At 42.8% G+C, this 144,179-nt stretch overlaps 2 protein-coding genes across 5 annotated transcripts; one reads left to right on the top strand and one right to left on the bottom strand.

Annotated features, from left to right (window-relative positions):
- The first annotated feature begins 36,471 nt into the window (after nt 1-36,471).
- LONP2 (lon peptidase 2, peroxisomal) lies at nt 36,472-111,933 on the top strand. Its single transcript, XM_070760266.1, has 15 exons — nt 36,472-36,889; nt 39,564-39,792; nt 42,072-42,203; nt 44,105-44,227; nt 45,684-45,847; nt 47,111-47,205; nt 49,628-49,886; nt 71,560-71,701; nt 81,957-82,107; nt 83,747-83,873; nt 85,779-85,909; nt 95,125-95,267; nt 104,269-104,476; nt 105,961-106,151; nt 110,087-111,933. The coding sequence occupies exons 1-15, from the start codon at nt 36,651-36,653 to the stop codon at nt 110,306-110,308; spliced, it is 2,556 nt and encodes an 851-aa protein (XP_070616367.1). The 5' UTR covers nt 36,472-36,650; the 3' UTR covers nt 110,309-111,933.
- Nucleotides 111,934-118,030: 6,097 nt separating this feature from the next.
- SIAH1 (siah E3 ubiquitin protein ligase 1) lies at nt 118,031-131,486 on the bottom strand. Of its 4 annotated transcripts, none has more exons than XM_070760270.1 (2): nt 130,993-131,486; nt 118,031-119,512 (listed from the first exon to the last, which is right to left on the bottom strand). In XM_070760270.1, exon 2 carries the CDS (start codon nt 119,508-119,510, stop codon nt 118,662-118,664), a length of 849 nt encoding a protein of 282 aa, XP_070616371.1. In that variant the 5' UTR covers nt 119,511-119,512; nt 130,993-131,486; the 3' UTR covers nt 118,031-118,661. The 4 variants fall into 4 exon arrangements, with proteins under 4 accessions (XP_070616371.1, XP_070616369.1, XP_070616370.1 ...); XM_070760268.1 differs by lacking the exon at nt 130,993-131,486 and adding an exon at nt 130,367-130,390 and having other exon boundaries at nt 118,566-119,512; XM_070760269.1 differs by lacking the exon at nt 130,993-131,486 and adding an exon at nt 129,254-129,276 and having other exon boundaries at nt 118,566-119,512.
- Between the last annotated feature and the right edge of the window lie 12,693 nt (nt 131,487-144,179).

Below are 144,179 nucleotides of genomic sequence, written 5' to 3'. Positions count from 1 at the left end.
CAGTGATACCTCATCTTACAAACGCCTCGTCATACAACTTTTCGAGATACAAACCCGGGGTTTAAGATTTTTGTGCCTCTTCTTCCAAACTATTTTCCCCTTACAAACCCACTGCCGCCCCTGGGATGCCCCACCTCCGGACTTCCGTTGCCAGCGAAGCACCCGTTTTTGCACTGCTGGGATTCCCCTGAGGCTCCCCTCCATGGGAAACCCCACCTCTGGACTTCCATGTTTTTGTGATGCTGCAGGGAAATCCCAGCAGGGGAATCCCAGCAGCGCAAAAATGGGCACTTCGTTGACAACAGAAGTCCAGAGGTGGGGTTTCCCAGTGAGGGGAGCCTCAGTGAAATGGCAGCATTGCAAAAACACAGAGGTCCGGAGGTGGGGTTTTGAGGACTTCGGTGTTTTTGTGATGCTGCAATTTCACTGATGCTCCCTTCACTGGGAAACCCCACCTCCAGACTTCAGTTGCCAGCAAAGCACTTGTTTTTGCGATGCTGGGATTCCCCTGCAGTATCACAAAGACACAGAAGTCTGGAGGTGGGGTTTCCCATGGAGAGGAGCCAGAGGGAAATCCCAGCAGTGCAAAAAATGGGCACTTTGGCTGGCAAAAGGGGTGAATTTTGGGCTTGCACGCATTAATCGCTTTTCCATTGATTCCTATGGGAAACATTGTTTCATCTTACAAACTTTTCACCTTAAGAACCTCGTCCCGGAACCAATTAAGTTTGTAAGGTATCACTGTATATTAAAAAAAACCAACATTAAAATGTATCAATGGCAGCGAGCCGGAAGGCTAAATTGCACTCGTCACTGCGGCTCGAAGGTTCTTGTGGGACAACCGCGATTTTGCTGTTGAACCTGGGGAGGTAGCAAAATTGCGCCTGTGTTTCAGCATGGTTTTACCTGTGGCTCCGTGCGTGATTTTTTAGCTGGTTATACCTGTGGCTCCTACCTCCACAGGTGCAGCAGCAAAATCGCACAGGTCCCGCAAGAACTTACGAGCTGTGGCGGTGAGCGCAATTTAGCGTTCCGTCTCTGGGGATGCCCTTTCAGTCCCTGAGTAAGCAGTGAGGGCGAATCACACTGGAAGAGACAACAGCGCTCAGCTAAAAGCCTCCTCCAATGCCTGAGGACCCCCTCAGTGAGACTCAGACTGGAAGGGAATCCTTTGGGATCACCTCCCATCTTAGAAATAATGCCAGTACCAGCCAGACTTCTTAAAACCGGAAGTGATGCAATTGGATACGAGGTATATTGACAGAGGATAATATTTGTGGCTCACCATTGAAATGAGGCGTCCTTGGTGGTGTCTGAGCTCAGTGGCTTCCTTGTAGAGGTTTTGTTAGGAAACTAGGGAACATCATCAGTGCTGGAAGGGAGTGCAGTTTGCTCCCAGTTTATGGTTTTAGTGGCTTCTTTCAGTGTTGGTGTAAAGGGTCTTGGACAGGGTAGGCAAAGTTGGCTCTTCTATGACATGTGGACTTCAACTCCCAGAATTCCTGAGCTAGCATGATTGCCTCAGGAAGTCTGGGAGTTGAAGTCCACAAATCATAGAAGATTTGTAGTCTTGGAGATTCTTTGTTGTTAGCTTCTTTGGCAGTAGTTTGATGGGACATTCTGTATTTCTTAATAGTTGGTCTGGTGTGAATGATAATAATAAAACCTCATTGGCCATTTTTAATGCTAGGTGTGGCCAATTTATCTATCTATCTATCTATCTATCTATCTATCTATCTATCTATCCATCCATCCATCCATCCATCCATCCATCCATCTATCTATCTACTTACTTACTAACTTACTTACTAACTTACTAACTTACTAACTTACTAACTTACTAACTTACTAACTTACTTACCTACCTACCTACCTACCTACCTACCTACTTACGTACTTACTTACTTATTTATTTTTATAGATTTTATAAATTTGTGCCAGGCATAATATAGCCTTGGCAATGGTTCTTAGAACCAGAAAGAAAACCTCAGCTGCCCCTTTTAATGCGAGGTATGGCCATTTATTTTATTTATTTCTTAATTTCTTAATTTTATTTATTTATAGATTTTATAAATTTATGCCAGGCGTAATATAGCCCTGGCAATGGTCTTAGAACCATTATGAAAACGTCAATGACCCTTTTTAATGCTAGCTGTTGCCATTTATTTTTTTATGTTTTTAAAAATGTTATCTTATTTTTTAATAGATTTTATAAATATGTGCCAGGCGTAACATAGCCCTGGCATATGGTTCTTAGAACCAGAAAGCAAACTCCAACAGCCTTTTACTAATGCTAGATCTGGCTGTTGATTTATAAAAGATGTTATAGTTTTCTAGCTTTGGAGAATAAGGGATGGAACAAGTGCTGACAAATTTTCCCTGGAAGAGACAACACTTGTTGGGCTCATAAGAAGAAGAAAGAGGTCTGAAAGAATAAACCGGAAAGCAAGAAAATGTCTCCAGACCAAGACTGTTGGCCTTCTGCTGTTACGTCATCATCTATGCTATGTGGTAAGTTTGGCTGAATCTTACAGTCCCCCAAGGTTTTAGGATATGGGTGGGGTTCATCTTCCACTACTTTATGCTAATAAGGGTAACCCTGCATATGAAATAAGTAACGTTGATTATTTTTTTTATTTCAAAGGCATGTACCACACCAACTTAAAAGACAGACTATTCACTTGCCAGCCTGCGGGGTTGATAGGAAAAATAGAAATTTAGCCTCGGCAACGGTTCTTAGAACCAGTATGAATATCTAAATGGCCCTTTTTAATACTAGATGTGGCCAATAATCGATAACGTATTTTATATCTTTTTTGCCTGGCATAATTTAGCCCTGGCAAAGGTTCTTAGAACCAGAAAGAAAACCTCTATGGCCATTTTTAATGATAGGTGTGGCCATTGATCAATTTTAGATTTCATAGATTTATGCCTGGCATAATTAAGCCGTGGCAATGGTTCTTAAAACCGGAAAGCAAACCTCAGTGGCCATTTTTAATGTGAGGTGTGGCCATTGATCAATTTAGATTTCATAGATTTATGCCTGGCATAATTTAGCTCTGGCAATGGTTCTTAGAACCAGAAAGAAACCTCAACAGCCTTTTTGTAACGCTAGATCTGGCTGTTGATTTATAAAAGATCTTATAGTTTTCTAGCTTTAGAGAATAAGGGATGGAACAAGAGCTAACAAATTTTCCCTGGGAGAGACAACACTTGTTGGGCACATCAAAAGAAGAAAGAAGTGTGAAAGAAGAAACCAGAAAGCAAGAAAATGTCTCCAGACCAAGACTGTTGGCCTTCTGCTGTTACGTCATCATCTATGCTGTGTGGTAAGTTTGGCTGAATCTTAGAGTCCCCCAAGATTTTAGGATATGGGTGGGGTTCATCTTCCACTACTTTATGCTAATAAGGGTAAGCCTGCATATGAAATAAAAGAATGTACCACTGTATTGTGAATCGTAGGAGTAAAACTCCAGTAGCAACTGAAGTAACGTTGGTTTTTTTTTTTATTTCAAAGGCATGTACCACACCAACTTAGAAGACAGACTATTCACTTGTCAGCCTGCGGGGTTGATAGTAAAAATAGAAATTTAGCCCTGGCAATGGTTCTTAGAATCAGAAAGAAAACCTCAGTGGCCATTTTTAACGTGAGGCGTGGCCATTGATCAATTTTAGATTTTATAGATTTCTGCCTGGCATAATTTAGCCCTGGCAATGGTTCTTAGAACCAGAAAGAAAACCTCAGTTGCCATTTTTAACGTGAGGTGTGGCCATTGATCAGTTTTAGATTTTATAGATTTCTGCCTGGCATAATTTAGCCCTGGCAATGGTTCTTAAAACCAGAAAGAAAACCTCAGTGGCCATTTTTAACGTGAGGTGTGGCCATTGATCAATTTTAGATTTTATTGATTTCTGCCTGGCATAACTTAGCCATGGCAATGGTTCTTAGAACCAGAAAGAAAATCTCAGTGGCCATTTTTAACGTGAGGTATGACCATTGATCAATTTTAGATTTTATAGATTTCTGCCTGGCATAATTAAGCCATGGCAATATGTGCCAGGCGTAACTTAGCCCTGGCATATGGTTCTTAGAACCAGAAAGCAAACTCCAACAGCCTTTTACTAATGCTAGATCTGGCTGTTGATTTATAAAAGATCTTATAGTTTTCTAGCTTTGGAGAATAAGGGATGGAACAAGTGCTGACAAATTTTCCCTGGAAGAGACAACACTTGTTGGGCACATCAGAAGAAGAAAGAAGTCTAAAGGAAGAAACCAGAAAGCAAGAAAATGTCTCCAGACCAAGACTGTTGGCCTTCTGCTGTTACGTCATCATCTATGCTGTGTGGTAAGTTTGGATGAATCTTACAGTCCCCCAAGATTTTAGGATATGGGTGGGGTTCATCTTCCACTACTTTATGCTAATAAGGGTAACCCTGCATATGAAATAAAAGAATGTACCACTATGTATTGTGAATTGTAGGAGTAAAACTCCAGTAGCAACTGAAGTAACGTTGTTTTTTTTAATTTTATTTCAAAGGCATGCACCACACCAACTTAGAAGACAGACTATTCACTTGCCAGCCTGCGGGGTTGATAGGAAAAATAGAAATTTAGCCCTGGCAATGGTTCTTAGAATCAGAAAGAAAACCTCAGTGGCCATTTTTAACGTGAGGTGTGGCCATTGATCAATTTTAGATTTTATTGATTTCTGCCTGGCATAATTTAGCCCTGGCAATGGTTCTTAGAACCAGAAAGAAAACCTCAGTGGCCATTTTTAACGTGAGGTGTGGCCATTGATCAATTTTAGATTTTATAGTTTTCTGCCTGACATAACTTAGCCCTGGCAATGGTTCTTAAAACCAGAAAGAAAACCTGAGTGGCCATTTTTAATGTGAGGTGTGGCCATTGATCAATTTTAGATTTTATAGATTTTTGCCTGGCATAATTAAGCCGTGGCAATATGTGCCAGGAGTAACATAGCCCTGGCATATGGTTCTTAGAACCAGAAAGCAAACTCCAACAGCCTTTTACTAATGCTAGATCTGGCTGTTGATTTATAAAAGATCTTATAGTTTTCTAGCTTTGGAGAATAAGGGATGGAACAAGTGCTGACAAATTTTCCTTGGAAGAGACAACAATTGTTGGGCACATCAGAAGAAGAAAGAATTCTGAAAGAAGAAACCGGAAAGGAAGAAAATGTCTTCAGACCAAAACTGTTGGTCTTCTGCTGTTACGTCATCATCTATGCTGTGAGGTAAGTTTGGCTGAGTCTTACAGTCTCCCAAGATTTTAGGATATGGGTAGGGTTCATCTTCCACTACTTTATGCTAATAAGGGTAACCCTGCATATGAAATAAGTAACGTTGATTTTTTTATTTATTTCAAAGGCATGCACCATACCAACTTAGAAGACAGACTATTCACTTGCCAGCCTGCGGGGTTGATAGGAAAAATAGAAATTTAGCCCTGGCAATGGTTCTTAGAACCAGTATGAATATCTAAATGGCCCTTTTTAATACTAGATGTGGCCAATAATCGATAACGTATTTTATATCTTTTTTGCCTGGCATAATTTAGCCCTGGCAAAGGTTCTTAGAACCAGAAAGAAAACCTCTATGGCCATTTTTAATGATAGGTGTGGCCATTGATCAATTTTAGATTTCATAGATTTATGCCTGGCATAATTAAGCCGTGGCAATGGTTCTTAAAACCGGAAAGCAAACCTCAGTGGCCATTTTTAATGTGAGGTGTGGCCATTGATCAATTTAGATTTCATAGATTTCTGCCTGGCATAATTTAGCCCTGGCAATGGTTCTTAGAACCAGAAAGAAACCTCAACAGCCTTTTTGTAACGCTAGATCTGGCTGTTGATTTATAAAAGATCTTATAGTTTTCTAGCTTTAGAGAATAAGGGATGGAACAAGTGCTGACAAATTTTCCCTGGAAGAGACAACACTTGTTGGGCACATCAAAAGAAGAAAGAAGTGTGAAAAAAGAAACCGGAAAGCAAGAAAATGTCTCCAGACCAAGACTGTTGGCCTTCTGCTGTTACGTCATCATCTATGCTGTGTGGTAAGTTTGGCTGAGTCTTACAGTCCCCCAAGATTTTAGGATATGGGTGGGGTTCATCTTCCACTACTTTATGCTAATAAGGGTAAGCCTGCATATGAAATAAAATAATGTACCACTGTGTATAGTGAATCTTAGGAGTAAAACTCCAGCTGCAACTGAAGTAACGTTGATTTTTTTATTTATTTCAAAGGCATGTACCACACCAACTTAGAAGACAGACTATTCACTTGCCAGCCTGCGGGGTTGATAGTAAAAATAGAAATTTAGCCCTGGCAATGGTTCTTAGAACCAGAAAGAAAACCTCAGTGGCCATTTTTAATATGAGGTGTGGCCATTGATCAATTTTAGATTTTATAGATTTCTGCCTGGCATAATTAAGCCCTGGCAATGGTTCTTAGAACCAGAAAGAAACCCTCAGTGGCCATTTTTAATGTGAGGTGTGGCCATTGATCAATTTTAGATTTTATAGATTTTTGCCTGGCATAATTAAGCCGTGGCAATATGTGCCAGGCGTAACATAGCCCTGGCATATGGTTCTTAGAAGCAGAAAGAAAACCTCAGTGGCCATTTTTAACGTGAGGTGTGGCCATTGATCAATTTTAGATTTTATAGATTTCTGCCTGGCATAAATTAGCCCTGGCAATGGTTCTTAGAACCAGAAAGAAAACCTCAGTGGCCATTTTTAACATGAGGTGTGGCCATTGATCAATTTTAGATTTTATAAATTTATGCCAGGCGTAATATAGCCCTGGCAATGGTCTTAGAACCAGAATGAAAACGTCAATGACCCTTTTTAATGCTAGCTGTTGCCATTTATTTTTTTATGTTTTTAAAAATGTTATCTTATTTTTTAATAGATTTTATAAATATGTGCCAGGCGTAACATAGCCCTGGCATATGGTTCTTAGAACCAGAAAGCAAACTCCAACAGCCTTTTACTAATGCTAGATCTGGCTGTTGATTTATAAAAGATGTTATAGTTTTCTAGCTTTGGAGAATAAGGGATGGAACAAGTGCTGACAAATTTTCCTTGGAAGAGACAACAATTGTTGGGCACATCAAAAGAAGAAAGAAGTGTGAAAAAAGAAACCGGAAAGCAAGAAAATGTCTTCAGACCAAAACTGTTGGTCTTCTGCTGTTACGTCATCATCAATGCTGTGTGGTAAGTTTGGCTGAGTCTTACAGTCCCCCAAGATTTTAGGATATGGGTGGGGTTCATCTTCCACTACTTTATGCTAATAAGGGTAACCCTGCATATGAAATAAGTAACGTTGATTTTTTTATTTATTTCAAAGGCATGTACCACACCAACTTAGAAGACAGACTATTCACTTGCCAGCCTGCGGGGTTGATAGGAAAAATAGAAATTTAGCCCTGTCAATGGTTCTTAGAACCAGTATGAATATCTAAATGGCCCTTTTTAATACTAGATGTGGCCAATAATCGATAACGTATTTTATATCTTTTTTGCCTGGCATAATTTAGCCCTGGCAAAGGTTCTTAGAACCAGAAATAAAACCTCTATGGCCATTTTTAATGATAGGTGTGACCATTGATCTATTTTAGATTTCATAGATTTATGCCTGGCATAATTAAGCCGTGGCAATGGTTCTTAGGACCAGAAAGAAAACCTCTATGGCCATTTTTAATGATAGGTGTGGCCATTGATCAATTTTAGATTTCATAGATTTATGCCTGGCATAATTAAGCCGTGGCAATGGTTCTTAAAACCGGAAAGCAAACCTCAGTGGCCATTTTTAATGTGAGGTGTGGCCATTGATCAATTTAGATTTCATAGATTTCTGCCTGGCATAATTTAGCCCTGGCAATGGTTCTTAGAACCAGAAAGAAACCTCAACAGCCTTTTTGTAACGCTAGATCTGGCTGTTGATTTATAAAAGATCTTATAGTTTTCTAGCTTTAGAGAATAAGGGATGGAACAAGTGCTGACAAATTTTCCCTGGAAGAGACAACACTTGTTGGGCACATCAAAAGAAGAAAGAAGTGTGAAAAAAGAAACCGGGAAGCAAGAAAATGTCTCCAGACCAAGACTGTTGGCCTTCTGCTGTTACGTCATCATCTATGCTGTATGGTAAGTTTGGCTGAGTCTTACAGTCCCCCAAGATTTTAGGATATGGGTGGGGTTCATCTTCCACTACTTTATGCTAATAAGGGTAAGCCTGCATATGAAATAAAATAATGTACCACTGTGTATAGTGAATCTTAGGAGTAAAACTCCAGCTGCAACTGAAGTAACGTTGATTTTTTTATTTATTTCAAAGGCATGTACCACACCAACTTAGAAGACAGACTATTCACTTGCCAGCCTGCGGGGTTGATAGGAAAAATAGAAATTTAGCCCTGGCAATGGTTCTTAGAACCAGAAAGAAAACCTCAGTGGCCATTTTTAATATGAGGTGTGGCCATTGATCAATTTTAGATTTTATAGATTTCTGCCTGGCATAATTAAGCCCTGGCAATGGTTCTTAGAACCAGAAAGAAACCCTCAGTGGCCATTTTTAATGTGAGGTGTGGCCATTGATCAATTTTAGATTTTATAGATTTTTGCCTGGCATAATTAAGCCGTGGCAATATGTGCCAGGCGTAACATAGCCCTGGCAATGGTTCTTAGAACCAGAAAGAAAACCTCAGTGGCCATTTTTAACATGAGGTGTGGCCATTGATCAATTTTAGATTTTATAAATTTATGCCAGGCGTAACATAGCCCTGGCAATGGTCTTAGAACCAGAATGAAAACGTCAATGACCCTTTTTAATGCTAGCTGTTGCCATTTATTTTTTTATGTTTTTAAAAATGTTATCTTATTTTTTAATAGATTTTATAAATATGTGCCAGGCGTAACTTAGCCCTGGCATATGGTTCTTAGAACCAGAAAGCAAACTCCAACAGCCTTTTACTAATGCTAGATCTGGCTGTTGATTTATAAAAGATGTTATAGTTTTCTAGCTTTGGAGAATAAGGGATGGAACAAGTGCTGACAAATTTTCCCTGGAAGAGACAACACTTGTTGGGCACATCAGAAGAAGAAAGAAGTCTAAAGGAAGAAACCAGAAAGCAAGAAAATGTCTCCAGACCAAGACTGTTGGCCTTCTGCTGTTACGTCATCATCTATGCTGTGTGGTAAGTTTGGATGAATCTTACAGTCCCCCAAGATTTTAGGATATGGGTGGGGTTCATCTTCCACTACTTTATGCTAATAAGGGTAACCCTGCATATGAAATAAAAGAATGTACCACTATGTATTGTGAATTGTAGGAGTAAAACTCCAGTAGCAACTGAAGTAACGTTGTTTTTTTTAATTTTATTTCAAAGGCATGCACCACACCAACTTAGAAGACAGACTATTCACTTGCCAGCCTGCGGGGTTGATAGGAAAAATAGAAATTTAGCCCTGGCAATGGTTCTTAGAATCAGAAAGAAAACCTCAGTGGCCATTTTTAACGTGAGGTGTGGCCATTGATCAATTTTAGATTTTATTGATTTCTGCCTGGCATAATTTAGCCCTGGCAATGGTTCTTAGAACCAGAAAGAAAACCTCAGTGGCCATTTTTAACGTGAGGTGTGGCCATTGATCAATTTTAGATTTTATAGTTTTCTGCCTGACATAACTTAGCCCTGGCAATGGTTCTTAAAACCAGAAAGAAAACCTGAGTGGCCATTTTTAATGTGAGGTGTGGCCATTGATCAATTTTAGATTTTATAGATTTTTGCCTGGCATAATTAAGCCGTGGCAATATGTGCCAGGAGTAACATAGCCCTGGCATATGGTTCTTAGAACCAGAAAGCAAACTCCAACAGCCTTTTACTAATGCTAGATCTGGCTGTTGATTTATAAAAGATCTTATAGTTTTCTAGCTTTGGAGAATAAGGGATGGAACAAGTGCTGACAAATTTTCCTTGGAAGAGACAACAATTGTTGGGCACATCAGAAGAAGAAAGAATTCTGAAAGAAGAAACCGGAAAGGAAGAAAATGTCTTCAGACCAAAACTGTTGGTCTTCTGCTGTTACGTCATCATCTATGCTGTGAGGTAAGTTTGGCTGAGTCTTACAGTCTCCCAAGATTTTAGGATATGGGTAGGGTTCATCTTCCACTACTTTATGCTAATAAGGGTAACCCTGCATATGAAATAAGTAACGTTGATTTTTTTATTTATTTCAAAGGCATGCACCATACCAACTTAGAAGACAGACTATTCACTTGCCAGCCTGCGGGGTTGATAGGAAAAATAGAAATTTAGCCCTGGCAATGGTTCTTAGAACCAGTATGAATATCTAAATGGCCCTTTTTAATACTAGATGTGGCCAATAATCGATAACGTATTTTATATCTTTTTTGCCTGGCATAATTTAGCCCTGGCAAAGGTTCTTAGAACCAGAAAGAAAACCTCTATGGCCATTTTTAATGATAGGTGTGGCCATTGATCAATTTTAGATTTCATAGATTTATGCCTGGCATAATTAAGCCGTGGCAATGGTTCTTAAAACCGGAAAGCAAACCTCAGTGGCCATTTTTAATGTGAGGTGTGGCCATTGATCAATTTAGATTTCATAGATTTCTGCCTGGCATAATTTAGCCCTGGCAATGGTTCTTAGAACCAGAAAGAAACCTCAACAGCCTTTTTGTAACGCTAGATCTGGCTGTTGATTTATAAAAGATCTTATAGTTTTCTAGCTTTAGAGAATAAGGGATGGAACAAGTGCTGACAAATTTTCCCTGGAAGAGACAACACTTGTTGGGCACATCAAAAGAAGAAAGAAGTGTGAAAAAAGAAACCGGAAAGCAAGAAAATGTCTCCAGACCAAGACTGTTGGCCTTCTGCTGTTACGTCATCATCTATGCTGTGTGGTAAGTTTGGCTGAGTCTTACAGTCCCCCAAGATTTTAGGATATGGGTGGGGTTCATCTTCCACTACTTTATGCTAATAAGGGTAAGCCTGCATATGAAATAAAATAATGTACCACTGTGTATAGTGAATCTTAGGAGTAAAACTCCAGCTGCAACTGAAGTAACGTTGATTTTTTTATTTATTTCAAAGGCATGTACCACACCAACTTAGAAGACAGACTATTCACTTGCCAGCCTGCGGGGTTGATAGTAAAAATAGAAATTTAGCCCTGGCAATGGTTCTTAGAACCAGAAAGAAAACCTCAGTGGCCATTTTTAATATGAGGTGTGGCCATTGATCAATTTTAGATTTTATAGATTTCTGCCTGGCATAATTAAGCCCTGGCAATGGTTCTTAGAACCAGAAAGAAACCCTCAGTGGCCATTTTTAATGTGAGGTGTGGCCATTGATCAATTTTAGATTTTATAGATTTTTGCCTGGCATAATTAAGCCGTGGCAATATGTGCCAGGCGTAACATAGCCCTGGCATATGGTTCTTAGAAGCAGAAAGAAAACCTCAGTGGCCATTTTTAACGTGAGGTGTGGCCATTGATCAATTTTAGATTTTATAGATTTCTGCCTGGCATAAATTAGCCCTGGCAATGGTTCTTAGAACCAGAAAGAAAACCTCAGTGGCCATTTTTAACATGAGGTGTGGCCATTGATCAATTTTAGATTTTATAAATTTATGCCAGGCGTAATATAGCCCTGGCAATGGTCTTAGAACCAGAATGAAAACGTCAATGACCCTTTTTAATGCTAGCTGTTGCCATTTATTTTTTTATGTTTTTAAAAATGTTATCTTATTTTTTAATAGATTTTATAAATATGTGCCAGGCGTAACATAGCCCTGGCATATGGTTCTTAGAACCAGAAAGCAAACTCCAACAGCCTTTTACTAATGCTAGATCTGGCTGTTGATTTATAAAAGATGTTATAGTTTTCTAGCTTTGGAGAATAAAGGATGGAACAAGTGCTGACAAATTTTCCTTGGAAGAGACAACAATTGTTGGGCACATCAAAAGAAGAAAGAAGTGTGAAAAAAGAAACCGGAAAGCAAGAAAATGTCTTCAGACCAAAACTGTTGGTCTTCTGCTGTTACGTCATCATCAATGCTGTGTGGTAAGTTTGGCTGAGTCTTACAGTCCCCCAAGATTTTAGGATATGGGTGGGGTTCATCTTCCACTAGTTTATGCTAATAAGGGTAACCCTGCATATGAAATAAGTAACGTTGATTTTTTTATTTATTTCAAAGGCATGTACCACACCAACTTAGAAGACAGACTATTCACTTGCCAGCCTGCGGGGTTGATAGGAAAAATAGAAATTTAGCCCTGTCAATGGTTCTTAGAACCAGTATGAATATCTAAATGGCCCTTTTTAATACTAGATGTGGCCAATAATCGATAACGTATTTTATATCTTTTTTGCCTGGCATAATTTAGCCCTGGCAAAGGTTCTTAGAACCAGAAAGAAAACCTCTATGGCCATTTTTAATGATAGGTGTGGCCATTGATCAATTTTAGATTTCATAGATTTATGCCTGGCATAATTAAGCCGTGGCAATGGTTCTTAAAACCGGAAAGCAAACCTCAGTGGCCATTTTTAATGTGAGGTGTGGCCATTGATCAATTTAGATTTCATAGATTTCTGCCTGGCATAATTTAGCCCTGGCAATGGTTCTTAGAACCAGAAAGAAACCTCAACAGCCTTTTTGTAACGCTAGATCTGGCTGTTGATTTATAAAAGATCTTATAGTTTTCTAGCTTTAGAGAATAAGGGATGGAACAAGTGCTGACAAATTTTCCCTGGAAGAGACAACACTTGTTGGGCACATCAAAAGAAGAAAGAAGTGTGAAAAAAGAAACCGGAAAGCAAGAAAATGTCTCCAGACCAAGACTGTTGGCCTTCTGCTGTTACGTCATCATCTATGCTGTGTGGTAAGTTTGGCTGAGTCTTACAGTCCCCCAAGATTTTAGGATATGGGTGGGGTTCATCTTCCACTACTTTATGCTAATAAGGGTAAGCCTGCATATGAAATAAAATAATGTACCACTGTGTATAGTGAATCTTAGGAGTAAAACTCCAGCTGCAACTGAAGTAACGTTGATTTTTTTATTTATTTCAAAGGCATGTACCACACCAACTTAGAAGACAGACTATTCACTTGCCAGCCTGCGGGGTTGATAGTAAAAATAGAAATTTAGCCCTGGCAATGGTTCTTAGAACCAGAAAGAAAACCTCAGTGGCCATTTTTAATATGAGGTGTGGCCATTGATCAATTTTAGATTTTATAGATTTCTGCCTGGCATAATTAAGCCCTGGCAATGGTTCTTAGAACCAGAAAGAAACCCTCAGTGGCCATTTTTAATGTGAGGTGTGGCCATTGATCAATTTTAGATTTTATAGATTTTTGCCTGGCATAATTAAGCCGTGGCAATATGTGCCAGGCATAACATAGCCCTGGCATATGGTTCTTAGAAGCAGAAAGAAAACCTCAGTGGCCATTTTTAACGTGAGGTGTGGCCATTGATCAATTTTAGATTTTATAGATTTCTGCCTGGCATAAATTAGCCCTGGCAATGGTTCTTAGAACCAGAAAGAAAACCTCAGTGGCCATTTTTAACATGAGGTGTGGCCATTGATCAATTTTAGATTTTATAAATTTATGCCAGGCGTAATATAGCCCTGGCAATGGTCTTAGAACCAGAATGAAAACGTCAATGACCCTTTTTAATGCTAGCTGTTGCCATTTATTTTTTTATGTTTTTAAAAATGTTATCTTATTTTTTAATAGATTTTATAAATATGTGCCAGGCGTAACATAGCCCTGGCATATGGTTCTTAGAACCAGAAAGCAAACTCCAACAGCCTTTTACTAATGCTAGATCTGGCTGTTGATTTATAAAAGATGTTATAGTTTTCTAGCTTTGGAGAATAAGGGATGGAACAAGTGCTGACAAATTTTCCTTGGAAGAGACAACAATTGTTGGGCACATCAAAAGAAGAAAGAAGTGTGAAAAAAGAAACCGGAAAGCAAGAAAATGTCTTCAGACCAAAACTGTTGGTCTTCTGCTGTTACGTCATCATCGATGCTGTGTGGTAAGTTTGGCTGAGTCTTACAGTCCCCCAAGATTTTAGGATATGGGTGGGGTTCATCTTCCACTACTTTATGCTAATAAGGGTAACCCTGCATATGAAATAAGTAACGTTGATTTTTTTATTTATTTCAAAGGCATGTACCACACCAACTTAGAAGACAGACTATTCACTTGCCATCCTGCGGGGTTGATAGGAAAAATAAAAATTTAGCCCTGTCAATGGTTCTTAGAACCAGTATGAATATCTAAATGGCCCTTTTTAATACTAGATGTGGCCAATAATCGATAACGTATTTTATATCTTTTTTGCCTGGCATAATTTAGCCCTGGCAAAGGTTCTTAGAACCAGAAAGAAAACCTCTATGGCCATTTTTAATGATAGGTGTGGCCATTGATCAATTTTAGATTTCATAGATTTATGCCTGGCATAATTAAGCCGTGGCAATGGTTCTTAAAACCGGAAAGCAAACCTCAGTGGCCATTTTTAATGTGAGGTGTGGCCATTGATCAATTTAGATTTCATAGATTTCTGCCTGGCATAATTTAGCCCTGGCAATGGTTCTTAGAACCAGAAAGAAACCTCAACAGCCTTTTTGTAACGCTAGATCTGGCTGTTGATTTATAAAAGATCTTATAGTTTTCTAGCTTTAGAGAATAAGGGATGGAGCAAGTGCTGACAAATTTTCCCTGGAAGAGACAACACTTGTTGGGCACATCAAAAGAAGAAAGAAGTGTGAAAAAAGAAACCGGGAAGCAAGAAAATGTCTCCAGACCAAGACTGTTGGCCTTCTGCTGTTACGTCATCATCTATGCTGTGTGGTAAGTTTGGCTGAGTCTTACAGTCCCCCAAGATTTTAGGATATGGGTGGGGTTCATCTTCCACTACTTTATGCTAATAAGGGTAAGCCTGCATATGAAATAAAATAATGTACCACTGTGTATAGTGAATCTTAGGAGTAAAACTCCAGCTGCAACTGAAGTAACGTTGATTTTTTTATTTATTTCAAAGGCATGTACCACACCAACTTAGAAGACAGACTATTCACTTGCCAGCCTGCGGGGTTGATAGGAAAAATAGAAATTTAGCCCTGGCAATGGTTCTTAGAACCAGAAAGAAAACCTCAGTGGCCATTTTTAATATGAGGTGTGGCCATTGATCAATTTTAGATTTTATAGATTTCTGCCTGGCATAATTAAGCCCTGGCAATGGTTCTTAGAACCAGAAAGAAACCCTCAGTGGCCATTTTTAATGTGAGGTGTGGCCATTGATCAATTTTAGATTTTATAGATTTTTGCCTGGCATAATTAAGCCGTGGCAATATGTGCCAGGCGTAACATAGCCCTGGCATATGGTTCTTAGAAGCAGAAAGAAAACCTCAGTGGCCATTTTTAACGTGAGGTGTGGCCATTGATCAATTTTAGATTTTATAGATTTCTGCCTGGCATAAATTAGCCCTGGCAATGGTTCTTAGAACCAGAAAGAAAACCTCAGTGGCCATTTTTAACATGAGGTGTGGCCATTGATCAATTTTAGATTTTATAAATTTATGCCAGGCGTAACATAGCCCTGGCAATGGTCTTAGAACCAGAATGAAAACGTCAATGACCCTTTTTAATGCTAGCTGTTGCCATTTATTTTTTTATGTTTTTAAAAATGTTATCTTATTTTTTAATAGATTTTATAAATATGTGCCAGGCGTAACATAGCCCTGGCATATGGTTCTTAGAACCAGAAAGCAAACTCCAACAGCCTTTTACTAATGCTAGATCTGGCTGTTGATTTATAAAAGATGTTATAGTTTTCTAGCTTTGGAGAATAAGGGATGGAACAAGTGCTGACAAATTTTCCTTGGAAGAGACAACAATTGTTGGGCACATCAAAAGAAGAAAGAAGTGTGAAAAAAGAAACCGGAAAGCAAGAAAATGTCTTCAGACCAAAACTGTTGGTCTTCTGCTGTTACGTCATGATCAATGCTGTGTGGTAAGTTTGGCTGAGTCTTACAGTCCCCCAAGATTTTAGGATATGGGTGGGGTTCATCTTCCACTACTTTATGCTAATAAGGGTAACCCTGCATATGAAATAAGTAACGTTGATTTTTTTATTTATTTCAAAGGCATGTACCACACCAACTTAGAAGACAGACTATTCACTTGCCATCCTGCGGGGTTGATAGGAAAAATAGAAATTTAGCCCTGTCAATGGTTCTTAGAACCAGTATGAATATCTAAATGGCCCTTTTTAATACTAGATGTGGCCAATAATCGATAACGTATTTTATATCTTTTTTGCCTGGCATAATTTAGCCCTGGCAAAGGTTCTTAGAACCAGAAAGAAAACCTCTATGGCCATTTTTAATGATAGGTGTGGCCATTGATCAATTTTAGATTTCATAGATTTATGCCTGGCATAATTAAGCCGTGGCAATGGTTCTTAAAACCGGAAAGCAAACCTCAGTGGCCATTTTTAATGTGAGGTGTGGCCATTGATCAATTTAGATTTCATAGATTTCTGCCTGGCATAATTTAGCCCTGGCAATGGTTCTTAGAACCAGAAAGAAACCTCAACAGCCTTTTTGTAACGCTAGATCTGGCTGTTGATTTATAAAAGATCTTATAGTTTTCTAGCTTTAGAGAATAAGGGATGGAACAAGTGCTGACAAATTTTCCCTGGAAGAGACAACACTTGTTGGGCACATCAAAAGAAGAAAGAAGTGTGAAAAAAGAAACCGGAAAGCAAGAAAATGTCTCCAGACCAAGACTGTTGGCCTTCTGCTGTTACGTCATCATCTATGCTGTGTGGTAAGTTTGGCTGAGTCTTACAGTCCCCCAAGATTTTAGGATATGGGTGGGGTTCATCTTCCACTACTTTATGCTAATAAGGGTAAGCCTGCATATGAAATAAAATAATGTACCACTGTGTATAGTGAATCTTAGGAGTAAAACTCCAGCTGCAACTGAAGTAACGTTGATTTTTTTATTTATTTCAAAGGCATGTACCACACCAACTTAGAAGACAGACTATTCACTTGCCAGCCTGCGGGGTTGATAGTAAAAATAGAAATTTAGCCCTGGCAATGGTTCTTAGAACCAGAAAGAAAACCTCAGTGGCCATTTTTAATATGAGGTGTGGCCATTGATCAATTTTAGATTTTATAGATTTCTGCCTGGTATAATTAAGCCCTGGCAATGGTTCTTAGAACCAGAAAGAAACCCTCAGTGGCCATTTTTAATGTGAGGTGTGGCCATTGATCAATTTTAGATTTTATAGATTTTTGCCTGGCATAATTAAGCCGTGGCAATATGTGCCAGGCGTAACATAGCCCTGGCATATGGTTCTTAGAAGCAGAAAGAAAACCTCAGTGGCCATTTTTAACGTGAGGTGTGGCCATTGATCAATTTTAGATTTTATAGATTTCTGCCTGGCATAAATTAGCCCTGGCAATGGTTCTTAGAACCAGAAAGAAAACCTCAGTGGCCATTTTTAACATGAGGTGTGGCCATTGATCAATTTTAGATTTTATAAATTTATGCCAGGCGTAATATAGCCCTGGCAATGGTCTTAGAACAAGAATGAAAACGTCAATGACCCTTTTTAATGCTAGCTGTTGCCATTTATTTTTTTATGTTTTTAAAAATGTTATCTTATTTTTTAATAGATTTTATAAATATGTGCCAGGAGTAACATAGCCCTGGCATATGGTTCTTAGAACCAGAAAGCAAACTCCAACAGCCTTTTACTAATGCTAGATCTGGCTGTTGATTTATAAAAGATGTTATAGTTTTCTAGCTTTGGAGAATAAGGGATGGAACAAGTGCTGACAAATTTTCCTTGGAAGAGACAACAATTGTTGGGCACATCAAAAGAAGAAAGAAGTGTGAAAAAAGAAACCGGAAAGCAAGAAAATGTCTTCAGACCAAAACTGTTGGTCTTCTGCTGTTACGTCATCATCAATGCTGTGTGGTAAGTTTGGCTGAGTCTTACAGTCCCCCAAGATTTTAGGATATGGGTGGGGTTCATCTTCCACTACTTTATGCTAATAAGAGTAACCCTGCATATGAAATAAGTAACGTTGATTTTTTTATTTATTTTATTTCAAAGGCATGTACCACACCAACTTAGAAGACAGACTATTCACTTGCCAGCCTGCGGGGTTGATAGGAAAAATAGAAATTTAGCCCTGTCAATGGTTCTTAGAACCAGTATGAATATCTAAATGGCCCTTTTTAATACTAGATGTGGCCAATAATCGATAACGTATTTTATATCTTTTTTGCCTGGCATAATTTAGCCCTGGCAAAGGTTCTTAGAACCAGAAATAAAACCTCTATGGCCATTTTTAATGATAGGTGTGACCATTGATCTATTTTAGATTTCATAGATTTATGCCTGGCATAATTAAGCCGTGGCAATGGTTCTTAGGACCAGAAAGAAAACCTCTATGGCCATTTTTAATGATAGGTGTGGCCATTGATCAATTTTAGATTTCATAGATTTATGCCTGGCATAATTAAGCCGTGGCAATGGTTCTTAAAACCGGAAAGCAAACCTCAGTGGCCATTTTTAATGTGAGGTGTGGCCATTGATCAATTTAGATTTCATAGATTTCTGCCTGGCATAATTTAGCCCTGGCAATGGTTCTTAGAACCAGAAAGAAACCTCAACAGCCTTTTTGTAACGCTAGATCTGGCTGTTGATTTATAAAAGATCTTATAGTTTTCTAGCTTTAGAGAATAAGGGATGGAACAAGTGCTGACAAATTTTCCCTGGAAGAGACAACACTTGTTGGGCACATCAAAAGAAGAAAGAAGTGTGAAAAAAGAAACCGGAAAGCAAGAAAATGTCTCCAGACCAAGACTGTTGGCCTTCTGCTGTTACGTCATCATCTATGCTGTGTGGTAAGTTTGGCTGAGTCTTACAGTCCCCCAAGATTTTAGGATATGGGTGGGGTTCATCTTCCACTACTTTATGCTAATAAGGGTAAGCCTGCATATGAAATAAAATAATGTACCACTGTGTATAGTGAATCTTAGGAGTAAAACTCCAGCTGCAACTGAAGTAACGTTGATTTTTTTATTTATTTCAAAGGCATGTACCACACCAACTTAGAAGACAGACTATTCACTTGCCAGCCTGCGGGGTTGATAGTAAAAATAGAAATTTAGCCCTGGCAATGGTTCTTAGAACCAGAAAGAAAACCTCAGTGGCCATTTTTAATATGAGGTGTGGCCATTGATCAATTTTAGATTTTATAGATTTCTGCCTGGCATAATTAAGCCCTGGCAATGGTTCTTAGAACCAGAAAGAAACCCTCAGTGGCCATTTTTAATGTGAGGTGTGGCCATTGATCAATTTTAGATTTTATAGATTTTTGCCTGGCATAATTAAGCCGTGGCAATATGTGCCAGGCGTAACATAGCCCTGGCATATGGTTCTTAGAAGCAGAAAGAAAACCTCAGTGGCCATTTTTAACGTGAGGTGTGGCCATTGATCAATTTTAGATTTTATAGATTTCTGCCTGGCATAAATTAGCCCTGGCAATGGTTCTTAGAACCAGAAAGAAAACCTCAGTGGCCATTTTTAACATGAGGTGTGGCCATTGATCAATTTTAGATTTTATAAATTTATGCCAGGCGTAATATAGCCCTGGCAATGGTCTTAGAACCAGAATGAAAACGTCAATGACCCTTTTTAATGCTAGCTGTTGCCATTTATTTTTTTATGTTTTTAAAAATGTTATCTTATTTTTTAATAGATTTTATAAATATGTGCCAGGCGTAACATAGCCCTGGCATATGGTTCTTAGAACCAGAAAGCAAACTCCAACAGCCTTTTACTAATGCTAGATCTGGCTGTTGATTTATAAAAGATGTTATAGTTTTCTAGCTTTGGAGAATAAGGGATGGAACAAGTGCTGACAAATTTTCCTTGGAAGAGACAACAATTGTTGGGCACATCAAAAGAAGAAAGAAGTGTGAAAAAAGAAACCGGAAAGCAAGAAAATGTCTTCAGACCAAAACTGTTGGTCTTCTGCTGTTACGTCATCATCGATGCTGTGTGGTAAGTTTGGCTGAGTCTTACAGTCCCCCAAGATTTTAGGATATGGGTGGGGTTCATCTTCCACTACTTTATGCTAATAAGGGTAACCCTGCATATGAAATAAGTAACGTTGATTTTTTTATTTATTTCAAAGGCATGTACCACACCAACTTAGAAGACAGACTATTCACTTGCCAGCCTGCGGGGTTGATAGGAAAAATAGAAATTTAGCCCTGTCAATGGTTCTTAGAACCAGTATGAATATCTAAATGGCCCTTTTTAATACTAGATGTGGCCAATAATCGATAACGTATTTTATATCTTTTTTGCCTGGCATAATTTAGCCCTGGCAAAGGTTCTTAGAACCAGAAAGAAAACCTCTATGGCCATTTTTAATGATAGGTGTGGCCATTGATCTATTTTAGATTTCATAGATTTATGCCTGGCATAATTAAGCCGTGGCAATGGTTCTTAGAACCAGAAAGCAAACCTCAGTGGCCATTTTTAATATGAGGTGTCGCCATTGATCAATTTTAGATTTTATAGATTTTTGCCTGGCATAATTAAGCTGTGGCAATATGTGCCAGGCGTAACATAGCCCTGGCATATGGTTCTTAGAACCAGAAAGAAAACCTCTATGGCCATCTTTAATGATAGGTGGGGCCAGTAAATAATGTATTTTATACCTTTTTGCCTGGCATAATTTAGCCCTGGCAATGGCTCTTAGAACCAGAAAGAAAATCTCAATGGACCTTTTTAATGAGAGGTGTGGCCATTGATCAATTTTAAATTTCATAGATTTATGCCTGGCATAATGGTTCTTAGAACCAGAAAGCAAATCTCAACAGCCTTTTTGTAATGCTAGATCTGGCTGTTGATTTATAAAAGATCTTATAGTTTTCTAGCTTTGGAGAAAAAGGGATGGAACAAGTGTTGGCAAATTTTCCTTGGAAGAGACAACACTTGTTGGGCACATCAGAAGAAGAAAGAAGTCTGAAAGAAGAAACCGGGAAGCAAGAAAATGTCTCCTGACCAAGACTGTTGGTCTTCTGCTGTTATGTCATCATCTATGCTGTGAGGTAGGTTTGGCTGAGTCTTACAGTCCCCCACGATTTTAGGATATGGGTGAGGTTCATATTCCACTACTTTATGCTAATAAGGGTAACTCTGCATATGAAAAAAAGGAATGCACCACTGTGTATTGTGAATCTTAGGAGTAAAACTCCAGTAGCAACTGAAGTAACGTTGATTTTTTTTATTTATTTCAAAGGCATGTACCACACCAACTTAGAAGACAGACTATTCACTTGCCAGCCTGCGGGATTCATAGTAAAAATAGAAATTTAGCCCTGGCAATGGTTCTTAGAACCAGTATGACAATCTAAATGGCCCTTTTTAATACTAGATGTGGCCAGTAATTGATAATAGATTTTATACCTTTTTTGCCTGGCGTTATTTAGCCCTGGCAATGGTTCTTAGAACCAGAATGAAAACCTCTATGGCCATTTTTAATATGGGGTGTGGCCATTGATCAATTTTACATTTGATATAGATTTCTGTGTGGCATAATTTAGCCCTGGCGATGGCTTTTAGAACCAGAAAGAAAATTTCAACAGCTTTTTTCTAATGCTATATCTGGCTGTAGATTTATAAGAGATCTTATAGTTTTCTAGCTTTGGAGACTAAGGGATAGATTTTGTACCATTCTGGCCTGTCATAAATGTAGCCCTGGCAATGGTTCTTAGAACCAGTATGAAAATCTAAATGGCCCTTTTTAATGCTAGATGTGGCCAAATTATTGATAATAGATTTTATACCCTTTTTGCCTGGCATAATTTAGCCCTGGCAATGGTTCTTAGAACCAGAATAAATACCTCAATGCCCCTGTTTAATTCTAGGTGGGGCCAGTAATTAATAAGGAGGACCCGGATTGTGGGGGCAATAGGCTGGCTCTGTTAAAAAGTGCTATTGCTAACATGTTGTGAGCCGCCCTGAGTCTAAGGACAAGGGCGGCATAAAAATTAAATAAATAAATAGATCCGCAGAGAATAACCCACTGGCCATTTTTAATGCTAGGTGTGGCCGGTGATGTGTAGAAAATTTTAGAACTTCTGAGATTGTGGGGTGGGAAAAATGCATGCCACCTGCCAAATGTTCTTGGAAAGAGACAGCCCTTGTTCAGCATGGCAGAGGAAGAAACATGGAAAAGAAGGAAAAAGAGTAAAAGTAAGTTGAGTTGAGACTTGTATTCTTCTGGGCATAATGGAGAGGGGTAGTGGTCTTCCACTAACAGATAGCCCCTTTTGCCAAGGCTAGCAAGGGTAACCCTGCCTTTGAAGTCATAGTCTATTCACTATGACAATTGTTAATTGTTGTACCTTATGATTCTTGACAAAAGTATTTTTTTTTAATATACACTGAGAGCATCTGCACCAAAGACAAATTCCCTGTGTGTCCAATCACAGTTGGCCAATAAATAATTATATTCTTTCCTATTCTGTTTTTAAGAGTAATATTGCAGTAATGTTTATTTTTTTATCTCAAGTGAATGTGGTATAATGTCTTAGAAGAGAGAAGACTGAATTGCCCGCCTCCAGTGTTGAGAAGAGAAGAAGGAATAGACAGCATGAATGAACATGATCTTCGCCAAGAATGCAGCTCACCCTGTCAATCAAAACTGACCTGTAGGAAAATCAATGGGATTGTAAGCCATTAATGCACCACACTACACATTTTAATGCTGTCTGTGTCTGTTGATAGGTAATAGAATTTCTAGTTTTCTTGCCTAGCGTAGTTTCATCTGTGGTTTTTAGACTCAGAAAGAAAAGGTCTTCTTTTTTAGTATGTTCAATGATGTATATAAGATTCAATGGTTTTCTTGCCCCTTGGCTATTAGAGCAGGCAATGGTTCTTAAAACCAAGAAGAATATCGATGGCCCTCTCTAATGCTAGGTGTGGTCAGAGATTCTTAAAGTAGTAATTAGTTATTTGAGAATGCCCACAAAGCATCCCACATACCAACATAGACATGGATATGATAGGGAGATGATGGGGTGCATTGCTTGGGAGAAAGGCTGCACTATTCCTTAATTCCATCTGCCCTCAGACCCCCACACATGACGGTGGAAATGCCATGGCACCCCTGGGTGAAGGAGGCCTTCCAGTCCCTGAGCGAGCGATGGGGGTGAATCACACTGGAAGAGAGCAGAGAGCTCAGAGAGAAGGCTCTCCCAGTCCCTGAGAATCCCAAATGGTCCCTGAACGAGCGATGGAGGTGAATCACACTGGAAGGGTCCAGAGCGCTCAGAGAGAAGGCTCTCCCAGTCCCTGAGGATCCCAAATGGTCCCTGAGTGAGCGATGGGGGTGAATCACACTGGAAGGGTCAAGAGCGCTCAGAGAGAAGGCTCTCCCAGTCCCTGAGGATCCCAAATAGTCCCTGAGCGAGCGATGGAGGTGAATCACACTGGAAGGTCCAGAGCGCTCAGAGAGAACGGTCTCCCAGTCCCTGAGGATCCCAAATAGTCCCTGAGCGAGCGATGGGGGTGAATCACACTGGAAGGGTTAAGAGCGCTCAGAGAGAAGGCTCTCCCAGTCCCTGAGGATCCCAAATGGTCCCTGAGCGATCGATGGGGGTGAATCACACTGGAAGAGGGCAGAGCGCTCAGAGAGAAGGCTCTCCCAGTCCCTGAGGATCCCAATTGGTCCCTGAGCGAGCGATGGAGGTGAATCACACTGGAAGAGGGCAGAGCGCTCAGAGAGAAGGCTCTCCCAGTCCCTGAGGATCCCAAATGGTCCCTGAGCGAGCGATGGAGGTGAATCACACTGGAAGGGTCCAGAGCGCTCAGAGAGAAGGCTCTCCCAGTCCCTGAGGATCCCAAATGGTCCCGGAATGAGCGATGGAGGTGAATCACACTGGAAGGGTCCAGAGCGCTCAGAGAGAAGGCTCTCCCAGTCCCTGAGGATCCCAATTGGTCCCTGAGCGAGCGATGGAGGTGAATCACACTGGAAGAGGGCAGAGTGCTCAGAGAGAAGGCTCTCCCAGTCCCTGAGGATCCCAAATGGTCCCTGAGCGAGCGATGGAGGTGAATCACACTGGAAGGGTCCAGAGCGCTCAGAGAGAAGGCTCTCCCAGTCCCTGAGGATCCCAAATGGTCCCGGAATGAGCGATGGAGGTGAATCACACTGGAAGGGTCCAGAGCGCTCAGAGAGAAGGCTCTCCCAGTCCCTGAGGATCCCAAATGGTCCCTGAGCGAGCGATGGAGGTGAATCACACTGGAAGGGTCCAGAGCGCTCAGAGAGAAGGCTCTCCCAGTCCCTGAGGATCCCAAATGGTCCCTGAGCGAGCGATGGAGGTGAATCACACTGGAAGGGTCCAGAGCGCTCAGAGAGAAGGCTCTCCCAGTCCCTGAGGATCCCAAATGGTCCCTGAGCGAGCGATGGAGGTGAATCACACTGGAAGGGTCCAGAGCGCTCAGAGAGAAGGCTCTCCCAGTCCCTGAGGATCCCAAATGGTCCCGGAATGAGCGATGGAGGTGAATCACACTGGAAGGGTCCAGAGCGCTCAGAGAGAAGGCTCTCCCAGTCCCTGAGGATCCCAAATGGTCCCTGAATGAGCGATGGAGGTGAATCACACTGGAAGGGTCCAGAGCGCTCAGAGAGAAGGCTCTCCCAGTCCCTGAGGATCCCAAATGGTCCCGGAATGAGCGATGGAGGTGAATCACACTGGAAGGGTCCAGAGCGCTCAGAGAGAAGGCTCTCCCAGTCCCTGAGGATCCCAAATGGTCCCTGAACGAGCGATGGAGGTGAATCACACTGGAAGGGTCCAGAGCGCTCAGAGAGAAGGCTCTCCCAGTCCCTGAGGATCCCAATTGGTCCCTGAGCGAGCGATGGAGGTGAATCACACTGGAAGGGTCCAGAGCGCTCAGAGAGAAGGCTCTCCCAGTCCCTGAGGATCCCAAATGGTCCCGGAATGAGCGATGGAGGTGAATCACACTGGAAGGGTCCAGAGTGCTCAGAGAGAATGGTCTCCCAGTCCCTGAGGATCCCAAATAGTCCCTGAGCGAGCGATGGGGGTGAATCACACTGGAAGGGTTAAGAGCGCTCAGAGAGAAGGCTCTCCCAGTCCCTGAGGATCCCAAATGGTCCCTGAGTGAGCGATGGGGGTGAATCACACTGGAAGGGTCAAGAGCGCTCAGAGAGAAGGCTCTCCCAGTCCCTGAGGATCCCAAATGGTCCCTGAGCGATCGATGGAGGTGAATCACACTGGAAGAGGGCAGAGCGCTCAGAGAGAAGGCTCTCCCAGTCCCTGAGGATCCCAAATGGTCCCTGAGCGAGCGATGGAGGTGAATCACACTGGAAGGGTCCAGAGCGCTCAGAGAGAAGGCTCTCCCAGTCCCTGAGGATCCCAAATGGTCCCGGAATGAGCGATGGAGGTGAATCACACTGGAAGGGTCCAGAGCGCTCAGAGAGAAGGCTCTCCCAGTCCCTGAGGATCCCAAATAGTCCCTGAGCGAGCGATGGGGGTGAATCACACTGGAAGGGTTAAGAGCGCTCAGAGAGAAGGCTCTCCCAGTCCCTGAGGATCCCAAATGGTCCCTGAGTGAGCGATGGGGGTGAATCACACTGGAAGGGTCAAGAGCGCTCAGAGAGAAGGCTCTCCCAGTCCCTGAGGATCCCAAATGGTCCCTGAGCGATCGATGGGGGTGAATCACACTGGAAGAGGGCAGAGCGCTCAGAGAGAAGGCTCTCCCAGTCCCTGAGGATCCCAATTGGTCCCTGAGCGAGCGATGGAGGTGAATCACACTGGAAGAGGGCAGAGCGCTCAGAGAGAAGGCTCTCCCAGTCCCTGAGGATCCCAAATGGTCCCTGAGCGAGCGATGGAGGTGAATCACACTGGAAGGGTCCAGAGCGCTCAGAGAGAAGGCTCTCCCAGTCCCTGAGGATCCCAAATGGTCCCGGAATGAGCGATGGAGGTGAATCACACTGGAAGGGTCCAGAGCGCTCAGAGAGAAGGCTCTCCCAGTCCCTGAGGATCCCAAATGGTCCCGGAATGAGCGATGGAGGTGAATCACACTGGAAGGGTCCAGAGCGCTCAGAGAGAAGGCTCTCCCAGTCCCTGAGGATCCCAATTGGTCCCTGAGCGAGCGATGGCGGTGAATCACACTGGAAGAGGGCAGAGTGCTCAGAGAGAAGGCTCTCCCAGTCCCTGAGGATCCCAAATGGTCCCTGAGCGAGCGATGGAGGTGAATCACACTGGAAGGGTCCAGAGCACTCAGAGAGAAGGCTCTCCCAGTCCCTGAGGATCCCAAATGGTCCCGGAATGAGCGATGGAGGTGAATCACACTGGAAGGGTCCAGAGCGCTCAGAGAGAAGGCTCTCCCAGTCCCTGAGGATCCCAAATGGTCCCTGAGCGAGCGATGGAGGTGAATCACACTGGAAGGGTCCAGAGCGCTCAGAGAGAAGGCTCTCCCAGTCCCTGAGGATCCCAAATGGTCCCTGAGCGAGCGATGGAGGTGAATCACACTGGAAGGGTCCAGAGCGCTCAGAGAGAAGGCTCTCCCAGTCCCTGAGGATCCCAAATGGTCCCTGAGCGAGCGATGGAGGTGAATCACACTGGAAGGGTCCAGAGCGCTCAGAGAGAAGGCTCTCCCAGTCCCTGAGGATCCCAAATGGTCCCGGAATGAGCGATGGAGGTGAATCACACTGGAAGGGTCCAGAGCGCTCAGAGAGAAGGCTCTCCCAGTCCCTGAGGATCCCAAATGGTCCCTGAATGAGCGATGGAGGTGAATCACACTGGAAGGGTCCAGAGCGCTCAGAGAGAAGGCTCTCCCAGTCCCTGAGGATCCCAAATGGTCCCGGAATGAGCGATGGAGGTGAATCACACTGGAAGGGTCCAGAGCGCTCAGAGAGAAGGCTCTCCCAGTCCCTGAGGATCCCAAATGGTCCCGGAATGAGCGATGGAGGTGAATCACACTGGAAGGGTCCAGAGCGCTCAGAGAGAAGGCTCTCCCAGTCCCTGAGGATCCCAAATGGTCCCTGAACGAGCGATGGAGGTGAATCACACTGGAAGGGTCCAGAGCGCTCAGAGAGAAGGCTCTCCCAGTCCCTGAGGATCCCAAATGGTCCCTGAGCGAGCGATGGGGGTGAACCACACTGGAAGAGGGCAGAGCGCTCAGAGAGAAGGCTCTCCCAGAAGATCCCAAATGGTCCCTGAGCGAGCGATGGGGGTGAATCACACTGGAAGGGTCAAGAGCACTCAGAGAGAAGGCTCTCCCAGTCCCTGAGGATCCCAAATGGTCCCTGAGCGAGCGATGGGGGTGAATCACACTGGAAGGGTCAAGAGCGCTCAGAGAGAAGGCTCTCCCAGTCCCTGAGGATCCCAAATGGTCCCTGAGCGAGCGATGGGGGTGAACCACACTGGAAGAGGGCAGAGCGCTCAGAGAGAAGGCTCTCCCAGAAGATCCCAAATGGTCCCTGAGCGAGCGATGGGGGTGAATCACACTGGAAGGGTCCAGAGCGCTCAGAGAGAAGGCTCTCCCAGTCCCTGAGGATCCCAAATGGTCCCTGAACGAGCGATGGGGGTGAATCACACTGGAAGGGTCCAGAGCGCTCAGAGAGAAGGCTCTCCCAGTCCCTGAGGATCCCAAATGGTCCCTGAGCGAGCGATGGGGGTGAATCACACTGGAAGGGTCAAGAGCGCTTAGAGAGAAGGCTCTCCCAGTCCCTGAGGATCCCAAATGGTCTCAAACTGGAAGGATCCTTTTGGCTCACCAGTCCTGCTCCTTCGGATTCTTAGAACTAAGTTCAGTAGCAGCCAAATCTGTTAGGTAGGTAGGGTAGGTAGATGGATAGGTAGGTAGGTAGGTAGGTAGGTAGGTAGATAGGTAGGTAGATGGATAGATGGATGGATGGATGGATGGATAGATAGATAGATAGAAAGATAGAAAGATAGAAAGATAGAAAGAAAGAATAGCAGCCCTTTTTAATTCTAGATGTGGCCGTTGAAATCCTAAGTAGATTTCTTGCCTGGCTGAATATTGGTTCTTAGAACCAGAAAACATCTGAATGGCCCTTTTTAATGCTAAGTGTGCCATTGATTTAGAATAGATTTTATAGTTTTCTGCCTGGCATAAATTTAGCCATGGCAATTGTTCTTAGAACCAGGAAGGAAAACACCTGAAAAGCTCTTTTTAATGTTAGGTGATAAATTTATTAGTTATTGATTTATAACTCATTTAACAGTTATTGATAAACGGTTTCTAGTTCTCCACCCTAGAATAATTTTAGCCTGGGCTGTGATTAAAAATGTATGTTGTTTTGACTGGTAAATGTTAATCATGACACACACTATGTGGCCCTCACCTTAAGAATTGTGGTTTCTTTTGTCACACACATTTGTCATCTTTATTCCTGAAATATCTGTAAATGGTGATTGAAGCTTGGTAATATTCTGTTTGACATGTACTTTTTGGAATGCAGCTGAATTTTACTTACACTATTGTTAAGTAGCTGTGATGCTTATGGTAGACAAGATATTGCCTATTTTTAATTCCTGTAGTTCCTTAATATCCTTTCATATCATCTCTTCGCCAAGAGATACCTGTTGTGATATTAAAATTTTCAACATTAAAGTTGTATTTTCTTTCTTCTGAGAGCTGTGGTTTCTTTTACATCTCACCTTTTTAAAAAAAAAAATCAGAAATAAAAAATGTAAAATGTATTTTAAAAAAATAGTTTTTATTAAGTTTCTTTTTAAAAAAATACCTATATCAAAAAAGACAATACAATACAAAAATACAAAAACCATAACAACAAAAAATTCAGAATAATATGTAAACTTATATTTTAAGAGGAGGAAAAATAAACCGAGTCTTCAGAGAGAGACGGCATACAAATCTAATAAATAATAATAATATTAGGTCAGGTCAGACTAGATGGCCACTAAGGTCCCTTCCCTCTCTATCATTCTGTAAGTCTCCTGAATGGGAAGGGGGTCAGACTAGATGGCCACCGAGGTACCTTCCATCTCTATCCATCCTAAGATAAAACACAGGAAATAGTATAAGGGCAGACTAGATGGACCATGAGGTCTTTTTCTGCCGTCAGTCTTCTATGTTCCTATGTTTCTATCATTCAATGTGTGTGTTTGTGTATGAAAGAGCAAACTGTCCCATTCTTTCCTTCCAAAAGTAGCATTTTGTAACAACCATTCTGATTGGATGGTGGCGAAGTGTCCCATGTGGCCAAAAGGCTGTGGCTGAATTTGGATTTTTGTGGCCAAAGGGCTGGGGCCAAGAGCTAGGGGCCTTTGGGCGAGGGAGTGAAGGCAGCGGCCGATCAGCTGCTGCGGAGGAAAGAGCTTCATCCAACTGGCGGAGGCTAAATGTCCTAAACCCCTTAGGAAGCAACACTGATTGACCATCAATTTCACATGCTGTTGTGCACATTCAATTTTGTACAGAACGAAGTATTCAATGAGAATATTTCATTTATTCAGATCTAGGATGTGTTCTTGGAGTGTTCCCTTTATTTTTTGAGCAGTATATTTTTTTATTTTAAAAAATCCAGACGATAAACATGGAGAAATGGCTCAGGCCGATTGCCTTCCTAATTTAGTGAACCCTGAAGAGAAGGATAGCAAGGTTGTGCTATGATAGCCAATCTCAGTCCAAGTAACTTTAGACTTTTTGCAAAGTTGAGCTCCTGCTCTGATTTATCCAGTTGGATAAATACCTAGTTGGACTGACAATATTTCATGAAATTATAAAATCAGTCGAGACAGTTTGGATTTAGAATATCAATTCTCTACTTGTTACAGGAATCTAAATCAAGTCATTCCTATCCAACGGCTGTCAGAACACATCTTTCAAAGGGTATATCTCCCACCCCTGAGGCACAGGTTTCCTTGGTGAATTTTTCTGCATTAGTTTGCAAACATTTCGTACAGCTTCGGTTGAGCAACTTTTAAGTTCTACCTAAAACGGCAGTTCATCATAGTATTCCAGCCTCATGGCTGATTAATGTGTTGCAGATCAAATTATCAGTGAGAAAGTTACGAGCTTTATTTTTGCTGTCTGGTTTTTTGTTTTTTTTAGATGACCCCATTCTATCAATTCTAATTGGAAACCTTTGTAATTATTGACTTCAGAACCAAAGAGTACATTTTGTAACAGCAAACTAGAAATGGAAGATGCCCTCTTGGGAGATATATTTGTGGAACTGGATATGTTCCTGATTCCGAAGCGTTTTTGAGAGTTGAGAGTAAGGGAGAAGGAACCAGAATCTCTATGGCAGACAGTTTAATTCATGGTCATTTATGAGAAGTCTAGAGTTATTAACCTGATCCTATGTAGCTTCTACTCCAGCAATTTCACTCTACTTACCAGAGCTTACAAGACTTTTGCCAGGCCCATCCTCGAATACAATTCATCTGTCTGGAACCCATACGGCATCTCAGACCTTGAAAATGTCCAAAGATACTTCACCAGAAGAGCCCTTCACTTCTCCACTCGAAACAGAATACCCTACGAAACTAGACTTACAATCCTGGGTCTAGAAAGCTTAGAACTACGACGCTTTAAACATGATATAAATATTGCCCACAAAATCATACACTGCAACGTCCTGCCTGTCAACTACTTTAACTTCAGCCACAACAACACAAGAGCACACAGCAGATTCAAGCTCAATATTAACCGCTCCAAACTGGACTGTAAAAAATATGACTTTAGCAATCGAGTTGTCAAAGTGTGGAACTCACTACCGGATTCCATAGTGGCAACCCCTAACCTCCAACCTTTTCCCCTTAGACTATCCAAGATTGACCTCTCCAGATTTCTAAGAGGTCAGTAAGGCACCAGGGTGCTTTCCGTCCCATCCAATTGTCTCTCCTATATCTCATATTTCTTTTCTTCCACTCATATCTCTTCCTCTATCCTCCATTGAGGTTTTGCATTTTATTCTTATATCTTCACTCCTATCCTTCCTTCCTTCCTTCCTTCCTTCCTTTCTTTCTTTCTTTCCTTTCTTTGATATATATTCTGCATGGTTAATCTCATTAACCTTCATTACCGGAACTCATTACCGGACTCGATAGTGTCATCCCCAAACCCCCAACACTTTACCCTTAGATTATCTACTGTTGACCTATCCAGATTCCTAAGAGGTCAGTAAGGGGCGAGTACCAGTGCACTAGAGTGCCTTCTGTCCCCTGTCCTATTGCTCTCCTATATCTCCTATACCTTTCTTCTATTCCTATATCTCTTCTTCTATTCTTTCATTGATATGTTCTATTACTATACTTTTCTATTATTTCTTAGATATATTTTACTATGAGTATCTTCTCTATAACCTTCATCATGTATTTTACCATGTGTATATAGATATATACCCACTAAACCCTCTTTGTGTATTGGACAAAATAAATAAATAAATAAATAAAATAAAATAAGATGTTGAGTCTTCTTCAGTCTGGGCAGTTCTTGGTGCATAGATTGGTAAAATTCCCAGGCCTGTGGCCATTAGGAAAAAAGGAAACTGATGATTGGGAAGGAACAACCCTAATGGCTGACCCATCCCAAGGCTAAATATTTGTCTGTCATCCAGGTCATGAATGAACTGAAGAAGCTTCTTGGATGAGAAGCGAAACATCTTCAAAGAAAGTCAGGTTGGCTCTTGAAAAAGCACCTTGGGAATCTCAAGGCTAATGTTTTGGGGGAGGCTGCGTGAGTAGGGTGCATTGCTTCATTCATAGCCCTTCTCTAAAGTTGGCCTCACAGTATTATTTATTTGTTTGTTTGTTTATCAAACATGTACAAGATAGCAGGTATTGGTAAAAACATAAACATTAGCAAAGTAGGTATAAGTAAGTTAGGACAATAGGACAGTAAGACAGGGATGGTAGGCGCAATGGCGCGCTTATGCACACGCCTAACAGACCTCTTAGGAATGGGGCGGGGTCAACTGTAGACACTCTAAGGTTAAAGTTTTGGGGGTTTGGGGAAGAAACCAGAATCAGGTAGTGCATTTCAGGCATCAACCACTTTGTTGCTGAGGTTGTATTTTCTGCAGTCGAGTTTGAAGCGGTTTACATGGTTTGAATTTATTCTGTGTGCCTGTGTTGTTGTGGTTGAAGCTGAAATATTCATTGACAGGTAGGGCATTGTGGTAGATGATTTTCAAGAGTTGTAAACCTAATCCTACGTAGCTTCTGCTCTGGCAATCTCACACTACTTACCAGAGTTTACAAAACTTTTGCCAGACCCATCCTCGAATACAGCTCATCTGTTTGGAACCCATATCGCATCTCAGACATCAACACCCTTGAAAATGTCCAAAGATACTTCACCAGAAGAGCCCTTCACTCCTCCACTCAAAATAGAATACCCTATGAGAATAGACTTTCAATCCTGGCCCTAGAAAGTTTAGAACTAAGACACCTTAAACAAGATCTAAGTATTGCCCACAAGATCATATGCTGCAACGTCCTGCCTGTTGGCGACTACTTCAGCTTCAACCACAACAACACAAGAGTACACAACAGATTTAAACTTAATATTAACCGCTCCAAACTTGACTGTAAAAAATATGACTTCAGTAACAGAGTTGTCGAAGCGTGGAACTCATTACCAGACTCCATAGTTTCATCCCCAAACCCCCAACACTTTACCCTTAGATTATCCACGGTTGACCTATCCAAATTCCTAAGAGGTCAGTAAGGGGCGAGTACAAGTGTACTAGAGTGCCTTCCGTCCCCTGTCCTATTGCTCTCCTATATCTCCTATACCTTTCTTCTATTCCTATATCTCTTCTTCTATTCTTTCATTGATATGTTCTATTACTATATCTTCTTTTCTATTATTTCTTAGATATATTTTACTATGAGTATCTCCTCTATAACCTTCATCATGTATTTTACTATGTGTATATAGATATATACCCACTAAAACCCTCATTGTGTATTGGACAAAATAAATAAATAAATAAATAAATAAATAAATAAATTTTATGAACTACATTTAGATCAGATCGAAGGCGACGCAGCTCTAGGTTTTCTAAGCCCAAGATTTCAAGTCTGGTGCCATAAGGTATTCTGTTGCGAGTGGAGGAGTGGAGGACTCTTCTTGTGAAATATCTTCAGACTCTCTCGATCGTATTGATGTCCGATATGCATTAATTAGTTAAACCACAGGGTGGATTGTTTTATTTTGGGCTTACAAAATGTCCAAACACACCACGATCAATGAAGCATGGCTTATGGAGTTTTAGGAACCCTGCTAATGATGGTTAATGTAATAAACTACGGTTGAATAAATTATAGTATAGCACAATAGGTGAAGCCAGCAAATGGTCAGGCTGGAGATAAGATTACAGAAAACCCACTATCTTTCAGTATAAAGGAGTGGGGGGAAAACCTTGATCGTAGGATTTTGTTTTTATAGAAGGCACAATTTGCCGTTCCTTTAACCTTAGTTGATGCATTTAATTGTTCACAGAGATTGCACTAGAAGTACAAAATGCCAATGAATTTAGGGAACAAAGAAGGTATCACTCACACAATGGCTTTGAGATACCTAGAAAAGTCACACACACACCTCTCATTCTCTTTCTTTCTCTTTTTCTCTCCCTCCCTCCTCTTCCTCTCTTGGAGCACCCCGTATAAAAACACAAGTAAATCAAAGCAGGGTTTCATGTCATGCTTTCATTATTTTCACTTTTCTTTGAAAGTGCGTGTACTTCACATTTGTATCCTGTGAAGCACTCCATTTGATTTCTCTTTGTGTGTGTTTATAACAATTTTAATAATAACATACAGGGGGGAAATGCAAAAACAACAGGAGAAATAGGGAAGGGGAAAGTGCGGAAGAGAAAAGGGGAAAAAAGAAAAAAAAGGCATTGACTTCTGATTATTATTATTATTATTATTATTATTATTTTATTTATTGGATTTGTATGCCGCCCCTCTCCGCAGACTCCATTTGGTGCAGTAGAATAGGGTAATATTCCACTCAATAGGCTATTGAGTGTTAAAACCTTGCTCTGGCCGATGATATGGATGTATATGATGGGATGAATGTGGATGAGGGTTTTTTAAGAACTAGGGTTTAGTTTACATTTTAGATTTTTATTTTTATATGTTTTGTATTTTTTATTGATTCTTGTTGTGAGCCGCCCTGAGTCTATGGAGAAGGGCGGCATAGAAGTCCAAATAATAAATAAATAATAATAAATAACATCAAAACACAACTGTTTAGTTTTACATAGCAGTTTAAACTAACCATTTCTGTAACACTGCACCTATTTAATCAGTAAAAACCCCAAATCAAACGATCATTTCTTTTCTACCTCAAGCACGAAGTGCAGGGGCGGCTGCCAGGCAAGAAACAAAGGTATTTGAATTTTTTTTCCTTGATCAAAGTTCTCCATTTGATTTTGAAACACTGGGACACTATCGAGTTTAAAGTCTACGGAGTCTACTATCGAATTTAAGTCTACGGAGAGGGGCGGCATACAAATTTAATTTAATAAATAAATACCAGTGTGTGTCTGCAAGATTTAATCTTTTATTTTCTTGAGCTAGTGCATATACATAATGAAACCAGATTCAGGTAACTCGAGATAATTTCATTGAGTCCTCATAAAGCATTTTAAAGATTTATTTAATGAAAAAAAATGTGCCATCTGCTGATCAATCTTTTTCTTAGAAAAATCCCATTTATTAAAGCTGAGGAAATCAAATAATGTGTGATGCCCTGACACCTTGTGGTCATAAACTGATATAGCAACAGGAAAGAGTGTGGAATTATTCCACAGTACTGTATGTAGAATTTTTCCAAGTAAAATGATTGGTTCCTTGACCAGTGCAGTTTGAATCTCTTTAATAGCAATAGCACTTACACTTATACAATCACTTCAAAGTGTTTTACAGCCTTCTCTAAGTGGTTTATAGAGTCAACTTATTGTCCCCAACAATCTGGGTCCTCATTTTACTGACCTTGGAAGGAGGGAAGGCCGAGTCAACCTTCAGCTTATCAAGATTGAACTCCTAGCTGTGGGCAGAATCAGCCTGCAATATGGCATTCTAACTACTGGGTCACCAGGGAGGAAGGAAAAACTTATATACTTCACCGTGTTTTTACAACCTCTCTAAATGATTTACAGAGTCAGCCTTTTGCCCCCAACAATCTGGGTCCTCATTTTACTGACCTCGGAAGGATGGAAGGTGAGTTCAACCTTGAGCCGGTGAGAATGGAACTGCCAAATTTATTAGATTTATTGTGAATTGTCTTATTGTATGCTGTGAGTCGCCCCGAGTCTACGGAGAGGGGTGGCATGACAAATCTAATAAATAAATAAATAAATTGCAGGCAGCCAAAACATCATCTAAGTTGTCAACTTTTTAACTGCTCCTCGTAACTCTGCATCTCCTTGTCTTGAAGGCTTCAAAAAATATACAGGAAGTCCTTGACTTACCACGATTTGTTTAGCAAGCATTCAAGGTTTCAACGACTCCCAAAAAAGCAACATGACTAGTTGTTGCAGTTGTAACTACTGCATTGAAACATCGCAAATAATGGTTTTAATGGGGTTTTTATTTAACTCGCCTGACAGCCCTCATCTTAAAAGTTCATTTAGTGACCGCTCGAAGCTCCAACGGCGCTGAAAAAATTGACATGATCATTTCCCACACTTATGACCATTGTGACATCCCCATGGTGACATGATTAGCAAGGAGTTGGGCGGCTTATAAGCAGGGGTGGGCTACTGCCCGGACCGGGGGGGGGGAAGTGGGACGCAATGGGCTACTGAAAATAGAACTCCAGCCCAGAGCACCCAATTTGCAGTGAAAGATGCTGAAAGAAAATGTAGGGTGTCTTGCATAAGCCGCACCCACAGTATGCTAGTAAAACATTTGGTAACTCTTCACAGCTTATAAGTCAATTAAATTAAATTAAAATTAAATTGTTAAATTATTAAATTAAATTATCAAATTAATTTAAATTATTAAATTAAATTATCAAATTAATTTAAATTATTAAATTAAATTAAATTTGAATGCATGAGATATACTGGCTCTGTTAAAAAGTGCTACTGCTAACATGTTGTAAGCCGCCCTGAGTCTAAGGAGAAGGGTGGCATAAAAATTGAATAAATAAATAAAATAAATGGCAGCAGGTTTGTATTTATGACGGTCACCGTGTCCAGGGGTCCTGTGATTACCCCATTTTGCGACCATCTGGCAGGCAAAGTCAACGGGGAAGCCAGATTCGCTTAACAACGTGTGTTAGGAATTTTAACAAGGGATTCACCAAAGTGGTTAAAAGGTACAGTACACTCCACTGATACTGCTGCTTTTTAGAGCAATACCAGGCGCGGCCAGAGAGGGCGGTCGCGAGCAGCACGCACGGCTCGCGCGCGGTTTGCCCCTCGCCGCTCGCCGTAGCGTGGCCTGTAACGCGGACGCGACGGGGCCAGCTTTTCTTGCGCGCGCGCCCGCGAGCCAGTGAGAGAGAGAGAGAGGAGAGCCCGACCATGGCGTCGTCCTCGGGCAGCGCCATCCAAATCCCGACCCGCCTGCCGCTACTGCTGACGCCCGAAGCCGTGCTGCTGCCGGGCTCCACCATGCGCGCCAGCGTGGACTCTCCGCGGAACATGCAGCTGGTGCGGAGCCGGCTTCTGAAGGGCACGTCGCTCAAGAGCACCATCCTCGGCGTCATCCCTGACACGAACGACCCGCTCAGCGACCTCGACGCCCTCCCGCCGCTCCACAGGTCCGGCTTCCGGCCTTGGCCGCCGCGGTCGCTATGGCAACAGGCGCCCCCCACCTCCAAATTACCCCGTTGCCCTTCCCAACATGGCGATCGCGACGTCAGGGAGGCCACGCCCCCTCGTTCCCCGTCTTAATTTCGAGACCTTCCCTTGCGTTGCCATGGTTACCGTCCGGCCTGTTGCCACAGTGGTACCTTCCCTCTTTCTCCGGCCACCTATCACACCTAGGTTCACCGTTGCCATGGCGACTGCATCCCCCTCTTTCTCCCTCCTTTCTGGCTAAGGATGCTCTTTGCTCCTTGGATAATTGGGGCTAATTATTACCTTGTCAGAGTTGAAACCATTAAGCTTTGTTTCTGATTTAATCTATTTTCATAGCTGCCCATCTCCTCCCATCTCCTGACCAGGGTTTTGGATTATCCCTTCATTTTTCTGTTGGTCGAAGTCTAGGTGGGATTTTATTTTGTGTAGGTAGGATTTTATTTTATTTATTAAATTTTTATATCTCCCGTCTTCCCTAGAAGGTGATTCTGGGCAGCTGTGGAAATTTAACAAAGCAAAGTTTATAGAAATAGATGTTAAAAAGTGTTTGCTTGCAAGTTTTAGAAACTTTGCTTTGGGTAAAGGATTGAGATGAAATGTGAGAAAACGCACTGGTACCAGTCAGGATATTTTGTTCTGTCCTTGAAAGTGGCTTGAGAAGATTATGGGTAGCCTGCAGAGGGCTCCTGGAGCCTAGGGAGAGGGCAAAAGTGTCCCTATTTTTGTGGGGGGGAAATGGGCAAAATACGGCCTGCTTTTCACAAAAGTGGGGGCATTTTTACCATCCCTTAGCACCTAGGAGTTCTCTGCAGGCTTCCCAGACCCTTTGCCCACCCCATTTATTGAAAAAAATACAAGCAAAAATGGCCCATTTTTCACAAAAATGAGGTGCTTTTGCCTTCTAATTACCCATCTACCATGACTGGAGGAGGAATATTGGGAGTTGAAGTCAACTATTCTTAAAGCTGTCAAGTTTATAAAAAGTATACATGGTTATAAAAAGTATTTTGCTACATTGGTATTTTATTAAATAATATATTACAATATCATTTGTTTCAGAATACTTTTTTCCTTGTTTTCCACCTCTAAAATCTTATACATCTTACACTCCGGTGCGTCTTATACTCCAAAAAGTATGGCAATTTATTTATTCATTCATTCATTCATTCATTCATTCATTCATTCATTCATTCGACTTCTATTATTATTATTATTTATTAGATTTGTATGCCGCCCCTCTCCGCAGACTCACAACAGTGATTAAAAAATACAATAAAATAGACACAAAGATAAAAGAAGTCAAACATTTATAAACTAAAACATTATAAAACGAAACCCCATAAAGATTAAAAAAAACAGTCACTATCATACACATGCACACCATTCATAAAATTGGCCATCTAGAGTGTAAAATTTATGGCCCCCAAGCCTGCTGGCACAGCCTGGTCTTCGTGGCCTTACGAAAGGCCAGCAGGGTGGGGGGGGGTGCGGACGTTGGGTGGAAGCTGGTTCCAAAGAGCTGGGGCAGCCACAGAGAAGGCCCTCCCCCATGGTCCCGCCAACCTGCATTGCTTAGTCGACAGGACCCGGAGGAGGCCAAATCTGTGAGCTCTTATTGATCTCAGGGAGGTGCGCCTTGCAATAATCAAGACAGGAGGTGATGAGAGCATGAGTGACTGTACAAAGGACCTCCTGGTCCAAGTAGGGTCGCAACGGGTGAACCAGGCGAAACTGGGCAAAGGTCCCCCTGGCCACAACTGAAAGGTGATGGTCAAAACTCTGCTGTGGGTCCAGGAGGACGCTCAAGTTGCAGACCCTATCTGAGGGGGACAATGTTTCCTCCCCCAGAACAATGGACGGTCAGATCGAAAAATTCTTAGGAGGAAAAGCCCACAGCCACTCGGTCTTGTCTGGGTTGAGCCTGAGCCTGTTGACCTCCATCCAGATCCTTACAGCTTCCAGGCACCGGCACATTACATCTACCGCATCACTTAATTGGCATGGGGTGGAGATGTAGCCGTGCCGTCCGATGATCTCGCCCAGCGGCTTCATGTAGATATTGAACAGCAGGGGGGAGAGGACCGACCCCTGGGGCACCCCACAAAGGAGAGGCCGAGAGGAGGACCTCTGTCCCCCCCCACTAACACCGACTGCGAGCGACTGAAGAGATAGGAGGAGAACCACTGTAAAGCGGTGCCTCCCATTCCCAATCCCTCCAGCCGCCGCAGAAGAATACCATGGAGCACCAGGATATAGGAATGTCCCCTATCCCGGGCCCGCCAGAGATCATCCATCAATTACAGTGTCTCTGGATGATGTGATCTCCTTTTACGATTTCCCAACAAGCCAAATCAGTAGCAAAGCCAGATTTACTTAACAATCAACTTACTACCTTGAAAACTGTAATGATTCACTTATTAAGTGTGGCAAGAAAGGCTTGAAATGGGGGCAAAATTCACTTTGCTGTCTTGCTTAGCCTCGGGCATTTGTGGCTCAGTTGTGGTCCCCCTTAACATTAGCCCCTTTGCTAGGGACAGCATCTTCCCAAAGAGCTCCTTAGATATTGAACACCTGTTCACGTATGTTCCTATTGTGGCGTGGCAAATAACACTTGCTTTTTCTTGGCCATTTCAGGATTGGAACCGCTGCGCTGGCAATTCAGGTGGTTGGCAGCAACTGGCCCAAGCCCCATTATACTTTGCTGTTGACGGGCCTCTGCAGGTTCCAGATTTTGCAGCTGGTGAAGGAGAAGCCTTATCCCATTGCAGATGTTGAACAGTTGGATCGGCTGGAACAATTTACCAACAAGTCCGAGGAAGAGCTGGGAGAACTACCGGAGCAATTCTATAAATACGCAGTGCAGGTTAGGTGCCTTGAAATGGTGCTTAAATATCTGAATTATCTGTTGAGGAAATTACGACAGGGACTGCGGCTCAGGAGCAAAGTGCACGCTTTGTTGCTGATGCAATGTTAGTTGTTTATTTGTCCTGTTGAAATGTTCCCATGGATTTGGGATCAGGAGGAAAGTCTTCATGTAGATCAGGAGAACACATGTTCATCCAAGCAGCAAATGCCAGAGAGATTGGAACCAGTACAAATGTCTCAAGGGTGCTTTTTTGGAAAGCTACTAGGGTTTCTTGTTTTTTCCTTGAAGACATTTCGCTTCTTGGATGAGAAATAAAATGTTTTCTAGAGAGAGAGAAAAAGTCCAGTTTCCTTTTGAAAAATCACCTTTGGGACAACCGTGACCTGGACAATTTCCCTAGACATCCGGAACAAATGTTAAACTCTCTAATTATATATTACTGTTGATTAAATAATTTAATATTGTGTTTTCCCCAGAATAAGTTTTTGTGTTAGCAAAAACTGCAGACGAGAAGGATTTAGGGGTAGTGATTTCTGACAGTCTCAGAATGGGTGAGCAGTGTGGTCAGGCGGTAGGAAAAGCAAGTAGGATGCTTGGCTGCATAGCTAGAGGTATAACAAGCAGGAAGAGGGAGATTGTGATCCCCTTATATAGAGCGCTGGTGAGACCACATTTGGAATACTGTGTTCAGTTCTGGAGACCTCACCTACAAAAAGATATTGACAAAATTGAACGGGTCCAAAGACGGGCTACAAGAATGGTGGAAGGTCTTCAGCATAAAACGTATCAGGAAAGACTTCATGAACTCCATCTGTATAGACTGGAGGACAGAAGGAAAAGGGGGGACATGATTGAAACATTTAAATATGTTAAAGGGTTAAATAAGGTTCAGGAGGGAAGTGTTTTTAATAGGAAAGTGAACACAAGAACAAGGGGACACAATCTGAAGTTAGTTGGGGGAAAGATCAAAAGCAACATGAGAAAATATTATTTTACTGAAAGAGTAGTAGATCCTTGGAACAAACTTCCAGCAGACGTGGTTGGTAAATCCACAGTAATTGAATTTAAACATGCCTGGGATAAACATATATCCATTGTAAGATAAAATACAGGAAATAGTATAAGGGCAGACTAGATGGACCAGGAGGTCTTTTTCTGCCCTTAGTCTTCTATCTTTCTGTGTTACTAAGGCCCTGTCTTATATTTTTTTGAACCCTGAAATAAGCGCTTGGCCTTATTGTCATGCACTCATAAGCCCGCTTGGGCTTATTATCAGGGGAGGTCTTACTTTGGGGCAATGGTAAGTGAACATACAATCTTATTATAGTGACAATCATCTCAGATCTCAATGAATTTCCAATAAGTATTCAAAGAAAGAATTCCACAATCCTATAATATGTTCCTTTTTCTACATTTTCACATTGTTAAGGTGGTTTCCTGTATGTATGTATACAGAGGCACATCATTTATACCAGCTTGCTCAGAATCCCATGTAAATGTACATATTCATATAGACCTTAAGAGCATCTGTCTCTCTATATACAGCATATATAGGGATAATGATCTAGGTCAGCATATGTGTGTTTTATCTTTTAGCTGCAAAGCTTCCTTAGGTGTTCAAAAATCAAAAATTGATAGAATGATTCTGGGGGTGTCCAAATCAACAAGTGGTTTAATGTTTGTATATTTGATTTTTGCAAAATTTATTAGAACAAAAAACTCAGAACCCGATAATGACATAGTTAGGCATGATTGTAAAGTCCAGTACTTATTTTTTCCCCTCACTGCATATTCTGTATATGAAAAGAAGGAGTTACAACTTTACGTTGATAGCTCTCTGGGCATTCAAATGCTTGCTTCTCTGATTGAGAGCATAAGAGCTTTATGTCTTTATTTTGCTGATAAAGCTGTTTTGAGAATGAGATTCCTGCCGGCATTCTCCAACAGCTGCTGCTTGCCCCCAGGTAGAAGAAGTTTCACCGATGCAGATCCTGTAGATAGTTGTGACTGAAAGGTGCCCAGGTGGTATAGAAAAAAATCCATCCTTCAGATTTTGAGACAGCAGAGTTCACAGATTTCTTGACCCTTCTTCTGGTTGGTCAAGTCCCTCCAGAACAAATGACTTTGCGCAGCTGAAATACAAGAAATGGATGGGTCCTTGTTTTGTTGTTATCCTATATAGTAATATTGGTTTATTGTGCGGAGTGATATGAGTAAATATCAATATTCAAATTTTGCTCTACATCCCCCCCCCCCCCCCCCCATCTTTGGCCAAGCTGGTGGAGATGTTGGATATGTCCATTCCGGCGGTGGCAAAACTGAGGCGCTTGTTGGACAACCTACCCAGAGTAGCTCTACCGGATATTGTCACCTCGATCATCCGTACCAGCAACCAGGAGAAACTTCAGGTATCAGGCGCTGCTTCCATTCCGGCTTCGCGGAGGAAAGGCCATTTTGATTTTGAATGTTCATCCCTACCAAAACAAGCTGAAACAAATTTTTAAAAAGGCTTCTTGTTAATTCCCTTATAACTTAACAAATGTGTTACCCAAGCATTGGTGTAATGATCCTTCACCCATCAAAAACAATGACAATAAATATAGCAACAATATTGTTTTCTTTTGGTGCAAGCTACCTCTCGGGTCACAATTTTCACTTTAGAAATTTCTGGTGGTATCACATGCTAAGTTCTGTGCGTTGACGGAGTGCTTCCCTTCTAATCCTGGTATCCTTAGCACTCCCACCCTTCCTCTCTAAAAGCTGGTGATAGTAACCACAACACGCTTTCCCCGATGTCAGCGGTTACGCTTTGTTTGTCTAAAGAAAAGCCAACTGGCATAGATCAGTGTTTCTCATCCAGGGAAACTTCATGCTGTCTGGGGAATTCTGGGAGTTGAAGTCCACGGTTGAGTTGCTAGGTGGGGAAAATTCCTGGTCTAGCAAACAAACAAGGATTCTAAGGCCCCCGTGGCTACTCTTAAGCATAGTTCCCTCTAAGCTGAGCAGTGAGCAATCGCTCACTTAAAAATCATCATCAACTCAGAGTTTTCCAAACCTGCCCAGAAGCCGAGAGGGAAAGAGTGAGAGGGAAGGAGAGAGAGAGGAAGAGAGGAAGAGAGAGAAATGGATAGAAAAAAGAGAGGAAGGAAAAGAGAAAGAAAAAGAATGGGACTAAGGAAGAGAGAAAGAAAATCAAAATCTAGTTTGAAACTAGCTCAACTATTTAAATGGCATTTTGATATTGATAGAGTTGCCCTATTATGAGCTCACTGTTATAGACACACAGTACAGTATTTTATTTTGAAATTCTCAGAGGCAAAACAGGGTGGGTTTTTTATTTGTTTGTTTGTTTGTTTATTTATTTATTTATTTATTATTTCTGTGCCGCCCAGTCCCAAAGGGACTGCCGCTCAGACACTATACTTTTCCGCCCCCCCCCCCCCCCCAAAAAAAAAATTAGAGGGAACACTGCTCTTACGTAAAGCGTCTTGGCTGGTGTTGGTTAAGCAGGGGGGAAATCGATTAATTAAGATATTGGCTTATGAAACAATGGATAAAAGTTTGGAAAAATTTGTATGTAATATTGGAAGGTATCTCCATGTCAAAAATTGATAAATTTGTATGTGAAGGTCGAGGGAAAAAAATACATTAAAAAAAAAAGTAAAGTGTTTTGGGGGGTGGGATTGGGTCTGGCAGTTGAATTCCAAGGACCTGGAAAAGGTTACCTGGCTTTTGGAATTGGGGGTCTTCCACAATGATGGAAGCTGTTCTCCAGCACATCTCCGGGGTACCAGATTGAGGAAAAATAGGAAAATGGGTCATATCAGACAGCTGCTCCAATTTGATCTCTTGTGCCTGCTTGAATTCCACTAGTATCCTTTCCCAAACCCTGCATTGTTATCCTTTTTCTCCAGTTCTACATTTGGAAATGAATAGTTCCCCTGCTATTGGGGTCTTCCAATGTTTTCCAACATTTCTAAGGTGGGGATAATATTGTTATTTATCTGTTATTTTTCATGGTCGCCCAATACAAATAGCAAACCTATCAGTCACATTATGAAACCCAAACCCAGCAGGCAGGAGAGATCTTTCGTTCAGCAATTCCCTATGACGGGATACGTCCAGTTTGCTCTTTTCGCTCGCATGAATAGTGGTGGAACAGGAGCTCAAACAAGATAGATTCCGATAGCTTATGATACTTTAATTTTCTCTGATCCATTTCAAATCAGGCAAGCACATGGTGTGTTGAAATCTGACCTGTTCTAAGAGTTTTAAGAAGAAAGCAATAATTTTTGCACTTTTCTATCAGATCCTGGATGCTGTGGGTTTAGAAGAACGATTCAAAATGACCATACCCTTGCTCGTTAGGCAGATTGAAGGTTTGAAGCTTCTGCAGAAGACCAGAAAACACAAGCAGGACAATGACAAAAGGGTAATTTTTTTTTTGCAATAAAATGAGTCTGAGGAGAGGGGCGGCATACAAATCTAATAGATAGGTAGGTAGGTAGGTAGGTAGATAGATAGATAGATAGATAGATAGATATATTTATATTTAGTAGCCTAGAGGATAATTCTCTGCCTTACAAGGCAAAGGTTGCAGGTTCAAGTCCCAGTGGGTATGGCTAGCTGATGAGGCCAAAATAAGGCCGAAATAGATCTATCCTAGTCTTCCTTAATTTTCAAATTCAGCAAAAAAACATGTGACATATATATATATAACAATCTACATACATATACCCGTGAAAATCTACGAAAACACACACACACACACACACACACACACACACACACACACACACACATATATATATATATATATATATATATATATATATATAAAAGTGTGTGTGTGTGTGTGTGTGTGTGTGTGTGTTTTGTTTTGTTTTTTTATGTCAGATCACCCTGGTATATTGAAGGAACGTCACAGCTCCTTTTTGCCTCTAGGCCCAACCCAGGACCATTTCAAGGCAGTTAATTTGTTCATAGCCGACAACTATATTCTGTATGTATCAAATGTTTGTGGGTGAGGATAAGTATTATTTGGCAGAGAATAAGTATTAGTAACAGGACTGATTTAGCAATAACAAAAAGCAATAAAGAGCCAAACTAAATTGGGGCTGTAACTCAGCAGTAAAATACATATTGTCCTTGGGAATTCACCCTTCCCAGATCCAGACAAGGCCAGGCAAGTCTGGTTGAAATGGGAGTGTGAGTTGTCAACTTGTAAAGCCTACAAGTTGCCAGGGAGAACTGCAAGCAGGTAACAGGGACATGATTGGGCTAGATAGATAATAGTCTGACTTGATATAGGAATGTGTTTCCGACTTTTAGTATAGGATGTGGGGTTTAGTATTCTTGTATTTGATGTTCTGCAGCAACCTTTTAGAGCGTTGTGAGCGGCTTTGATTCTAATTCTAAACCACACCGGGAATATTGCATCCAGTTTTGGTCAAAAGATGTCAAGACTTGGGGAGAAAGTGCAGAGAAGAGCAACTAAGATGATGAAGGGCCTGGGATTAAAACATATGAAGAATGGTCGGAGGGATTGGGTATGGCTATCTAGACTAGGAAGAAGGATTAGGGTTGACCTGATAGCAGTATTCCAGTGTTTGAGGGGCTGTCGCAAAGAACTTATTTTCCAAAGGACAACAAGAAATATTGGATGGAAACTAACCAAGGAGGGAAGCAACTTAGAATTAAGGAGAACAATTATGGTATTGATGGTAGTTAGCCAGTGAAATGGCTTGCCTTCAGAAGTTGTGGGTGTTTTAAAAAGAGACTCGACAGCCACTTGTCTGAAATGATATATGGACTAAAAAACCTCCAGATGCCTTCCAACTCTCTTCTGATTGATTGATTTGTACTCTTCCCACCTTTGAATTCCCTAGATCATAGCAATACGTCCTATGCGGAAAATCGGCCACATTCCAGGTGCTGTGGAAGATGAGGAGGATGATGAAGATCACAACGATATCATTATTCTCGAGAAAAAAATCCGAGCCTCCCGCATGCCTGAGCAAGCTCTCAAAGTCTGTATCAAGGAAGTTAAAAGGTCCAGTGAGTTTTTCATTACTTTCATGCAGGTTTGCTTCCATTGTGGAGCACGTGTTCTTGATTGGATGGCAAGAGCGTACATTTTTAGTTTGGGAGGTGTTTTTTTGCCTTTGGCTTTGGTATTCGCTCAGGAGATCGCCTCTCTTTATCCTGTGCGTGCTTTAAAGTGTCGGTGTAATCCTAAATACCTAAAGGGTGGGTGGGGTATAATTCTAGCACATAGAACAGACATCAAAGGCCAGCTGTGCTGTGAAAACACTCCCATTAAATTTGGTAAATCTTATTTCCAAATAAGCATGCTTGGGATTATCGTTGCATAACCCTGCTCTTGAGGTGTGGTTTTTGATGTTACTGTTTTACATACACTAAATAGGATGTTGTAAGTACAAGTGCCATTGTGGCGCTCTGGTTAGACTGTGGTACTGCAGGCTAGCGCACTGCTCACTCCAGCAGTTCGATCCTGATAGGCTCAAGGTTGACTCAGCCTTCCATCCTTCCGAGGTGGGTAAATGAGGACCCAGATTGTTGGGGGCAATACGCTGGCTCTGTAAACTGCTTAGAGAGGTCTAAGCACTGTTAAGCAGGATATAAGTCTACGTGCTCTTGCTAAATAAATAAATAAACTAGAAATGTTTGCTTAAATAAATTAGAAATGTTTCTCATTTATTTAAGTGCAGAAGAGACCCCCTTTTCAGATACATTAAAGACCTGTGTATAATGCTGTTTGGCAGCATTAAATGCCCCCCAGATTGTAACCTTTGGCCAACGTCCCGAACATTAGGACAAGCTGACTGTTAACCTTATATAGGTAGTCCTTGACTTAGAAGAGTTCATTTAGTGACTGTTCAAAGTTACAACGACATTGAAAAGGTGACCTGTGACTATTTTTTCACACTGACCACCTTAGCATCCCCTGCCACGAAAAATTCAGATGCTTGGCCACTGTTGCTATCTCCCAAGATCATGTGGCGTTGGCGACCTACTGACGAGCAACGGGGAAGCCAGCTTCACTTAACAACCGAGTGACTAGCTTATCAACTGCAGTGATTCGCTTAACGGCCGTGGCAGGAAAGACTCAACAACAGAAATGTTGGAGTCCATTGTCATAAGGCGAGGACTGCCTGTGTTAGTGCAAGCTAGTGTAGTTAGTGTCATCAAGTATTCCAATAGAGTGCTGGCTTTATTTTCATTTCTTTCGCAGTTTTTAATCTGTAAATTTGGATTTCGGTTCTTCAGTTAACAGACCCGTCTACTTTTCTAGGTTAAAGAAGATGCCACAATCCATGCCAGAATATGCCTTAACTCGGAATTATTTGGAACTGATGGTGGAATTACCCTGGAGCAAAAGTACCAAAGGTCAGTGGATATTCCTTTAGGGCAGTGATGGCGAACGTTCTTGTTCCTTGGGGGCCGAAAGCGGGCGCCCCTGTACTATCGCACCTGCATGTGTACCCACACTGATAATTCAATGCCTCTGCTCCCCCCCTACATGCATGTGTGACCTCACACACGCATTGCTAATTTCTAATCTCTGGGACCGCCTTCTGCCGCACGAATCCCAGCGACCGGTTAGGTCCCACAGAATTGGCCTTCTCCGGGTCCTGTCGACTAAACCAGTGTTTTTCAACCAGTGTGCCGTGGCACACTAGTGTGCCGCGAGACATGGTCAGGTGTGCCACGAAGCTCAGCAAGAGAGAGAGAGAAAGAAAGCAAGAGAGAGAGAGAGAGAGAGAAAGAAAGAAAGAAAGAGAGAGAAAGAAAGAGAGAGAGAAAGAGAGGCAGGGAAGGAGGGAGAGATAGAAAGAGCAAAAAAGAGAGGAAGGAAGAGAGAGAAAGAGAGGCAGGGAAGGAGGGAGAGATAGAAAGAGCAAAAGAGAGGAAGGAAGAGAGAAAGAAAGAGGGATGGAGATTGAGAGGAAGGAAGGAAGAGAAAGAGGAAGAGAAATAGAGTGAAAGGGAGGAAGAGAGAGAGAGTGAGAATTTTTTTGTCCAAACTTTTTTTAGCCCCCCCACTCTCCCCCTCTGCTCAATGTGCCCCATGATTTTGTATATGTAAAAAATGTGCCACAGCTCAAAAAAGGTTGAAAATCACTGGACTAAACAATGTCATTTGGCGGGACCCAGGAGAAGAGCCTTCTCTGTGGCGGCCCCGACCCTCTGGAACCAGCTCCCCCCAGATATCAGAGTTACCCCCACCCTCCTTGCCTTTCGCAAGCTCCTTAAAACCCACCTCTGTCGTCAGGCATGGGGGAATTGAATTTTTCCCCCTTCCCCCTAGGCTTATAGAATTTATACATGGTATGCTTGTCTATATGATTGGTCTCTTAAATTGGGATTTTTTAGATTACTTTTTAATATTAGATTTATTAACATTGTTTTCTTTATTGTTGTTAGCCGCCCCGAGTCTTCGGAGAGGGGCGGCATACAAATCTAATTAATAATAATAATAATAATAATAATAATAATAATAATAATAATAATAATAATAGTTGCCCCACCCCTGCGCATGACGCCCATTGCTTTCTCATTCCCTGACTTCCAGTGGGCCCAGCAGGCCTGTTTTTCACCCTCCCCAGGTGCCAGGGGCTTTCTTGGAGCCTGGGGAGGGCCAAAACGTCCTCCCCCACCCTCCTGGAGGTCCTCCAGGGTCCAAAAACGTCCTCCCAGAGCCTCAGTGCAAGCCAACAATCAGCTGGAATTGAACTAAGTCAACGGCTCACGCGCCGGCAAATATGGCTCCATAGATTCACCATCACTGCTTTAGGGGGAGAATCCCAATTTTTTTTAATAAAGAAAAAAGCTACAAAAATGGTGGAAGGTCTTAAGCCTAAAACTGATCAGGAAAGACTTAATGAACTCAATCTGTATAGTCTGGACGACAGAAGGAAAAGGGGGGACATGATTGAAACATTTAAATGTGTTAAGGGGTTAAATAAGGTTCAGGAGAGAAGTGTTTTTAATAGGAAAGTGAACACAAGAAAAAGGGGACACAATCTGAAGTTAGTTGGGGGAAAGATTAGAAGTAACCTTGAGAAAATATAATTTTATTGAAAGAGTAGTAGATGCTTGGAACAAACTTCCAGCAGACATGGTTAGTAAATCCACAGGAACTGAATTTAAACATGCCTGGGATAAACATAGATCCATCCTAAGATAAAATACAGGAAATAGTATAAGGGCAGACTAGACGGACCATGAGGTCTTTTTCTGCTGTCAATCTTCATGTTTCTGTTTCTAAGATCAGAGAAACATCCTCTGTTTAAATACAGGTAATCCTCGACTTACCACCACAGTTCAGCCTCAAATTTGAGAGACCGCTGTTAAGTGTGTTTTGCTCCATTTTACGACCTGTCCCACTGACTTTGCTTGTAAAAAAGGATCACAAAAAGGTGATCACATGACCCCCAGCACACCGTGGCCATCATAAATACACGCCAGTTGCCAAAGCGTCCGGATTTCGATCATGCGACTATGGGGAGTTGTGTGAAAAAGTCTTTTCAGTGCCGTCGTAACTTTGAACGGTCCCTAAGCGAACTATTGTTAAGTAGAGGACTACTCGGGACAGTATTCTTCCAGTTGCCGGAAGGAGGATCTTATCTCAAGGGTGTAAAGAAGGGTTTTATTGCTTGGATTAACAGATTGGTTTTTAGGTTTTTAGGTTTTTTAAAATATTATATTTGTGCCAGTATAATATTGTTTTTATCGTTGTTGTGAGCCGCCCCGAGTCTTCGGAGAGGGGCGGCATACAAATCTAATAAATTATTATTATCATTATTAGATTGCCTGGATATCCGTGCTGCCAGGATCCGTCTGGACAACGATCATTATGCCATGGAGAAGCTGAAGAAGAGGGTGTTGGAATACCTGGCGGTCAGGCAACTGAAGAACAATTTAAAGGGCCCCATCCTTTGCTTCGTGGGACCCCCTGGAGTTGGGAAAACAAGCGTGGGGCGATCGGTGGCCAAGACCTTGGGCCGAGAGTTCCACCGCATCGCGCTGGGTGGAGTGTGTGACCAGTCGGACATCCGAGGTCACAGGTATGTTATGTCTTTATTGTAATAATGATAACAACAACAACAGAGTTGGAAGGGGCCTTGGAGGTCTTCTAGTCCAACCCCCTGCTTAGGCAGGAAACCCTACACTACTTCAGACAAATGGTTACCCAACATCATCTCCGAGTCTTCGGTGAGGGGCGGCATACAAATCTAATTAATCATAATCATGATAATTATAATCATAATTATTACAATTATTATGATTACAGTGTTCCTTCGATTTCCGCGGGGGATGCGTTCCGAGACCGTCCGCGAAAGTCGAATTTCTGCGAAGTAGAGATGCTGAAGTAAATATACCATTTTTGGCTATGGACAGTATCACAAGCCTTCCCTTAACACTTTAAACCCCTAAATTACCATTTCCCATTCCCTTAACAACCATTTACTCACCATTATTACTGGTACTCACCATTGAATAAGGCACTTAGTGATCCTGATATTTATAAACATAATTATTTATTAACAATAATTATTTTTCTTGTTATTTGCAAAAATTATTAGTTTGGCGATGACGTAGGACGTCATCGGATGGGAAAAACCGTGGTATAGGAAAAACCCCGCAAAGTATTTTTTTAATTAATATTTTTTGAAAAACCGTGGTATAGGCTATTCGCAAAGTTCGAACCCGTTAAAATTGAGGGAACACTGTATTACAATTATTATGATTATGGTTATTATTATTATTATTATTATGGTTATTGTTGTTATTGTTGTTGTTGTTATTATTATTATTATTATTATTATTATTATTATTATTATCATCATCATCTTAAAAACTTCCAGTGACGGGGCATTTGCAACTTCTGGAGTCAAGCCGTTCCACTGATTAATTGTTCTAACTCAGGAAATTTCTCCTTAGTTCTAAGTTGCTTCTCTCCTTGTTTAGTTTCCACCATTGCTTCTTGTTCTACCCTCAGGTTCTTTGGAGAATCGTGATTGTTGCTGTTGTGATTTAGAAGCTGTGGAAGAAGGTTCATCCTGTTTTCTCACTTCTACCTCACTGATCAATGGCTTGCCCTTAATAGAGAAAGTCGTTTGTACGCAACCACATTTTTTTTTCTATTTCCATGGAGAAGTGACTTCAGAAGAAAAACTGTAGTGTTCAATCCCTTTTGAGATTTTATTTATGCTTTATTATTATTATTATTATTATTATTATTATTATTATTATTATTATTAATTGGATTTGTATGCCGCCCCTCTCCGTAGACTCGGGGCGGCTAACACAGTAATATAAAACATCATGTAAATCCAATATTAAAACTAATACTAAAAACAATTTAAAAAACTCTTATTTGTAAAACCAAACATACATACAAACAAACATACCATGCATAAATTGTAAAGTCCTAGGGGGAAAGAATATCTCAGTTCTCCCATGCCTGATGGCAGAGGTGGGTTTTAAGGAGCTTACAAAAGGCGAGGAGGGTGGGGGCAATTCTAATCTCCGGGGGGAGTTGGTTCCAGAGGGCCGGGGCTGCCACAGAGAAGGCTCTTCCCCTGGGGCCCGCCAAACGACATTGTTTAGTTGACGGGACCCGGAGAAGGCCCACTCAGTGGGACCTAACTGGTCGCTGGGATTCGTGCGGCAGAAGGCGGTCTCGTAGGTACCCTGGTCCGGTGCCATGAAGGGCTTTATAGGTGATGACCAACACTTTGAATTGTGACCGGAAATTGATCGGCAACCAATGCAGACTGCGGAGTGTTGGTGTTACATGGGCATTTTTGGGAAAGCCCATGATAGCTCTCGCAGCTGCATTCTGCACGATCTGAAGTTTCCGAACACTTGGAAGTAACGCTTACCAAGTACTGTCATGTATTTAATTGATAATTACAGTTTAGGTTTACACGACCTAAAACCTGCTTAGAAGAAAATACATTGCATTGAACATCGGAAAATGTTTAAAATATTTAAACTGTTTTCATTTATTGGCTTTGAGCACAACTCTCTCTGAGACCTGTTAATTTGTGTATGGTGTTTGTCTGCTAGAACCAGGCTTAGCCTTGATCGAAATGTCTTTCAATACTATTCTCCGTACTGAAGGAGCGGGTCCAGCAGTCACATGGGTTGCTCATGTCCAATCCGGTGGAACTGAGCCTAGTATTAAAAAAGCTTGCCGGATCCGCCCCTTCCCCAGAATTCGCTCAGTTCGCATATCCTGCGGTTGTATTGTGAATGCTCGTTCAACATTCTAACACCTTCCCTTCGACCTTTCCTTCAAAAAAGTAGTAAGATTTATTGTCTTTATTCAATTACTTGCACTATTTGCGCCAGCCGTTTTTAAAAGGAAAAAAAATAAAAAGCGGCTAGGCTTTTTTACTTGGGAGAAGTTGCGGTTTCGTTTTCCCCCGGCGGTTTTGCCGGTTACGATTCCTGCGGCCGCTTGTGGATTCTTCTAATCCCTTGGCCTGGAGGTCCTGGTGCAAGTATTTATTATTGGATTATTGCTTAATTATTGTATAAAAATATATTTAAGGGCTTATAAAATACCTCCTGCGGAGTGGGACGCCTTTAGTCTCCTGGACTTAGTCGATCGCTTTTCCCCTTAAGAAATTCTACGAAGCGATTTTTTTGGCGCGAAGGCCTTCGCGCCCTTTCTTAAAATATCTAGGCCTCTCGTGTTGGCCCTCTGCCAGCCGCGTAGGCCTCAGTCCACCGCGTGGATCCGGGAGCGGGCCTTGGGGGTCCCAGGCTAAATTCTCCACCGGCCTAGCCTCCAACCAGAGTGCCTTGGTTTTACTTAATTGCAAAGTTTAGGGAGGCTGGCCCCGCTGGATTTGGGGGCACGAACTCTGGGTTTGCCCAGATTGTCCTCACGTTTCAGCAGCTTCGAGGCCTCGAAGCAGGATCCATTCCTCTTGGGAAGTCCTTGAAATCTTCTCCTTATAATTTAATTATTGGCTCAGCCTTGTCTTCTGTTAATTGTCAGACTATGGCTACCTTTCCCAAGAGAGGCACAACTAAAGGTCCCAGAGAGGCCAGGCCTACAGGCGATGAGATTACTAGTATCCCCCAGGCCTCTTCCTCCTCTTCTCCAGGGGCCCGCCCCTCGACCAAGGTCACCAGGGCCGAGAAGAGAAGGGACCTAGCCCTACAAAAGATTCATGATAAATCAGCAAAACGTTTGAAAGTGCAGGCCCAAGTAATCAGTAGTCAAGACCCACCAGAGGCCTCTAGCCTGCCTCCTTCTGGGGTCCCTGTGTTATCTCTGGATGAGCCAAACCTAGACAGACCCCAACCTAACCTATGGGGCATAGGTCCAGAGGAACCAGATATTATGGAAGATTCCCCCCAGCCAGGATCCTCCCAGGCCTTTAGGGATTCTTCTGCCATTTCTGCTGATATTTCCAGTTTACCTCCTGAGTTCCAATCTATTTTTGCTGTGTTGTCCAAAGCCATTGATGCCAAACTCTCCTCCATCAATGAGCTTCCTTTACCTCTTCCTCCTTCTCGTTCCTCCCGCCCCTTGGGTTCTTCCCCAGCGGTCAGAGCTCCTATTCAGGATGACTCAGAGTCCTCCCAAGATGAATATGAGGATGTAGAGGAGGATGAAGACCCTTTCCAGGGCTTATCTGAGGACGAGGAATCCCAAATAAAGGTCCCTCCTCCCATTACTATTTTCCCTTCTCAACTATTCAAATCTCTCCTCCTCAAAGCTAGAATTTCTACGGGATTAGCGGCCCAGGAGAAACAAGCCTCCACTTCCACTGATCCCCCGGAGGAGAATTTACCTTACTTCACAGAGGAACAGGAGGATAACGAGGTAATCCCTATGCCTAAATTATTTAAAGATGCCTTACTTAAACAGTGGGATTTTCCAGCCTCTGGCCTTAATCCCTCTACCAAGGACAGAAAGTTGTATAAACTCTCCTCTTCCTATGAAGAGCTTCTATCTTTTCCCAAACCAGATGAACCTGTCAAAATTCTTCACTCGGCAGCGGCTGTGCCAGGCGAGGCGGAGGAAGTCCTCCGTCCAGAGGACAAGCGCATCGAGCAAATGCTCAAAAGAGGTTTCTCCGCTGATTCCTGGGCCATTAAAAGTTCTGCAGCAGCCTCCTTCTTCTCCAGAGCCATGCTGCTGTGGCTTCGCCAACTTCAACAGCACATTCCTCCAGATGACTTGAGAGGTCAACAAGACTTCAACAAGGTCTTTGCAGCTGCCCAGTACGTGGCTGATGCCACCTTACAATCTACTAGATTTTCTGCTAAGTCTATTGCAGCCTCTACAACGGCAAGAAGACTCCTATGGATTCGCCCTTGGCAGGCGGGAGTTCGCCAAAAGTGGCAGTTATCCCAGGGCCCCTTAAAGCGCGACCTTCTCTTCGGTGATCTTCTGGATCCTCTCCTCACGGAGACCACAGACAAGAAGAAGGTTTTGGGCCCAACCACAAAAAAGGTTACTAAAACGCAGTCCTTTCGTCGCCCAGGGCGCCAGCAAGATCAAGCGACTTCCTATCAGAGATCTCCAGGTCAGTATTCCCCCCGCTTTCGTTCCCAAGGTAGGAACTCCAGGGGTAGGGGTTTTCGTTTCCAAAGGGGAGCTGCCTCTAACAGGGCTTCAAAAAAACCTAGATGGTAACCTTTCCTCCATTCCCATAGGGGGTCGCCTAGCTCATTTCGCTGCAAATTGGCGTCTCACCTCCAAGGACCCTTGGGTCATTGACACTGTTCAATCAGGCCTTCTTTTAGAATTTATTTCTCCTCCCCCTAAACGTTTTATTTCCTGCCCTTCGCCCAGGTCATCCTCAGATTGTAACCGTATGGAGGAGGCCATTTCTCATCTATTGTCCATTAGAGCCATTCAGCCGGTCCCTTCCGGTCAGAAGGGCCTAGGTTTTTACTCCATCCTATTTATGGTTCCAAAGTCCTCCGGAGGTTGGAGAGCCATTTTGGATTTAAAGAAACTAAACCTATTCATCAAATATAGGAAGTTTAAAATGCACTCCTTGTCTTCTATTTTGGCCGCCATTCACTCGGGAGATTTCATGGTCTCCTTAGACCTCACTGAGGCCTACCTTCACATTCCTATAGCCAAATGCCACAGAAAATTTTTACGTTTTTCCTTTCAAGGCAGGCATTTCCAGTATAGGGCGATGCCATTTGGCCTTTCCTCGGCCCCTCGGGTCTTCACAAAGCTCTTGGGGTCCCTGGCGGCCTATATCCGGGCGTCTCCCATCCACATTTTATGTTATCTTGATGATATTTTAATTCATGGGAACTCCCTAGAGAGAGTGAAATCAGACCTTTCTGTCACCATGTCAGTCCTTCAGGACCATGGGTTTTCCATCAACTTTGAAAAAAGTCACCTCCAACCTTCCACTTCCATTCCTCACCTGGGAGCCATTATTGATTCAAAATCTTCCCAGGTTTTTCTCTCTCCCGAGAGAAAACTCAGTATAGTGGAGTTAATTTCTAACATTTTATCTAATCCTTCAGTATCCATAGTTACTCTATCTTCTCTTTTGGGGAAGATGGTGTCATGCATAGGCATCATTCCCTGGGCTCGCCTTCATGCTAGGGAACTCCAGTGGCTTCTGTTGCCTTTTCAGAGATCGGGGCACAGCAACTCAAATCGACGCATTGTCATCCCACTGAGTGTTCGCAGATCCTTCAAGTGGTGGAAGTCTCCGGCCATGGACAGAGGATCCCCGTTCAGGTGCCCGGATCAATTTGTCATTACCACAGATGCCAGTCTATCGGGATGGGGCGCCCACGCCCAGGGGATGATAGCCCAGGGCACGTGGTCCCCGGAGGAAGCTTCCAGGCCAATAAATTGGCTAGAGTTAAGAGCCGTCTCCCTGGCTCTGAAGCATTTCTCTCCTCGCATCCCCAACCGGCACGTTCTCATTCTCACCGACAACATTGCCACAAAAAGCCATATCTGCAGGCAAGGGGGCACGAGATCCAAGGCTCTCATGAGGGAGGCCCTCAAGCTGGGCCTTTGGGCGGAAAAACATCTCCAGTCGCTCCTAGCCGATCACATCTCGGGGAGTCTCAACATCCAGGCGGATTGGCTATCCCGAGCAACGATAGACCCAGGAGAGTGGAACCTCCATCAAGACCTGTTCCATCAAATCACCCTCAGATTCGGCCTACCAGTCCTGGATCTCTTCGCGACCAATGCGAACGCCCAACTCCCTCGCTTCTATTCCAGATTTCCATCCCCGGGAGCGGAAGCGATCAATGCCCTCCGGAGTCCATGGCCTCCAGGCCTACTCTATGCATTTCCTCCGATTCCAATCCTCCCGGACGTGATTCACAAGGTCCTCACCGAGAGGGCCCGAGTAATCTTAATCGCCCCTCATTGGCCCCGCCGGCCCTGGTTCGCAGATCTCCAACAGCTGTCCGTCCAGGACCCTTGGCGACTCCCCGTTTCGGGGGATATGCTGCGGCAGGGGGCCTCTTTCCATCCAGACCCGGAGTGGTTCCACCTCACCGCCTGGCTGTTATCAGGAGAGATTTAGAGCTGCGTGGGCATGACCCTGATTCAGTGGAGGTCATTCTAAAGGCCAGAAGGGGCTCGACCAACCGAATCTACGACCACACGTGGTCCAAGTTTCACCAGTGGTGTCTTCAGGAAGGTCTCTCCCCTCTGTGCATCCCCATACACAGAATTATTTCCTTCCTTATGCAAGGTTTCCATAAAGGACTCTCCACCAGCACCCTCCGGCGTCATCTGGCAGCCATTTCATCTGTCCTAGGGGGCCCCCGCAGACAGCCTCTCCGATCCTTCCCTGAAGTTCAGGAATTCCTCAAGGGCATAGCCAACCTCAGACCTTCCAAGGTCCACAGGTATCCATCCTGGGATTTGCCACGGGTTCTCCACTCCCTCACGCAGGCACCATACGAACCCCTAAAATCGGCGTCCCTCAGGTACCTATCCTTTAAGGTAGCTTTTCTGGTGGCTATTACCTCTGCCCGACGCATTTCGGAGCTGGCTGCCCTCTCAATCAGGCAGGACCTTTGCCAATTCCATCAGGACAAGGTAGTCTTGCGACTGGACCCCACCTTCTTACCCAAGGTCAGTTCCATGTTCCACAGATCTCAGGATATTGTCCTACCTTCCTTCTGCCTCCAACGAGACCATCCCTTGGCAATTAGATGGCACACCCTGGATCTCACCAGAGCGCTGAGAATATATATCCAACGCACAGGACCCTTTCGGAGGTCAGAAGCACTTTTTGTAGCCTATCATCCCAGAGTCATGGGGGCCAAAGTGTCTTCAACAGTAATAGGCCGTTGGATCAGAGGGACTATATCTAAGGCCTATGAGTCGGCCTCCCTCTCAGTTCCAAGGAACATCACTGCGCATTCCACCAGGAGCGCAGCCACCTCGGCCGCTTGGGCGACTCAAGCCCCGTTGGAGGAGGTCTGCAAAGCAGCCACTTGGGCCTCGCCAAATTCCTTCATCAGGCACTACAAAATTGATTCTTACGCTTCAGCGGACGCTGCCTTCGGCAGAAGGGTACTCCAATCCGTTATCTCACACGATAGCAAGCTAATCCCACCCTAGGGACCATCTATTGGGTATGTCCCATGTGACTGCTGGACCCGCTCCTTCAGTACGGAGAATAGGCGTTGATTGCTTACCTGAACGCCTCTTCTCGTACGGTGAGCGGGTACAGCAGTCACTTCCCGCCCTTGTATGTGTCTTCTTTACCTTTCTATCTCTTTCTTCCTCTAACAATGAGAGTTGAACACTACAGAGCTTCACAACTGAGCCTAGTCTATGGATTCGCGAATTCTGGGGAAGGGGCGGATCCGGCAAGCTTTTTTAATACTAGGCTCAGTTCCACCGGATTGGACATGAGCAACCCATGTGACTGCTGTACCCGCTCACCGTACGAGAAGAGGCGTTCAGGTAAGCAATCAACGCCTATTACCCTCTCATTGAAACCCGTCTGAAAAGCTGTACAGTATTTTTGTATACAAAACTGGAGTGGCTGCGCAGCTTGTCTTTTGACCCATTCCTGGTCTGAGTTTAACGCAATGCGTGAAGATCAGACACTCTTATTAAAGTGAAATGCTCCCTAGAGACTGATTGACCCCACCTTGTTCAGAATGGCCATTGAGAAATATTTCCCTGGGAGGCTGAGCTAGCTTTTAGTTTTGACAGCTGCCATTCGATGTTCAACAGGAACAGGATGTGCTGACTGGGAGAAAAGTTAAAAGCGTTGCCCAAATGATTTGGGGCACTGAGATCTGTATGTTCACAACTGCAAGTTGGAACAGGGCAAACGAAAGTGTACGGCAACGTGTAAGGTGTTATTAGGGTGAGGTGAAGATTTGAATTGAGTGTGCGAGTGAGATCCCTCGGGAAAAGAAGTGTGGTGGTGTTTGTGCAAGGAGAGAAAGGCAACCTTGGCCAAGTGAAACAAGGCCTTTGCTGTACTCCAGGCAACCAGGCCTCTTCAGTTGACTTTGGGGGCAGCTTCAATTTGCACTGCTGATCATAACCCTGGGTGAAAGTCTCATAGGACCATAGAAAACTAAGGACAGGAGAAAGATCTAGTGGTCGCTCAAGTTTCCCCTTTGACTGATTTTCTTTCTTCCTTCCTCCCTCCCTCCCTTCCTTCCTTTCTTTCCTTTCTTTTCTTCCTTCCTTCCTCTCCTTTTTTTTTCCTTTCTTTCTTTCTCTTTCTTTTCTTTTTCTCTCTCATTCTCTCTCTCTCCCTCTCCCTCCCTTGCTCTTTCTCCTTCCTTCCTTCCTTCCTTCCTTCCTCCATTCATTCATTCATTCATTTATTTATTTATTTCCTTCCTCCCTCCCTTCCTCCCTCTCCTTTTCTTTTTTCTTTCTTTCTATCTCTTTCTTTCTTTTCTTTTCCTCTCTCATTCTCTCTCTCTCCCTCCCTTTCTTTTTCTCTTCCTCTCCTTTCTTTCTTTCTACTTTCTTTCCTTCCTTCCTTCCTTCCTTTCTTTCTTTCTCATTATTTTTATATTTTATTTATATTTTATTTTTGGCGGACTGATGACTGACACGCTACCTCCAAGCTTCTGCTACACTACTTCTTCTCATGCTGATCTATGAAACCATCATGTCTTAATAAAGATTGTATGTCAGGATGCTTCAGGTTAGCTTGTTAGAACACTTTCATGACTTCTATTAACTGTTTTGTGAATGGATGTTGTCTTTCTCAGCCTTGACCATCTTAATTCTCCTTGCTGGCTGGAGAAATCCATCTTTCTTAAAGTTGCGGTGGTTGAGAAACGCTGGCATAGTATTTCTTCATCAGGTTTCCTAACAATTGCATTTTATCACAATCACCTAGAATTCCTCAACAGATTCTTGAATCCAGTGCAGGAAAGTCGAGAACTGAGGCCGTGGTGCTACAGCTTGTTTCTACCTGGAACCTGCTGGAACAGTGATTTTCAACCTTTTTTGAGCTGCGGCACATTTTTTACATTTACAAAACCATGGGGCACATTGAGGGGGGGGGGGCTAAAAAAAGTTTGGACAAAAAAATTCTCTCTTTTCCTCCCTTTCGCTCTATTTCTCTCTCCCACCTTCCCTCCCTCTCTCTCTCCTGCTTTCTTTCTTTATTGCTCTTTTTCTTTCTTTCTCTCTTGTTCTCTTTCTCTCTCTCTTTCTTTCTTTCTCTCTCTCTCTTTCTTTCTTTCTTGCTCTCTCTCTTGCTTTCTTTCTCTCTTGTTCTTTCTCTTTCTTTCTTACTCTCTCTTTCTTTCTTTCTTGCTCTCTCTCTTTCTTTCTCTTTTGTTCTCTTTCTCTCTTGCTTGCTTTCTCTCTCTTGCTTTCTTTCTCTCTCGTTCTCTTTCTCTCTTTCTCTTTCTTTCTTTCTCTTGTTTTCTTTCTCTCTCTGAGCTTCGCGGCACACCTGACTATGTCTCGCAGCACACTAGTGTGCCACGGCACACTGGTTGAAAAACACTGTGCTGGAATATATGACAAGGGCTTCCAAGGGTTGATGTTCATGCATTTCCCAGTAAAGACAGATACATTATAAATACAGTATATGCGCAATTTCCATTTGCTCAGTTCCAGTTTTGTCACATCCTAACTTATGTTGATGACAGGCACAGAGGGAAGCTGGTTTGCACGTCTCTCATCTGTTTATTAGACTTCTGAAAAGCAGAACATGTCTTGCTGTTCAAACGGGGACCACTAGAGGATGTTCGATGCCTTTCACCGAAGAAGTTAAAGACAATGAGTATTTTGAACAGTGCAATTGTTCTAACTCTCAGAAAGTTTCTCCTGAGTTCTGGGTTGCTTCTATCCCTGATTAGTTGTTTTATTTATTTATTTATTGGATTTGTATGCCGCCCCTCTCCGGAGACTCGGGGCGGCTAACAGCAACAATAAAACAGTGTACAATAGTAATCTAATATTAAAATCGATTAAAAACCCATTAATATAAAACCCAAACATACATACATACATACCATGCATAGAATTGTAAAGGCCTAGAGGGAAAGGGGATCTCAATTCCCCCAGGCCTGATGACAGAGGTGGGTTTTAAGTAGTTTGCGAAAGGCAAGGAGGGTGGGGGCAATTCTAATCTCTGGGGGGAGTTGGTTCCAGAGGGCCGGGGCCGCCACAGAGAAGGCTCTTCCCCTGGGTCCCGCCAAGCGACATTGTTTAGTTGACAGGACCCGGAGAAGACCCACTCTGTGGGACCTAACTGGCCGCTGGGATTCGTGCGGCAGAAGGCGGTCCCTGAGATAATCTGGTCCGGTGCCATGAAGGGCTTTATAGGTCATAACCAACACTTTGAATTGTGATCGGAAACTGATCGGCAACCAATGCAGACTGCGGAGTGTTGGTGTAACATGGGCATATTTGGGAAAGCCCATGACTGCTCTCGCAGCTGCATTCTGCACGATCTGGAGTTTCCGAACATTTTTCAAAGGTAGCCCCATGTAGAGAGCGTTACAGTAGTCGAGCCTCGAGGTGTTGAGTTTCCATCCATTTCTTCTTTTATTTATTTATTATTTATTTATTATTTGGATTTGTATGCCGCCCCTCTCCGAAAACTCGGGGCGGCTCTTGTTCCGTCCCCAGGTGCTTTGGAGAATAACTTGACTCCCTCTTTTTTTGTGGCAGCCCCTGAGACACGGAAACTCAGCTATCACGCCACCCTAGTCCTTCTTTCCTTTAGGTTAGACATACCCAGTTCCAGAAACCATAGAATGAAAGAGGAGAGGAGAATCTGGAAGGGGCCTTGGAGGCCTTTAAGTTCAGCCCCCTGCTAAGAGCTGGGGTGGTGCAGTGGTTAGAGCGCAGCACTGCAGGCTACTTCAGCTAGAAGGACCATGATAGCAGTCTTCCAATATCTCAGGGGTTGCCCCAAGGAAGAGGGAGTCAACCTATTCTCCAAAGCACCTGAGGGTAGAACAAGAAGCAATGGGTGGAAACTAAACAAGGAGAGAAGCAACTTAGAAATAAGTTCCTGACAGTTAGAACAATTAACCAGTGGAACAGCTTGCCTCCAGAAGTGGTGAATGCTCCAGCACTGGAAGTTTTTAAGAATAGGTTGGGTAACCATTTGTCTGAAGTGGTGTAGGGTTTCCTGCCTAAGCAGGGGGTTGGACTAGAAGATCTCCAAAGTCCCTTCCAAGCCTGTTATTTATTATTTATTATTTATTTATTTATTATTTAGATTTGTATGCCGCCCCTTCCGCAGACTCGGGGCGGCTCACAGCAAAATACAACAAATTATGACAAATCTAAATAAATTTAAAATATTTAAAAAGATTTAAAAAGAACCCCATTTACTAACATACACACACACAAACATACCATGCATAAATTAGACATGCCCGGGGGAGGTGTTTCAGTTCCCCCATGCCTGACGACAAAGGTGGGTTTTAAGGAGTTTATTAAATAGAAATGTATAACTGTGTATTTTGTTAAGAATGAAGGTATATGTATAGATGTATGAAAACTCTGTTAAGCTAATTACAAGGCAAGCATTAAGGAGGGGGGGGGGAAGGCAGAAGAATCCTTATATTTTCTTGGTGCTATCCAGTACAGGTAGTCCTCGATTTACAACGGTTCATTTAGTGACCATTCAAAGCTACAACGGCCCTGGAGAAAGTGACTAGGACCGCTTTTCAAGCTTACGACCATTGCATCCATCCCCATGGGCACACGATCAAAATTTAGACACTGGGCATCCGACTCACAGTTATGATGGTTGCAGGGTCCTTCCTGGGCTTATGTGATTCACTTTTGGGGTCATTCTTTGTCAAGTGGACCAGGTGAAATTGAAGCCTTATTTGAAAAGAAACCATCACAAAAACAACATATATGATAGGAAAAGACACGCTCTTTCTATTGAATTTAAAATGAAGATGATTGAAGGTGAGAAAACAGAGAGCGATAGAAAAAACCTTGCTCTTTCTGATGAAGATGATTGAAGGGAGTGAAACAGAGCTCTCTGTTTTCTCACTTCTCCGTACTGAAGGAGCGGGTCCAGCAGTCACATGGGTTGCTCATGTCCAATCCGGTGGAACTGAGCCTAGTGTTAAAAAAGCTTGCCGGATCCGCCCCTTCCCCAGAATTCGCTCAGTTCGCATATCCTGCGGTTGTATTGTGATAGCTCGTTCAACATTCTAACACCTTCCCTTCGATCTTTTCCTTCAAAAGTAGTAAGATTTATTTGTTCTTATTTATTTACTTGCACTAATAGCGCCAGCCGTTTGTGGCTCGGCTTTTTTTCTTGGGAGAAGTTGCGGTTTCGTTTTCCCCCGGCTGTCTTGCCGTGTACGATCCCCGCTGCCGCTTGTGGATTCTTTTAATCCTTTGGCCTGGAGGTCTTGGTGCAAGTATTGATTCATTGATAAATTATTGTATTATTGATAAAGGGCTTAAGAAATACCTCCTGCGGAGTGAGACGCTTGTTCTAGTCTCCTGGACTTAGTCGATCGCTTCCCCTTTAAGAATTCTATTACGGAGCGATTTTTCGGCGCGAAGGCCTTCGCGCCCTTTTTAAATTTAGGTCTCTCGTGTTGGCCTCCTGCCAGCCGCGTAGGCCTCAGTCCACCGCGTGGATCCCGGAGTGGGCTTTGGGACGCTCAGGCTTAATTCTCCACTGGCTAAGCCTCCAACCAGAGTGCCTTGGTTTACTTTAATTAAAGTTTAGGGAGGCTGGCCACGCTGTATTTGGGGGCACGAACTCTGGGTTTGCCCAGATTGTCCTCAAGTCTCAGCAGCTCCGAGGCCTCGGAGCAGGATCCATTCCTCTTGGGAAGCCTTTGAAATTCTTCTCCCTAATTATTCAGTTATTTGGCTCAGCCTGGTCTTCTGTTAATTGTCAGACTATGGCTACCTTTCCCAAGAGAGGCACAACTAAAGGTCCCAGAGAGGCCAGGCCTACAGGCGATGAGATTACCAGTATCCCCCAGGCCTCGACCTCCTCTTCTTCAGGGACCCGCCCCTCGACCAAGGTCACCAGGGCTGAGAAGAGAAGGGACCTAGCCCTACAAAGAATCCATGACAAATCAGCAAAGCGTTTGAAAGTACAGGCCCAAGTACTCAGTAGTCAAGACCCCCCAGAGGCTTCTAGTCTGCCTCCTTCTGGGGTCCCTGTGTTATCTCTGGATGAGCCAAACCTAGACAGACCCCAACCTAACCTATGGGGAATAGGTCCAGAGGAACCAGACCTTATTGAAGATTCCCCCCAGCCAGGATCCTCCCAGGCCCTCAGGGATTCTTCTGCCATTCCTGCTGATATTTCTAGTTTACCTCCTGAATTCCAATCTATTTTTTCTGTGTTGTCCAAGGCCATTGATGCTAAACTCTCTACCATCAATGAGCTTCCCTTACCTCCTCCACCTCCTCGTCCCTCCCGCCCCTTGGGTTCTTCCCCAGCGGTTAGAGCTCCTATTCAGGATGATTCAGATTCCTCTCAGGACGAATATGAGGATATGGAGGAGGATGAGGATCCCTTTCAAGGCCTCTCAGATGATGAGGAATCCCAAATAAAGGTGCCTTCTCCAATTACTATTTTTCCTTCTCAATTGTTCAAATCTCTCCTCCTCAAAGCTAGAATTTCTACGGGATTGGCGGCCCAGGAGAAACAGGCCTCCACATCCACTGACCCCCCGGAGGAGAACTTACCTTACTTCACAGAGGAACAGGAGGATAACGAGGTAATTCCTATGCCTAAATTGTTTAAAGATGCCTTACTTAAGCAGTGGGATTTCCCAGCCTCTGGGCTTAATCCCTCAACCAAGGATAGAAAATTGTACAAACTTTCCTCTTCCTATGAGGAGCTCCTATCTTTTCCAAAACCGGATGAACCGGTCAAGATCCTTCACTCGGCGGCTGCTGTGCCAGGCGAAGCAGAGGAAGTCCTCCGCCCAGAGGACAAGCGGATTGAACAAATGCTCAAAAGAGGATTCACCGCAGATTCCTGGGCCATTAAAAGTTCTGCAGCGGCTTCCTTTTTCTCCAGAGCCATGCTTCTGTGGCTTCGCCAACTTCAACAACATATTCCTCCCGATGACTTGAGAGGTCAACAAGACTTCAACAAGGTCTTTGCAGCTGCTCAGTACGTGGCTGATGCCACTTTACAATCTACTAGATTTTCTGCTAAGTCTATTGCAGCTTCTACAACGGCAAGAAGACTCCTATGGATTCGCCCTTGGCAAGCCGGAGTACGCCAGAAGTGGCAGTTATCCCTGGGTCCTTTAAAGCGCGACCTTCTTTTCGGTGATCTTCTGGATCCACTCCTCACGGAAACCACGGACAAGAAGAAAGTTTTGGGTCCAACCACCAAAAAGGCTACCAAAACGCAGTCCTTTCGTCGCCCAGGGCGTCAGCAAGACCAAGCGGCTTCCTATCAGAGATCTCCAGGTCAGTATTCCCCCCGCTTTCGTTCCCAGGGTAGGAACTCCAGGGGCAGAGGTTTTCGCTTCCAAAGGGGAGCGTCCTCTAACAGGGCTTCAAAAAAACCTAGATGGTAATTTTTCCTCAATTCCCATAGGTGGTCGCCTAGCCCATTTCGCCTCTAATTGGCGTCTCACCTCCAAGGACCCCTGGGTCATTGACACTGTTCAAACAGGCCTTCTGTTAGAATTTATTTCTCCCCCCCCGAAACGTTTTATTTCTTGCCCTTCTCCCAGGTCCTCCTCAGATTGTAACCGTATGGAGGAGGCCATTTCCCACTTATTGTCCATCAGAGCCATTCAACCGGTTCCTTCCGGTCAGAAGGGTCTAGGTTTTTATTCCATCCTATTTATGGTTCCAAAATCCTCCGGAGGTTGGAGAGCTATTTTGGATTTAAAGAAGCTGAACCTATTCATCAAATATAGGAAGTTTAAGATGCACTCCTTATCATCTATTTTGGCCGCCATCCACACGGGAGATTTCATGGTCTCTTTAGACCTCACTGAGGCCTACCTCCACATTCCTATAGCCAAATGCCACAGAAAATTTTTACGTTTCTCCTTTCAAGGCAGGCATTTCCAGTATAGGGCGATGCCATTTGGCCTTTCCTCGGCCCCTCGGGTTTTTACAAAGCTCTTGGGGTCCCTGGCGGCCTATATCCGGGCGTCTCCCATTCACATTTTATGTTATCTTGATGATATTTTGATTCATGGGAACTCCCTAGAGAAAGTGAAAACAGACCTTTCTGTCACCATGTCAGTCCTTCAGGACCATGGTTTTTCCATCAACTTTGATAAAAGCCATCTCCAACCTTCCACATCCATCTTACACCTGGGATCCATTATTAATTCAGAATCCTCCCAGGTCTTTCTCTCTCCCGAGAGAAAATTCAGTATAGGGGAGTTAATTTCTTGCATTTTATCTAAACCTTCAGTATCCATAGTATCCCTGTCTTCCCTTTTGGGGAAGATGGTGTCATGCATAGGCATCATTCCCTGGGCTCGCCTTCATGCTAGGGAACTACAGTGGCTCCTATTACCCTTTCAGAGATCGGGGCACAGCAACTCAAATCGTCTCATTGTCATCCCACCAATGGTTCGCAGATCCTTCAAGTGGTGGAAGTCTCCGGCCATGGACAAAGGATCCCCGTTCAGGTGCCCGGATCAATTTGTTATCACCACAGATGCCAGTCTATCGGGATGGGGCGCCCACGCCCAGGGGATGATAGCCCAGGGCACGTGGTCCCCGGAGGAAGCTTCCAAGCCAATCAATTGGCTAGAGTTAAGAGCCGTTTCCCTGGCTCTGAAGCATTTCTTTCCTCGCATTCCCAACCGGCACGTTCTCATTCTTACCGACAACATTGCCACAAAAAGCCATATCTGCAGGCAGGGGGGCACGAGATCCAAGGCCCTCATGAGGGAGTCCCTCAAGTTAGGCCTTTGGGCGGAAAAACATCTTCGGTCGCTCCAAGCCGACCACATCTCGGGGAGCCTCAACGTCCAGGCGGATTGGCTATCTCGAGCAACGATAGACCCAGGAGAGTGGAATCTCCATCAAGGCCTGTTCCATCAAATCAGCCTCAGATTCGGCCTACCAATTCTGGATCTCTTCGCGACCAATGCGAACGCCCAACTCCCTCGCTTCTTTTCCAGATTTCCATCCCCGGGAGCGGAAGCAATCAATGCCCTCCGGAGCCCATGGCCTCCAGGCCTACTTTACGCATTCCCTCCAATTCCAATTCTCCCGGATGTGATTCACAAGGTCCTCACCGAGAGGGCCCGAGTAATCTTAATCGCCCCTCATTGGCCCCGCCGGCCCTGGTTCGCGGATCTCCAACAGTTGTCCGTCCAGGACCCCTGGCGACTCCCCGTTTCGGGGGATATGCTGCGGCAGGGGGCCTCATTCCATCCAGACCCGGAGTGGTTCCACCTCACCGCCTGGCTGTTATCAGGAGAGACTTAGAACTGCGTGGTCACGACCCCGATACAGTGGAGGTCATTTTAAAGGCCAGAAGGGGTTCGACCAATCGAATCTACGACCACACGTGGTCCAAGTTTCACCAGTGGTGTCTACAGGAAGGACTTTCTCCCCTGTGCATTCCCATACACAGAATCATCTCCTTCCTTATGCAAGGTTTCCATAAAGGACTTTCCACCAGCACCCTCCGGCGTCATCTGGCGGCCATTTCCTCTGTCTTAGGGGGCCCCCGCAGACAGCCTCTCCGGTCCTTCCCAGAAGTTCAGGAATTCCTCAAGGGCATAGCCAACCTTAGACCTTCCAAGGTCCACAGGTACCCATCCTGGGATTTGCCACGGGTTCTCCACTCCCTCACGCAGGCACCATACGAACCCCTAAAATCGGCATCCCTCAGATACCTATCCTTTAAAGTAGCCTTTCTGGTGGCTATTACCTCTGCCCGACGCATTTCGGAGCTGGCTGCCCTCTCAATCAGGCAGGACCTTTGTCAATTTCATCAGGACAAGGTAGTCTTGCGACTGGACCCCACCTTCTTACCCAAGGTCAGTTCCATGTTCCACAGATCTCAGGATATTGTCCTACCTTCCTTCTGCCTCCAACGAGACCATCCCTTGGCAATTAGATGGCACACCCTGGATCTCATTAGAGCGCTGAGAATCTATATCCAACGCACAGGACCCTTTCGGAGGTCAGAAGCACTTTTTATAGCCTATCACCCCAGAGTCATGGGTGCTAAAGTGTCTTCAACAGTAATAGGCCGTTGGATCAGAGGGACTATATCTAAGGCCTATGAGTCGGCCTCCCTCTCAGTTCCAAGGAACATCACAGCGCATTCCACCAGGAGCGCAGCCACCTCGGCCGCTTGGGCGACTCAAGCCCCGTTGGAGGAAGTCTGCAAAGCAGCCACTTGGGCCTCGCCAAATTCCTTCATCAGGCACTACAAGATTGATTCTTACGCTTCAGCGGACGCTGCCTTCGGCAGAAGGGTACTCCAATCCATTATCTCACACGATAGCAATCTAATCCCACCCTAGGGACCATCTATTGGGTATGTCCCATGTGACTGCTGGACCCGCTCCTTCAGTACGGAGAATAGGCGTTGATTGCTTACCTGAACGCCTCTTCTCGTACGGTGAGCGGGTACAGCAGTCACTTCCCGCCCTTGTATGTGTCTTCTTTTCCTTCCTATAACTTTCTTCCTCTAACAATGAGAGTTGAACACTACAGAGCTTCACAGCTGAGCCTAGTCTATGGATTCGCGAATTCTGGGGAAGGGGCGGATCCGGCAAGCTTTTTTAACACTAGGCTCAGTTCCACCGGATTGGACATGAGCAACCCATGTGACTGCTGTACCCGCTCACCGTACGAGAAGAGGCGTTCAGGTAAGCAATCAACGCCTATTTCAATCATCTTCACTTTTATTTCATTAGACAGAGCACATTTTTCTATCATATATTGTATGTTGTTTTTGTGATGGTTTCTTTTCAAACAAGGCTGCAAAAATCAGTCAAGTGGACACCTGACAAAGAATGACCCTTTACGACCTTCTGACCAGCAAAATTGACGAGGAAACCCAGATTTACTGAATAACCCAGGTTGCTAGGTTAACAACAGTGCAGTGATTCGGTTAACAACCGAGGCAAGAAAGATCGTAAAATGGGGCAAAACCTACCGAACCGATGTGTCACGTAGCCAACAGAAAGCTTGGACTCCTTTGTGGTTATAAGTTGGGGACTATCTGTGTTTGTTATTTCTGGCAAATAATAATAATAATAATAATAAAGTCAAAATCTCGCAGATTACCTAGCCTGGCTCCCTTGAAGGCTCTTGGTCCCCTTCTGTGAAAACAGATATTAAATGGTTTTGCCCTGAGCTTTAAAAGTTTTTTGACATTTATCCCTTCGGAACAACCTGTCTTTATTAAATTCTTCTGTGCTGGAGTGATGGTAGAAATCTTATACTTGGATCCTGTCTGGGAGAAGTTTGATATTGGTTCTATTTTGTGTTTTGATCCCGGGAGACGAGCTAACCCAAAGGCTTTGTAGCCGTAACCAGCCATGCCAAGGGGAAAAAAAGGACTCTCTTATTGTCTACATTCTTTGGGTCTAATAATAGACCTCAAGGGCTAGGAACTTGTTTGTATGGGCTTTGTGGACACACCCTCTAAGCCCTTTGGGCAGGCTGCTCACATGCTACAGACAAGGGGAGGGAGGGGGGACAAACCACAGAAGAACATAAACAAGTCAGCCAAATTATTTTTCCTATTCCATGCGGGAGAAAAGTTATTTAATCTGACTCACTGCGGGGTAAAAAATGCAGAAGCAACAAGAGATTCTCTCTCCCTCCCTCCCTCTGTTTCTATTTCTCTGTTTCTCTCTCTGTTTCTCCATCTCTCTCTCTCTCTCCCTCCCTCCATCTCTGTTTCTCTATTACTGTTTTTCTGTTTCTCTCTTTCTCCCCCTTTCTCTCTCTCTCTGTTTCTCTCTCCCCCCTCTCTTTCTCCATCTCTTTCCCTCTATTTCTGTCTCTGTGTGTTTTTGTCTCTCTTTCTCTCCCTCTCTCTTTCTCCCTCTCCTTCCCTCTTTCTCTCTCTCTGTTTCTCTATTTCTCTCTCCCTCTGTTTCTCTGTTTCCCTCTTTCTCTCCTTCTCTGTTTCCGTCTCTCTTCCCTCCCTCTTTTTCTCTCCCTCTCTTTCTCCCTCTCCATCTCTCCATCCCCTTGGGGGGGAGCTTGGCTTATATCCTGCCCTCTGACATCATTTAGGTCCTGGGAAGGAGGCTGGCAAAACATTCCTTCCCCAGCTGGATTTTATTAGCCACCCCATTATATAACACAGTGTTTTCTCCATCATTGGAGCTAAATGAAAGTTACACGGGGCCTATGAGCATCCACTACCTTACTTGATTTATGCTTTGTGTGAGTGAGATTTAGACGGGAGAAATTCATGGGGGTACTTTTAGTGATAATGTATCATAAATTGCAAGTAAGAGTAAGTAAATTCTATCTATGCACATAAACACATATATACAAACAATTTTTTCTATAAGTAAAAAAACCATTCTCGTCCCAAAGTCTATCTAAGGAGATACTGAATTTACCTTTGCTACAATAAAATATGGTTTGTCATCAGGCTTGAATATAACCCTTGTTATATCCAGGCCTGTTCTCCAGCTGTCAATTTTTTTTTTCTTGATTCAGATTTGAGCTGGTCCTCTTATTGTTTAATAAAATTAACAATGTAAATAAAAACTGTAGAGCCATCAGTTGGCATTCAAAATCACACACGAGTAAGTTTGAATGTCCAGTTTTGCCTGCACTTTGAATTGATGGGCCATTTCATAAAGTTGCCTAATTAGGGGGGGGTGCTAAGGGACCCTTTGTTGAGAACTTGAAAAGTTCTCCATCGAGCGGATAAATCTGGACAATTGATTCAATTCTCTAAAACACATTTTCATAGCCGTTGCCTCATTTGTATTAGTTGTTTTCCGGATCACAACGTATTCCACATATTTTTGTCCTTTCGGGCAGTTTCTCACTCCTGCTAATGTGCTTGCATAACTTGTAATTCAAAATTTTATTCATTTTTAAATAAAGCCTAAAATACAAAAATGTATTAAAAAAAATAAAGATAAAATTGGAGAAGGAAAAGGGAAGAGAAAAAAGTGTAGAGTAGAAGCGGTGTGGTGGGTGGGAAACATTGACTTCCGGATTTCCTTTTGGTGAATAAGATGATAATGTAAAACTTTAACTTTTTACTTCAGTATAATTTATTTATTTTATTTATTTATTCAATTTTTATGCCGCCCTTTTCCTTAGACTCAGGGCGGCTTACAACATGTTAGCAATAGCACTTTTTAACAGAGCTAGGCTATTGCCCCCACAATCCGGGTCCTCATTTTACCCACTTCGGAAGGATGGAAGGCTGAGTCAACCTTGAGCCGGTGATGAGATTTGAACCGCTGACCTTCAGATCTACAGTCAGCTTCAGTGGCCTGCAGTACAGCACTCTACCTGCTGTGCCACCCCGGCTCATATAATAGTATATGCTAGCCATTTCTGTAACACCAAACCTATCTAATTGGCAAAATCCAAAATCAAAGTTTCCGTTTTTTCCCCCATCCCGAGCACAAAGTCCAGAGCAGTTTCCCATTGGAAATAAAATGCATTGCGTTTTTTTCTTTAATCAGTGCCATTTCTGCTAAACTCCATCAACTTTGGCAACCGTGTTGGTTATGACCTATAAAGCCCTTAATGGCATTTGACCAGAATATCTCCGGGACCGCCTTCTGCCGCACGAATCCCAGCGACCGCTTAGGTCCCACAGAGTTGGCCTTCTCCGGGTCCCGTCGACTAAACAATGTCGTTTGGCGGGACCCAGGAGAAGAGCCTTCTCTGTGGTGGCCCCGACCCTCTGGAACCAGCTCCCCCCAGATATCAGAGTTGCCCCCACCCTCCTTGCCTTTCGCAAGCTCCTTAAAACCCACCTCTGTCGTCAGGCATTGGGGAATTGAGATATTCCCTTCCCCCTAGGCTTATAGAATTTATCCATGGTATGATTGTATGTATGATTGGTTCTTTAAATTGGGGTTTTTAAGATTATTTTTAATATTAGATTTGTTCACATTGTCTTTTTTATTGTTGTTAGCTGCCCCGAGTCTTCGGAGAGGGACGGCATACAAATCTAATAAATACAAATACAAATACAAACCATCCGTCCATTGCAGTGTGGTGTGTGCGCATAACTTGAGCCGTGCTCGCATCTTCCAGTTTTACAATACTCTTATTGCCTTGCGTTTCAACCTTCTCATTTTTTCCTTTTTCACCAGGCGCACCTATGTTGGCAGTATGCCTGGCCGTATCATTAATGGCCTGAAGACTGTTGGGGTCAACAACCCGGTCTTTCTCCTGGACGAGGTAGACAAGCTCGGGAAGAGCTTGCAGGGCGATCCCGCAGCGGCATTACTGGAGGTAAAAATTGGGATGCATTCTGACAAGCAAGGACCGGACCTTGGGTTCTGACCTCATGCTCTCCAGATGGGTCGGGACCTCCATTCCAAAGATCTCACACCAAAATTCTGGATGTTGGCCATCCATCATAGAATGGAACGGAACAGAACAGAATAGAATAGAATAGAATAGAATAGAATAGAATTCTTTATTGGCCAAGTGTGATTGGACACACAAGAAATTTGTCTTTGGTGCATATACTCTCAGTGTACATAAAAAGACAAGACACCTTCTCAAGAATCGTAAGGTTGAAGTTGAAGTCCACAAGTCTTAAAGTTGCCAAGTTTGAAGACCTCCGCTCTGTATCATTTCATAGAAATGGTTATCCCATTTTTCTCAAAAACCTCCAATAGTTTATTGTTTTAAACTTTTAGCCGCTAGATAGGGGAGACCTGAAGTAGACTTTTTAACACACGTAAATTTAACTTCTTTAAGGAAAACATGTTATAAAGAATATACAGAATATTACATTTTGGATATGTGATATCTGTTTGAGTTCTGAAGACAGGATAGTCTCTAGTTCAGTGGTTCTCAACCTGGGATTCGAGACCCCTTTGGGGGTCGAATGACAGTTTCCCAAGGGTCACCTAAGACCATGGGAAAAGACAAATTTCCTATGGTGTTAGGAACTAAAACTTCTGGCACCTTGGAACATATTTTTACAACCCAACCAGTCGGGCATTGACAGTGGGGTGTCCCTCTGACCTTCCTGCCAATCAGCTTAAAGCTCTGTTGGGAGAATTGGTGCTAGACTTATGGTTGGGGGTCACCACAACACGAGGAACTGTATTAAGGAGTTGCAGCATTAGAAAGGTTGAGAACCACTGCAGTCTAGTTTATCCTAGAACTATTAAAATGGGGAGTGATTAGCTTTGATCAGCATGCTGGTTTCAGTCCATTAATCAATTCTAGCATATCCCTCCTGCCTCCACATTGACTTTCTGTGGTAGGGGAATGAAACTGGAGACCATTTATTATTTTCTTTAAAAAAAAAAAAAAAGTTCAATTAAGTTAATATAGGAGAACATGTTAAGAATGATCGCTATTTTGAATCAGAAGCTCCTGATAGTAAGCACTTAAGCACGTGGGATTAATAATTTTAAGGATGGGCATTTTTATTTTTAACAGGAATAGAAAGGGGAAACGGCTCAGCTGCATTGGTGAAATAGCAAGTATTTTGTGCTGGACAAAATTACAAGTCATTTGTCATTAGACAGTTGTTGTTGTTTTTTCATGAAATACTTCTCAAGTGCTACAATCCCATTTTATTAGGAAGCCATTGTTTCCACTTGGTGCATCTTGGCATTGCTATGGTGTTAAGAATGATTATAATTAGGCGTAAAAAGTCATTCTGTTTACTTTCTCAGTCTGGGGTGTCACAAAGCTGCCTCTGTTGAGACAAGGAATTTAGAGAGTATTATTAGTCACTTGTGGCTAAATCAGAGAGATTCTACATCTGGATCTTTTATAGGATGGGAAGTAGATTGTTAACATCTCTGATTACTAGTCCTTAAATAGCGTCTGCAGCACATGTTTTATCCCATCTTTATATAGTGTTGAAATTTATATATACAGTATATATATAAAAGCAACAACTTGTGGAGGGTGTGGATAACCAGGATTTTATTGGTATGGGGAAGAATTGTGGTTGCTGTGCATTTCATTTCGGCTTTCAAGGCAAATTCCCGAGCTCGTAATTCTTCTGAGTAATTCTAAGGATAACATTTGCATTATGTTCTGATTTGTGGGTCAGGGAGTTACAGTGGTACCTCTACTTACGAACTTAATTCGTTCTGTGACCAGGTTCTTAAGTAGAAAAGTTTGTAAGAAGAAGCAATTTTTCCCATAGGAATCAACGTAAAAGCAAATAATGTATGCAATTGGGGAAAACACAGGGAGGGTGGAGGCCCTGTTTCTTCCCAGGTGGTTCCTAAAGAGGCCCCATGGAGGCTTCTTCCCACCTTTTCCGGCCCTGTTTCCTCCCAGGAGATTATTATTATTATTATTTTTTATTATTATTATTATTATTATTATTATTATTATTATTTATTAGATTTGTATGCCGCCCCTCTCCGTAGACTCAGGGCGGCTCACAACAATAACAAAGACAATGTAAGAACAAATCTAATAATTTAAAAAACACTAAAAAACCCATTATTAAAAGCAAGCATACACACAAACATACCATGTATAAACTGTATAGGCCCAGGGGAGATGTCTCAGTTCCCCCATGCCTGATAGCAAAGATGGTTCTTAAGAATTTTACGAAAGGCAAGGAGGGTGGGGGCAGTTCTGATCTCCGGGGGGAGCTGGTTCCAGAGGGTTGGGGCCGCCACAGAGAAGGCTCTTCTCCTGGGTCCCACCAAATGACATTGTTAGTCGACGGGACCCGGAGAAGGCCAACTCTGTGGGACCTCTGTGGGATTCCTAGAGAGGCCCCATAAAGGCTTCTCACTGCATTTTCCGGTTACAGTTTCGGAGGCTCAGGTTTGTAAGTGGAAAATGGTTCTTGAGAAGAGGCAAAAAAATCTTGAACACCCAGTCCTTATCTAGAAAAGTTCGTAAGCAGAGGTGTTCTTAGGTAGAGGTACCACTGTATTTTAAAAATAAATTGTAGCCTGCTCACCCCTGTTTTATAGGAAGCCTCCCTAGATTAATTCATTTCATATCACTGAAGCTACTTAAGATGGGCAAAGCACTTCCACAAATGTTTGACCACAACCTGCCCTTATACAGGTGAGGAAATAACAGCTGCTTCCTAAATTCCAACACTTAGTGCATTGGTCACCCACCCTCAGCTACGATATTTCAAAAGGCTGTTAAGACACATGAAAAATTCAGGCAAATATGGTCCAATTTGTCTGAGTGTTAAATAAATACGCTCTGCCATATGTAGCTGGGGGGAAAGGGCTGGAACATTTCAATGTGTTGATAGTCTCTGCTTAAGGTCAAGGTGCATTGGTAGCTCGATCAGAGCGGAATGCCTCCTTCTTTCCAGTTCTGTTCGTCAACAAGGGAACATTCATTCTATATTTAGATGTCCTCTCTTGAAGGTCAGAGTGGACAGAAAGGAATCTGAGTGTTTCTTAATGGAGAACATTTGTAGACAAGAGAAATCGTGCAGAAAGTACCGGCTAGCCTTTAAGTGTCTGCAGAGATTATCCTGCCTGTTATGGGAATAGGAATTCCAAACACATAAAAGTTTCTTTCTGTAGCCTTATTTTCATGCAAACAAACAAACAAACAAACCCGAAACAACAACAACATTGCAACCAAGAGCCTGAAAACTGATACTTTGCCTTTCTTTCTTCCAACGGACCCTTGAATCTTTTTTATTTTTTATTTTATTAGATTTGTATGCTGCCCCTCTCCGTAGACTCGTTTGTTCTTGATAGTAAAATAAATGGGGCTAATTATTACCTTTACTCTCTCTTTATGACTTTTCCAAAGCCTCTGCTGTGACTGAAAACCGAACATCAAGCTAAATAAAACTTAATTTAAGGTTCTTTTTTAAAAAAAACCACTTTTCTTCTTGGACAATTTCATTTGTATTCCAACAAACTCAATAGAAAGCTTGTGATTCTGTCTTGAATCCTTAACTTTGAGAAGGGATGCTGCTGGAAATTGCAAATAACTCTGAGCTTTCTTCACGGAGATTTCCCATCATCCAGGTCATGGTTGTTTGTTTATTTATTTGTTTATTTGTTTATTATTTATTGGATTTGTATGCCGCCCCTCTCCGAAGACTCGGGGCGGCTAACAGCAGTAACAAGATAGCATACAATAATAATCCAATACTAAAAACAATTAAAAACCCGTTATTATAAAAATTGTAAGGGCCTAGGGGGAAAGAGTATCTCAATTCCCCCATGCCTGGTGTCAGAGGTGGGTTTTAAGTAGCTTACGAAAGGCAAGGAGGGTGGGGGCAATTCTAATCTCTGGGGGGAGTTGGTTCCAGAGGGCCGGGGCCGCCACAGAGAAGGCTCTTCCCCTGGGTCCCGCCAAGCGGCATTGTTTAGTTGACGGGACCCGGAGAAGACCCACTCTGTGGGACCTAACTGGTCGCTGGGATTCGTGCGGCAGAAGGCGGTCCCTGAGATAATCTGGTCCGGTGCCATGAAGGGCTTTATAGGTCATAACCAACACTTTGAATTGTGACCGGAAACTGATCGGCAACCAATGCAGTCTGCGGAGTGTTGGTGTAACATGGGTATATTTGGGAAAGCCCATGATTGCTCTCGCAGCTGCATTCTGCACAAAGGTGCAATTCCAAGAGGCAATTTGGTTTTTGGTTTTTGTTGAAGGTGTTTCCCTTTTCCAAGACTGTTACTTGATCAAATGTTTACATTGAAAAGATCTGAAATTAACCTCTAGCTATCAAGAAAGCTTAAGACACAAAGGTGTCTTTTTCAAGAGGCAACTGGACTTTCTTGGGGTTTTTTGGAAGATGTTTTGCTTCTCATCCAAGAGGTTTTTACAGCTCTGACTGGATGGTAGGGAATCTTTAAGTATACATCCTTCGGTTTTTCCACCATCCACTCAGAGCTGTAAAAGCCTCTTGGATGAGAAGCAAAACACCTTCCAAAAAACCCCAAGAAAGTCCAGTTGCCTCTTGAAAAAGACACCTTTGTGTCTTAAGCTTCCTTGATAGCTACAGGTTAATTTCAGATCTTTTCAATGTAAACATTCGATCAAGTAACTGGTTTCTATTATAAAGACGGGGTAGGAAGAATTGTCTGGGGCCTTTTCTGCTCTTTTGAATTACTACAGAACAAGCTTGGGATACAGACTGTGACTTAGCTGAAATATTTTGTCAAGCGTGTATGTGATTACAGGCAAAGTCTAAACACGTTTGTGGATATATAAGATGTGGAAGCATAGTTATGAGTACATGATATTTTACGAAAACATGGAGACATTAGGACAGGGACGGTCGGCAGACTGGTGCGTTTATGCACATCCCTTACAGATCTCTTAGGAATGGGGTGGAGGTCAACAAAAGACAGTCTAAGGTTAAAGTTTTGGGGGTTTGCAGAAGAAACTACAGAGGCAGGTAATGTATTCCAGGCATTGACCCCTCTGTTGCTGAAGTCGATTGTTTTTACAATCAGGTTTGGAGCGGTTTACATTAAGTTTGATCTATTGTATATACAGTGATACCTTGTCTTACAAACTTAATTGGTTCTGGGACGAGGTTCTTAAGGTGAAAGGTTTGTAAGATGAAACAATGTTTCCCATAGGAATCAATGGAAAAATGATTAATGCGTGCAAGCCCAAAATTCACCCCTTTTACCAGCCGAAGTGCCCATTTTTGTGCTGCTGGGATTCCCCTGAGGCTCCCCTCCATGGAAAACCCCACCTCTGGACTTCTGTGTTTTTGCAATACTACAGGGGAATCCCAGCAGGGAAATCCCAGCATTCCAAAAACAAGCACTTCGCTGGCAACGGAAGTCTGGAGGTGGGGTTTCCCAGTGAAGGGAGCATCAGTGAAATCGCAGCATCGCAAAAACACCGAAGTCCTTGAAACCCCACCTCCGGACCTCTGTGTTTTTGTGATGCTGCGATTTCACTGAGGCTCCCCTCGCTGGGAAACCCCACCTCCAGACTTCTGTTGCCAGCGAAGCACACGTTTTTGCGCTGCTGGGATTCCGCTGCTGGGATTCCCCTGCTGGGATTCCCCTGCAGCATCACAAAAACACGGAAGTCTGGAGGTGGGGTTTCCCATGGAGGGGAGCCTCAGGGGAATCCCAGCAGTGCAAAAATGGGTGCTTTGCTGGCAACGGAAGTCCGGAGGCGGGGCATTCCAGTGGCGGTGGTGGGTTTGTAAGGTGAAAATAGTTTGTAAGAAGAGGCAAAAAAATCTTAAATCCTGGGTTTGTATCTTGAAAAGTTTGTATGACCAGGTGTTTGTAAGATGAGGTATCACTGTATTAGCTGTCTGGCAGAACTTCTGATCCATCTCTGTTGACTCTCCCTGGACTCTTTCAGTGTATTCTATTAATTTTAAAAGTTGTAGTAGGAAAAGCTAATTGAGATGGCTTTCTGTCTTTGACAAATGTTCAAGCCCAGGCACCGTCCACGTGTGATATATAATATTAATTAGCAGCAGCTCTTCCAGGCCATAATTCAAGCCGATAAGCAGAAAGGATGTGTGTTCATTCCCATAATGGAAAGGATAAATTATGTTGACAGCAGCAGGCCCATCGCTCAAGCATTGCTGGCGTTCCAGCCTGTATTATGTGAGAATTGTTCACAGTAACGTAACATGGCTCGCTTAACACATTTCAAGTGAGAGCTTCGGAGGAGTCGGAAATACAGAATTGGAAAAGCATGAATCATAGGAATGCCGTTTGTAGGCTGGAGGTAAGGGAATTAATACCAAACCATGCGAAACTGAGAGAACCTCAAGAGGTATAACCATAAGTTTCAATATATAGTATAGTATAGAATTGAATTGAATTGAAAGGATTAGAATAGAATAGAATAGAATAGAATAGAAACATAGAAGACTGACGGCAGAAAAAGACCTCATGGTCCATCTAGTCTGCCCTTATACTATTTCCTGTATTTTATCTTACAATGGATATATGTTTATCCCAGGCATGTTTAAATTCAGTTACTGTGGATTTACCAACCACGTCTGCTGGAAGTTTGTTCCAAGGATCTACGACTCTTTCAGTAAAATAATATTTTCTCATGTTGCTTTTGATCTTTCCCCAAAACTAACTTCAGATTATGTCCCCTTGTTCTTGTGTTCACTTTCCTATTAAAAACACTTCCCTCCTGAACCTTATTTAACCCTTTAACATATTTAAATGTTTCGATCATGTCCCCCCTTTTCCTTCTGTCCTCCAGACTATACAGATTGAGTTCATTAAGTCTTTCTTGATACGTTTTATGCTTAAGACCTTCCACCATACTTGTAGCCCGTCTTTGGACCCGTTCAATTTTGGAAACATTTGGAAACATTAAACTGCAGTTTCCATTGCTTTGACCATTTATCTAGTAAAGCTAAATCATTTACCATATTACAGACCCCTCCAGGTATATCAACCCTATTGCACACTTTAGAGTCATCGGCAAATAGGCAAACCTTTCCTACCAAACCTTCCCCTATGTCACTCACAAACATATTAAAAAGAATAGGTCCCAGAACAGAACAGAATAGAATAGAATTCTTTATTGGCCAAGGTTGATTGGACACACAAGGAATTTATCGTAGATGTATATGTTCTCAGTGTACATAAAGAGAATAAAATACATTCATCAAGAATAAAAAGATACAACAATTAGTGATAGCCAAGGTTACTAATAAGATATGAAATCGTACTAGGAAATAAATAAAAACAATATAATTTAAAGATACAAGCAACATGGTTATAGTAATAAGCTGGAAGAGATAGAAACTAGTAAAGAAGATAAGAAGAATAGTAATACAGTCTTAATAAATTATTTTACAGTATTGTGAAATTTAGTTGTTAAGCAGAGTGATGGCATTCAGAGAAAAAAAACTGTCCTTGTGTCTAGTTGTTTTGCTGTGCAGTGCCCTATAGCATCACTGTAAGGGTAGAAATTGAAACAATTTATGTCCAGGATGTGAGAGACATTTTCTTGTTTCTCCAATGAGGTTTATGTAGTTTTCCATCTACGTCTCTTGAAGTGGTTTGCAGACAGAATAAAAACCATTGCGATGCAGCAATGAAATTCAAGTAGATTTAAATGAGCCAATATATTCAAATATATACATTGAAAGGGGAAGCTGGCATAACTTTTTCATAGAGGTCTTCTTGTGTCAAGTCTTCCATGGGTACCCAAAATTTACGGGAGAAGCTGCCAGGGGTTAAATGCTTTGGGTTCGCTCATACCTATCAATCGTTGGAGAGCCAGTCGCGAAGGGAGTTAGAGGCTCCGCCCACTGGCCCGGATGCCGCCATTTGGGTTCTTTTACCCTCTGCGCATGCCCAAAGCAAAGAACGCAAATGGCGGTAGGCGGTGCCAATTTAGCAAGATCAGCAAGTCTTTAGCAAGTCTTAAGCATAAAATGTATCAGGAAAGACTTAATGAACTCAATCTGTATAGTCTGGAGGACAGAAGGAAAAGGGGACATGATCGAAACATTTAAATATGTTAAAGGGTTAAATAAGGTCCAGGAGGGAAGTGTTTTTAATAGGAAAGTGAACACAAGAACAAGGGGACACAATCTGAAGTTAGTTGGGGGAAAGATCAAAAGCAACGTGAGAAAATATTATTTTACTGAAAGAGTAGTAGATCCTTGGAACAAACCTCCAGCAGACGTGGTAGATAAATCCACAGTAACTGAATTGAAACATAGATCCATCCTAAGATAAAATACAGAAAATAGTATAAGGGCAGACTAGATGGACCATGAGGTCTTTTTCTGCCATCAATCTTCTATGTTTCTATGGTTCTATCAATTTTGGGCTCAGTTGTGGCCGTAGGTCAAAGAATAACCTGTAGTTGTGTGTTTATGGGTTGTAAGAAGCACAGAAATATTTTGCTAGTAAGCCCAATCAATTTAAAGTTTGGGCCTCCTTTCTCAGAAGCAGCTTTCTCCCCATTGGCTTAGAAGGGCAGAGTCCCAACCAATCTGGAAGTTATGGAAGGTTGCTAGAGATCTTAGAATAGACTCTGAGAGCTATCAACAAAAGTTTCTGGCTTCTTCCCAGCTATAGAAAGTTAAAGTCCCTTGTGCTCTGGTGTGATTCATTTTGGGTGTCGTCTATCTCTTGCCCTCAAGCAGTTTTGCTGACGACAAATCCCCTGGATTTGTGGGTTGACGGCCTTCTTCCAAAACAAAGCTGCAGCTGCGATGTCTTGTCCTCCCATCGGGAGTGGATCTTGTTCATCATGTCTTAATGCAGAGGTCTTCAAACTTGGCAACTTTAAAGACTTGTGGACTTCATCTCCCAGAATTCTAGGAGTTGAAGTCCACAAGTCTTAAAGTTGCCAAGTTTGGGGACCCCTGTATTAATATGACAGGGCTCACATGGTTGTATTTTCTGCCCTGGGACTGTTTCATATCTAGGAAAGTTGGAAAACTCAAATTTCTTCTCAGTGTTACAGAACTGAAAGGTCTATGGGCCATACCATTTCAGACCCATCTCTGGACTGAAATGATATGGTTCATCTTTCTACCATCTTAGTCCTTTTACTAAGGGTCCACTTCAGTAAAATCCCCCAACCCAATTGCCTTCTCTGAACTCACTCCATCCCTGAAGTGTATTTTCTTCCAAAGAGATTAAAACTACAAATAGAATTTGAGATACACTGCACATGTGGCACCCTTCTGCTCACTTCGGTTCAAGTGACCCTTAAAAAAAGAAGATCTCGTTGGCTACTGTTTAGAAACCATCCTACAATTATTTCTACCTTTTGTGTTGCATGATGTGTTAGCAAAAACTTCAGAAGAGAAGGATTTAGGGGTAGTGATTTCTGACAGTCTCAAAATGGGTGAGCAGTGTGGTCGGGCAGTAGGAAAAGCAAGTAGGATGGTTGGCTGCATAGCTAGAGGTATAACAAGCAGGAAGAGGGAGATTGTGACCCCCTTATATAGAGCACTGGTGAGACCACATTTGGAGTACTGTGTTCAGTTCTGGAGACCTCACCTACAAAAAGATATTGACAAAATTGAACGGGTCCAAAGACGGGCTACAAGAATGGTGGAAGGTCTTAAGCATAAAACTTATCAGGAAAGACTTAATGAACTCAATCTGTATAGTCTGGAGGACAGAAGGAAAAGGGGGGACATGATCGAAACATTTAAATATGTTAAAGGGTTAAATAAGGTCCAGGAGGGAAGTGTTTTTAATAGGAAAGTGAACACAAGAACAAGGGGACACAATCTGAAGTTAGTTGGGGGAAAGATCAAAGGCAACATGAGAAAATATTATTTTACTGAAAGAGTAGTAGATCCTTGGAACAAACTTCCAGCAGACGTGGTTGGTAAATCCACAGTAATTGAATTTAAACATGCCTGGGATAAACATATATCCATTGTAAGATAAAATACAGGAAATAGTATAAGGGCAGACTAGATGGACCATGAGGTCTTTTTCTGCCGTCAGTCTTCTATGTTTCTATGATGATCTATTTTAAAAAAGTAGTGATACGTTTTTAGATAAGGGAGATGAATTAAATAGGCAAGGTAAGTTAAAAAAAACCAACTTATCTTTTGTTTTGTTTCTGCTTTTAAAAGGTCTTGGATCCTGAGCAAAACCATAACTTCACCGACCATTACTTAAACGTAGCATTCGATCTGTCTCAAGTCCTCTTCATAGCCACCGCTAACACCACTGCCACCATCCCAGCTGCTTTGTTGGACAGAATGGAGATCATTCAGGTTCCAGGTAACCCAAGCACGGATCACTGTTGTGTGTGGGTGTGTCTTCACAAGTGCACATTTCAGAGAGAGAGGGGACGTATTTACAATGGTTGTAGCATCAGGGGTTCACACCATCTCCATTTGTAACCTTAAAACCCACCTCTGCCGTCAGGCATGGGGGGACTGAGACATCTCCCCCGGGCCTATACAATTCATGTATGGTATGTTTGTGTGTATGTCTGTTTTAATAATGGGGTTTTTAATGTTTTAAATTATTAGATTTGTCTTGAATTGTTTATTGTTGTTGTGAGCCGCCCCGAGTCTACGGAGAGGGGGGCATACAAATAAAATAAAATAAAATAAATAAATACAAACAAACAAACAAACCTTCCCTGGGTTGGGGCTGGCTCTACCACAGTGGATCCCAGTCGACTGCAGGACAATTCAAGCACAGGATGACTCAAGAGAGGAACCTCAAGCAAGTTGCCCCATTCTGTTCCTGCCTTCTGACAAATAAAGTCTTGGGCGTCCTCCTCGATCCACAGCTCACATTAGAGAAACATCTTTCAGCTGTGGCGAGGGGGGCGTTTGCCCAGGTTCTCCTGGTGCACCAGTTGCGGCCCTATCTGGACCGGGACTCACTGCTCACAGTCACTCATGCCCTCATCACCTCGAGGCTCGACTACTGTAACGCTCTCTACATGGGGCTACCTTTGAAAAGTGTTCGGAAACTTCAGATCGTGCAGAATGCAGCTGCAAGAGCAATCATGAGCTTTCCTAAATACACCCATGTTACACCAACACTCCGCAGTCTGCATTAGTTGCCGATCAGTTTCCGGTCACAATTCAAAGTGTTGGTTATGACCTATAAAGCCCTTCATGGCACCGGACCAGAATATCTCCGGGACCGCCTTCTGCCGCACGAATCCCAGCGACCGGTTAGGCCCCACAGAGTTGGCCTTCTCTGGGTCCTGTCGACCAAACAATGTCGTTTGGCGGGACCCAGGGGAAGAGCCTTCTCTGTGGCGGCCCCGACCCTTTGGAACCAACTCCCCCCAGATATCAGAGTTGCCTCCACCCTCCTTGCCTTTCGTAAGCTCCTTAAAACCCACCTCTGTCGTCAGGCATGGGGGAACTGAGACTTTCCCTCCCCCCTAGGCTTATAGAATTTATGCATGGTATGTCAGTATGTATGATTGGTTTCTTAAATTGGGGTTTTTTAAATTAACTTAAATATTAGATTTGTTTACATTGTATTCTTATTGCTGTTAGCCGCCCCGAGTCTACGGAGAGGGGCGGCATACAAATCTGATTAATAAATAAACAAACAAACAAACAAATAAATAAACAAATAAATAAATAAAGTCATTGACGGAAAGTCAAGTTTATTTAATGACTGCGTGATTTGCTCAACAGCTGCAGCGATAACGCTTAACAACCATGGCAAAAAGGCCCTAAAATTTAACGGGATTCTCATAACTTGCTAAGCGACGGGAATTGTGATCCCGCTTACTCGGTTGTAAGTCGAGAACTAGCTGTTGATAAGGCATCTGCACTATCTTGTCTTGGCGTTCCCTCTCTACTTGGTTGTGGTCTTAACCCTCTTCCAAAACGGCATTTCTAAATGCCGGCTCCTCTCTCTCCTCTCGTGAACCATTTCAAAGGATACACGCAAGAGGAGAAGATAGAAATCGCACATCGACATTTGATTCCGAAACAGCTGGAACAGCATGGCCTGACTCCGCAACAGATTCAGATCCCCCAAGAAACAACGCTGGTGATTATCACCCGGTAATAATTTTCTGCATTTTCAATTCTGTACCACTTTTTTTCCCCCTTTTCTTTTTTCTTTTTTGCTTGTGGGAAATAACTAGTTCTAAACTTGGATCATTGTGCCATGAAAGAGCTTTCGAAGAATCAAAAAGTCATTGGAAGTTCAGACAGTATAACAATCATAGTAGCAATAACATTGAATATCCATTATCTATGATTACCAGTGGAATGATTTCATTTTTTTCCATTTATTCATTTGTCCAATACACAAATACATAGGAAGAAAAATAGACATGTGATAATATAAAAGAGGGTGAAAGTGAACTTAGAGGAGAGGATATATGAAAGGAAGCGAATACATAAGATAGGTGGAAGAAAGGAAAGACAATTGTATAGGGGACAAAAGGCACTCCAGTGCACTTATGTACGCCCCTTACTGGCCTCTTAGGAACCTGGAGAGGTCAATCGTGGAGAGTCTAAGGGAGAAGTGTTGGGGGTTAGGGGTTGACACAATTGAGTCAGGTAATGAGTTCCACGCTTCGATAACTCGATTGTTGAAATCATATTTTTTACAGTCAAGTTTGGCGCGGTTCGTATTAAGTTTGAATCTGTTGCGTGCTCTTGTGTTATTACGGTTGAAGCTTAAGTAGTCATTGACTGGTAGGACGTTGCAGCATATGATCTTGTGGGTAATACAAAAACAGAAAAGGCCGAGAGTTGTTGTTTATTTAAAAATCCACAGGCAAAGATAATGACTTTTTCATTATTTTTTCAAAGTAATATCTTTGAAAAAAATTCCTTCTTTTTGAGTTTCAGAAACAGAAAAGAGATTTGCAAAGGAGAGAAGCAACACAACAGAAAGGGGTTTGTGTGGGGGGATGGCATTTGTAGAAAAAGCAGAGTTTAGGGATGGTCAGTGATCTCGGCTTACCATTTCCAGTTTGTGTGCTTCCTATCATCTGCGGTTAACTTTGTGTTACTTTGAGAGCCAAATTATGCCATGTTCCCAAAGTTGTTTTTTTTCCCCCAAAATGCAACCAGACTTTGTATTTCCTTGAAGATGTTTCGCTTCTCATCCAAGAAGCTTCTTCAGTTTTGGCTGAAAGGTGCATGATGGCTGCAAGGAACGTAAATCCTTCCACCCTCCACCATTCAGTCAGAACCGAAGAGCTTCTTGGATGAGAAGCGAAACGTCTTCAAGGAATAAAAAAAGCCCAGCTGCCTTTTGCAAAAACCACCTTTGGGGCAACCGTGACCCAGATGACCAAGAATCTCCATACACAAATTCTGCCATTTGTCCATTTTGCCCCCAATCACTGCAAGGGAACACCACTGGCATCCTCTGGAGAACTTCTGAGATGCAAAAGTGGCTTTATTGTAACCCCTGGCCTATATCAGTGACGGCAAACCTATGGCACAAGTGCCACAGGTAGCACCTGGAGCCATATCTGCTGGCACGTCAGCTGTTGCCCTAGCTCAGCTCCAATGCTTATATGTGTGCTAGCTAGCTGATTTTTGGCTCACACAGGCTCTGGGAGGGCAATTTAGGCTTCCAGAGAGCCTCCAGGGGGATGGGGGAGGGCGTTTTTACCCTCTTCCGGCTCCAGGGAAGCCTTTTGAGCCTGGGGAAGGTGAAACCCGAGCCTATTGGGGCCACCAGAAGTTGGGATACAAGCTCTTTCTGGCCTCCAAGGGCCTCTGGGTGGGGGAGGCTGTTTTCGCCCTCCCCAGGCATTGAATTATGGGTGGGGGCACTCGTGCACACGTGGCCTATATTGTTTTGCAATTTAGATAATTTGCAGACCCTGCCTCACCAAACTCAGGATAGCTGGTAACCTCTGAAGCCCCCTCCAGGATCCTTGGTTGATGTTTGTTTCTGTTCACACACTGAAAAGGGTATCCTTGTCTGTCGCTTTTGGCTAGCTACACCCGAGAGGCTGGAGTCCGCTCTCTGGATCGCAAACTCGGAGCCATTTGCCGGGCAGTGGCCGTCAAAGTGGCTGAAAGCCAGCACAAGGTGATGAGGCCGGATCGCTCGGAAGGGACGGAAGGAGGTTTGTAAGCTGCTTTATTATTATTACTATTATTATTATTATTATTATTATTATTATTATTATTACTACTACTACTACTACTACTACTACTACTACTACGCTCAGAAGGAACATAAGGAGGTGATTTCTGACAGTCTCAAAATGGGTGAACAGTGCAGTCAGGCGGTAGGGAAAGCAAGTAGAATGCTTGGCTGCATAGCTAGAGGTATAACAAGCAGGAAGAGGGAGATTGTAATCCCGCTATATAGAGCGCTGGTGAGACCACATTTGGAATACTGTGTTCAGTTCTGGAGACCTCACCTACAAAAAGATATTGACAAAAATGAACGGGTCCAAAGACGGGCTACAAGAATGGTGGAAGGTCTTAAGCATAAAACGTATGAGGAAAGACTTAATGAACTCAATCTGTATAGTCTGGAGGACAGAAGGAAAAGGGGGAACATGATCGAAACATTTAAATATGTTAAAAGGGTTAAATAAGGTCCAGGAGGGAAGTGTTTTTAATAGGAAAGTGAACACAAGGACAAGGGGACACAATCTGAAGTTAGTTGGGGGAAAGATCAAAAGCAACATGAGAAAATATTATTTTACTGAAAGAGTAGTAGATCCTTGGAACAAACTTCCAGCAGACGTGGTAGATAAATCCACAGTAACTGAACTTAAACATGCCTGGGATAAACATATATCCATCCTAAGATAAAATACAGAAAATAGTATAAGGGCAGACTAGATGGACCATGAGGTCTTTTTCTGCCGTCAGACTTTGATGTTTCTATGTTTCTATGAGGTTTGTAAGCGGCTTTATTATTATTATTACCGGTATTTATTATTATTATTATTATTATTATTATTATTATTATTATTATTATTATTATTACTATGCTCGGAAGGGACAGAAGGAGGTTTGTAAGCTGGTTGTTTGTTATTATTATCATTATTATCATTATCATTATTATTACTATTATTTACAAGAACCAGTAACACACAGCAAATGAGATTGATATGCTGGATGTCGCATCACAATATCACAAGTCCAACACTTCCCAAGCATCTAGGACTGTGTGATATATTTTCGTATGATGCGCGCAGATCCAAGTGTGGTGGCCTTTTGCAACTGACAGATTGTGGTTTTGTCAATGTTTATTGTTTTCAAGTGCCGGCTGTGGTCTTTTGGCACAGCACCCAGTGTGTTGATTACTACTGGGACCACCTGTACTGGTTTATGCCAGAGTCGTTGGAGTTCGATTTTAAGGTCCTGATATTGGCCATGTTTTTCTTGTTGTTTTTCATCAATTCGACTGGTATGGCGACATCAATGATTCACACCCCTTCTTTTCCACAACCGTAAGGTCTGGTGTACTGTGTCCAAAACCCCTGTCAGTTGGAAACACTATTGTTGTTATTATTATCATTTTCATCTTTTCTCCTTTCTTAAAAATTCTGACCAATCTCCGGCTCTCTCACCAGCTTCTTGGCTTGGATAGCTTCCCAAGAACGGGCTTGGCAGCGTTTTGAGTTTTAGATTTGCATATGTTTTGTTCTTCGCTGAAATACAACTGCACCGTTTCCCGGTTTTTAGCGTTCATCTCTCGCGGCGCACAAGAGAATTATCTGCCCTACATCTGCTGGCAGAAGGAAATCTTAGCTGGGTTCGTAGCTGAGAGGTGAATGCGTGACTGGAGCAGTTGCTCGGCTCACAATTTGATCTCTGAGGCCAGGGTTGGTTTTCATCTTCCATGTGTTGTGAATTTCTCCCTTCGCTTCCCCCTTCTTTCAAAGGCTGTGCTTCCACTTCCAAGTCAACTAAGCAATGTCGCCTGGTGGGACCCAGGGGAAGAGCCTTCTCTGTGGCGGCCCCGGCCCTCTGGAACCAACTACCCCAGAGATTAGAACTGCCCCCACCCTCCTTGCCTTTCGTAAACAACTTAAAACCCACCTCTGCTGCCAGGCATGGGGGAATTGAGATCCTCTTTCCCCCTAGGCCTTTACAATTGTATGCATGGTATGTATGTATGTATGTTGGTTTTTATATTAGTAGATTTTTAATCATCAATACCAAATTACTATTGTACACTGTTTTATTGTTGCTGTTAGCCGCCCCGACATACAAATCCAATAAAATAAATAAATAAATAAATGCAAGCAAGCAAGCAAGCTAGCAAGCTAGCAAGCAAGCAAGCAAGCAAGCAAGCTAGCAAGCTAGCAAGCTGCTATCCAGGAGCGAACGCAATACTAATCTTGTTTATTTTTATTTATTTATTCATTTATTTTGTCCAATACACAATGAGAGTTTTAGTGGGTATATAAATATAAAGCCTTTGGTACAGATAAAAAAAATAGCCAACATCCTAAGAAACCCCAAAGACAATATCCAGCTAGAAAACCAGGGAGTTTATCAAATACCGTGTAAAATCTGCCCAGCCACATATATTGGACAAACTAACAGGAGAGTAAATGCACGTGTTGCAGAACATAAGAATGCATTACAGAAAAAAAGAAAAAAACCTCCTCCCTTTTCCAACACTTCAAAACTACAGGTCATGAAATTGATTTTGACAGTACTAAATTAATTTCCAAAACAGAACACTACAGCAAAAGAAAAATCATGGAAGCCATCGAGATAGAAAAACATCCCCAAAATATGAACAAGCGGGATGATACCTCCCGCCTACCAGACATCTGGAAACCAGCCCTCATTAACAAACTTATCCCAGCCATAGAAACTGAAATCAGACTCAGAACACACATTGCAAAACAATCAAGTAGACTGCAAGCTCCAACTACTCAGGATATCACGCCTAATCCACAATCATTAACTAATCAGCATACCTCAGTTACATCAACGACTCCAGGTGTTACCCCACTGACTCACCAGGAAGTTTCTACACAGCAGGCAATTGCTGAGCCATCAAACCACACCCAGCCACCAGTATTTATAGAAGGAAGGCAGCTCAGGTCTCGCTGTGTTCGCCCTAGAACAAGGACAGAAGCACCAGCCTAAAGATGACGAGTGGGACCTCGTCGAAACGTCGCCAGAAATTTCCAAATCCTACACGGGAAGAAACCCAAATATGCCAAGACCGTCAAATATATATATATATACATATAGTAAAATACAAGATGAAGGTTATAGAGGAGATGCTCATAGTAAAATATATCTATGAAAGAATAGAAAAGAAGATATAGTAATAGAACATATCAATGAAAGAATAGAAGAAAAGATATAGGAATAGAAGAAAGGTATAGGAGATATAGGAGAGCAATAGGACAGGGGACGGAAGGCACTCTAGTGCACTTGTACTCTTAATTATTATTAACTCTTAGTCATTAATTGAGATGCTGGAAAGAGTGCAGAAAAGAACAACCAAAAAAAAGATTAAAGGACTGGAGGCTAAAACCTACAAAAAACACTTACAGGAATTGGATATGTCCTTAGACTTAAGAAAAGAAGGTTAGAGGAGACACGATAACAGTGTTCCAATATTTGAGGGGCTCCTACAAAGACGAAGGGGGTCTATTTTTTCCAAAGCACCAAAAGGCAAGGCAAGAAACAATGGTTGGAAACTAACCAAGGAAAGAAACAATCTAAATGAAAGGAAATTTCCTAAAGGTGAGAGCAATTAACCAACGGAATAGCTTGTCTTCAGAAGTTGTGGGTGCTCCATCACATTCAAAAAGAGACTGGACTGTGGACAACCATTTGTTGAAATGCTATGGGGTCTCCTACTCGAGAAGAGGTTTGGAGTAGAAGATCTCTGAGGTTCCTTCCAAGTCTATTACCCTATGTTTTAATATTTGATAGCCAATCACTTTGAAGTAAGGCAAGTCATTTTGTTTTTGGGAAGAAAAGAAAAAGGAATTTAAAATATCTGGTTTAACTGTGTCTGTTACCGCGGAGAGACTTCTGCCTTCCATCTACTGTCCATCATCACAAGATTAAAACAAAAACTTGTTTGGGATTAAAACAAATCCAGTTCTGATTTGTTTTGGAGTTTGATCCCAATAGCATTGCTGGAAATTTGTATTTGTTCCAGTGGTTTGCCATACAAACAGAAAATTATCTGTCATAGCAGGTATTTTATCTGTGGGCTTCAACACTTAAAATATGTACGTTCGCCATCACTCTACTAAACAAATAATTCCCTTAACACTGTCAGACTTTCTACTAAATCTGCACTTCTATTCTACTAGTTTTTCTCATCATTCCTTTCACCCATTTCCTCCCATGTTGACTGTATGACTGTAACTTGTTGCTTATATCCTAAGGCTTTTATTAATATTGCTTCTTCATTGCTTATTTGACCCCTATGACAATCATTAAGTGTTGTATCACATGACTCTTGACAAATGTATATTTTATTTTATGTGCGCTGAGAGCATATGCACCAAGATAAATTCCTTGTGTGTCCAATCACACTTGGCCAATAAAAAATTCTATTCTATTCTATTCAGGAATTCTTCACAAGCTCTCTTGAAAAATATACCTGTTCATTATGATGAAAACTTTGAGCCCATGTGTGCTGCAAACGTATTAATATAACCTGAGATTTAATGATTATTCAGGCATGTTTATATTGGCTGCAGACTTAGTTTTATTCTACAGTTGTGATTTTTTTTTTTAATGTCTGGCTGAAAATATGTTAGACATTGAAGAGAACGTATCCTGCCCACATATGGAAAATTGGAGGTGTATTTTTACAGAGTTTTGTGCCAGGTGAGAACATTTTAACCTTTTGAACTTGTACCACAAATCTTTTTTTTTTAAAGATGGGACTCTCTTGGGTGTCAACAGAGATATTGATGTAGAGTTTGTAGATTCCTGTGACTCACACACTTGCACTCTAGAGAGAAACAGATGTCAGCCCGTGCCTTTCACAATTATTTTTATTGGCATATTCCTTGTGTTTTCTTACTGGCTCTGCCTACATTAGCATCTAATAATTGCGGCCATATATTTCGAAAGCAACTTTTTAAGCACACTTTAATTATTTGTGTCATATTTCTGTTCCCAGCCCTCTTCCAAAGGAGAAAGAATCGAGCAATTAGAAAAGAGTTGAATTTATTCTTAGTCTAAATCCAAAAGGCCCAGCTAAAAAAGGAAAGCTTAAAAGCAAGATTGGCAAATTGAAGTATCGTAGTCTCCAGTGGAGGACTTTCCAGCATATGGGACTGGTCAGAAAAAACCCCACCTCTGTGTGTTTATGTCTTAATTTGTGGTAGGTCAGAGGTGGGGAACGATGGCCCCTTTATGATCTGCAGACTTCAACTCCCAGAATTCCATGGCTGGGAGTCAAGGTCCACAGGTTGTGAAGAGGACCATCATTTCTCGCCACTGGTCTGCTTGCCCTGGACAATTGAGCTCTTGTTTCGGTTATTGAATGGGGCAAAACCCACTTAACAGATGTTTCACTTAGCAACATCAATGTTGGGCTCAGTTATGGTCCTAATTCGAGAAATACCTGTAATGGTGGTGATAGCTCACTTACTTATTCAAGCCCAAATAGTGATAGTCCCCTTATTTATCCAAAGCACCAGAAGGCAGGACAAGAAGCTGTTGTGGATGGAAACTAACCAAGGAGAGAAGCAACCTGGAATTGAGGAGAAATTTCCTAACAGTGAGAACAATTAGCCAGTGGAACAGCTTGCCACCAGACGTTGTGGGCGCTTCATCACTGGATGCTTTTAAGAAAAGATTGTATAGCCACTTGTCTGGAATGGTATAGGGCAGTGATGATGAACTTTTTTCCCCTTGAGTGCCGAAAGCGCATGCACATACACTATCACGCCTGGGTGAGTGCCCACACCCATAATTCAATGCCTGGGGAGGGCGACTATTGCTTTCCCTGGCCCTCCGGAGGCACTCTACAGGCCAGAAACAGCCGGTTTCCCAACTTCTGGTAGGCCCAGTAGGCTTGTGTTTTGCCCTCCCCTGGCTCCAAAGGCTTCCCTAGAGATGGAGGAGGGTAAAAAAAAACCTTGCCCATCTCCTGGAGGCTCTCTGGAAGCTGAAAATGCCCTTCCAGAGCCTCTGTGCGAGCCAAAAATCAGCTGGCCGGCACATACATGCACGTTGGAGCTGAGCTAGTGTGCTAGCAGATATGGCTCTGCGTGCCACCTGTGGCACCTGTGCCATAGGCTCACCATCACTGGTATAGGGTCTCCTGTTTGAGCAAGGGGTTGGATTAGAAGACCTCCAAGGTCCCTTCCAGCTCTATTCTGATTAAACTGTTCTCCAATGCACCTGAAAGCAGGACATAGAAACATAGAAGATTGACGGCAGAAAAAGACCTCATGGTCCATCTAGTCTGCCCTTATACTCTTTTGTATATTTTATCTTAGGATGGATATATGTTTATCCCAGGCACGTTTAAATTCAGTTACTGTGGATTTACCAACCACGTCTGCTGGAAGTTTGTTCCAAGAATCTACTACTCTTTCAGTAAAATAATATTTTCTCACGTTATGTCTAATCTTTCCCCCAACTAACCTCAGATTGTGCCCTCTAGTTCTTGTGTTCACTTTTCTATTAAAAACACTCCCCTCCTGAATCTTATTTAACCCTTTGACATATTTAAATGTTTCGATCACGTCCCCCCTTTCCCTTCTGTCCTCCAGACTATACAGATGGAGTTCACGAAGTCTTTCCTGATACATTTTATGCTTAAGACCTTCCACCATTCTTGTAGCCCGTCTTTGGACCCGTTCAATTTTGTCAATATCTTTTTGTAGGTGAGGTCTCCAGAACCGAACACAGTATTCCAAATTGGGTCTCACCAGCGCTCTATATAAGGGGATCACAATCCCCCTCTTCCTGCTTGTTATACCTCTAGCTATGCAGCCAAGCATCCTACTTTCTTTCCCTACCACCCGACCACACTGCTCACCCATTTTGAGACTGTCAGAAATCACTACCCCTAAATCCTTCTCTTCTGAAGTTTTTGCTAACACAGAACTGCCAACACAATACAGTACTGTACTCAGATTGAGGATTCCTTTTCCCCAAGTGCATTATTTTGCAGAGGACAAGAAGCAATGGATGGAAACTAACCAAGGAGAGAAGCAATTGAGGAGACATTTCCTAACAGTGAGGACAATTCTCAGAAGTTGTGGTTGCTTCAACACTGGAGGTTTTTAAGAGAAGGCTAGACAGTCACCTGTCTTAAATGGTACAGGATTTCCTGCTTGAGCAGAGGGTTGGTCTAGGACAGTGTGTCCCAACCTTGGCAACTTGAAGATATCTGGACTTCAACTCCCAGAATTCCCCAGCCAGCATTCGCTGGCTGGGGAATTCTGGGAGTTGAAGTCCAGATATCTTCAAGTTGCCAAGGTTGGGACACACTGGTCTCAGAGACCTCCAATGTCCCCTCCTGCTCTAGTCTAATTCTGAAACCAACTCTCATTCTCTTTGCAAAGCCTCGCCCGTTCCAGATGCATTCCCCACCCCCTTGTAACATTAGAGGGACGTGTTTACTACGGAGCAGAACAAAAAGGCAGCTTTGTCTTCTGCGTCTCCTCCCTGCCCTTCCCTCCTCCCCTCCACCAAATTTCAGCAAAAGAAGTTATTTACAGGGTAGAAAACGGAGCTGGAAATTGCTGCCAGCGCGGAAAGGAACATCAAGCGGGAAGTTTTCCCAATGGTGTAAAATTCAAGGCTTGGTTGTTCTTTTTTTTTTTGGTTTTGTTTTAGTTTACCACCCCGTTTGGGTCTTTTGTTTTTCACCCTTTGGAGGAAATCCTACCGCACAACTGTTGCCAACCTTCTTGCCTTTGTGTGGTCTAAAATGGCAGCCGGCAAAACAGAGCAATGAAAGGGAAGGTGCCAAAATGGGCAGGGAGAGGATTTGCCCTTTGCCTGGGGCTGGCATTTGAATCGCATGCCCGGCTGCCAAACAAGCAAAGGGGTTTTTTTTCCCTTTGTTTGAAAAATTAGGGAGGAGGAGGAGGAGGAGGAAAGAAGGAGGTAGTGGGAGGAGGAGGAGGAGGAGGAAGAGAAAAGAAGAAAGAATAAAATACTACTACTATGAGGAGGAGGAGGAGGGAAGAAGAAAGTAGTAGTAGTAGAAAGTAGAGGAAAAAAGAAAAGTAGCAATAGTAGTAGTAAGAGGAGGAGAGAAGAAGAAGAAGAAGAAGAAGAAGAAGAAGAAGAAGAAGAAGAAGAAGAAATAATAGAACAAGAACAACAAGAACAAGAACAAGAACAACAGGAAGAACAAGAACAAGAAGAACAACAAGAAGAACACGTCGTCGTCGTCGTAGTAGTAGTAGTTGTGGTAGTAGTAGTAGTAGTTGTTGTTGGCCAATGCCAGAGTGAATCGGATTTGTCCTGAACCTGAAATTTGTCATGGAGACATCATGGCTGCATTACTTCAACAATCAAGCTGAATCCCGCTCACCAGCCACGGATTGTGGTTGGTCAAAGCTTGCTTCAATTCCAATTCCAGTTGGGTAGGCAACAAAAATAAGAGAGGTTTGCAGAATACTCAATAGGTTCTAGTTAATAAGGCACCAGGGTAGGAATCAGGAGATGGCAAATTCTACTCCTGTCTTAGGTATGAAAGCCAACGGGGTAACTTGAGTCAATCGCCAGTAGACTGTGAATTCTAGTCCTGCCTTAGATACGAAAACTGGCTGGGTGACTGTAACCAAAAAAGGCAGGGAGAAGCCTCCGTGGGGCCTCTCTAGGAATCTCCTGGGAGGAAACAGGGCCAGAAAAGGCGGGCAGAAGCCTCCATGGGGCCTCCCTAGGAATCTCCTGGGAAGAAACGGCCTCCAACCTCCCTATGGTTTCCCCAATCGCATGCATTATTTGCTTTCACATTGATTCCTATGGGAAAAAATGCTTATGCTTACAAACTTTTCTACTTAAGAACCTGGTCACGGAACAAATTAAGTTCGTAAGTAGAGGTACCACTGTACAATCGAGGCCAGAATTTAGTGAGACATTTGTTAAATGAATTTTGCCCCATTTTACGACCTCACCTTGCCACAGTTGTTAAGTGAATCCCTGCAGTTGTTAAATTAGTGGCACCGTTAAGTGATCTTTGCAACTTTCTATTGACTTTGCTGGTCAGAAGGTCGCAAAAGAGGGATCGCGTGACCCCAATGGCACCTTAACCGTCATAAATATGAATCATTCGCCAAGCATTCTAATTTTGATGACGTGACTACATGAGGTACTGCAATCAATATTTTCCCCCCTTTTAATTCTCCTCCAGATTGGAAAGAACACATCACTGAAGAGCCGAAAACGGAAAGTCTCCACGACGCTTCCGACCTAGCTCTGCCCCCTGAGATGCCCATTTTAATCGACGTCCATGCCTTGAAGGACATCCTGGGCCCGCCCATGTACGAACTAGAGGTACGGCTTCTCGTTTTTCTTCTGTTGCTCGGTGAGCTTTGCTTTCTGTGGTTGGTTGGCTTTATGGTTTGTGCAAATCAGTTTGTGCTCGATTGGTAGGAGAGCCTTCCCCTCGCTGCTATGGTAAACTGCAAAGCTTGTGAAAACTCACTCAATTCAAACATCAAGCATCAGGGGCAAACACAAAGCTCCCACCCTAGTGGCCTTCTGAAAATCCTTGAAGAGCTAGCTTTGCCAGCATGAAGTAACACCGAGTCACAGCCTAATTATGATTTGTTTGGTATGAATATGTGTACGAGTGTATAGTAGAGTTTTGGGGGGGGGGAGTTGTTGATGATATTAATGGGTTTTTTACTGTTTTTATTGTTCTTGTTTGACTTCCAATGTATTTATTGGAATTGGCCTTCTCCGGGTCCTGTCGACTAAACAATGTCATTTGGCGGGGAAGAGCCTTCTCTGTGGTGGCCCCGACCCTCTGGAACCAACTCCCCCCAGATATCAGAGTTGTCCTCACCCTCCTTGCCTTTCGTAAGCTATTTAAAACCCACCTCTGTCGTCAGGCATGGGGGAATTGAGATATTCCCTTCCCCCTAGGCTTATAAAATTTATGCATGGTAAGCAACATGAGAAAATATTATTTTACTGAAACAGTAGTAGATGCTTGGAACAAACTTCCAGCAGACGTGATTGGCAAAACCACAGTCACTGAATTTAAACATGCCTGGGATAAACATATATCCATTGTAAGATAAAATACAAGAAACAGTATAAGGGGAGACAAATGGACCATGGGGTCTTTTTCTGCCGTCAGTCTTCTATGTTTCTATCACTAAATGAACTGGGGTAACTTTGAACACGCGCTAAGTGATCTATGGCCCTGAGTCCTACGGGATTGGGTGGCATAGAAGTTGAGCAAATTAAATTAAATTACTGTTAAGTCATATTTTTTTTGCGGTGCAATTGTAACTTCGCTAAACTTTCTTTAAACGGACTGTCGCAAATCAAGGACGACCTGAGATAGCGCCATTAAAAATATAGGTCTCGGGCTCAAAGGAATCCGGTAGCTTTGGAATCTCAAATGAAACATTAGAGATATATCTACGCATTCTGGACCAGCGGAGAGCTAAAAGCCTTTCCAGATGGCCGCCATCTGAGTGTGGCCATTGGCCAGTATCACTAGGTAGCAGCCTCGAGCAACATGTGCTGAAACAGCTCCCTTGGCCTCCCTTAACTGCCCTGCCTGTTCCTTTTTTGGGGTCCCAGTGGAAAACATTCCTCCTTGGTTCCATTTGTTTGTCTTTCCCGCAGCTTGCTGTGGGCCTCTCGTTCCTTCCTTCTTTCTTTTTTTCCCTCCTCCTTGGCTCGGAGAGTTTTCACCTCTGACCCTCCCCTCCGCCATCAATAACTAGCTGGAAATCTAGACCTCGCCAGGACTGTTTGCCTGTCAGCGCTTGGGCGGAGGAAGAGAAACCGAAAACCAAAATTAATTGAATCAATTAGCCTTCTTGGAAGGGGAAAGAGGACTTTCCCCACTCCCCACCGCCAAATGAAATATTTTTTAAATGAATACCTTAGGCCTGTAAGCTCGCACTGTGCAGCTCCTGAAAAAGGAACCGGAGACTTTGGAATTAAAATTTGCTCATTTAGAGAAATGGAGTTGTGCCGTCTGGATATGTTGAGTTGAATTCTGAAAGAAAAGCTTGGATTTGAAACAACTGTTTTTCAAATATATACACTGCTCAAAAAAATAAAGGGAACACTTAAACAACAGAGTATAACAGAGTGGGTCTTCTCCGGGTCCCGTCAACTAAACAGTGCCGCTTGGCGGGACCCCACCCTCCTTGCCTTTCGTAAGCTACTTAAAACCCACCTCTGCCGCCAGGCAAGGGGGAATTGAGATACTCTTTCCCCCTAGGCCTTTACAATTTTATGCATGGTATGTCTGTATGTATGTTTGGTTTTTTATTATAATGGGTTTTAATTGTTTTTAGTATTGGATTATTGTTATACGCTGTCTTATTATTGCTGTTAGCCGCCCCAAGTCTCCGGAGAGGGGCGGCATACAAATGCAATCAATCAATCAATAAATAAATAAATAACAAACAAACAAACAAACAAACTTCTGTGAAATCAAACTGTCCACTTAGGAAGCAACACTGATTGACAATGAATTACACATGTTGTCAGCACATTCAACTTTGTACAGAACAAAGTATTCATTGAGGATATTTCATTCATTCAGATCTAGGATGTGTTATTTGAGTGTTTCCTTTTTTTTTTTTTGAGCAGTGTATATATAAGGTGTGTTAAAAGATAAAAGAGTTAAGGTGAGCTCAATTTCTGGGACTTATACGGATATATCCATGTGGCTAAGGATGGCGTTGTCTTCTCTTACTTCCATTCCTGCAACCTTGAGATTCCCTGGCGAGCCTGCATCCCACGCGATAATTAGATCTGACCCTAAGCGTAATTAAAGAGTTGCAATTGGAAAGGTCCTTTTTAATTGCTATCTTCATGGCAAAATGAAGGTGGCAGCATCTGGAGAAGGACCTTCAAATACCGCTACAGTTGGACTACATGGAGGCTGTGTTTAGGTGTGTGTGTGTGTGTGTGTGTGTGCTGACATTCATAGTTTACATCTCAAATTGCGCAGCGCTTTAAAGTTTCAAACCACAGTTTATGTTCAGAACTACAGGTAGTTCTCCGTACTGAAGGAGTGGGTCCAGCAGTCACATGGGTTGCTCCTGTCCAATCCGTTGGAACTGAGCCTAGTATTAAAAAAGACTGCTGGATCCGCCCCTTCCCCAGAATTCGCTCAGTTCGCATCCTCGGATGTGTGTGAATGCTCGTTCCTCTCGATAAAACACCTTCCCTTCGATCTCTCTTCAATAGCAAGTAAGATTTTTCCATTACTCAGCTTGCCGGCAGTTTTTTTCTCAGCCCTACAGGGCTTTGAGTTGGGGGAGAAGTTAGCGGCTCAGCCATTTGCGGTTTTTTCCCTTCGTGCTGTAGCCGCGGCCGGTTTGTTAATTCCGGCCTTGGAGGTCCTGCCGTGAGCAAGCTTTATTTTTTTCAACTAATTAAGGGCTATTTACCTCCCGCGGTGTGGGACTTGTTTTGTCTCCCGGGCTTAGTCGCTCCTATTGCAAATAACGGAGCAGTTATTTTGGCGCCAAGGCTCTGACGCCCAGTAAGTTGCACTTTCGGTTCTGCCCTAAGGGGTCGGCCATTAGTGCCTACAGCCCGCCGCCTGACCCTGGAGTCGTCGCTTTGAGTTCCCTCGGGCCTATTCTCCACGGAAGTGGCCTCCAACCAGTGTGCCTTGGTTTTTCTTAAAGTTAAGTTAGTGAGGCCTGCCACGCTGCACTTAAGGACAAGAACTCTTGGTATCGCCCAGGATTGCCTCTTAAGGCGCAGCTGCTCCTGGGCCTAGGAGCAGGGTCACCTATCCTCTTGGGAATTCCACAAAATAATTCTTCTCTCCCCTATTTTTTGGCTCAAGCCTTGTCTTCTGTAATTGCTCAGACTATGGCTTCCCTTCCCAAGAGAGGCACTACCAAAGGTTCCAAAGAGGTTAGGCCTACTGGTAATCCTTCTGAGCTTCCCCAGGCCTCTTCCTCCTCTTCCTCAGGCTCTCAGTCTTTAGCCAAGCCCACTAGGGCTGAGAAGAGAAGGGACCTAGCCCTACAAAAAATACATGATAAATCAGCCAAACGTTTTAAGGTGCAGGCCCAAGTGCATATCAACCCTACCCCCCCGGAGGCCTCTAACCTGCCTCCCTCTGGGGTACCTGTGCTATCCCTGGATGAGCCAAACCTAAATCCACCCCAACCTAACCTATGGGGTTTAGGTCCAGAGGAGCCAGATATTACCGAGGATTTCCCCCAGCCAGAACCTGTTCAGGGCCTCAGGGATCCTCAGGCTTTTCCGGCTGATATTTCTTCCTTGCCACCGGAGTTTCAGTCTATCTTGACTATTCTGACTAACACTATTGATGCTAGACTCTCATCTTTAAATGTACCTCCTCTGTCTCATCCTCCCCCTCGCTCCTCCCGTCCCGTGAGTTCTTCTCCTTCCTACAGAGCCCCAGTCATGGAGGTCTCTGACTCCTCTCAGGAAGAGGATGAGGACGTGGATGCAGAAGAGGATGATGACCCCTTTCAGCGTCTGTCGGAGGATGAGGAATCTCAGATTAAGATTCCAGCCCCAGCTGCTATTTTCCCTTCGCAGCTTTTCAAATCTCTCCTGCTAAAAGCTAGAGTATCCACGGGGCTAGCCGGGCAAGAGAAGCAAGCTACTCCTTCCACAGACCCCCCAGAGGAAAATCTTCCTTACTTCATGGAGGAACAGGAAGACAATGAGGTAATTCCTATGCCCAAGTTGTTTAAGGATGCCTTGCTTAAACAGTGGGACCACCCAACCATAGGCTTCACTCCCACTCCCAAGGACAAGAAGCTCTACAAGCTCTCCCCCTCCTATGAGGAACTCCTAACATGTCCCAGGCCAGATGAACCAGTGAAGACGCTCCACTCAACGGCTGCCATGCCTGGCGAGGCAGAGGAGGTCCTCCGGCCAGAGGACAAACGACTTGAACAAATGCTCAAAAGAAGTCTCCTTGCAGACTCATGGGCCATTAAGAGTGCTGCAGCGGCATCCTTCTTTTCCAGAGCTATGCTCTTATGGCTTCGTCAGCTCCAACTACACCTGCCTCCAGATGACTTACGGGGCCAACAGGATTTCAACAAAATTTTCGCAGCTGCCCAATATATAGCAGATGCTACTCTCCAATCTTCCAGATTTGCAGCCAGATCAGTAGCAGCCTCCACAACGGCCAGAAGGCTTCTATGGCTCCGCCCTTGGCAGGCGGGGGTAAGACAGAAATGGCAGTTAGCTATGGGTCCACTGAAACGTAATCTCCTCTTCGGAGATCTTCTGGACCCTCTCCTTACGGAAAACGCAGACAAGAAAAAGGTCTTGGGACCTACCACCAAGAAGGCCCCGAAACCGCAGTCCTTTCGGCGCACCGGGCGTCAGCAGGATCAAAGCTTCGCATTTCACAAGAGCCCAGGTCAGTATTCCCCTCGCTTTCGATCCCAAGCTAGAACCACCAGGGGCAGAGGGTCCCGCTATCAGAGAGGATCCTCTACTACCAGAACTTCCAAAAGAACCAGATGGTAAGTTTTCTCACCTGCCTATAGGCGGTCGCCTAGCCTGGTTCTCTTCCGCCTGGCACCGCTCTTGTAAGGACCCCTGGGTCATTGACACAGTGGAAAGGGGCCTAAGGTTAGAGTTTATTTCTTCTCCCCCTAACCGTTTTATTTCTTGTCCCTCTCCCAGTTCCTCTCCATCTCGTATTCGAATGGAGGAGGCTATTTCTCATTTGTTGACTATTAGAGCTATTCAACCGGTCCCCTCTCTCCAGAGAGGTTTAGGCTTCTATTCCATCCTCTTCATGGTCCCTAAGACTTCTGGAGGCTGGAGAGCCATCTTGGACCTAAAGAAATTAAACCGCTTCATTAAATATAGAAAATTCAAAATGCACTCCCTATCTTCCATTTTATCAGCTCTTCATCGAGGAGACTTTATGGTGTCTCTAGATCTCACTGAGGCCTACCTCCATATCCCCATTGCCAAGGTCCATAGGAGATTTCTGCGCTTTGCCTTTCAAGGCAGGCATTTTCAGTATAGGGCTATGCCTTTTGGGCTCTCCTCAGCTCCCAGGGTTTTCACTAAACTCTTGGGATCCTTGGCGGCTCATATCCGGGCCTCTCCCATTCATATTTTATGTTATTTAGATGACATTTTAATTCATGGTAATTCCAGAGCTGGTGTAGCTGCAGACCTCTCCTCTACCATGTCGGTTCTACAGAACCATGGTTTTTCCATAAACCTTAACAAGAGTCATCTTGATCCATCCACTTCCATCCTGCATCTGGGGACTATCATTAATTCCGAAATATCCCAGGTTTTTCTCTCCAATGAGAGAAAACGCAGCATTTTGGATCTCATTGCTCGCATCCTGCCCCAGCAATCGGCCTCCATTGTCACCCTATCCTCCCTTTTGGGTAAGATGGTGTCATGTATTGGTATTGTTCCCTGGGCCCGCCTTCACGCCAGGGAACTTCAATGGCTACTATTACCTTTTCAGAGATCAGGCCACAGCAACTCGAACCGACGCATCACCATCCCACCGACGGTTCGCAGATCCCTCAAGTGGTGGACTTCTCCAGCCCTAGACAAGGGATCCCCCTTCCGGTGTCCCGACCAGTTTGTAGTCACCACAGATGCCAGCCTCTCGGGCTGGGGAGCCCACGCCCAAGGTCTTTTAGCTCAGGGCACATGGTCACCGGAGGAGGCTTCCAAGCCCATCAATTGGCTAGAATTAAGAGCCGTGTCTCTAGCTCTAAAGCAATTCCAACCTCACATATCCAACCAACATGTGCTGATTCTCACCGACAATATAGCCACCAAAAGCCATATTTGCAGACAGGGAGGCACAAGATCCAAGGCCCTCATGAGGGAGGCCCTGAAGTTGGGTCTTTGGGCAGAGAAAAATCTCCAATCGCTTCTAGCCGATCACATCTCGGGGAGCCTCAACGTCCAAGCGGACTGGCTCTCACGAGCCACCATAGATCCAGGCGAGTGGAATCTCCATCAGTCACTGTTCCACCAAATCTGCCTCAGGTTCGGCCATCCAGTGTTGGATCTATTCGCGACCAGAGACAATACCCAGCTTCCCCGCTTCATCTCCAGGTTCCCGTCTCCGGGAGCGGAGGCAGTCAATGCCCTCAGGAGTCCTTGGCCTCCAGGCCTACTGTATGCCTTCCCTCCAATTCCAATTCTGCCAGACGTGATCAACAAAATCCTCCTGGAGAAAGCACGTGTAATCCTGATTGCCCCTCACTGGCCTCGCAGGCCCTGGTTCGCGGACCTTCAACAACTGTCCGTCCAGGACCCCTGGCGACTCCCCGCTTCGGAGGATATGTTGCGGCAGGGGGCCTCCTTCCATCCGGATCCAGAGTGGTTCCACCTCACCGCCTGGCTGTTATCCGGAGGGACTTAGACCTGCGAGGGTATGACCCAGACACAGTGGAAATCATTCTGAAATCTAGAAGGGGGTCTACCAATCGGATCTACGACCATACTTGGTCCAAATTTCATCAGTGGTGCTCGCAGGAGGGCTTATCCCCCCTGTGTCTTCCCATACACAGGATAATCGCCTTCCTTATGAAAGGTTTTCACCAAGGTCTCTCTACCAGCACCATCCGCCGCCATCTGGCCGCTATCTCTTCCGTCTTGGCGGGGCCTCGCAGGCAGCCCCTACGCTCCCTTCCAGAAATCCAAGAATTTCTAAGAGGAGTGGCCAATCTCAGGCCTTCTAAAATCCACAGATATCCAACCTGGGACTTGCCACGGGTTCTCCACTCTCTTACTCAAGCACCTTACGAACCCCTGAACTCTGCGTCCCTCAGGTACCTATCCTTCAAGGTAGCATTCCTGGTGGCGATTACTTCCGCCCGACGCATATCTGAGTTGGCAGCCCTTTCTATCAGACAGGACCTCTGTCAGTTTCATCAGGATAAGGTGGTTCTGCGGCTGGACCCCACCTTTCTACCCAAGGTCAGTTCCATGTTCCACAGATCTCAGGATATCGTTTTATCTTCTTTCTGTCTCCAACGAGAGCATCCCCTGGCGATTAGATGGCACACTCTAGATCTCACTAGAGCGCTAAAGATTTATATCCAACGCACAAGATCCATCCGGAGATCTGAAGCACTCTTCATAGCCTACCATCCCAGATCCTTGGGATCCAGAGTGTCTTCCACAGTAATAGGTCGTTGGATCAGAGGGGCCATCTCAAAGGCCTACGAGACAGCTTCCCTCTCCATTCCAAGGAATATTACAGCGCATTCCACCAGAAGTGCTGCCACATCTGCCGCTTGGGCGACTCAGGCTCCGTTGGAAGAAGTCTGCAAAGCAGCCACTTGGGCCTCGCCAAATTCCTTTATAAAACACTACAAGATTGATTCGTACGCATCAGCAGACGCTGCCTTCGGAAGAAGAGTACTCCAATCCGTTATCTCTCACGATAGCAATGTACTCCCACCCTAGGGACCTATCTCTTGGGTATGTCCCATGTGACTGCTGGACCCACTCCTTCAGTACGGAGAATAGGCGTTGATTGCTTACCTGAACGCCTCTTCTCGTACGGTGAGTGGGTACAGCAGTCACTTCCCTCCCTTGTGTGGTCTTCTTTACCTTCTATTCTAATTTCTTATAACACATGAGAGTTGAACATTAAAGAGCTTCACTACTGAGCCTAGTCTACGGATTCGCGAATTCTGGGGAAGGGGCGGATCCAGCAGTCTTTTTTAATACTAGGCTCAGTTCCAACGGATTGGACAGGAGCAACCCATGTGACTGCTGTACCCACTCACCGTACGAGAAGAGGCGTTCAGGTAAGCAATCAACGCCTATTCTCTACTCATGGCCAGAATTGAACCTAAAATATCAGCCTGCAGTACTGCTTTCTAACCACTGCGTGAGGGAGGGAGGGAGGAAAGAAGGAAGGAAGGAAAGAAGGAAGGAAGGAGGGAGGGAGGGAGGGAAGGAAGGAAGGAGAGGGAGGGAGGAGAGAAGGAAGGAAGGAGGGATGGAGGAAAGAAGGAAGGAGGGAGGGAAGGAACGAAGGAAGGAGAGGGAGGGAGGGAGGAAAGAAGGAAGGAGGGAGGGAAGAAGGAGGGAGGGAAGGAAAGAAGGAAGGAAGGAAGGAAGGAAGGAAGGAAGGAAGGAAGGGCAACTGCACTTATACTTCGCTTCACAGCCCTATCTAAGCGGTTTACAGAGTCAGCATCTTGTCCCCAACCATCTGGATCCTCATAGCATTTAGCATTTAAAGTTTTGGCCACTTCTGTACCCAAGAATTTCACGCAGGCTTAACTCTTAGATGCAGATCAGATGAAGGATGACCTGTGAGCATTCTGCCTCTCCTTTCTTCCAGGTGTCCATGCGGCTGAATCAACCAGGCGTAGCGATAGGCTTGGCCTGGACGCCATTAGGCGGGGAGATCATGTTTGTGGAAGCCAGTCGGATGGATGGGGAAGGCCAGTTGACCCTAACCGGGCAGTTGGGGGACGTCATGAAGGAATCGGCCCACCTCGCCATCAGCTGGCTGCGGAGCAACGCAAAGAGATACCAACTGACCAACGGTAGAGGAGGCTGGTGCCAACCCGATGCGTCTCACTCATAGCTCTGTAGACCAGTCATTTGACAATCACCCTTTTTATCTGTGCGATGAAGCATCACCAATGCTAGGATCAGGTTGTGGCTTATGTGGGCAAGATAAGTGACAAATAAGTTTAATAACAACAGCAACAACAATAATAATTACTTGGAAGTACCTATATACTCAGACGCTACCTTACCAGCTCTCAGGTCCTCGGATAGGACTTCAACTGTTAAGTTTCCACCAATAATACAGCAATGATGATGACGATAGTGATGATGATAGGATATCATTGATACAAGTCAGTGACATATGTGATACATTTTTAAATGTTCAGTTGACTTGATTTTCCTGTTTAATGAATAAAAGGTTATAACAATACATTTTAAGAAGATACTTGATTGATACTTAGGACGCTGGCAGCAACCCGTATCAATCATCAGTGCCAGCCAATGACATTTGTGACACATTTTTAAATGTTCATTTGACTGAGTTTCATGTTTAACGAATAAAAGATGATGATGATGATGATGATGATGATGATGATAATAATAATAATAATAATAATAATAATAATAATAATAAATTAATTAATAATGTATTTCCCCAAAAATAAGACCCTGTCTTATCTTTTTTTGAACCCTGAAATAAATGCTTGGCCTTATTGCCATGCACTCAAAAACCCGATTGGGCTTATTATCAGGGGAGGTCTTATTTTAAGGGACACAGGGTAATAATAATATTGATTGATCGATCGATCAAATGAATGAATGAATGAATAAATAAATAAATAAAATAGCAACAGCAACAATTCCATAACAACAACTCCTTTACAGCTAGACAAAAATGCCAAACCCAGTCTGAACATCTGGCTCTCTATATGATAATTGATAACAACAATATTAATAATAATAATAATACCTTGCCCATTTTAGTGTATTTTTTGCCTGGTTACTTATTCCCTTCACTTTTATACTTTAGTTTTATCCGATTATAAGCGCACTAAAATCACAGGAGAGCTAAGTGGAGGGCAAATAAGTTTAAGAAATAAATGATAAATAAATTGTAGTGCTTTTGAAAGGTAAATAAGATGTTGGTTTGTTTTTAGTTAGGGGGTTCATTAGCATGCATCAACTGACCAAAAAGGCACTAACTTCCTTCTGCCGTGAATCTAATCTGATCTTCATCTAGGGCAGGATATTTACATATTTCATCTTTTTTCCTTCTAAAGACTAGAAGTGTGTATATTGATGCAGGTGTTTTTCACTCCCCCCCTCCCCCCCCCCTACCCCAACTCCCTCCCTTGGCTGGCACTCTTTCTGCTTTCAAATACAGGTTTCCTTCCCAAATGGAAACATGTTAGGAATTCAAGTCTTCCAGCGCCCCCGGGGTGGGTTCCTTTTATTTATTTTTAGAACAAAGACCGACCTAGCACCAATCTGCAAATCCCTTTTCTCTTTCTTAAAGCTTCTGGAAGTTTTGATCTCCTTGACAACACAGACATCCATCTGCACTTCCCAGCTGGAGCTGTCACAAAAGATGGACCATCTGCAGGCGTTACCATAGTAACCTGCCTTGCCTCCCTCTTCAGTGGGCGGCTGGTGCGTTCGGATGTAGCCATGACTGGGGAAATTACGCTAAGAGGACTCGTCCTTCCAGTAAGTATTGTTTAGAGATCACGATGGTTAAGGCTTTTACCCGCCCCGGGATTTTTCCCTCCTTTATTCTAAGAAAACCCATCCCGGCAACCTTCATTTCCTAGAGAGCTTCCTGAAATCTTCCCTTATTAGATCTCTCTGCTTCTGCAGGGCTCCCACAAACTTAGATTTTGTGCATTGGAGTAAGCCAGCATCCCTTGATGGCAACGACGAGATTAAGGCAAATCAGATCATGGCGATTTATCGCAACCGCAGGGTTTAACGTGGTCTGATGATGCTTTGACTGGAAGCTCCGGTGACGTCACTACTCTAAGCTCAGGGGCCTGAGAAGGAAAGGATCCCTGTCTCCGTTCGCATCCAGGTGGCCCCAGGAAATTTTCTCATTCTTGAGAGGCATTGTGGTTTTGAAAAATTGGGGGTACGGATTTGGCATCTAGATTTCCTTAATTGAAATGGACCTCTTTTCAGAATGAGAGTAGGTGGTGCTTAGCGCCAACCTGGAAAGGACGATGGAAAAATGTCAAGGTTATTTTTTAAAAAGAGATGCGTGGCATATGGTTTGGATCTTTATCTAGAGAGAGAACTACTGGCATGAGTATAGATTATTACAACAAGGCAGCCAGTATCTTGCAGCAGAGAACACCTGCTTAGAGACAGGCAGATAATTGCTTCTTTTCTGTTTCCCTCTTAGATCTGTCTGTCTGTCTATCATCTATCTACCTATCATCTCTCTCTCTCTCTCTCTCTCTCTCTCTCTCTCTCTCTCTCTATCTATCATCTAGCTAGCTATCAGTCTGTGGAGTCTGCGGAGAGGGGCGGCATACAAATCCAATAAATAATAATAATAATAATAATCATCATCATCATCATCATCATCTATCTGCCTATCATCTCTATCATCTGTCTGTCTATCATCTATCTGCCTATCCTCTCTCTCTCTCTCTAGCTATCTGTCATCTATCTGCCTATCATCTCTATCATTTGTCTGTCTGTCTATCATCTATCTACCTATCATCTCTCTCTCTCTCTTTCTCTCTATCTATCTATCTATCTATCTATCTATCTATCTATATCTATCTATCTATCTCGCTAGCTAGCTAGCTATCAGTCTGCGGAGTCTGCGGAGAGGGGCGGCATACAAATCCAATTAATAATAATAATAATAATAATAATAATAATAATAATAATCTATCTGCCTATCATCTCTATCATCTGTCTGTCTATCTATCATCTATCTGCTATCTACCATCTATCTGCCTATCTATCATCTCTATCATCGGTCTGTCTACTTACCTACCTACCTAATCACCTGCCTGTCTAACTGACTGTCTGTTTCCTGCCTATCATCCTTTATTTATCTCTACCTAGCTGTTATCTATCCATTAACCAAATTTAGCCAGCTGTAAACCATCCCCTCCCCACACACAATATGTGATTGATAAATCTGAAAGAGAGCCCAACAGGCTCCCACCTACTAATGGGCCATTTAATAACAGTCTTTACTTAGCATATTAAGGCATAAGCTTGTTAGTTTTGGCTTTCCGTGCCCCATCGACTGAAGTCCATTGTGATTCATTCAAACATGGCTTAGCACAGTAACTGAATATGTTTGCAAAGCTAGAGGTGGTGGCTTCTACTGGCTTAACGTGCTCGCTGATGGTTTCTGCCTCTCTGAAATTAATACTTCTTACCAGGGCTTTTATTATCAAAGGACAATTATCAGAGGACAAGCAAAGCAGCCTTCGTTTGACCTTTCCCTTTAATCCAGTACCTTGAAATTGTCCCGTGCAAAAGGACTCTCGCAGTTCAGGGTTAGGGGTTGTGCTTCACATTCCAAATACTTCACACTCAATTCCTGGCCTCGCTGTTTAAAAGGATGAAGATATCTGTGCAGGCAATAGTGGAGGATTTAACTAGAATAGTAACTTGTTTGCTGTAGAAAGATCTGGATACGACTGTAGCATCGTCCTCGTTCTTTAATGAACACACCAAAGAGGTCATTTCTTGTAAATTAACAGCATGTTCATCTTGGGATTGAAAGTTTTCTAAAATAAGTAAAGAGTTTAAAATCCAGGCGTTTCTCAAAAGAAATTGCTCCTTAGGATGGGAGATTCCCCAGACTCTCCAGAATTATATTCTTTACTCACTAGCGTTATCTCCCAGCTAAGCCCCATTTACTATTTGAAATGTGTTGTTTCGGTTATTTCGGAGTTTTTTATGTGTCTTCCTTGAAACGGTTTGGTTTTCCACCACTTTGTGTAAGATAGGTGGCTAAACCAATGAAGAAACATGACCATCAAAGTGAAGTGTTTTCTAACGTTACCATAGAGCAGTGTGTCTTAACCTTTAAAACTCAGATGCGCGGACTTCAGCTCCCAGAATTCCCTAGCCAGCATGTTCTTTATATATACAGTGTTCCCTCGATTTTCGTGGGTTCGAACTTCGCGAAAAGTCTATACCACGGTTTTTCAAAAATATTAATTAAAAAATACTTTGCGGATTTTTTTCCCTATACAACGGTTTTTCCCGCCCAATGATGTCACATGTCATCGCCAAACTTTCATCCGACTTTAATAAATGTTTTTTTTAATAAACTTTAATAAATAAACATGGTCAGTAATGATCTTAATGATTGCTAAGGGAATGGGAAATTGTAATTTAGGGGCTTAAAGTGTTAAGGGAAGGCTTGTGATACTGTTCATAGCCAAAAATAGTGTATTTACTTCTGCATCTCTACTTCGCGGAAATTTGACTTTCGCGGGCAGTCTCGGAACGCATCCCCCGTGAAAATCGAGGGAACACTGTATATTATATTTACAGCAGCACGAAGCTTATAACTTCAGCCTGATGATGGTGAATATGATTTCACCGAAACGTCGCATAGACACTCAAAATATTACACGGGGCAAAACCCGAACTCAGAACAATCTACATACATATACCCGTGAAAATCTACGAATATATATATATATATAATTTTCGAAAGAAGGTAGCACCTTCTTGCGAAAGTTAGTTCTTGCACAGCCTGATCAAAGCAGTTTGCTAAGGGATCCAATGATTGCCAAAACTCACGAGAAGTGGAAACTGCGTCTCCTACCCATTAGAAAGGAAGTGCAAGACAAAGGGGCACCAAAAGGATTTGTCTCTTTGTATTTATATCCCCAGCTTCCTCTTGAAACACAAAAAATAAAGCTTGCTAGAGTTCCTTTGTTATGTATCTTAACTTTCCTTCCGTAAAAAGTTATCAAAAGTTCTTGGATTCCTATGACCCACCTCCCACTTCTTGGCTTCCCCTCCCACGTTTCAGTTGCCATGTCTTTTTCTCTAGCAGCTTCTGGGACTTTTTCTCTGGAGTCAGAATAAGATTGCAGCTGCTGTCCTGAACCTAGTTTATAATTCGGTTAACACGAGAGAATTACCCAGGTTGGAACACAATGTGCCTTCTCTTGTCACGAGTCTCCAAAACAGCTCCCATGTCCGTTAGTTTCTCTCTCTTTCTGTTTTTCTGTCTGTTTTTTTTCCTCTCTCTCTCTTTCTCTATTACTTTCTGTTTTTCTTTTTCTTTCTGTCTGTTTTTCTTTCTCTCTCTCTTACTTTGTTTTTCTTTTTCTTTCTGTCTTCCTCTTTTTTCTTTCTCTCTCTCTTTCTCTATTACTTTCTGTTTTTCTTTTTCTTTCTCTTTCTGTCTTTCTGTTTTTCTCTCTCTCTTTATTACTTTCTGTTTTTCTTTCTCTTTCTGTCTTTGTTTTTCTTTCCCTCTCTTTCTCTATTACTTTCTGTTTCTCTTTTTCTTTTTCTGTCTTTCTATTTTTTTCTCTCTCTCTCTCTTTCTCTATTACTTTCTCCGTTTTTCTTTTTCTTTCTCTTTCTGTCTCTCTCTGTGTTTTTCTTTCTTTCTCTCTCTATCATTCTGACTCTCCCTGTCTTCTTCATAGGTCGGCGGAATAAAAGACAAAGTTTTGGCTGTGCACAGAGCTGGCCTGAAGAGCGTCATCATCCCTCAAAGGAACGAAAAGGACCTTGAAGAAATCCCCCTCAATGTAAAGCAGGATCTCAATTTTGTGATGGCCGGCACCCTGGATGACGTCCTCAATTCAGCTTTTGACGGGGGGTTTTCCACGAAGGCCAGACTCGATCACTTGAATAGCAAACTATAAAAAAATGAGGGGATAAAGTTGACCGGAAGAACGAAATGATAAAAGCCGAGATTTACCTAGTAGCCTGTAAACACGAGTGCGGGTTAAAGGGGGCAAGAGCATTAGCCGTTTATGTTTATTTTTTAAGAAGGAATATTTTTAAGGGAATAATGATGCTGCTTACTGCTGATTGGCCCTGCTCTGCCTTCATGGGGATAGTAGCTCTGCAGAGATAGGTCTGAATGCTTAAACTGTTAATGATGATTATTTCCCAATGCTATTAAGAGAGAGATTTACACATGGACAGACAGCATAGCAGTCATTAAGCACGTGAGCCTTCAGGAAAGCTTTTTTCTTCCCACTGTTAAATTCAGTGAATGAACATAGATTTTTTCCCCCTGGAATGTCAGAGTTGTAGTCAAATGACTGTTGTTGCTAGGCAGAGCTCTCTCCTTTCCTGTAAAGGCAAAAGCATCACAAGCATAGTCTTGAGAGGCATCCCTCCTTCCAGATGTAGTACCAATGCAGAGAAAATATACTCTTAAGTCTGAATGTGCAGAAAACAGACTGGACAATGCCAAGCATCCCGTATTAGGCAAATGGCTCATGAGGCCACCAGGAACCATTAAATTCTTTGGCAATGATATCTGAATGGAATTCTTAGCTCCTGCTTCCAAACTCCTGAAGATTAATAATTGTGGTGAGCAAAGAAGCCCTTGGTTTCTTTCAGGGGAATGGTGTTGTTTAATGCTTCGTTGAAAATTTCATTTTGTCAACAAATGTGCCATGCGGTTCATTTACCCAAGTTGTGCCATTTAAGTTCGGCTGCATTAGGCAGTTGCAAGAAACAACTTCCTTTGTGGGAGTTGAAGAGATTCCTTTGTGGGTTTGGCCACACATCCCACAACAGTGCAGTGAGAGCCACAGAACGTTTAGCTCCCGAGACGCTGAGGGTTTTTAAGGTTCTCGGCACAGATAACTTTCAACTATCATGAAAAATGTTGGCTGGTGGATAAAGGGGCGTCTATGCAGACAATTCTCTTTCCCGAACTGGCAGCTTGTTGTGCGAATGCAAAATGTGACCCAGAGTTTTAAACTCTTTGGTAGTCTGCAACAAATGCATTCTTGAATCTTATGAGCAAATGAACTCTTCCAATGTGAACGTCGGATTTTGGCCTAATTTCATTTAATAATCGTATTTTTTTTCTCATGGAGAAAACCTATATAGCTGCTGAAAGTTGACTTTGGCTCAATTGCACCTTGTCCTTTTTTTTTAGGGCACACTTTCTGAGGGCACTTTAATCAGCCTCATTTTTGCAAGATTTAGACACATTTTTCAGATGCTTTAATATATAGATATGGCGAACCTAGCCCAAACCTAGTAGTATAAAACAGATTAATAAATTACAATATGCTATTATGTGCTATTAAGTACTATTTCCAGGGGGAACCAAGTCACTGGACCTCCTCCACAAAGCACTAATCAGATGAACACAATTTGGCAACAGGTTCTTTGTAATTAGCTTAAATCAAATCTTGTCCCAACACTCTTAATTTACTTCCGGGCTGCAAATCTAAGCAACTTTACTGGACAATCTTGCCAGGCTGTAGGTCACTGTTCAAATAAAGCAAATAAGAAACAGAAATAGCAGTACGGTTAATTCTATCATTAACTGTGTGTATAACCAGAATGAGTGTAGAATTGTATGTATTCCTCTAACACGCCCTACAATCAATCTGCTTTTAACTGCTGGATCATTTTCCACGGCATTTTTATTTATTGCTCTTTCAGCTGTTCAGACTCCATGCTTGTCCTGCAAGTCTATTCTGGTCACAAACAGCCTTTCAGTATCATTATAGCTCTTCATATCATTTGGGTTACTTGATCAATGTTAGATTCAAGTGGTACCGTGTGTTTGTGCGTGTGTGTATACCATTTGGCGCACCCTTTTATTTTGTCAATATATCAACACCTACAGAAAAATATGCTGGCTTGCAAAACAAGACATATTTAAAGAGGCCAGCTGCTATTCATTTTCACCCACTCTCCAAAAATCAAAATGGTCCAAAGCCTTTGCACCAAAAACCCCAAACCATCTGCTCAGTGTTTTTAAAGGTTTTGAATGCAGAAACTTTATCTAAAATGAATTTGAGGATTAGTTGAGAACCAGCCAAAAGTACACAGTACTTACATGGTCATAAAAGATTCTCGTTTTGAGTGTCAAGGGAGAGATTCTCAGTCAAAGCCAAAGGTGCTTTTTTCCCAAGAGGCAGCTGTATTAGTTTGTTGCAAAATTCAAAACCAGAAGCACACACAGATGATTAGATTCAATAACTTCTTTATAAACGTTATGTATGTATGTATGTATGTATGTATGTATGTATGTATGTATGTCACATGTTTTTGCTGAATTTTTAAAATTAAGGGAGACTAGGATAGTACTATTTTGGCCTTGTTCTGGCCTCATCAGCTAGCCATACCCTTACTGGGATTTATAAATAATATTGTAAATATACAAATATACATACATACATACAAATGTATGTATCCAGAGCTGAAGGGATTGAATACTGTAGCCTAGAGGATAATTCTCTGCCTTACAAGGCAAAGGTTGCAGGTTCAAGTTCCAGTGGGTATGGCTAGCTGATGAGGTCAAAATAAGGCCAAAATAGATCTATCCTAGTCTCCCTTAATTTTCAAATTCAGCAAAATATATATATATGTGTGTGTGTGTGTGTGTGTGTGTGTGTTTGTAGATTTTCACAGGTACAGGTGTGAAGATCTTGGCATATTGGGGTTTCTTCTTAAATATCCTACACGGAATATCTTCCAAATCGTACACATAAAGAAACCCGAATATGCCAAGACCTTCACATATATAGATCATCTCTCTCTCTCTCTCTCTCTCTCTCTATCTACAACACTGCAAATATAGTTTTTCAATCAGTTATAGGTAAATACAAGCGGGAGAGCTAGTTTCATTTCAGCAGAGAGCAGAGTGGAGACTGGAGCCACACCCAACCTTAAGCTCAAGTATTCAGTTTTGATTCTCTGCACAGACCCAGAAGTGGTCAACTCCTATTGGCTGATTCAGTCACCATGCCTATTCACTGGCCAACCTTGCCAACTTGGGTCCCCCAGATGAATATCCCAACAAACTGGACTTTGCTTTTTCCTTGAAGGTGTTTCACTTCTCATCCAAGAAGCTTCTTCAGTTCAGTCAAAAGAAGGTTCTTGGATGAGAAGGGAAAAGTCTTCCAGGAAAAACAAAGAAAATCCAATTGCCTTATGAAATTTTTTTTTAAGACTCCCTGGAATTGAGCAAGATTAGGATTTAGGGGACAGGCCTAAACGAAGCATCTGTTGTAGGCTAACCACGATATCATCTCCCTATGGATAGTTGTACAACTATTAGCTCATGACACTAAACTCTTGACCATTTTCTACTCCAGTCAAAACAGGTTTCTTTTTTTTGTGAAAAGCATGACCTCTAACAACACATCGTAGCTTTGAGACTGCTCTGATATCCTCCAGACCGGAATTTCCCAACTTTAGCCATTTTTAAGATGTAGTAGACTTTAATTCTACTATTACGTTAGCTGGAGCATTCAGTCCATTTGGCTGGTGTTTTCTTTGGAAAAGAATTCCATAATTTGTGTTTTTGCTGTGCCAACTGCATTATTTCAGATTATTTTCAAACAGCTCTTATTTTAGAGCTGGCAGCTTCCTTATTGATTGCCATAGTCTTAAATTTCCTTTTAATCTGATGTTAGAGAAGAGAGTTCTTAAATATAAACAGCTTATCTCTGAGACATATCACTCCCGATACTCTCTGTCCCCTGCCTTTTCTGATATCATTCTTAAATCCTACTTCTTTACTGTTGTCTGTTTAGAGTAGATCTTCCTGCTCCAACAGTGGCGTGATCTACAACAGATTTCCACCTCCCTTTAATCCTACAGTGCAAATCTTGTGGGAAATTATATCCTCCCACTGTCACAGCTAAAGAATGCAACCTTTTGTCCTCCTACTAGCCAGTCTGATGACATCTGAAAATAAAGTCTTGGGCTGTGCTGGAACAGGAAGCTCAGCAACTTATCTTTCCACAACATTTTACTTGTGAAAGGAAGTGATTTGGGAAACATGTAGAAGGGGAACGCTGGGAGGTCCCACTCCCAACTGCACAGTAATGTTTCCTTGGCAATATAGGCCGTACTCAATTCACAACCACAACTGACCCCAACATTTTTGCTGCTGAGACATTTGTTAAAGGAGTTTGGTTTTACTATGTTTCTTGCCGCAGCTGTTAAGTGAATCCCTGCAATAATTTAGTTGTGAATGGTTAAGTGAATCTGGCTTCCCCATTGTCATATGAGTCCGTTGCCAAGCACTCACATTCTGATCACATGACCACGGGCATGCTGCAATGGTTACGTGATTCCATGCCAACTGAAGTAATCACCCCAAGACAATCAACATCGGATAGAATGAGAGAGAAAGACGGAGTTATTGATATCCTCATAGAGACGTTGTGGAGTATAGAATAGAATAAAATTTTATTTTATTGGCCAAGTGTGATTGGACACACAAGGAATTTGTCTTGGTGCAGAGGCTCTCAGTGTCCATAAAATAAGATATACATTTGTCAACAATCATGTGGTACAACAATGATTGTCATAGGGGTCAAATAAGCAATATTAATAAAAATCATAGGATATAAGCAACAAGTTACAGTCATACAGTCAACATGGGAGGAAATGGGTGATAGGAATGATGAGAAAAACTAGTAGAATAGAAGTGCAGATTTAGTAGAAAGTCTGACAGTGTTGAGGGAATTATTTGTTTAGCAGAGTGATGGCGTTCGGAAAAAAACTGTCCTTGTGTCTAGTTGTCTTGGTGTGCAGTGCTCTGTAGCGACGTTTTGAGGGTAGGAGTTGAAACAGTTTGTGTCCAGGGTGTGAGGGGTCAGTAAATATTTTCCCCGCCCTCTTTTTGACTCGTGCAGTATACAGGTCCTCAATGGAAGGCAGGTTGGCAGCAATTGTTTTTTCTGCAGTATTGATATAGTTGAGGCATGAAGACGTTAAGCTTGTTAGCTGAAAAGCTGACAACCTAGGTTCAAGACTCAAGCCCCACGCAATGGAGTTACGCTCCTGTTCCTTTCTCCAGCTCTTGCCCAATTTGAAAGCAAGCGAATGCAAGTAGGTAAATAGGTACCACGTTGGTGGGTCCTTGCTTACCTGATACATTTTCTCGGTGCGCTGCAGGAGCATCCAACATGGGGATCGACTTCCATCTGCCCGGAGACTGAGTTGGTAACAATTTTCTAGTCACGCCCTCTCTGCTCGGCTGAGTCCTTCAGTTTTTTGACGAAGGCAAAACACCAACCTGTAGGAAAGTTAAATCACCCTGGACACTGGGCCAGACTAAGGAATAATGATGGTCTGGGCGCTCCTGCAGTGTACTGAGAAATAATGTATCAGGTAAGGACCAATGTTCCTCGGTGGCCTGCTAGGAGCATCCAGTGTGGGACATAACCAGGCTAGGTACCCTGAGGCTGGGGAACATTTGAGCCCATAATGGGAGGGGTGGGAATGATCCTTTGGAGAATCCACTGTCTGAAGGACACCTCATGCAAGTTTGATGTATTGGAAATGTGTGGCGCTTTGATGGAGAACGTGTTCCTCTCCACCTAGCTGCCCAGCATCTTCAATTCAGCCATAAGTCTGGAGCGAGTGCCCCTCCCTCGTTTTGTTAAGTAGTTGCTATAGCCAGCACAGTTGGCTGTACTGTATGACTCAAGGTGCGTTCCTAAGTATCGTATGCAAAAAAAAAAAACCCAAGCTAAATTTTTGGGCACGTGTCCAACTGCCCTTTCCCTGCCGCCCTGAGAGAATTGCTGACTCAAACAACGACCTAAATAAGCTTGTGAAATCATCCCGACCCTGCAGTACTTCTCTCAAAGATTGACAATTCTCCTCTAGAGATGCACCCTTGGAAGAGCATTCGGCAGGCATCTGAAAATGCGCACGACGGCTTTGTTCTACTTTGTGCGGTTTCGTGAATAAAAAAGGGGAGAAATATTCAAAATTGAATGATATAATCATCATTTGAGAACGCCTCACTTGTGCGCGCCTTGCATCTTGCCTTAATTGTAAGCCTACATAACGCTGCTGTCTCCTTTGAAGTCAAAACTGGTTAGTACTACTGTCAAGTGTCATGAAGCCGATATCTATCAATCTATGCAACTAGTTTATTATGTACCTGGAGCACGTGTCATCCCTCGCAGCCAGGGCATGACATGACTGCAAACAAAATCTTTCCAAAACTATATTATGTCCTGGTGTATCCAGACATTCTTAATACAGACTTTACATGCCTTGCTAATCATCCCTATATCCAGTAACATAAATCTCGTACTGGTAGTTCTCGACTTATAACTAGTCACTTAACGATCATTCAAAGTTAAGACAGACCTGAAAAAAGTTATTTAATGATCCGTCTTCTAAGTTACAATTGCTGCTGCACCCTTTCCCCCATGGCCGTGTGATTGTATTTTGCTTAGTAACTGGCTCACATTTACAACGAGCTGCAACATCTTGGGACCATGTTTGCATTGCATTTTTCTATTTTCTGGCACAAAAATGTCCGTTGGACGAGTTGGTCTTACAACAATTTGTTTTGCTTAATGCCCGCAGTTGCTCATTTAAGGAACCCTTATAAAAAGGATTGTTAAATTGAGACCAGTCCCATGGCAATCTGAGTTATGAACAAAATTCCAGACTCAGTTGTGGTTGTAAAGTTGAGGGCTACTGTGAACAGCACTTTCCCCATTCGCTCGCCTTTTTGTTGCCTCAAATCTCGTTTGTGTTAAAAGAATGACTTTAGTCATCTGAATTGTTTTTTTCATTTTAGATAACTTTAAAAACAAGTTACTGGGTGCAGTTTGTGCTAACATGCCTGGCTTCTAGGAACGAATACAAAATGTGTGTGAGATCATGCATCACATTTCTCCTGGATGTTCCCATCTATAAATGGCCCAAAGGAAGTTAGGCAGATAAGCATTCACAGAATAGCCTGCTGGAAGGATCCTTGGCACAAAAGGACCCTGCTGCAGGATCCTAGCATTAAGGGGTAAGGAATACTTCCATTTTAGTTTGCTTTCATTCCATTATCAAAACAAAAAACAAAATGAGACCAGCCAACATCACTTTAAGGTATTTCAGTTTACCAGAAATTCTTTTAATGACAGAATTTTTAAAAAGACCAAAACAGCTTGTTTTAACTGTCTCCTTTAAACAAATGGCCTATACTTATAGTTACAAATGCTGTAAACTATGCTTTCTTGTATTGCACAACCAATTAATACAAGAATGACCTCAAAATCTTTCAAGATATCTCAAATTCTTTTGAAAATGGGCCCGGATTTGCCACTAACTTAAAAATAAATTAGAAGAACATTATGGAATAACTTATTCAAAATCAAGTTTGAAATCAAAATGCAATGATATCTACAATCTAAAAGATGACTATTTTGGAATCTGTCTAATGATGTTGTCTATATTCTTCAAGTTCTATATACCATTCTTCGCGGCAAAACAGCACCCAAAAAACATTACCATATGGAAGTCTACCTTTAGTCATAAACAATTTTGCTGTGTATTAGAAGATGACACCCGTAAGTAGTATTTCAAAAGGTCCCCTTCCAAAAAGCAAAAAGGAAACAGAAAAAAAAAACCCTGAATCACAGGAAAGAAAAATCATTTATTTAATGAAAAACTAGAAGTTAATAAAAATTAGCAAATACACAGAAACTTTATACAAGAACAGCAGCAATACTATGTAGTGACTTGGGAAGAAGAAAAAAAGCAAGGGAGAAAAGGAAGGAACAGGGGAGATACAGCGGTCAAACCCAAAACCGCTGTGCATGGCTTGTCAGTCAAAAGGAACACAAATGAAAACACAAAACAGTATCCTTTTCCAAAAGTACAATTAATCTACAAAGATGTTTAGAACTATTTTACATCACTTTTCATAGAATCAATTCTTAATATAAAAGGACGCCCATTTTGGGAGTATATATATATAATATAATTTTTATATTATATATATATATATTTATATATTTATATTTCAGTGGTTTACTGCTGACTCATTTAAATATATTAGTGTTATTACATGCAACTGTTACCTGCACCTGAACAGTCTTCCCATTAATTTACCTTCATGGATGCTGGCCTCTCCCTCCCAATTGTTCACTCCTAGCAGTCAAATGTTTACCACCTTTTCTGCGAAACTGAATGCAGCGGATTTGGATTGAGGTGATGATTATTATTATTTTAGCCACTGGCCCTGAAAATGTCAGATTGGGGGGTTCAGCACATTGAAATTGTCACATTAATACCTAAGTTGCCGTTCTCTGCAAACAGTTGTGCAATGCTGGTGTCGAAGACTAAGCAGTCACTATTCATGATGGCTGTTGCAATCCCCTCATGGATCGATCGCGGGGTTGCTTCCCAAGTCAATCGCCGCCTGTGGCCGTTTAGCTCAAGGCGGTATGCAAAATTTTCCGCTTGTTTCCGCGTGCCTATCAACTGTACGATTGCAAAGAACTGCTGGTGGCCGTCGTATTTCTCCTGCTTCTCCAGTACTAACATGAAGTGAAAGCCAAAGCAAGACTGCATCATAACCCAGTCGACAGCTCCGGGAAGATTAATGTCTGTAGCAAGGAAAACAATATCTTCTCCCTGTAGCGTTGTTATTGATTTATGTTGGTGCATGAGGTGTGGCATCACAGCATCCAGAGAGCCTTGCCACTTACAAGAGGCCCCAGGGCACGGACAAGAGTAAGGCCTGAATTCGCAAAGCTCTTCGTGGTCAGCTTTCTCGGTATGCGGCAAGGTTATCTCGCAGCCAGAGGAGGCGTATTTGCAAGGAAACAGTACGGAGTTGGCCACTTTTTCCATAGCCAAATTCCGAATGGAACCCAAGGGTCCTCGGCAAGTCGGGCAACAGGTGAGCTTGGGGCGACAATTGCTACAGACGAGGTGCCCACTTTGGCACTGGAGGATAGGTGGTAGCACATAGTCAAAACAGACAGGGCACTCGAAAAGGCTGGCCAAGTCATTGTTGGACGCGGTGGTGCCCGTCAAGGCAGGTACCCTTTGGGATGGTGTACACTTCGAGGTACCTGTCGGAAGTGCTGTGGCAGTCTGACGACTCATTTCTGTAAGAAACGAATGGAAAAAAAACACCAAAGTGAGTTCCTTTAAATTAGCAACAATCATCTCACACTTCTTTATAGGGAAAAGATCAAATTCAACAATGGGCTGATCCATAGAGACTTCAGTGCAATCATTTCTCACAGTGGCTTTCAGATGGTGGCAAACAAAACAATAAAGGTTATATACCTCTCTGAACAACTGATATTTAGACATGCACAGCCTCTAAAATGTTCCATACTTACTAGCTCCAAAATAGTTACCTTCCATAATGAGGTGTCAAATCTGCTATGAAGGTTCTCTAAAAGACACTAAGAAGTTTTGATAACAGCAACAGGTTTTACCTGAAATGGAATCACTATAGGAACATTTTCCTCATTTTTTTCTCCACCACTGCTATTAAATAAACAGTATTTAAAAAGAGTGCTTATTTAAATACCAAACTGATTTAGAACACCTTTAATCTCTCTTTTTTTTTAAAAAAAAAGCAAGCCTACCTTCCAGCCCAAATATTTATGAAGTTTACAAACTGGTAAACTAAAGGTATCAATGAGTAACTGAAAATTATTTTGTATGGCAAAATGTTAGCTATGATTTGCTTGATTAAACAGGATCTGTAGGTATTCCCGGAACTGGGAATATTAAGAAAACTTCCAGAGGTTCTAAACTTGTGATAGAAATCACACCCTAGACCCGCAACAATAATGTATAGCCAAAACTCTTTTGCCAAAACTCAATAAAATCCAGCAGTGTTTGTAATAAAATTTCACTTGTTTTCTGGCATCTTTTTTTTACCATTCCAAACAGAGAAATTCTCTACTGACAGGAACTGCCCGTTGCTGGCTAATCAAGCTCAGTCAGGATTTTCCAACATCTCCAAATTAGCTCCTAGTTAAAAATAAAAAGGTTTCCTCAGTAGATACGTGCTCTTGAAGAAACCTCCTTCACTATACACTGAGATCATTTCCTCAAGATACCCTGGGTGATATAATTAGCTATTCTGCCAGGCCTCTTGCAGTGCAAAAACTGCCATCATCTTAGTGACAAACACCGAGGAGGTAAGCAATGGCGTTATGCCCAGGAGGAATTGCAGCACCCTTAGCCAACATATTTCAGCATGTTATACTTTGTAGGAAAAGATGGAAAAAAAAGCAGTCTCTCCCTAAACACGTGGGACCAAAATATCAGTATTCAACTACTTGACAGTTTACATTTTGTTTTTCATACTAATCAGAACATTTTCATCAAATATTTTCCCTGGCCATCTGGCTACATGTTTTTGCCTGGCTGAAATGCTATTAAATACCTATAGCTAAATATAGCTAACCTCAGCAGGCTGGTAACAATCTCCCTGGGCATGCCAAGAAGCATCTGCAAACCCCAGAAAAGTACTATATGGTGAAACCAATTAATGGGGTGGGATTCAGCAGTTAAAGTATTCAAATTAAAACAATGTCCCAATTTATTTGGCAGCAAATTTCTCTGGAAAAAAAATCATGGTTAAAGCAAAGTACTGTCATATTTCAGCTGCTGTAATTAAAAAGGCAAGGGCAGCATGTAACATCTTGGGATAGTATTTCTCCTTTTGGTTAAAAGAGAGGAAAGGCCTGTTCTGCCTATGAATTCTAAATAAATTTCCTCCAGAACTGTTTATGATGAAAGAAGACATTCCTTTAAATCAAACTTGTTATAATGAGGGAATGTTCAAATATGTATTTGGTTACCCTGTTGTGTAAAGCACCCACACCCAATAAGCTGGGCATCACACATAGCCATACTCGACCAGGCCACATATTCCATAATATGCAATCCTGTAAAGTGATTTAGAAATCGCTTTTCCACACCCTTTATTCAAACGGCAAGTGCTTCCAACTACTTTTATCAAGTTTATCAATGCTTAACCCTAGTTATTTCATACGCCAAGAGATTAATCATTTGAGTTTTACACTTGCTGTGAAACAATTCCCACACTAGGTTTATTCATTCATTTATTAGATTTGTATGCCGCCCCTCTCCATAGACTCGGGGCGGCTCACAGCAACAATAAAACAATGTACAAGAAATCTAATAATTTAAAAAACACTAAAAACCCCATTATTAAAAGCAAACATACACACAAACATACCATGCATAAACTGTATAGGCCAGGGGAGATGTCTCAATCCCCCCATGCCTGACGGCAGAGGTGGGTTTTAAGGAGTTTACAAAAGGCAAGGAGGGTAGGGGCAGTTCTAATCTCCGGGGGGAGTTGGTTCCAGAGGGTCGGGGCTGCCACAGAGAAGGCTCTTCCCCTGGGTCCCACCAAACGACATTGTTTATTCAATAGGACCCGGAGAAGGCCAACTCTGTGGGACCTAACCGGTCACTGGGATTCGTGCGGCAGAAGGCGGTCCCGGAGATATTCTGATCCGATGCCATGAAGGGCTTTATAGGTGATAACCAACACTTTGAATTGTGACCGGAAACTGATCGGCAACCAATGCAGGCTGCGGAGTGCTGGTGTAACATGGGCATACCTAGGGAAGCCCATGATTGCTCTCGCAGCTGCATTCTGCACGATCTGAAGTTTCCGAACACTTTTCAAAGGTAGCCCCATGTAGAGAGCATTACAGTAGTCAAACCTCGAGGTGATGAGGGCATGAGTGACTGTGAGCAGTGAGTCCCAGTCCAGATAGGGCCGCAACTGGTGCACCAGGCGAACGTCCCCCTCGCCACAGCTGAAAGATGGTTCTCTAATGTGAGCTGTGGATCGAGGAGGATGCCCAAGTTGTGGACCCTCTCAGAGGGGGTCAATAATTCTCCCCCCCCCCCCCGGGTTATAGACGGACAGATGGAATTGTCCCTGGGAGGCAGAACCCACAGCCACTCCGTCTTATCCGGGTTGAGTCTGAGTCTGTTGACACCCATCCAGATCCTAACAGCCTCCAGGCACCGGCACATCATTTCCACTGCTTCGTTGACTGGACATGGGGTGGAGATGTACAGCTGGGTATCATCAGCATACTGATACCTCACCCCATGCCCCTGGATGATCTCACCCAGTGGTTTCATGTAGATATTGAATAGCAGGGGGGAGAGGACCGACCCGAGGCACCCCACAAGGGATTAACCTTGAAGTCGACCTCTGACCCCCCACTAACACCGACTGCAACCGACCAGAGAGGTAGGAGGAGAACCACTGAAGAACAGTGCCTCCCACTCCCAACCCCTCCAGCCGGCGCAGAAGGATACCGTGGTCGATGGTATCGAAAGCCGCTGAGAGGTCAAGAAGCACCAGGACAGGGGATAAACCCCTGTCCCGGGCCTGCCAGAGATTTATAGGGGTATTCCATAGTTATAGAATCCATCAAGAATTTACTGATTCTTGCAAACTGAGGAAGGGACCCCATTCTCATATGAAGTTTTTATTATTGACAAGAACATGCTCTGGAAAAGTTTTCTAACTAGATTATTTGCCAATTTATAATTAGATCCTTTGGATGGCCTTGTGGAACAATATATATGTAAAATTGTATTTCATATTAAACCTATTAGTATAAATGTTTTACAGGCTGTTTTATTGAGCTTAAAATAACTCAGTAGCTTTCTGTATTGCCACTCATTTGCTACAAGAGAAAACCCTCATGTGACGAAATCCTTAATCCATTTGGATGGAACTGATCACCACTGCAGTCATCTAACCGGACAGGACAAGTTTCTATGTACAGTATTCATTTAACTTCTTTAGACCACATCTAGAACTTTCTCCACTTTCATCCTTGTGAAGGACAGTCTTCCTGGCTGAGTGTGGACCTGAATCTAATCCTGAGTCATAGTCCAACACCCTAACCAGTCTGTTAGCTCTTTCTTTCAATTTAAATTGAACTGGCTTTACTAAAAACATGTTTTGCAAACTGAAATATCTAGCTTGCTTGAAATGATATTTCATTTCTAGAACTGCAAAATCTGAGCATGTTATTAAAGTACTAAATTTTTATTTGACCTATTTAAAACCTAATTTTCCAATTCTTTATAATTGTGTTCATGTTAGTTGCTAAGTATTGGTTTACACACTATTGTAGGTCTCGTGCTTTACTGTAAAGGGTTTTAAAGCATTTCTGTGTCCAAAGCACTATAATTCCAAGTATAAATTACTATAAAATATTTATATGAAGTAATGCAAGAAAAAGAATCTGAGATTCCAATTACTGTTCCTTACCCCCTTTATCTATAGGCCAGATTCAATATTATATCAATTAAAGTATTAGCACACAAATTACTAGTTATTAACAGCTGGAAGTATTCCCCATTTCCCCCACCCCATGGTTAAATCTTCAAAAACAAATTGTACCAATAACAGATGGAAATATATGCAAAAGCCTGCTGTGCTGGGAGTAGAAAACTGAAACTAATCTTTATCCAGCAAGAGAATTAGTCAGTGACTCACAACTTTTAAGTGTTTTGTATACTTTCTCAAAATACAAATGACAGGGTGTGGATGAATGTGGGATCCTGCCTCATTATCATGGAGCATGTCAGATCATGCCCAACTGTAAAACAGATCTCCAGTGTTACACAATGTATGTAGATCTGTTTTCTGACCACATCAAAACTTTACTTGCCAACTATACTAAAAATCACTACTTTTTAACAGTCAGCAATTATGTGAGAATATAATCTACTTGCTGAGATTCCAAAATTCTATTTCGCACAGTATTTGTAGGATTTCTGCTCTATTAGAAAGGGGATCCTGCTCTATTTTGGTATTAGAGGGGAAAAAAATCAAGTACAACTACAATTAAAATCAAATACAATTAGACAACTATGAACAAACTCTTTTCTCCAAGATTTTTTAACCACATAAAAGATGATGATTTTTAATTGGCAAATACTTTTAAAGACCTCAAGAATTCAAATACAAATTGCCAAATTATTATTCTTTTAGATTACCATATCATGGCATGCTAAATTCCAAACTGACACAATTACTTAATAATGTATTGCAAACATATTACAAAGGGATTCCTCTTTGTCACATTTTAGACATATAGTGAATATTGAACAAAAGCAAAACATTAGTGACTATTCCATTCCCATTTAAAGCATGTGAAGATTTCATTTGTGATACAGTACGTGGTTCTGCTACTTAAAAGGACCAATTCAACTAAATTACCATCTGCTGAAAACTTACAGGTGTTTCTCACATTTCTTTAAAACAAACAAGACAAATGCCTGTGATATGCCAGGGCCACACAACGGACATCTACAACTCTTGAATATGAGACTCCAAACAATATCAGCTTAGAAATGTGCTACCTTTTCTTTTGTTGCTTTTATTCCCTGGCAGACATGTATCAAGGATTCCTTTCCAAGCATACAAAAAACTGAAGGCGGATTTCCCCGTCATCAGGAGTAAAACAGCTCATTGCGTTTCTCCATAGAAACAAAAACAATCCAAAACAGAGGCCCCTCCTGGAAATTCCTAGGCTTGCAGACAGACAGCGCAAACACAATACCCAGAAGGGGGCACAAATCCATGAAAGGCAGGCAGCTTCCCGAACATGGCCAGGGTGTGGAAATACATTTCTTTTTCAGTAGTTTCCGAAGTAATCCTGAGCATAAACCAATTGGGGAAAAGAAGGGGGGGAGGAAGCAAAGATGAGAGCCACGGAGTTGCAAATCCAGCCAGTCTGCAGTTAGATCCACTTTGATCAGAAAAGCTCCTTAGGATGGCTCCTGCATTGTCACTTCCACCAGCCGAGTCTTTTTGTAATATTGGGTGATCTCCAGAGTCAGAACTAGCCACGGCACAAATCCAATAGCTGCAGCAGCTCCTGCAGAATTCAGCCGAGTGCCTTCTGCAGCAAAGCCACTGGCTGCTGAAGGAACCCTGAGTCTGCTATTCTTCGGCTCTTCGTACACATCGGGGAGGGAGCCACGGAATAGAGGCGGTGTCTCACTTCGGCCTCGGGAAGGAAGAGGCAGGCTGGCCAGCCAGCCAACGGGCGTATCTGCCTCACATGACCAGCTGGACTCTGCATGCAGTCAACTAATGCAGGCATCCATCAAAGCAGAGCCTGCTTAATGCAGGGAAAGAAAGGCTGGGAAAAAGGAGCCCTGGGCCTTTCCCCAACCGCAGCCAGGCTAGGAGAGGAGCTGAGTATAGTGCCCTCCTCCCTCCCCATCCCAGGACCAGACTGTCTCCAACAAGCAGCTGGTGAGTTTAATTAGTGGCCCCTTGTCACATTTTAGACATATAGTGAATATTGAACAAAAACAAAACATTAGCGACTATTCCGTTCCCTTAATTAGTGCTTTAACATGGAACAGAAAGAGCAGCAAGGCCAGCAGACTTTCTCGAAACCAATGAGGCTCTTTGTCCAGCAGCTAGGCTGTTATCTTCTCCCTCCCTATGCACAGTCCAGCAGGAGGAAGACTTGATCTGGGCTTGGAAGCTAGGCATGACTGATTAATATTTGGATGGGAGACCACTAGGAAATTCCAGGTGTCAAAACAAAACAATATTCTCGAAGAGACAGTGGTAAATCTCTTGTATAGTGAGGAAAACTGCATAGCTATCTCCAGATAAGCTCAACTCACTAAATTGTAACATGGACATTTTGGAATAAACAATCCCTTTTATGATTAATAAGACTACTAGTTCTCTCCATGTGGCCCACAGGCTGACAGCTACTGAAGAGTGCCTGCCATACTTGCCAATGCCAAGAATGGAACACAAGGTATTTTACACAGGCTATGGAGATTTCCCATGAAAACAGCTGTCTCCAAAAGTTTTTAAATGCTAATGTAACATAAATAAATTATTAAATATATTACAGAATTAATAGTAACTGTATTTAATTTTACTTCAGTCTCTGTGAGATCAAAACAAATTGGGTTTCTTCTGTCACTAACTTTTAGTATGCAGCCTTCAAAAAAAAAGTTGTTCCTCTGATGCACTGAATGCCAGAAATAGCAGCAGTTACAACAGGACTTATCTAATGACGCATGGAGCAAACAGCTGCAAATTCCTAGGGTTCCTATAGCTTTAAACCTAAAGGTATAAGCATCTGTATTAAAAGTGTATGGATTTAGATAATTAAGCAATTTTAAATGGTTAAGTGATATAAACCAAACCTTTAAAACACTAGGGGACGGGACGATAGACTGAAAGTATATTTCTGTTTGGAAGGTCATTTCAGGCTCTAACAGTTACTACTATGTGCAGTGGAGGCTTCAGAGAACCACCTAACAAGAAGGTCACTGCATGGTAATGGGTCTTAAAAATGTCACCTCTTTCAAACCTACATTCTTTTCTATGTGAGGCCAGCTCTAAAACTGCATACTCATTTCCTGCCTCTATTCCCCGTTTTGAGGAAGTCTTGTGTGATGATGGGTCATGGAGACTTTTTCAAGGCTTTTGAGGTTTCACCTAAAGAAATACCCTTTTGAAACATGCCCTGTAATAATACTCTGTTGGAATATTTCATGCGGGTGTCACCTATCAAAATGTGACAACTACTTGTCTTTTAGTGTGTGAATGGAATACTGTACTTAGAAAATATCAGCGCTGTAGGTTAAATTAAATCTGAAAAGGCACTGAGGAAAAAACAAGTCACTTCCTTGTTATCAAGAAAACCAATTTAAGTCACCAGAAATCTAGTTCAACTGAAACAAGGGACATCACTTACAAGGATAAAGTCTGAAAAGTAATGTTACAGAAGTTACTTGAATCCTATTGCTCTACAAATATTGAATCCACTTTAGTATGTAAAGTGATACACACACATGTATAAATTAAACAAGAAACTTGGAATTAACAATTAGCTACTCAACAAAGATAGAGATTACACCATCCACATACATCCATTACACAAGCCAAATAACATTTTCTTCCAGGTTCTCATAGAAAAGCTGTGAGGGACTTCCAGGTTCATAAGAAATATATTTTCATACAATTCCAGTGATATTTCCTGGTGGTCTGCCATCCAGTACTAACAAAACTGATGATGTTTCAGCCACATTCATTATACAGGTAAACTATAAATAAATGCACTTCAATGCTACTGAAATCCTCCTTTAAAAAGATATTTAGGATGCAATTAACTGGAAATACATACAAACTGTAATAACAGAACTAATTCAACAAGTTACAACACATACCAGCTAGATCACCATAAAACATATCACGTTGTATGTTGTGTATTGACTCAGGTTGAAGAACTAGTAACAATTTCTTAAGTCCAAATTGTTTGTGGTCAGCATTCATCCCAATTTTGGGACACTTTTCCTTAAGCTGATGCTTTACGTCAACAGAATGTCAAACTTAATACCTAAGTGCCCACCTCTACTGGGTTTTTTGGGTTGTGATGGTGGTGGAGCAGTTTGTATTTCAATTAACTACAAAAAGAGTCATGTACACTTAATTTTGCTTCAGTGTAGCATTATCTCCCTAAAATCTTGGAAAACTGTAAGAGTTTGAAATGAACTTTCTGTGATGTTCATTATCTTTATACAAACTATTATCAGGAGCCTGAAAGTGATTTGTATTTGGTCTGCAATTCTTAAGCTCCTATGTGCATTAATGTCAAAGCAAATTTAGTAACCGATCTCAATGAGGAATGGGTTTGCCTTCAAATTCCATAGTTAGAACTTGCCTTTCCCCCCCTTTCAATAAGTTACTACTTGTATCTAAAAAAGAAATGAGCTATCTTTGTTTATAATTAATGTCTGTGGTGCAACTGATGAGGATTTTTAAATGTAAAAATGAAAAATTAATTTCAACGCAATATGTATTCAGTAGCTTGTTTTTAAAGTCTGATCCCGAAAAATGACAGTATTCCTGCAGTATCTTTCATCTGTCAAAATAGTTTGGCTCCATTAGGTCATTGCTACTCTCACTTTTACAAGCATCCATATAAATGCTTTAATATACACTGACAAAACATAAATGTGAGAAAGTAAGAACACAATAAACTCAGATAGGCAATTACTGTTACCATTTAACATCACTCCATAAATCTGCTCCAAAAGAAACATTTTCATTTGATTCAAAGATTACAAGTTACAAACATAAAACAAAAAGATGTATTGAATCTTTCAAAGCATAAACACAAGTTTTGAATTGAACAAGAGTTACTTTGCTCATCAGTAGTTAAAATAGAAAATGTGCCCATGCATTCCATTGATTCCACAATAGTGAAGGATGCTGCTAACTTTAAAGTGATGGCCAACATCCAAATTATTCAAGTATCTTGCACAGCCCAAGGGATAGCTGGACTTCTATTTTACACATGCAAGTCCCCTGTTCCTCTCTTTTGACATTTAAAAATCTGTTTTTAGAGGGGAAGAAATGGGAAATTTTCTAGATTTCACCACCTTTAGTTTCCATACCTGTGGCACTTGCCAAATTTTTTCCAATGCAATGTTAGCCCTGAATTATTCCTTCTCTACAAAGATAAACAAGATACACTTGTTCATGTACATCAAAAAACATACAGCAATGTGTAGTAGGTAGGCATGGCATCATGCAAGAACAGAGACAGTTGGAAAGAGAGAAAGGAGATCTCTGGTAGGACAATTAGGGATGAGGACAGCTTGGAAAGATCTCCCAAAGCTTATAATCAGAGCTACAGTCCCAGGTACACTTACCTGGGAGAAAACTCTACTGAACCCAGTGGGATTTAATTCAAAATAATCAGTCTACCCAGTCAAACTGAGTTTCTGAACCTCACTCCACCCAAGCAAAACCATCCAATGGGATTTACCTTGAAGTCAAAATGCAGAACTGCCAACCAGCAAGTGGCAGCTGTTGTTTTTTTTAATGGATCCAGAAAAAGAGAAGTATTGAAGCTTCCCACAGCCCTTTTCCTCTCTCTCTGCATGCATTATCCAGAGAGGAAACCCCTGGATTGAAGATGCGGATTTTCTAAAGTCAGGAATGGGAGGAGAAAAGTTTATCAACCCTCACCCTCCTCATTCCTGATTTCATTTCTTTAGGATAAGGATGAAAGCCTCCCAAAGAAAAGAAAGAGAAAAGAAAGTGGGAAAAGGGCATCTTAGTTCTTCTCAGTCACAAGGCTACTATACTAAAAGAAAGGGAGAGTGGACAAATCAGAGAGATAATGAATGGATGAGTGAAGACAGGATGAATGGAGGTAGGTAAGTTGGTAGATAGATATACATAGAAGTTTGATGATAGATAGATAATATAATATACAGGCCGGCAGATAATATAATATACAGAAAGAGAGGAAGTCAGGCAGGCTGGCTGATAGATGAATGGGTGGAGAGAGAGATGAATAGATAGAGTTAGACAATGGATGGATGGGTGGGTGGGTGGAGAGTGATAGATTGATAGATAATGGATGGATAGACAAAGAGAGAGAGAGATAAAGATAGATAGATAGATAGATAGATAGATAGATAGATAGATAGATGATAGATAGATAGATAGATAGATAGATAGATGATATACAGGACGGCAGAAAGAGAGGCAGGTAAGGCAGGTTGATGGATTGATAGGTAGATGAATAGAAAGATAGAGGAATAGACAGACGATAGATATACAAACAGCCTGGCAGAGAGAGAGAGAGAGGCAGGCAGGCAGATAGTTAGATTAGATAGATAGACTGTATAGATAGTAAAGATACATAATTTACTGGAATTAGATTTGGGAGGGTCCTTGGAGGTCTTCTAGTCCAACCCCTTCTCTTCTGGAGATCAGATGGATGGATAGACAGACAGGCAGAGATAGATAGAAAAAGACAGAAAGTAAGAAAGAAAGAAAGAAAGAAAGAAAGAAAGAAAGAAAGAAAGAAAGAAAGAAAGAAAGAAAGAAAGAAAGAAAGAAAGAAAGGTGCCTATATGCCCAGACTCACACTTCAGCTTCCGCTTCTCCGCCTCACAAAAAGACCGGCCTGTTGCAAAAGCCAACAAAAACCAAGTTGCCGGTTAACTATAAAACAGCTTTTCCGTGTATGTGCGTATGTGGGAAGCTCAGGGCACCGTATAGGGAGAGGGGGTTCTTCTCCTTGAGCAGGAGGCTGGACTAGAAGACCTCCAAGGCCCCTTTCAGCTCTATTCTGATCGATGGGTCGGATTCCTTCCCCCCCTCCCCGTCCGTTGCTGCGCGTGCGAGAGAAGCCCGTGTCTGGGCCTCGTCAGCCTCCTCGCCTCAGCCGCCTTCTTTCCCCGCCCCACCCCCGCCACCGGAGCGGCTCCTTTTGTTCGGCGGGCCTGGGCCCTCCTCCTCCCGCCCGGTCCGGCTTCCCCTGAAGGCAAAAGCCCCTCCGCCGAAAGAGAAACGCCTGGGCAGCGGCCCGGTTGGCCCCTCCGTTTCGCCAGGCCCGGTTGGCGTTTTTTTTTCCCCTCAGAATTTTTTTCTCCCTCAGAAAAGGCCCGACCGCGTCGCTAGGCCACGGCGTGAGGGGAACGCCGCAATCCAGGCCTGACCAGGCCCGGTCTAGTGGAAAGCGGCGCGGTGGGCCAAGGTTTCCCTCCTCACCTGTGGGCGCTGGGCTGGGCTGAGCCTCGGCCTGGCTCCCACCCGGAGTGTCCGCGAGGATCGAGCGGGCGTTCGTTGAAGGCGACGAACAGGAGGAGGAGAAAAGGAGGCGCGCGAGGGAGGCAGCAAACACACAAACAAAAAAAGAGGGAGGGAGGGAGACAAGAGAGGCGGGCCGGGCCGGCCGGCGGGGCGCTGCGTGGCTCCTCAAGCGAAGGTGGGGGGGGGGGACAAGACTCGTGCGCGCGGGCGCGGCCAACCAACCGACGAACCGGTCGGAGGAAGAAAAGGAAAAGACGAAAAACAAAAAAAATAGGCGACCGACCGACCCAGGCGATCTTTCTCTCTCTTTTTTTTTCTCTATCCGAAGCGCGACTGAGGCGGGAGGGGGCGCGCGAGGTAAAGCTCTCCGGCGGCTGCGCGCGCACCTGCCTCGCGGGCACTTGCTCTTTCCCGAGGCTGCCGTCCCCGCCGCTTTCTCCCCCCCCCCCTTTCCTCCTTTCACCTGACGCGCAGGCGCGCTCGGACCCGGCTGGCTGGAGGAAGAAAGGGAGGAGTCTTGGTTAGGTCGGAATTCGCCCTTGTGAAGAAATCTTGGTTTATTGGTGGTTTACGCTGCCAACCCAGCAGGAGGATACAGATCAAGCAAAGGGGGGGGGGGGAGAAGGAGGTGAAAAAACATTCACCAATATATGTGTGTGTGTGTGTCTGTATATGTATTTATATATTTCATTATCAGCAAAAATATGTTACATATACAGTATAAGTATATGTGTGTGTGTATGCATAGCAATATATATGTGTGTGTGTGTGTGTGTGTGTGTGTGTGTGTGTGTGTGTGTAAGGGTCCGTGTGTAAGCTGATGAGAGCAAAATAGCTTGAAATAGATCTATATTAATCCCTCTTTTCCTTATCAGCAAAATATGTTACATATACAGTATATATATATATGTGTGTGTGTGTCTGTGTGTTTCCGAACGCTCTTCAGAGGTAGCCCCATGTAGAGAGTTATATTTTATAACTCAATGCTCAACAACTGACTCACATTTATGACCGGTTGCAATGTCCCGGGATCACACGAATCCCAGTGACCGATTAGGTCCCACAGAGTTGGTCTTCTCCAGGTCCCATCGACGAAACAATGCCGTCTGGCGGGACCCAGGGGAAGAGCCTTCTCAGTGGCAGCCCCGGCCCTCTGAAATCAGCTCCCCCTGGAGATTAGGACTGCCCCCACCCTCCTTGCTTTTTGCAAACTTTTGAAAACATCTATGTCGCCAGGCATGGAAAAATTGATATATCCTTAGCTGCCTTTGATTTTAAGGATGGTGTGTTTGGGCTGTATGACTTTTTAATAAGGGGTTTTTAAAGACTGTTTTAACATTGGCTTTGTATATGATGTTTTATTGTTGTGAGCTGCTCCGAGTCCTTGGAGAGGGATGGCATACAAATCTAATAAATTATTATTATTTATATTATTATTATTATTATTATTATTATTATTATTATTATTATTATTTTCAGATTCCCTTCTGACAAGCAAAAGTCAATGGGGAATCCAGATTCACTAATCCAGTGTATCCCAACCTTGGCAACTTGAAGATATCTGGACTTCAACTCCCAGAATTCCCCAGCCAGCATTCGCTGGCTGGGGAATTCTGGGAGTTGAAGTCCAGATATCTTCAAGTTGCCAAGGTTGGGAAACACTGCACTAATCAACCGTGTGACTAATTTAAGAACTGCGGCGATTCACTGATCAACAAATGTGGCAAGAAAAATCATAAAGTAGGGGGGAAACTCACTTAACATGTTGGGCTCAATTGTGGTGGTAAATCAAGGGCCATAGCCCAACACCCCTCAACTTCCATATCAGGCTCTCCAGCAAAAGAGAACTTGGCAATTCCAAAGGCAAAACTCTTGCATTGTCGAACAAGCCTCGATTTCTCCAGGTCTTTGTGGTTTTTAACTTGAAATTTGCAAGCTACGAAGACAATAACCAGAGTTACAAAAGAGCAACGTCTATTGTCTTTGGATTGAACGCAGCGGCTTGAAGTTTCAATGAGGTTGTCGTTTGAAAATAGCTAGACTACAAGATTGCTTAAAGCAAAGATAAATATCCCCCCTTTTTTTTGCCTTTCAAGTGTTTGAAGAATACTGTTGCCTTCCTCTTAATCTTCTCCACTTCAGAATGATCCAGTCCTTTCTCGGAATATGTTTTAGCAGGTAAGGATTCAGGATAAACTTTATGGCTTGTAATCCCCTCTGTCAATAGTGCCGAGTATCTTTTTACCCAGCACTGAATTAATGAGACTCAAGATTTCTGCTGCCTGTACTATATTCTGAAGGACCACTACAACAATATAGCCAAGAAGGCTTCAAGAGTTGTAAACCTAATCCTACGTAGCTTCTGCTCTGGCAATCTCTCACTACTTACCAGAGTTTACAAAACTTTTGCCAGACCCATCCTCGAATACAGCTCATCTGTTTGGAACCCATATCGCATCTCAGACATTAAACACCCTTGAAAATGTCCAAAGATACTTCACCAGAAGAGCCCTTCACTCCTCCACTCGAAACAGAATACCCTATGAGACTAGACTTTCAATCCCGGCCCTAGAAAGTTTAGAACTAAGACGCCTTAAACAAGATCTAAGTATTGCCCACAAGATCATATGCTGCAACGTCCTGCCTGTCGGCGACTACTTCAGCTTCAACCACAACAACACAAGAGCACACAACAGATTTAAACTTAATATTAACCGCTCCAAACTTGACTGTAAAAAATATGACTTCAGTAACCGAGTTGTTGAAGCTTGGAACTCATTACCGGCTTCCATAGTGTCATCCCCAAACCCCCAACACTTTACCCTTAGATTATCTACGGTTGATCTATCCAGATTCCTAAGAGGTCAGTAAGGGGCGAGTACAAGTGCACTAGAGTGCCTTCCGTCCCCTGTCCTATTGCTCTCCTATATCTCCTATACCTTTCTTCTATTCCTATATCTCTTCTTCTATTCTTTCATTGATATGTTCTATTACTTTATCTTCTTTTCTATTATTTCTTAGATATATTTTACTATGAGTATCTCCTCTATAACCTTCATCATGTATTTTATTATGTGTATATACCCACTAAAACCTTCATTGTGTATTGGACAAAATAAATAAATAAATAATTAAAATAAAATAAAGTTAGGGGCCTGAGATGGGCTAGTACAGGGGTAGGCAAAGTTGGCTCTTCAATGAGTTGTGGACTTCAACTCCCAGAATTCCTGAGCCAATCGCACTAGCTCAGGAATTTTGGTAGTGGAAGTCCACATGTCACAGAAGAGCCAACTTTGCCTGCCCCCTGGGCTAGTAGAACAGAACAGAACAGAACCAAACAACAGAGTTGGAAGGGACCTTGGAGGTCTTCTAGTCCAACCCCCTGCTAAAGCAGGAAACCCTGCACCACTTCAGACAAATGATTACCCAACATCTTCTTAAAAACACCCAGTGTTGGAGCAGTTGTTTGGCGGGCCCCAGGGGAAGAGCCTTCTCTGTGGCGGCCCTGGCCCTCTGGAACCAACTCCCCCCGGAGATTAGAACTGCCCCCACCCTCCTTGTCTTTCGTAAACTACTCAAGACTCACTTATACCGCCAGGCATGGGGGAGTTGAGACACCTTTCCCCCAGGCTTTTTTATACTTTGTTTTATGTTTGGCATGAATGTGCTGTTTGGTTTTTTAAATAATGATAGGGTTTTATATGTTTTTAATATTAGATTTGTTCCACTACTATATTGTTTTTATTACTGTTGTGAGCTGCCCCGAGTCTTCGGAGAGGGGCGACATACAAATGTGATTAATAATAATAATAATAATAATAATAATAATAATAATAATAATAATTCACAACTTCTGGGGGCAAGTTGCTCCCTTTGTTCTAACTTTCGGGAAAGTTCTCTTTAGTTCTAAGTTGCTTCTCTCCTTGATACATTTTCATCCATTGCCTCTTGAAAAAGCACCTTTGGGCTCTCTGTGTAGAAGAAAATAAATATCCTGTTCGGAAAGGTGGAATAAATCTTCATCGAGCTGACCCAAGAGATTCAGAAGACACATTGAAGAGCTGACCCATAACCAGAAAGCAGTGAGCTGTAGGTCTGTCCTTCTTACTGACTGAGGATCAGAAGATAGCCAGTCTGGTATCCTTTATGCTGGTCCTTAACACAACATAAGTGTAGCAAACCAAGTGTAGACACAGCCAGAAGGTATAGTTGTTAATTTAGCACCAGCAGAATTTACAAAATTGGAATGAGGCCTTGCAATGCTCCCAAAAGCAGGGGAGAAAGCCAGCAGGTTTTGACCGGTTCTGGAGAACCAGTAGTGGAAATTTTGAGTAGTAAGTCTAAGTAAGTAAGTAAGTAAGTAGGTAAGTAAGTAAGTAAGTATGTAAGTAAGTAGGTAAGTAAATAAATAAATAAATAAAGGAAATACCACCTCTGGGTGGCCCCAGAGTGGGGTGGGAGTGGAGACTTTGCAGAATCCTTCCCCAGGAGTGAGGAAAGAATGGAGATTTTGCAGTATCCTTTCCTAGGAGTGAGGAAAAAATGGAGATTTTGTAGTATCCTTCCCCAGGAGTGGGGAGAGAATGGTGATTTTGCAGTATCCTTCCCCAGGAGTGGGGAGAGAATGGAGATTTTGCAGAATCCTTCCCCAGGAGTAGGGAGAGAATGTAGATTTTGCAGTATCCTTCCCCAGGAGTGGGGAGAGAATGTAGATTTGCAGTATCCTTCCCCAGGAGTGGGGAAAGAATGGAGATTTTGCAGTATCCTTCCCCAGGAGTGGGGAGAGAATGGAGATTTTGCAGTATCCTTCCCCAGGAGTGGAGAGAGAATGGAGATTTTGCAGTATCCTTCCCCAGGAGTGGAGAGAGAATGGAGATTTTGCAGTATCCTTCCCCAGGAGTGGGGAGAGAATGGAGATTTTGCAGTATCCTTCCCCAGGAGTGGAGAGAGAATGGAGATTTTGCAGTATCCTTCCCCAGGAGTGGGGAAAGAATGGAGATTTTGCAGTATCCTTCCCCAGGAGTGGGGAGAGAATGGAGATTTTGCAGTATCCTTCCCCAGGAGTGGGGAGAGAATGGAGATTTTGCAGTATCCTTCCCCAGGAGTGGGGAGAGAATGGAGATTTTACAGTATCCTTCCCCAGGAGTGGGGAAAGAATGGAGATTTTGCAGAATCCTTCCCCAGGAGTAGGGGAAGAATGGAGATTTGCAGTATCCTTCCCCAGGAGTGGGGAAAGAATGGAGATTTGCAGTATCCTTCCCCAGGAGTGGGGAGAGAATGGAGATTTTGCAGTATCCTTCCCCAGGAGTGGGGAAAGAATGGAGATTTTGCAGTATCCTTCTCCAGGAGTGGGGAGAGAATGGTGATTTTGCAGTATCCTTCCCCAGGAGTGGGGAGAGAATGGAGATTTTGCAGTATCCTTCCCCAGGAGTGGGGAAAGAATGGAGATTTTGCAGAATCCTTCCCCAGGAGTGGGGAGAGAATGGATATTTTGCAGTATCTTTCCCCAGGAGTGGGGAGAGAATGGAGATTTGCAGTATCCTTCCCTGGGAGTGGGGAAGGAATGGAGATTTTGCAGTATCTTTCCCCAGGAGTGGAGAGAGAATGGAGATTTTGCAGAATCCTTCCCCAGGAGTGGGGAAAGAATGGAGATTTGCAGTATCCTTCCCTGGGAGTGGGGAAAGAATGGAGATTTTGCAGAATCCTTCCCCAGGAGTGGGGAAAGAATGGAGATTTTACAGTATCCTTCCCCAGGAGTGGGGAAAGAATGGAGATTTGCAGTATCCTTCCCTGGGAGTGGGGAAAGAATGGAGATTTTGCAGTATCCTTCCCCAGGAGTGGGGAGAGAATGGAGATTTTACAGTATCCTTCCCCAGGAGTGGGGAGAGAATGGAGATTTTACAGTATCCTTCCCCAGGAGTGGGGAAAGAATGGAGATTTTGCAGAATCCTTCCCCAGGAGTGGGGAGAGAATGGAGATTTGCAGTATCCTTCCCTGGGAGTGGGGTGGAAATGGGGATTTTGCAGTATCCTCCCCCTGCTAAACCCACCAAGCCCATAGAACCAGTAAGGAAATAATATTGAATTTCACCTCGCTAACTCAGCACCGGTAGATCTTGAAAAATTGGAATGAGTCCCTTCAAAGGTGTTTCATCCGCCTCATTTCCCTGTGCCAAAAGATTGATTTTGGCCAAATGGCACTTTCCTCTTTGAAAGATTAGATATTAAAAAGCCGGAACAATTTGCTGGTGATAAATAGAACCTTGGCCAAACGGAACTGGGTTTTGGATCTATTATTTTTGTCAATCGAATTGACTGACGTCTGCCAAAGAGCAGGAATTCCCATCTTAGGGGTTTTGTTCTTTGGGGAGTTTATCCAACCGTTTGGGTAAACAGAAAACAAAGAAGGAAAAGGAAGAAGGAAAATGAGAAAGTGACAAAGGACGTTACAAACAAATTTAGAAAGTAGACCATATATATAGGCTTAAATACAACCTTAAGATTAGTTCCATTGATAAAAGAGGGCCTGTTTTTATCATATAAGCCAAAGAATACCCCGGATATAATTGTTTTCATGAAATTTGAAGTTCATTATGGTATTTTTTTAAAAAAAAAATACTAAAAGACTTGTTTTTAAAAAAGGAATAAAAATGAAAGAAAAAGAAAAGCAATATTGGAAAATTACTGAGTTTTAAATTCCCTCCCATTGTGCCTTCCCATTATACCAACATGCTTATTAAAAATATTTCTGATTACAGTCATTATGTTGCTTATTTCCCCCCCCCCCCAAAAAACCCCCAATACTCTAAAAGTCTCAATTTGCCTTGCTGTTTAATGTATAATAAATAATTACCGTATTTTTCGGAGTATAAGATGCACCTTCCTGCCCCCCCCCCCAAAAGAGACTGGACATTTGGGTGCTCCTTATACTCTGAATTGAATGTAGCTTTTTCGAAGCTTTTTTCATAACCTTAGATTCAGGTTTCTCCAGTTGTGCTGACATGGTTCTGTTAATAAATTGGAACTTTGAATAAGGCAAAGTCTTGAATTCTGATGTATTTCTCAGATTTTTTTGGGAGGGGGGGCTGCCTTCTGCCGCATGAATCCCAGCGACCAGTTAGGTCCCACAGAGTTGGCCTTCTCCGGGTCCCGTCGACTAAACAATGTCGTCTGGCGGGACCCAGGGGAAGAGCCTTCTTTGCGGCGGCCCCGACCCTCTGGAACCAACTCCCCCCAGATATCAGAGTTGCCCCCACCCTCCTTGCCTTTCGTAAGCTCCTCAAAACCCACCTCTGTCGTCAGGCATGGGGGAATTGAAATTTTCCCTTCCCCCTAGGCTTATAGAATTTATACATGGTATGTTTGTATGTATGATTGGTTCTTTAAATTGGGGTTTTTTAGATTATTTTTAATATTAGATTTGTTTACCTTGTCTTTTTATTGTTGTTAGCCGCCCCGAGTCTGCGGAGAGGGGCGGCATAAAAATCTGATTAATAAAATAAATAATTAATAAATAAACTCACTTAGCAACATAAATTTTGGGCTCAGTTGTGGTTGTAAATTGAAGACTACATTTAAGAAATTTAAGATTCCATGATTGATATCCCCTAATAATTCACTCATCCCAACTTGGAGGATCTTACTTTGAAGTCGCGGTTTCATCGCCTTGTTACCCCTAAGCACAGGGGACAAAGGAAGCGATGATAAGACCCTTTGAAAGCCTCCTTCAAGTCTCTATTGTCACCACATCTTGGGAAACCCTGGCACAAGATCGATCAACATGCCAGATATCATTTTAATGTAGTGTAATTTTAATCTAGAAGAGATAAAGAAATGAGAAATATAATTGAGAGAACCTGGATGACAAAAAGAGAAAAGGAGGCAGCATTAGATAAACATGCAACACATATTTATAACTGAATTAGAAGTAGGTTTGAAATGGAATTGAAGAGCTAAAAATTTGATTATTAGAACTGAAAAATGAAGAAAATCGTTGAGTCTATTTTTTTTAAAGTTAAAATTAGATATAGTTTCTTTTTTTTCTTACATAGACTGAATAATTTAGGATTGGAAATGAGATTTAGGATATTTTATTATTTTTTATACAATAGACCTTATAAGTATAGTTACTCATTGAAGATATACGCATTGTTATGTATGCATGTTTTCACGGTGGTGAAAAAATAAAAAACTTTACTTACAAAAAATAGATATCTGAATATAGAAGAAAAACCATAACAGGAGAGAAGTGGACACTCTGCTAAGTTGGAGCTTCAAATGCTGCAACAATGGTGTCCAAACATGTTTGCCCAACATGTGGCAGAACATTTCGTCCCTGTATAGACCTTACCAGCCACCTGTGAACATTTTGTGGACAGCCCACAACCGGTTAGATTTCGCGGTCCTCTTCGAACACAATGGACAAACATCATCCCTAAGATTGATTGATTGATTAAGTGATTAATTGATTGATTGATTCATTCATTCATAGAAACATAGAAACATAGAAGACTGACGGCAGAAAAAGACCTCATGGTCCATCTAGTCTGCCCTTATACTATTTCCTGTATTTTATCTTACAATGGATATATGTTTATCCCAGGCATGTTTAAATTCAGTTCCTGTGGATTTACCAACCACGTCTGCTGGAAGTTTGTTCCAAGGATCTACTACTCTTGCAGTGAAATAATATTTTCTCTTGTTGCTTTTGATCTTTCCCCCAACTAACTTCAGATTGTGTCCCCTTGTTCTTTTGTTCACTTTCCTATTAAAAACACTTCCCTCCTGGACCTTATTTAACCCTTTAATATATTTAAATGTTTCGATCATGTCCCCCCTTTTCCTTCTATACAGATTGAGTTCATCAAGTCTTTCCTGATACGTTTTATGCTTAAGACCTTCCACCATTCTTGTAGCCCATCTTTGGACCCGTTCAATTTTGTCAATATCTTTTTGTATTTTGTATTTTCATTCATTCATTCATTCATTTATTCATTAGATTTGTATGCCCCCCCCCCTCTCCAAAGACTCGGGGCAGCTCACAACAACAGAACAATACAAATCCAATAGTTAAAAACAATTAAAAACCCTTAATATAAAAAATAACCATACGTCTCATACAAACCATACGTAAAGCGGGAACGGCCCAGGGGAATCAATTTCCCCATGCCTGATGGCAGAGGTGGGTTTTAAGGAGTTTGCGAAAGGCAAGGAGGGTGGGGGCAATCCTAATCTCTGGGGGAAGTTGTTTCCAGAGGGTCGGGGCCACCACAAAGAAGGCTCTTCCCCTGGGTCCTGCCAGATGACATTGTTTCGTCGACAGGACCCGGAGAAGGCCAACTCTGTGGGACCTAACCAGTCGCTGGGATTCGTGCGGCAGAAGGCGGTCCCGGAGATACTCTGGTCCAATGCCATGAAGATACTAACTGCTTGGAGGTAAGCAAAATTGATAGTAAATTTATCTCCCAAGCAAAACTTTTTTTTTTTTTTTTTTTTTAATCATTAACGGAGCATCTGAATTGCCTAGAGGGGTTTGGCCAAACGCCAGCTTTAACTCACAAATGTTGCTTGGCCAAATTGGATCCAGATGTTTTACATGGCATAAAATATTCACAAGCATTTCCCAGGGCAGCCAATTGTTATTGAGCTAAGAAATTAATCAATGGAGCGAAGAGGAGGGGGAATAACTTTAGAGAGGATAACACCTTTTTGGGATGGGAGGGGGGAAGGGGCAAATATCTCCCATTTCTTTGTTGTAATAAAAGCAGGACCTGTGACTGTAATTTAATTTAGTAAATTTTCTGTTAATTTTATACGTTATTAGCAATTCTTAAAATTCTAACTTAAAACTTTTCCTTCACCGTCTTACTACAAAAGGTTATAACAATGTAAAGAATAATAAAATCCCTTTTATCTAAATTTAATCTTATATTATATAGCTAATTAAAAATTCTCTCTGTATATATGTATCTTTAGTAAAAGAAGCTATTCGTAATATGTCACCTACATCGTAAAATAAAGTTCTATATGTTTAAATCTAAACAATAAGTACATTTTGTTTTATATCATTATATAGTGCTACTGCCATTTCTCATTTTTAACAACCTGCTAATATTTTACTGTCGTTCCTCTTATCGATCCCGCTCTCATCAAGAACTCTGTTGTTCAATATTGCTATATATATATATTGTATATATATATTGAATATATATATATATATATATATATATATATATGTCACATTTTTTTTGCTGAATTTGAAAATTAAGGGAGACTAGGATTGATGTATTTCGGCCTTATTTTGGCCTCATCAGCTAGCCATACCCACTGGGACTTGAACCTGCAACCTTTGCCTTGTAAGGCAGAGAATTATCCTCTAGGCTACAGTATCCAATCCCTTCAGCTCTGCACCAGGGAAGAGTTACATATTTTTGTGTCGAATCATCCTGGTGTATTGAAGGAACATCACAGTTCCTTATTTGCCTCTCGGCCCAACCCAGGGCCATTTCCAAGGCAGTTAATTTTATTGATAGCCGACAATTCTATCTTTATGTGTCACATGTTTTTTTGCTGAATTTGAAAATTAAGGGAGACTAGGATAGATCTATTTCGGCCTTATTTTGGCCTCATCAGCTAGCCATACCCACTGGGTATGTAGATTGTTCTGAGTTCGGGTTTTGCCCTGTGTAATATTTTGAGTGTCTATGCGACGTTTCGGTGAAATCACATTCACCATCATCAGGCTGAAGTTGTAAGCTTCGTGCTGCTGTAAATATAGTTTATATTTACTGTATATCTATATTTACAGCAGCATGAAGCTTACAACTTCAGCCTGATGATGGTGAATGTGATTTCACCGAAAAGTCGCATAGACAGTGGCATTCTCTATACGGCGTTCTAGAGTGGCTGCAAAATTTATTTTTATTCTTCTGCCAATCTCCATTCTGCTTGCAAGGAATCCAACCCCCCCCCCCCAAATGAAGGTAGTACTTGTATCCTAACTACTGAGCAATTACTTCTAATTGACCGGGTTATCTATGCGCTCTTTGTTATTTTGGTATTTCCCAGGATGGCAGCCGTACTACCAAGCGGATCCCAGAATAAACTGTCAGCTTTGCTCTTCCCCTTCCACCCCCTATGCTGCGCATAAGGATCTTGGCATCGGTTCAATAATGCATTAGCGTCTAACGTTAAGTTTCCAAGTAATGTGACAATCTCCCAGCGAGGTAGCTTTCGCTCTAGTTTCTTTCAGCGGCTTTCCAGCGGTGTTTTAAAAAAATGTAAAGCCACGCCATTTTCTGCCAGCTGTAAAACATGAACACCTGCGCATAGAGCCAGCTTTGGAACTTGCAGAATGTGCCTCGCCGACTGGCCAGTCCAAGTGATGAGATCAAATCTTAATCCGTGCTAGCAAATGCCTTGAACATATCGGGTCAGAGACTACAGGTTTTCGCTCTGAAAGCAAGGGACAAAGTGCCGTCTGTTGAGATCATCAGTCTTCCTCAGTGCGGTGGCTTTTGAATGTCCTTGGTGAGCTCTGGAATCGTGAAAATACGTTTTGCATCTCGTAGAGGGTTCGCAACTTGGGCGTCCTCCTTGATCCACAGCTCACATTAGAGCACTATCTTTCAGCTGTGCTGAGGAGGGCGTTTGCTCAAGTTCCCCTGGTGCACCAGTTGCGACCCTATGTGGACCGGGAACCACTGCTCACAGTCACTCATGCCCTCATCACCTCGAGGTTTGACTACTGTAATGCTCTCTACATGGGGTTACCTTTGAAGAGTGTTTGGAAACTTCAGATCGTGCAGAATGCAGCTGCGAGAGCAATCATGGGCTTCCCTGAGTATGTCCATGTTACACCAACACTCCTCAGCCTGCATTGGTTGCCGATCAGTTTCCGGTCACAATTCAAAGTGTTGGTTATGACCTATAAAGCCCTACATGGCATCAGATCAGAATACCTATGGGACTGCCTTCTGCTGCACGAATCCCAGCGATCGGTTAGGTCCCACAGAGTTGGCCTTCTCCATGTCCCGTCAGCTAAGCAATGCCATCTGGCGGGACCAAGGGGAAGAGCCTTCTCTGTGGCGGCCCCAGCCCTCTGGAATCAACTCCCCCTGGAGATTAGAACTACCCCCACTCTCCTTGCCTTTCTCAAGCTCCTAAAAATGCACCTATGTCGCCAGGCTTGGGGAAGTTGATATTCTCCTTAGCTACTATGATTTATGTATGGTTTGCTTGTGATTAATTTTTATGATAAGGGTTTTAATCTGTTTTTTAGTATTGGATTTGTACATTGTGTATTGTGTTGTGAGCCTCCCCGAGTCTTCAGAGAGGGGCGGCATACAAATCTAATAAATTATTCTTATTCTTATTAGAAGTGGACAGCTGAGGCTGGATGAAAGCTGTAGCAGTGGTGGGTTCGTCCCGGTTCGCACCTGTTTGCCCAAATTGGTAGTGTGCGCAACCCCCCTGTATCCCCTGTGCATTGATGCCCCATTTTGGGCTTAGCAGGCCTCCCTGAAGCCTCCGAAGGGTGAAAACTGCCTCCCTTGTCTCCTGGAGACCCTCTGGAGGCCAGAAATGGCTCATTTCTTGACATCTGGTGGGCTTGGTACACCTGTTTTTCATCCTCCCCAGGCTCCAGAGGCTTTCCTGGAGACTCCAGAGGGCAAAATGGCCTCCCCTGCCCCCTGGAGGGTCTCCAGATGCCAAAAACACCCTCCCAGAGCCTCCGTGTAAGCCCTGTACTAACCTGGTATTCAAAATGGGCTTCGTGGAGATTCCTGGGAGAGGAAGGGTGGAAAATCAGCTGGCTGGCAGATACATGCGTGTTGGAGGTGAGCGAGGGCAACAGCTTGAAATTATTATTATTATTACTATTACTATTACTACCATTATTATTATTATGTCAGTACAACACAGCAAACGAGATCACTATGCTGGATTTCGTATTTCATCACCAGTCGGGCGCTTCCCAAGCACTTAGGACTGAGTGATGTAGCGGCGAATTATGTTTGCCGATCCCAGTAAAGTGGCCTTTTGCAATTGACAGATGGAGATTTTGTCAATTCCGATGGTTTTCAAATGTCCGCTGAGATCCTTTGGTACTGCGTCCAGCGTGCATTATTATTATTATTATTATTA

This window comes from Erythrolamprus reginae, chromosome 9, assembly GCF_031021105.1.
Source record: "Erythrolamprus reginae isolate rEryReg1 chromosome 9, rEryReg1.hap1, whole genome shotgun sequence".
Lineage (NCBI taxonomy): Eukaryota > Metazoa > Chordata > Lepidosauria > Squamata > Dipsadidae > Erythrolamprus > Erythrolamprus reginae.
The sequence above is the reverse complement of the archived record's forward strand: the minus strand, read 5'-3'. Positions and strand labels throughout refer to the sequence as shown.

Excerpts from the sequence above, each read along its gene's own strand:
- LONP2 (XM_070760266.1), top strand. The coding sequence starts at position 36,651 with ATGGCGTCGTCCTCGGGCAGCGCCATCCAAATCCCGACCCGCCTGCCG. Across the intron at positions 85,910-95,124 it reads CTCGGAAGGGACGGAAGGAG|ATTGGAAAGAACACATCACT; the intron begins GTTTGTAAGCTG and ends ATTCTCCTCCAG. Across the intron at positions 106,152-110,086 it reads TAAGAGGACTCGTCCTTCCA|GTCGGCGGAATAAAAGACAA; the intron begins GTAAGTATTGTT and ends TCTTCTTCATAG.
- SIAH1 (XM_070760267.1), bottom strand. The coding sequence starts at position 124,893 with ATGACGGGGAAATCCGCCTTCAGTTTTTTGTATGCTTGGAAAGGAATC. Across the intron at positions 119,513-124,802 it reads TAAAAGCAACAAAAGAAAAG|AAATGAGTCGTCAGACTGCC; the intron begins GTAGCACATTTC and ends CGTTTCTTACAG.